Here is a 119,509-nt window from a genome sequence, read left to right on the forward strand (position 1 = left end):
TGGTTAGACTGGAAACAACCCCGGTTCTTATAGTGAAAGCGCGGACGTGAAGAAAAACATCCCCCACACGGTTTTCGATTCGCAACGTTCAGTGATTGTCATGAGAGGGATAGTAAGAAATGAAAGAGCATCAATTCAACATTCTTATAGCTAAACAAAAGACAAAAGCATTTTTTCAAAACACAACATTTTTTATTCAAAAATCACTTAACACTAAACAACAACTCTAACATTTTTAACAATAATCCAACACTATAACATCAAACCATATTTTTTCAAATCACTAACATTTTTTTCTCAATCTACTTTAAACAGGGCTGACAACGTTGTGAATGAAATTGTGATTTCCACTGTTGGAAATCATTAGGCCATTGATGGACACTACGTTTCCTAGCTTGAGACAAAAGATAAGCATAATGGTCACAAAACCATCGATCTACTTTCACATCGTTTCTAGCAGAAGAACGAGGATCGAAATGAGTCACTAAATGTTCTAAGGAATAGCCCAGGCTGCGATGATGCAGAAAATACACGCAGTACTGTCCACACACCAAGGAATCTGTGCCTTGTAATTTCACATTATTGAATCGGGTGGTTTGAGCATTTCTTCTCATAAAGTCGATGATATCGTCTTCCAAAGGGGGCAATCCGTACGAATCGAAATATTCCACACATCCTTCTTGAGGAAAGTAGACGGCTACCCAGTGGGTTCCTGGGAGATGACTGTCGTCCGTGTTGATCACGTAAGCTTGATGGTCTTTAGGTTTGCGATGAGGGAGTTCATCTTTAGCACAGACGACAGGATTCCAAGAAGCCGTATACGAACTGTGGTTCAAAAGGTAATAAAGTTCCCAGGTATCCATTGATTTGTGTTTTTTTTTCTTCTTCACAGGTAATAATAAGTCATCAATTCGATCCTGACTTTTTGCTTGAAAATGTCTGACGAATAAACGGTGATTCGTTCTGTTTCCTCACTCTGATTTAGGAGAGCTTCGATACGATGGATCTCTTGAGTGGTTAATGGTGGACAAGAATGTTCACGCAAGTCTTTATACCACTGGTGCAACACGTCTTTGTTTGAGATGAGACTCCAAGCTTCGTCCAGATACTCGTCCAATTTTTCTTCTTGACTCAACATCAGGCATTTATCGTGTTGAATTTGACTGGGATGATCGTTTTGACATCCATAGCAATTTTTCTTGATCAATTCCGTCATTTTGTCGACCAAGTGTTTGGCAAAACAGGAGACTAAATGGGCTTCTTGTTCTGGCCATCTCGACTTCATCATGATCACTTCTTCTTTTTCCACACATTCCATCTCCAAAGTTTCTCCACTAGGTAAAGAGGGAGAACAGTCTTCCATGGCTTTCTAGTAATCTAGAATGACTTCTCTCAAACTATTGATTTCTATGGTATTATCAAATTCGGCATACAGGATGACGTTCACCGTTACATCAGGGTCTCGGTTTGCAAACTGAAGTTCCACACGAATTTGACCAGATTTTATAGGGTGGAAATGTCCCTCGTCGCTGCCTTGGTCTGGAGTGAAATCGAAAGCCCACAAAGCATAACCTCCTGCGTAATCCTCGTACGTAATGCCGTGACTGGTGTTGGTTCCTAACTGGCCGGTGGCTTCGTACAGGGACAAGTACGATCTCAAGTAATTCTTCTTCTCAAAGTCAGGTTCGAAAGGTCGGGTACACAAGGTCTTGCCATCGCGACTGACTTCGATCTTGGACACGCCAAAGTGTTGAAAGTAGAAAGGATTTTTTTCGACAGCTCCGTTGAAGGCTGTATTCTCGACGATACCAACGATCAAACGTTTGGGTAGCTGTCCTTGAAACAGATGATCTTCGATCATGGATCGCTGTCCCTTGGGAATGGTGAACGTTTTCACTTCCACGCGTCGTATGGGATACTTGGCGGTCGTTCTGCTCAACGTCTGACTGATGTCGTTACCCACTTTAGGTAACACTTCCACACGGCGTACGTAGAGTCTGGCTTCCTCGATGACAGTTTTGCAAACAGTAGTACCTATCAAATGGAAAGCGGCACTGCTACGATTCAGTCTCAGGCGAACATTCATCCCGTTTAGCAAATATTTCTCTTGCAACCACATGTCCAGATGTAAACGATCCATCAGTTCTAAACTTTGTCCGTTTTTGATTTTGTCTCTTCGTTCTACAAATCCGTCATTGTTTGGTGTTTTGCTTGCATCAGTTTCGAATCTTTCAAACTGGCCTGCTTCGTCAGCTTCCCATATCACACAGGCATTGAGATGAGTGTTCTTGGCATCTATTCCGTACGTCAAGAGATTTTCCAGGTACGCTCGATAAGGGTAAGTATCCATGCTGCTGCTGACCAGTTTGTTGTTCAAGTACAAGTCCACTCCGCTAAACAAGGAATGCATGAAATTGTTGACGGGAGCTATTACCTCATCGCCATCTAGGGTCGAATTGTCCTCATCGACAACTTTGACTTTCAAGTACAAGTAACTGCTATTCAGATCGATGTAATCTTCGGGCTGTCCTTTGATTTCAAACTCGATGGGAGCTGAGGCTGTCAATGAGGAGACGGGGTGAAATTCCACCCACTGGGATTCTTGCATGGTCATCATGGTGGGGGGCATGGCAAACAGATCCAGTTCCGTCTTGGAACAGGCGCAAGACTCTCGGTGCATCATTTTTTCTATGTTTCAATAATCGAAAACGTCTAAGTCTCGAACGGTTCTTCTTTTCTTGGCCTTTCTCGCTTGAAGTCTGGTGAAAGGGTGTTTTCTGCGTCGTCTCTTTCTGCCTTGTCCTTGCTGAATGCCTGACTCGGTAGCGTGCAGGGCATTTATAGGTGTGTCTCGTCGGCCCAAAATGTCTTTACCCGTTTGCAGCAAGACATTTTTGCCTGCCCTCATGAAGGCTTCTTTAGGGTTTTGTTTGTCGATGATGACATTTTGGAGAAATTCTTTGCCTTGCGTCAGTGCCGCATCTTTCAAAGCGTGCAATCCGCATGTCACCATCGGTTTCAACACTGGGGCCACCGAACGAAATGCCGATTTTAACATGTCTCCTAAACCGTGTCCTCGCTGTCGAGCAACCCCTCGGTACACTGGATACATGACTTACTTACGAGTCGTGAGAAAACCGTTTTCGAAAATGGAGTTTCACCGTGACTTTTCCTTTGGTGAATGGAATATTTTGTCCCAAATCTCCTTTTATAGTAATGTTGACTGTGTCCAAATACGACTTGCTGACAGGCAAATAGTGAGGATGGACAAATTCGCGGTGGACGTGGTAAGTGTTTCCACCTTCCTCGTCAGCGTTTGCGGCAGAATCCACTTTGAAAGGAATGACACGCAGTAACGGTACGGAGGTGTGTCCCACCACGTTGTACTCCACCACATCGGAGTACACGAAGATCAAATTCAGTCCTTGGTTCAGTTCTACCGGGGTACGAAAATACTTGGCAAAAGAATCGTTGTCAGAAATGACTGGTAATTCACCTTTTTCTTTTTCTACTTTCTTCCTTAGCTCCATGTCACCGCCCAACATGTCAAACAATTCATGACAAAATAAGAAAGACATGATTTTGGGCCCCTCAGGAAATTTCATCAGGAAGCGACGAGCTGTTTTGTGGTACTCCAGGGTGACACTTTTTTTGACACTTTCCAAAGCTTTCAGAAACACACTATTAAACCTGGTGGCTATGGTGTTGACCAAATGTTGACCACTAAAATAATAGCCTGGGGGAATGAACAAGTGATAGGTGGTCCACTTTGAATTTGGTGTACGGGTTTTCTTGTCATATTTGCTATGGGTATCCATCCACTGTTGCATTTGCTCGTCATGAACTTCCACATCAAATTTATTTTCATTGGGAAGGACATTGAGGACTTGGGTCGGGTGAATCATTTCTACTAAAGCCACTTCCCAATGGGCTTCGTGATCTAAGGGGATGGCCTGAGGTAATTTGGCCGTGTAACAGCACAACGTGTTGTTGGGAAACACCTCCATGGAACTGTCACTGGGTAAGGTCAAGTAAAATTGGTTTTGGTGACTCATAATTCCAGAGTTCTGTGGCTGTCCGAGGGAATATTAGTGGACGTCAGAGGCGTGTCTCCGCCCAAAATGGGGTTCTGGTTGTGGTTGCTGGAGTGGTGACTGGCACTGACACTGGACACAACGTTCCCGTTCGAGGAGAATTTCAGGGAGGGATTGGGAAGCAGGTAACCGATGCAACTGCTCAATAAAATGGTCCACAATTGTTTGTCTCCTTGTTGCAAACTCAAATTGGCGATGGCTGCCCCGATGACACAATACACCACGAAGATTTGGCAGAAAAAGACGATTTGCGTTTTAGGCACACGTTCTCCACACCACACCCACAAGGGTTGTTTTTGTAAATCTTGCACAGAAGAACTAGGGGAAGGAGGAGTGGTCGACGTAGCTGCGTCTGATGTGTGAAAGGGCATGATGGTCACTTCTTTTTATAGTCGATGACTTGCGAAGCGTCGATCCAAGAATCGAAACTGGGTGGATATCCTTTCCAACGTACTTTGACTTCTTTGACACGTCGTTTGCCCACTTTACGGGTTCTGCGTTCGAGAATGCTTTCGATGTCGTACACGTCGTCTTCTTTTTTGGTGACACGTTGTAACTCGGGCAAATAAAACGTTCCTTTGAGTACTTCTCCGTTCATGTCTTCCAATTTATAGACGGCAGGATGACGGCCATGTACTCGTCCAGTGACGCGAAACAATTCGGTTGTCCAGTTGGGTAAGTAACCTTTGTCGAAAGTGCGTTTGGTTTTGCCAATGCGCACCCAATCTCCTACGGTCAACTCTCCACTTTTCTTGGGGACAGCCCTCGTCGGGGACGTACCGAACAGACGCTCAAACACCAACACTTCATTGTCGGGAGTCACGTCTTGCGGGGCACGTCCGATGCTTCGATGGTAAGATTGGTTGTACGCTTGCACCAGGTGCGGTAAGATGTCGATGTACTTCAGAGTGTGGTGATGCGTAAAATATTTCCACATGCGTTCTTTCAAAGTGCGTTGAAAACGCTCCACGATGCTGGCTTTGGTTTCGGGATTCTCGGTGGTAAAAAAATGAATGTCACGTTTCTTTAATTCTTTTTGGAAAGCTTGGTTCAGAAATTCGGTGCCTTTGTCCGTTTGCCATCGAAGAGGGTGACGGCCACTTTGTTTCAACACTCGTTGCAGGGCTCGCACTAACTCGCTGCTGGATTTGGAAGTCAAGGGCACGACCCAGGCAAATTTGGAAAAGACGTCGATGACACAAAACAGATATTTGTAGCCACGATTGTAGCTGGCCAAATGAGAGACATCGGCTAAATCGGCTTGCCATTGATGATCGATGCCTTCCACTCGGGTGCGACTTCTGGCAAACTTGCGTCGAATGGGTTTGTGCAAAGTGTAGGTAGCTTGTTCTTGTAACCATCGTTGCACTTGAGGTAAACGGAGACTTTTCATTCGCGTTTTGGCAGCACGATACAATTTTTGAACTCCTGCGTAACCTGCAGGATGCGAGGGATCGTAGTAAATGCTAGCTAAGACTTTTTCCATTTTTTTTTGTGTTGATTGGTGTCTTAATAAGGCACCCACTCTTGGAAGAGGCTACTCTTTTTCTCTTGGGGTATTTTCTTGGATTGCAAGGCTTTGCGTGTGCGACCGGCAATAGGTGTCGAAGAGGAGGATGTCTGAGCAGGGGATATCGGTTCTTGTTTCACTTCTGTCTTCACTTTCTTTTTCTCTTGTGAGGAAGAAGGGGTGGCCATCATCTTTTTAATCCATCCAATTCTGGAGGTAGGTGGTGTTGTTAACTTGCGTACTTTTTCTGGTGGAGTTTGAAACCCTTCTTCTTCTTCTTCTTTTCCTTTTTCTGTCTTGACCACTGGTACCGGTACTGGTACTGGTACTGGTGATGGTGCTGGACTTTTCATCAAGGTCTTAAAATCTTTCAAAGTGGGTAGAGCTGTTTCGTCTAAAGCTTTCTGGTGAAAGAGTTGCAGTCGTTGCAAGAGTTGACCGTACTTTTGCGATTTTTCTGTTTCGGACAAATCTTGGCGATCCATCAAGGATTGCAATTCGTGTTGTAACTGGGACATCTCGCTCAAATGGGGATTGGGAGGTAAATGCGGGGTGCGTTGTTCTTGCCACCGATGGTATTCCATCCATCGTTTGTAAGGCACTAAAGCTAGTTTTCGTCCTTCCATGGGGTTGTCAGGGGTCGATTCTGAGATCTTGGAACTTCCGAGGCCTTTTTATCTTGCTCCCACCAGTCCTCCCAACATGGTTCCCAAGACTCCTTTCAGTATGGGGCCTAACAAGAGAGGTAAAATGCCTCCACGTTGGACCAACATCTTCTTTTTTTGACGAATGGGAATTTTCTTTTGAACCATTTGGCGAAGAACGTGACGATGTTTGCCTAAGCATTGTTTCTGGTGTTTGGACAAAGGGATCGTGCCTTTCAAAACGTTCAAACAACATTCGCACACGGTATCGATGACCTCTTTGGAGGCCGTTTGAATGAGTTTTTTTCGTAGGGGTGAAGAAGCTTTGGACAGGACAGATAACAGGTCCCCATGTTTAGCTAAACGTGGTGGCAGTCCTTTCCTTTTCTTTCCTTGGGGTTTTCTGGAGGGTGACATTTTTTGCTTGTGGTTCCGGGACATTCACCGAACAGACACTAACGTCGATGACTTAACGTACACCCTTTTATCTTTTTTTTTGGACTATCGCTTTGTCATAAAGGTGACAATGTTTTTCCCAAAATCGCCAAGGAATCCTCCCCTTTGTTGACGCCTCTTTTTCTTGGAACGACTGTGTCTTTTCTTAGGGTAATGTCGATGCTTGGCTAAGCGCTTTGTCGGATGACGCGTCTGCCTTTGTCTCTTTCTTTTGTGGCTTCTTGGAGGTGACATCTTTTTTACAAGTTCACTGATACCCCTACTTGGTCACAGGCTCTTTTTATACTGGAACGCGTCGCCACTGATTGTCTTTACGTTTTATCAGTTTGAGGACAGGCATGACACGTCGTGCAGGGGTACGCAACGGACTAAATCGAGCCAGTTCTTGCTTGGACAAATCCAGTAAACTTTGTAACATGCCCGATCTTTCTTGGACTTTGATTTTGGGAGAAGGTACTTTGTGAGCAGCAGCCACTGCCACTAAATTGGAGGGTCCTGCCACTGGGGAAGTTCTTTTGGGGGTCATCAACGGAGATGTTCTTGGTGTGATCAACGTCTCCAAGTACTCTTCAGTTCTGGGTGTCATCAACGGAGAAGTGGATGAACGTGAGGATGCCGGAGACGCAGTCACTGCCGTGGCAGGTCGTGGTTTGCGAGTGTAAGGTTGCGTCCTGGCCGAAGTGCCTCTCTTGCGACTAGTTTTCTTCTGTGGACTTTTCTTTTTCTGGGGACTTTTTCTCTGTTTCTTTTTCTGGGGGCTTCTTTTCTTTTTCCGGGGTGGTGGTGTCTGGTAAGAGGAGGGTCCTGCCACTGGAGAAGTTATTCTTCTTGGGGACCTGGTCTTTTTCTTTTTCTTCTTGGGGCTTCGTTGGACTTTTGTCTTGGGGATAACTTTGGGGGCATTAGGATCCCATCTTAAGAGTGAGCGAATGATGACCCCTCCTAGAGTACCGCTCCCTCCAGGTTTCAAAATGATTTGTTTTTTGGTTTGAGTGTCGATGCGGGGATCGGCCAGTTGGACCAAAGCGACTTTGTTTCGATCGAAAAAGCGTTGGGTTTGATGAGGAATCTGAATGATTCCTTGGAGTAATTGACGTGCCGTCACCGTGAACCATCGTAAGACTTCTTTGAGACTAGCTTCTAAGACACGGGCTCGTGTTTGTGGATTTTTTTCTCGACTGATGCCATACAAGGCACGAATCAATTTGACGGGAAGATGCGACTGAAGGGACGTCATGTTCACACTGTGTGAGACAGACGAAAAAGGGTCTGAGGTTTTTATAGATTTTTTGATGGGGAGTGAAATGAAGTCGAGGACGGAGACGTGTACAGGACAGGCCCTCCGTCTTGGCACCAGTGGTGAAACAAGTGGGTACGAAATCGCAAATCCTCGGGGGTCGTAGGTTTCAAATCGACGAGTAAATAGGCGTGTGGCGTTTGAGTAGCATCGTCGTACGCCTGAGTCAGCCAAGGCGTTCCTAACTGTTTGGCTAAGACTTGCACTTGCGATTTATCTCGAGGGCTTTTAAACAAGACCACGTAATGCGCATTGAGACTGATGGTGCGATGGGCTTTACTTTGTTGAAACAAATTTTGGGTGATGTAAATGACACTGGCATTACGGTGATGCCCTTTGCGCGTGAACCACAATTTAATTTCTTCTTCGTCTTCTCCTAACATGTCGTCGAAAATGACCAAATGGGTTTGACGGGAGTCAGAGACGATGCCGTCGTCTTCTTTAGGAATGCCTTCCACAAACACGATGGAATCGCCTTGACTTTCTCGCAAGAGGCTGTACGCCGATTGCCACTCTTTGCAACACCACACGATCCGTTGAGGTGGCCGATCGATCAAATGATGTTTATGTTCGATCAAACGTTTGACGAATTCGGTTTTGCCTGAACCGCTAGGTCCAGCAATGAGCATGTTAAAGGGATGGCGAAGATACAAAGCCTCCCAACTGGCACGATCTAAGTGTTCGTCGATGACTTTGACAGTAGAGGAAGAGGGAGCAGAGACAGCAGAGGTAGCCATGGTGTGAGAAATGTCACTTGTGACACGAAAACGAACAAGACAAGAGTTTATATACTTTTTCAGAACACGTTTATTGAATGTTTTTTATCAAACATGAATACGAAAGACAAAAATACATAAAAGCCAAAGGCTTAAGTACAAGGATAAAAGGCACATGATAACGATGAACGTGGAATAAACACAAGTGTCTGTACAACAATCACATCTTTTGGGTAATGTTCTAACCAGTTCAACAGGGGGTAAGGCCACACAAGTGTCCTCCCGAAAGGGTCTTTCAGGTCTGTCCACGACAGTCCTGTCCTGGGTGACGGGTTCTTCTGGCACCGTCACTAACACGGGTTGAAAAGTAACTTTTTTCCTTGAACAACTCTCGTGCATACTGGGCCACTTCTTGGGTCCAAGCCTCAAAATCCCATTCTTTCCAGGCACGGACATCTGTCCAATGGGGATGTAAGTCACAAGCTACACACACATCGTCATACACGTCTTGGGTAGCTAAAAGTTGACGAATCTTTTTTTCCCGTAGAGGTCGAGAAGTATCCAGATGAAAACGCAAGGCTTTGAGCAAAAGGAGTTTTTCGTGACCATTTAAGGCCATGGAGGTGGTAAGTACTGATCGTAAAGAGTCCACAAAGAATCGGCTGGTAAACGAAATCCCAAAAAACAAGTCACTAAGACACACACCACTTGTCGTCCCAAATTGAATGGATACAGTTCTTGTAATAATCGATGGTAATGATCCACGGTTTGAATATGGTCATTGAGTTCCTTCCACGGAATCTGTTGGATGACATGTGACATAAGTCGTGGCATGGCAGCCTGTTTTTATAGTCTCTTTGTTTCGGAAACAATACACGTACTTTCTAGCCAGAGATCTTCGTTCTCCAGTAGGGAATCTAAATCTTGCATACTGTAACCGAAACTTCAGAGTTCGTTTAGAAGTTTCCTCTTCCTCTAAGTAGATTCCACGTAAAATATGTTGATAATCCTTTAACTTGTCTTCCTCAATGTATTGCTGTAGGTGAATCTCGAAGTAACCAAAATAATGAACATTTCGATCATTCACTAACTCAAAGTGTTGAACAAGGTCTGACCACTGAAACAATTTCTGACGAATCAGTTCTCTTATACCATTCAGGTACCAGTGGTTAAAGATCTGGTGACGTAACGGATGCAATTGTTCTTTACGTTTGACTTGTATTTTCACCAGCTCTCGGTAAATGCGTTCTCTCAACTCCACAGGCAAAGCACGAATGTTCTCTTGTAAAGTATCCATGAACAGATTATTATGGTAAGAAGTTACTTCAATGTCTCGGTCCCACTAAGGGTAAGTAATGACAATTCGGTGACCATCGAGCATGTTCTACGTAGGCCGAATCTTGCGGTTCCCAGTGGTGAAGTGTCACATCGCAACTGAAGCACCTGACTTTATCTCCTTCGCCCAAGTAGAAAAATCCGGCTCTGGCTAATTCTTCGGGGGTCGGTCCTCCCAGATACTTTGGCCATTTTCCTTTGAACGATTGAAGACGATTTTCAAAGTCGCAGTATTCCGACAAACGCACAGGAAACGAATATTCGTTTTTCACAGGTTCGTTTCGATGAGGGTTGAGTGACATGGGTAGGAGTTTGCTCAAGGCTGGATGACATCCGTAGGGGGGTAGACGTGAAGGTGAACATTCCCCTTTAAAACGAAACCCAGTAAAATGTCCAAGAGGACGAGCGGCATCACTTTCGCATCCGACAGGTTTGACACGCACAGCATCACTTTCCATGATAGGGGTAGGGGCACTAAAGTTCCCATGATGCTTTACGGCATCGCTCAGGTCACAACGTACAGCATCGTATCCATCGCAAGGCTCACAATCGCACTCGTCTGCAAACTCCGTGACGCAATTACAATGGTAACCACATGGACAATCGCAGTTTCCTTCCGGACATTTTCCGTCGCAATGCCTGGGTCTTATCCATCCAATATTAGTCACACTAGAGGAAGATACAACTTTTTTACAATCCCCAAACTGGAACGATGTCTCTTTCAAAGTATTCATCTTGTTTGCTCGGTCTTGGTAGTCACAATGAACTATCGATCTTGCCTAGGGTTCCTTTTTATATACAGACCAATACCGACGTGACCGTACGGTAAGGTGAAATGATTGGGAAGTCGAACTCGCTTCTGGTACACGATTTGATAAACTTTTTCCAAAGGTCGACTGACGATGTGGTGAGTGGGTAAACGTACAATCTTGTTCGGTTGGTAAGTGGTCACTTTAAAGTTTCCATCCTCTTCCGATTGCAAGGCTTCTTTCAATACCCCAAAGTTGACCACACGACTGGTACGATGATTCAGAGTCAGTCCTTTCACTTTGCACGTCGTGTGCACTTCTCCTTGTTTGTCCCGGTATTCGTAGCCGTAATTTTTGGGACCGCCACTGACGAAACTTAGAATCTTGTCGTCGGGATGCTCGTCTGTCCAGGCTCCTAAACGGTCTCCTTCGATGTCAGGGTGATGTTGAATCGGGTGATGGATGTAAATGCAACTGTCCGTGTCAAAGTACAGGACGCGTTCTTCTAACAGTTCTAAAGCTTCGTACAATTTTAAGCGAGCATGGGCTGTCACGTAAGCCGCAATGATGACATTTCCAAAGGGGTCGTCTTGTACAAAGTCCAGATCTTCTTCGTAATTGACTAAGATCAAATCCTCGCGAACGACGTCCACGTGTTTCATGAATTTGGTTTTGTCGTGAATCATCTGAAAGTAGCGGGAAGGTTCTGTCAAATATTCCGTCTTGGGTAAACACGGGCGTTGTGCCATTTTACCCCACAAGCAATTTAACATCACTTTGGCAAACGATCGCCTGCCTTCGTTTTTCTCGATGTGGTCTAAAGTGATGCCTTCTTGTTCCCGGTATTTCTCTTTGAATTGTATTTGGTCTTCGGGAGTGTGACACCAGGAAGGATAGCCGCTGGCTTCTTGCTTCAGTTTCAAAAAGGCATCCACGTAGTCTGCGAAAATGCTTTTCTGAGTAGGGTCACCCTTGTGGTATTGTTGTGTCTTGGGAAAGTGGCAAATTTCGTACACTTCTAACAGTTGGTATCCCATGTCCAGAGCTTTGAACAATTCTACGCTGACCCAGGTTCCCGTCAAGACCCGTTCTTCCTGGGTGTGCTGACAAGGCTGATCTTGGTTGCACGTTTCGGCACAAGTACGGCACAAGGGAAACATCAGTTTGCCTTGACAATGGTGAGGTAAGACGGGATGGTATAGGTTCGTGGGAGGCAAAACTTTACACTTGATCAAGCCTTCGTATTGTCGAATGTTGACCAGGTCGATGTGTTCCGTGAACAATTGCGGGTGCCCTACAGGAAAGCGACAATATTTGCACACGTAGGGATACAGCGAACACACGTCCAAGTATTTGATTTCTTCTCCGTTCTCTTCGTCGGCTTGGTACAGCAAACAGGTGGCATTGGTCCTTCCTCCGTACAAACTATCCCTCGGGTTCAGCGGGTCCATGAACTGGTAACTTTCCACGAGGCGTTTAAACTCGGGATCGGTTTTCATACGGTGATCGTACTCGTGTTCCCACATTTCCACCACTTGGTATCCTTGCTGTTCTAACTTTAGGCGTCGCTGACAAGTGTCCTGGTACAAGTCTTCCATGGTTCGTTGCAAAAACTGATTTTTAGTGCCACGGTCAGGATAACAAACGGGACATCCGTGAAATAAGCAACCGTTAAACTCGTACACGATCTTGGGGTTTTCTAAGTCCCAGCCATCGACCGAATACGTTCCGATGGTCTTTTCGCCCCCTCCGTTGCGGGCATGCTGAATCCACTTGTCTTCCTTGTCGCACAAGTAATGTAACCAGCGTAGGGCTTTGACCGAGTATTGACGCTTGACATAGTGGGTCGTTTGAGGACTGATGACAGCCACGGTGTTTTCAGGCATGAATCGTTGTCGATACACTAAGGAACACGCTTTGGCAATGGTGCAAGCTTCTTTCAAAGGATCGACCCCTCCGTGTTCCATGAACAGTTCTCGAAATTTTCCACAGCAACGCCGTAAAATGTCCACGTCGGAACGACAATACTTTAGCATTTCTTCCTGAAAGTCGAAGGGGTCAGAGGCATGAGCCTGGTACCAAGCGTAGAAAGCTTCTCGTTGTTCGGTACGCATGTTGTCGGGGTCGTAATAGTGAGCCTCAGGTAAATGGGGTAGAACGGCGTGTTGATTGGCTTCCGTATTGAAAAAGTGCGGAAAGTACCCTTTAGCCATTTCTGTCATTCCAAACGTTTTAGGCATTCGACTCAAAGGCATGGCCAAATAGCTCATCGAATCTTTAAACTGTACTTGTCCCACTTGCATGAAAATGATTTTGGCTCCGTTCAAAGTCACTTTAGGACGTTCGGTGCCATGTTCCGTATAGTATCTGAGAAGAAACTGTCCATCGTATCCGGAGAAATTGTGAGCCATCACCGTGGCATGACGATGACAATCTCCGTAAAGTCCGATGTCCTCTTGGCTCCACGTCTTGTCGATGGGGTCTAAGACCCATTGGGCAAAATCGGCTAACGTGTTTGGCCCCCGAAAGATTTTTTCACGCCCTCCAGGAATCTTGCTGCAGTGAGGGCAATGACTGAAGATAGGTTCTTGAATGCACTTCTCGCACGCTCGATGAGCCACGCAGAAATTAGGAATGTGAATGCCAGTCTCTTGCATGCATTCGAAATCGAAAAAGATGAAATTGCCTTTCTTCTTGTGACCGTCCTCTTTCTCTGGTAGGGGTTGGTATTTTTGCACGTAACATTGGTGTTCCAAGTCCACGATGTGGTGACAAATGTGACATTTCTTTTTTCCTGAACATACGTGTGCCTTGGTACTATTGGTACGTATGCCTTGTCCACACGTAGGGCACAATCTCAGGAGTTGACAAGCACATTTCTGCTGTGAACCTTGCGTTTTCAGATGTTGTTGGTAACAGGTAGGGCTGACAAACGTGCGCAGACAAGTGGAACAAGGCACTGGTTCTTCGCTCAGACAGGGTGAAGAGGCCAAACATCCTGAGCATTTCGATCCACAATGCTTGTGTTGCTCTCGATTATTATAACCATGGTCACATTTCTCACAGTAATAACCGTATCCCAGGAATCCGGTGATACTGGTAATGGTATCGAAATGGTCATCGTGATGATAAACATGAATGTATTTTCCGTCCTTAAAATCTTGCCCTCGAAACAACAGAGACCCGCGCACTTCTTGAGGGTGCACTTTCAAAGTGTATCGTGGAGCTAGGGCATCTTGCAATTTTTGCATCTCAGGAATGCCACAGGGTGTGTCTTTGGACATGCCAGCTTTTCGTAACAGGAGTTCTGCTTCACTTCGTTGTTTGGCTCGGTCCGATTGTCGAATGTTCTCCCAGTCTCTTTTCCATTCTACCGTGTCGTTCTTGTTGGCATAGGTTCGTCCCACCACGATGGCACGGGCTAAACACATCTGGTCATGAGGATTGTGAATTTGGACAAGGCTACGCTTAATGCTGCGAAGGTCGTTCACCAATAACATCTTTTTGCGTCCGGTCCCTTGAGGAGGAGAGACGTGGGTCATGTCCAATGTGGCTTTTCCATCGGTGATGTCAAACTGGTCATTAGATTGTTGCACGTGTTGAATCTTGTCCATGACTTTGGAAGCGGTCAATTCTGCAGGGGTGCTAAACTCGATCCAAACAGGGGATTTCAAACCGTCGTGTTGTATGGAAAGTCTCAAGCGATCGTCTTCTTTGGGTTGACATTGTCGCTTGAGTGCAGTGAGCAGAGAATCCCACACTCCGGTGATGAACCCTTCTGCTTTCTCTAACGGTACTTCGGACTTGAAATCTTTAAACTTCACCGTGTATTTGTAAGCCGTGGTTCTAAATTTTCTAGAGGAGCGCTTTTCCGTCTCTCGAATGGAATAGTACTTTTCAGGGTTGACAAAGGGTGGTGGACTTGGTTTAGAGGGTTCGGATTCTGGTTCACTCATGTCCTCTTCAAAATCACTGGCATGAATTTGTGTCAATATTTCAGCCCTGGTACGAGGCGATAGATCACGTTTCTGCCTCTTACTTTCTTCTTCTTTCTTCTCGAATGAATGGGATCGTTTCATCTTGAAAGCAAAAAGTCAAATGACTCAAGTTCAAACACCATGAACTACTTTATAGTCATAGCAGACCAGCGTATATAAAAGGGTGTGTGTCTTGTCCTTTCACTATTCATTTCACTCTCAAGCCGAGCACAACGATGGAAGAGACTAACCAGATGGAACGTTTCGTCAGAGCTTTGCGAGGGGTCATTAGAAAATTCTCTTCAGACCATCCTACGGACTACTCTCCTTCCTTTCGAGATAAAAGTCAAGATACTTGCTATATCTGTCAGAAGAAAGGGCATTGGTCTTCAGAGTGTCCAGACCGTCAAAAAACAGGAGCTAAAAAAGACAAAAGTAAAGATACCTGTTATTATTGTAAAGAAAAAGGACATTGGTCTCCAGATTGCCCAAAAAAGAAACAAGAGGAGTCAGAAGAAAAGAAGGATTCTTCAGAAGAAGAGAGGGATTCTTCAGAGGAAGAAAGCAGACAGGTGAAGAAAAAGAAACAGGAGACGAAAAAAAGAAGGGAAGAAAGCGAGGAGGAAGAAGAGGAAAAGAGTGTGATGGTGAAGAAATTCAAAAAACAGAGAGACTAAACAAGGAGAAAAGAAGAAATCAATGAACTTTTTATTAAAGTGTTGTGTTGTGAATTGTGAATTGGATTGTAAAAAATGGAGAAAAGAATAAATGAATGATATAAGGTAAGAGTCTTTGAGTTTTGATTTTAAAATAAGAAGCTACACTCACGCACTCATACACAGGCACGTACTATAAGGGTAAAAATGGGTGGGGTTTATTTTTTGTTTTGAGTTATTGGCAAATTGAAATTGTATTTCTTTTCGAGATATGTGGGTGGCCCTGAAAAGGGCCTTTTTTCTTTACGATGTAGGGGTGAGTTTAAGCAATCAACTTTAACTGCCTTATGCCTTTGCCACGGCCAAGGCCTACTTCTGGACTGCGTAATGTTGATGATGATGATAATGATTGGGTTGAAATCACTAAGGGTGGTACGGTAGGCTTAGTCACAGGGTTGACGTGTTTAGCTCGGGAAGGTCGTATTCTCTTCGGTCGTGATAAAGAAGTCTGATACATTTGTTTCAGACTTCTTAACTCCGCTAAAATATCCAACAGTACCGTGACCGTTTGATTCTCACCCTCTTGTTTCTTTGCTGCTACTTCTTCTTGCTGTTGTTTTTTTCTTACCTCTTCTTCTTGTTGCTGTTGCTGTAGGAGAAAAGCCTGTTCCGCTTCTTTTTGTCGTTGCATAAATTTCTCCAATTCTTCTTTCTGTCTCTGTCTAAAATTCTCCACTTGCGGTAATGAAGAAGGTAACGAAGGTTCCGGAACAAATTCTTGCGAGGAGAGAAAATCCACAAAATCCCAATTCACCTCTTCTGAAAGTAAGTCCGGGTTCCCTTGGGCGGTCTCCGCTGCTGGTGCACCCCATTGGATCGTTTTCTGAGTTTCCGTCATGTTGAATGACTGTCGCATAGATTGACTTCACACAAGCGCTAGCAGATCTATATTGACTACGTGACGTCACAGACTGCTCTCTTCGGATTGGATGCAGCTGGCTGAATTTTGTAACGCGTGTTCGGATTGGTGAATGAACTCAATCCGTTTCAATCCTACCTGTCCCTATAAATAAGCGCAGTTCAGTGCATTGATTCACCTATTCTCGGAGCCTCAACATGTGGACCGACGTTGAATCTTCAACCCTTGTGTCAACAATGATGTTCAGGACGGACATGCTCATGTATGTCCGATCCAAGTGGACCGTTGTCCACAGGACCAGCAGCAGCCTGTGGATAAGAAGAGTCTATATAGAGAGACAAGGTTGCCTCAAGAGGACTCTGATGTATGGCCCTGCTGTAAGACGAAGTTTGAGGACAAGAAGATGTCGCAAATGCCCTTTATGTTAAGGGCATATTAACATAAACCAAAGGCCCTTTTCAGGGCCAGCCATATTTCTCGAAAAGAGATAGTCTTTGAATTGCCTACCCCTTTTTTTATTTTATTTTTTATTTTATTTTTTTATTTTATTTTTTTATTTTTTTAAAAAAAATAGAGACCCTCCCTGTTTCAATTTTACATAGACCCTATACAGTCCCAAGGGTTTATGTCTATGTTAAATTTACATAGACCCTATATTGTCCCAGGGTTTTTGGCCATGTTAATTCCCATAGACCCTATATGTTCCCACGATTTTTCTCCATGTTAAATTTACATAGACCCTATATTGTCCCAGGGTTTTTGGCCATGTTAATTCCCATAGACCCTATATGTTCCCACGATTTTTCTCCATGTTAAATTTACATAGACCCTATATGTTCCCAAGGGGGTCTGTAATGATAAATCCCATAGACCCTATAAGATCCCCATTAACTACTCGGAGGCTATAATTTGCAAGAAGGCACGAGCTATTTACGCTGATTTGCTGCAGCAGACCCCAGGCACTTCGACGGACGAGGCATCGGGCGAACCGTTTAGAGCCAGTCTGGGCTGGTTCGAGAATTTTAAAAAGAGGACCGGCATTCACTCCGTTGTCAGGCATGGTGAGGCAGCGAGCGCGGATATGAAGGCAGCTGAGGATTACCTCAAAACTTTTGCTGAAATTATAGCAGTAAAAGGATACATACCCCCGCAAGTCTTCACCTGTGACGAGACAGGACTCTTCTGGAAGAAGATGCCAAGGAGGACTTACATAACGGCAGAGGAGAGAGGATGCCAGGCCACAGACCCATGAAGGATAGGCTAACCCTCGCACTGTGCGCCAATGCGAGCGGCGACTGCAAGATTAAGCCGCTGCTCGTTTATCATTCGGAAAACCCCAGAGCCTTTAAGTCACATAAGATTCTGAAAGAAAAATTGCAGGTTATGTGGAGGGCAAACCCGAGGGCGTGGGTCACCAGGCAGATCTTTGTGGAGTGGGTGAATTTGGTCTTTGGTCCTGACGTTAAGAAATATATCCAGGAAAATAACCTACCCCTGCAAGCCCTTCTCATCCTGGACAATGCACCGGCTCACCCACCTAACCTCGAAGATGACATCCTCGAAGAGTTCAAGTTTATAAAGGTTCTCTACCTTCCACCCAACACCACCCCTATCCTGCAGCCCATGGACCAGCAGGTGATTTCTAATTTCAAGAAGCTCTTCACCAAGCACCTGTTCCGCCGCTGCTTTGAGGTGACAGAGAGCACAAACTTAACCCTTCGAGAGTTCTGGAAGGACCACAATAACATCGTGATTTGCCTCAGAATTATCGATATGGCCTGGCAGGGTGTTACAATGAGGACCTTGACCTCTGCGTGGAAGAAGCTGTGGCCTGAGGTTGTGTCTGAAACGGACTTTGAAGGACTCGAACCTGAAGAGGCAGTGGTGGACGAGATTTTATCCCTCGGCAAGTCCATGGGCCTGGACATGGATGAAGTTGACATCAACGAGCTCATCGAGGAGCACTTTGAGGAACTGACAACGGAGGAGCTAAAGGAGCTACAGACGCAGCAGCACACCGAGGTTTTGCAGGAAATAGGTGACGCGGAGGAGGTTATCTCTACAAGTGAGATAAAGGAAATGTTGGGAGTGTGGGAGAAACTTTCAGACTTTATTCAAAAGAAACACCCAGAAAAAGTTGCAACTGGGCGTGCGACGGAGCTATTTAATGACACTTGCCTAACTCATTTCAGAAACATTCTGAAAGGGAGGATGAAACAGACCTCATTGGACAGGTTTTTATCGAAAACCCCTGCAGATGAAAGTGAGGAAAGCGTGGCGAAAAGGACAAAAATCAGCGAATAAAATTCAGTTACTGTATTCACTTCAGCCTTTCTCCTCCACCTCCGTCAGCATCTTCAAGTCGTCTGATCTCCAACGTAAATGCTGTACATTATACTTAATAAAACCAGTTTATTGCAGTACATTCTATTGTATTGTGTTTTTATACAATATTCGTTATTTATAAGTACATTTTTCTTATTTAAAAACATGTAACAAAATAATTGCGGTGTTTTTTGGGGATCCGGAACGGATTAATGGCATTTCAATTCATTTCAATGGGGAAAATTGATTTGACATACGAGTAATTTGAGTTACGAGCTCCGTCACGGAACGAATTAAACTCGTAAGTCAAGGAACCACTGTATAATCTTACGGCATGTGATCTGCTAGACTTCCTTTATTTAGTCGCGAGTTTCTCCAAATCGGCTGGACAAATTTTTGTTTAAGAGGCGTTGAAATCAAAATCCTCTAAGTAAGGTTTCCATGAGTAAAACCTATTGATACAGTTTATTAACATTTGCATGTTTTCATACCCGGTCGCCTCTAAGGCGCCGCTTATTTTGCTGTTTTCGCCACAACTTAACAGCTGCACTGTTTCTCCTTATTCCATTTCCGCAAAGTATCGGTAGTATTTTACGCCATGAAAATATACAACTCAATCACCCTCATGCCAGTAAAATTTTGGTTTTTAAGCCTCATTTCTTCTATAACCTTCCACCGTATATATAACAGCAACAAAAGACGTCTCCAGACAACTGAACTGTCCCTTTTGAATTACTCTGTTGCACAATTTACCAGTCACCCATCACGAATACTGCACATGCATTCACACAATCGATCTACACAGCTTGACTTTAATAGGGACAACTCATCACCAGGGACACTTATGGTACACTGACCTGAACTCACTAAAAAACTAAACCATCCATCCTGGAATCTCATCAACAATGCAATGTTTTGCCGTAGCAATTGGCTAAATAGTCGGGCTGAGGACACAGACTTCCCAAAATCAACCAGGTGGTCACTTAAATCTATGAAATCCTTAAAATGGAGAGCTATATGCAAATTGCTAATACTCAAAATTTGTTACATTATCAAAGATGGGTCTTTGTAACTGTATAAAAAGGAGACGTATTAGTTCAGATGTAAACGTAATATAAAGATTTACGTCATGTGCTGTGTTCGACTAACTTTATCTAGTAGAGAATTTCTCAAAATTGGCTCGCCGTGTTTTCTTCCACATTTTCTTTCAGTTATATAGATAATATCCAAGAGGCGTTGTAATAAAAATCCTTTTAGTACAGGTTCAATTAGCACAAAAGTTTTATACATTCTATGAGCATTTTAGTGTTTTTCATACCCGGTACCCATCGTTGTTTCCTATCGACGATATTCGTCAGGACTTCCTTCGTGGGTGGACTCTGTCGCACAGAGATAAAATATCAAGGAAGGTTAATTGTCAGAACTCTCTAAAGAGGCCCAACTATATACGTACTTTTTTTTGGGGGGGGGGGGCACCTGACAGATGCCCCCCCCCCCCCCCATCCTAGCCAAAGCTATAAATGGTTTACGTGTATTTGTTGCCCCCAAAGGTGTGTTGTTTGTATATTTTATCTCTAATTTGGAATTTAACTTTTTTTTTAGAAATTTGAATCGGGGTATTTCTAAGTTCCCTAGTGTGCCTATAGGGTTGTTTCTCCGAGAGCGATTTCTGTCATCCTCTCGGAAATCGTTCCCTAGTGTGTTATCGACCTGGCTAGGGTCTCCTATGTCCTGTGTTTGCTATGTGTGTGTGCTATGTGTTCTGATTGCTATAAATGTTTCCATGTTAAGACAGCCGCTATGCCGAATTTCAAGATCCCAGTTGTCTTAGCTTTCCCGTGTTTATAATACATCGGGAATATTTGTTTAATTTTGAATTTTGACGATGAGTGGTAGTATGTATATTAATTTATAACCCTATTGGTTTTTGTGTGTGCGCCTATATTCCACTCTCGTATAAGAATAAGATAGTACTGTGTTCGAGATGGGGTTCATACTTTTTATTTTGGTGTACTTCTCCCATCTCGAGCAGGTCCATCTTTTGAAATTTATATTTTATGCCAAAACTCCAAAATTATTCTTCCCTTTCGGGGTGTAAAAAAAAAATTGGGGAGGGGAGATCCCACCCTTAATTCCTAATAACTATGACCTGACCACAGGCTCTTATTGTTGATATGATATAGTTACTAATTTCATATAACGTGTTTTTAGTGAAAATTCCATCCAGGAATAAAATATTTTGTTTTTTGTATGGATTCATTTTCTGGATTTCACTTATAACTTTTATACGATTAGTTTGTGTTTTTGAACATTGTACCATTACATGATATTTAGAGAAGGGTCCTATTTTACACAGTGGACATCTCGGCGGTACTCTGACCATACGCCGTCTCACTGCGGCCTCTCCTGTCAACCATGCATTATGCATGTATTTGAAGCAGAGGCTTTGAATTTTTAGCGATCCTAATTTCGTCCAATTTTCCATGCTCTATTGCAGTCTACGTATATATTTTCTTTTTCTGTTTTCTTTTAATATTTTTTGTAGCTTCATCCCTAACCCAGTTATATGTCAATTTTTCTTCTAAGCCCCATAGTTCCTTTTTATCTCTGTATTTCAAGATTATTTTCTTAATATTCCTAAACGGTCCAGATATTTCTAAACGTTTGGTTAATTTGTTATTCTTGTATATATCTTCCCTATTTCTAATTGAGAATCCATAACGGTATATATAGATACCCTCCCATGGATTCATCGGTGTTGCTCTTATCCTCTTAAAACGGTTTATTGTATTCGCTAATTTAATCAAGATGGGGCTGGGGAGTGCTACCCCACCCCTCTCTTTAGCCTTATATAATATTTCTTTGTTTATGTAATGAAGTTTAAAATTTCATATGTAGTCAATTATAGATTTATCTATTGTTTTTAAAATGTTATTGCTTATGTCTATTGATTTTAAGATATAGTTCATATGCACGTACATATACGTTTTTGCTACTTGTACCCTTTCCATCAAGCACAGTGGCGTAAGAGCCCAGATTTTCACATTATGTTCGATGGCTTCTATTATCTTCCTACAGTTTGCTTTCTCTGCATTTTCTCCAAAGAAAATTCCTAATGCTTTGACCAGCATCTTAATTAGATGTGGGGACATCCCTGAGTGGTTGCCCTTCCAGTTTCCTATTTTAAGTATCTCAGTTTTATCATGATTAATTTGTGATCCCGACGCTTTCCCAAAATTATCAAATTATTTGGTCAGGTGCTTAAAGGAGTTAGCATCCCTTATAAAGTTTGTACAATCGTCTGCATGTTGCAGCATTTTCACTTCATCCTTTATGTTGGGTACTTTGATGCCTTCAATCTCTTTGTTTAGTTGAATTTTCCTATTTAGAATTTCAATTGCTATTACGTATAATAGCATAGATAGTGGGCATCCTTGCCTCACTGATCTTTGAATTTCAAATTTACCTGTTCTCGCTCCATTGACCTGCACTCTGGAAGTTATTTTAGTGTACAGGATTTTAGTCCATTTTAGGAAATTATTTCCCAATCGAAATTTGGCTAGTACTTTTTGTAAGTAGTTATGTTCTAATCTGTTGAATGCTTTTTCTTGGTCAAAAAGTACCATGGCAGCTTTTTGTCCAGTGTCTTTTATATGTTCTATAATGGTTGTAATGCTAAGTATATTATGCTGAATATCTCTTCCTTTCGGTCCGCATGTTTGATTAGAATTTATTATGTTCCCCATCCCTTTTTTTATCCTATCTACTAAAATTTTACTTAATATTTTGTAATCCGTGTTAAGGAGGGAGATGGGCCTCCAGTTTTTAATGTCCTCCCTATCTCCCTTCCCTTTATATATTAATGTTATGACCCCTTCCCTCACACTGTCCGTCATTGTATCATTTCTCAGCAATATATTATTATATAAACATTCTAGGATTGGCGACAACTCACCACAGAACTTCGTATAGAAGTCCGTGGTGAGTCCATCTCCTCCTGGAGATTTCCCTTTTGAGAGGTTCCGTACACTTTCTAGTATTTCCTCTTGAGAAATAAATCCATCACATAAGTTCCTATGTTCTGTTGAAATTTTTTCGCATTCAATGTTTTTTAAATATTCATCAATTTTACTATCCTCAATTTTTTGGGAAGTGTATAATTGGGCATAGTAATTTTCAATATGTTTTAAAATTTCTTGCTTATCAGTTGTAATTTTATCTCCCTCTATTTTTAAAACATTTATTACTCCCCCCCTTCTAATTTCTTCCCTTTTGTAAAGTCCTTCCGCTTTCTTATAAACTTGTGAAAATTTCCCCGCCCTAAATTCTTTGCCCTTTATTTTCCCTTCATTTATTTGGTTTAATCTATCATTTAATTTTTTTCTAAGTATTATTGGGTTATCTTTTTTCAGTTGTAGCTCAATAGCCTCCTGTTCAAGTTTAAGTTTCATACTTCTCATTTGTGTATATTTTATTGTTTTATTTTTAATGTTATTTTTTAAAACCTCCCACTCTTTAATTATATCCCTATTCCCTTTTTCAACTGTGTTGTTTATCAATTTTTTTATTTCTATAATAAATTGGAGATCTTCTAACAGTTTATTATTAAATTTCCATAATCCTTTTCCCCATTTTCTTTCATTCAACTATATACGTACGGTATAATATTCTGATCGCATGTGTTGTGCTCGACCTCTTTCATTTAACCGCGAATTCATTGAAATCGGCTAGACTAATTTTCTTCTAAGGTTTCCTACTGTTTGGAATTGGTTACACTTTACCGACTGACAAACAGGGGTTGAAATAAAAATTCTCCGAGTAAAGGTTCAAGCATCGCAAAGTTTGGCTGCAATCTGTTCATATATTATAACTGTTTTCAATACTGCTGGTATCCATAAAGACCCTCACGTTTTCTGATTGCATGAGACAAACACCGTCAAAAATGCTTTTGAGAGTCAAATATATATGTTTAGAAGACATCGTACAATAATAAATGCTAAGATCGTTTTAGTGGTGAACTGTAGGAACCAGATATGGACTAAAAGGTAATCTGCTAATGGACTTTGTTTAAACTATCATATATTAATCTCCGGGTTCCAAGAAATCGGGTTGACGAATTGTCTTTATACTTTTCATACAGTTGGAAGAGATTCCTAACTAGATACTCTCCGAGAGGCGTTGAAATCGATATAGTCCAGTTAAGGGTTCAATAATTATAATATATTCAATCGATCCAAATTGTGCTTCTTTTTCAAACCCGGTGCCCATAGGTTGCCCCGTTTTTCGCTGATTCCTCTCGATGAGATTAATCAGGACTTCTTTCGTGGTTGGACACAACCAACTAGAGATAAAATGTCAGTGAAAAGTCCATTTGAAAACTCTTTAAAGAGGAGATGTATTGATCCACCTGTATAAATAAGATATTATCTTCTTGCCGCATATGCTGTACCCCTCCCCCCTTACGTAGCTCCAATTTCTGGAAATCGATTAAACAAATTTTTTCACTGACTTTGGCTTATGATGGAACAGATTCCTGAATAGAAACTGTCCGTCACAAGTTGCAATCGAAATCGTTTAAGTACCGCTTTAATTCCCACTAAGTATTGTTAGATTTGACTCACCCTGAGCTTGTTTCATACACCTACCCGTATACTTGTTTACCCAGTTCCAAGGACTTCAGGACAACATTCAATGTCCACTGAGGGCTTCCTAAACCCGTAGATACTTGAAATAATTCGTCTCTAAGCACCTTATGACCACATAAGAAAAGTCTCCAATTTCACAACAATTTTTTTTTTTTGTGGCTTCACGTTTACTTCAGCCATTAGTAAGCTTTTCGAACACAAATACTAATATTTCGCGCCATACACAACAGGACGCGACCCCAACATTTAACACAACTAATTAATCCTATTTCAAATTACTAATTATGTATACCCACCAATATCCTAACCCCTTCCTCCACATAGTCCGTGATTTGTCTCTAGTCAGCTTTATATAGGTGGCACCAAAGCACACTCTTGTTTTTCTAACTGGGTTAGAATAACACCAATGCATGCCCTGGAGGGCTGTTAATCTTCAATAAGTAGGTTATAACCAATTAATTATGGAACTGTGAATAAAGAATGAATACCCAACTGGATTTGAATAAGGAATAAGTAACCAAATGTATGTATACATAGTTGAATCGGGAATAAGTAACTGGTTACTTATTCCTTATTCATTCGCTAACTGGTTAGTTATTCCTTATTCAAACAGGAATAAGGCATAAGGAATAAGTAACCAACTTGATGTCAATTCATCTTAGTATAGTAGGCGGGTTATGAGTTACGTTCTTCTAATTTAAATATCGAAATATGGACGTTTTGGCCCAGGACTTTTCACCCCAATTTAATGGATATTTCGCTCCACTTCAATGGCCGTTTCACCCCATCTGGTATATGGACGTTTCTTCACATGGACGTTTCGGCCCAGGACATTTCGACCCACATCAATGGACATTTCATTTCATACCCCCAGTGGCGTCACTAGGGTTGGTGTCACCCAGTGCGGTAACTCATGATGTCACCCCCATGGACCTCCTTCCAGCACAGAAATTCTAAATTTTTATAGACAGTCATGTACAGTAACTCATGGTGTCACCCCCATGGAACACTTCCTGCACAAAAGTCGAAAATTTTATAGACAGTCATTTGGGTGTCACCCCCTCTGATGGTGTCACCCGGTGCGGTCCGCACCCTCCGCACGCCCCCAGTGACGCCACTGCATACCCCCATGATACCCCCCTCCTCCGTTCTTATAGAAATTGATCACCATTACAGTACACAATTATCCCTACACGGCTGAGTGAAGATACATGATAAATAAATAATCCAATACTTATCTGTTGACAATAGCTAACTTCGCTCAGGGAAGATATTTTGCCCGATATTTGCTTCATAATTTCTACAAGTAACTGTAATCTACCAAGCACGCATATATCAAAATATAACATACACAAGTTGAAAAATCATAAAAATTCAAATACACAGGATAGAAAATATCTCACAACTGTTCACTAATACCTCATAACAAATAAAATTTTAGGTCGTAAAGATAATAGTCATGTCTAATTCAGATCCCAGATGAAGCCGCCAGTATGGTACGTGATGGGTTGTTATACCTCCACTGTGGTAGGTGTGTTATGGTTTGGGTGGGGTACTCCCAATATTCTATTTAAATTATTATAGAAGTCCCACCCAGGCTCGATTTTGGTTGGACGTTCAGTTAGTAAATAGATGTAAAGATCTGAGTCCCCAGTCAGCAATGCCGACGGTTACATGACTGAATATACAAAAATGTGAAATTTAACGAATAACAATTTAATAACGATTCAATAGTCAAGTGCTTCAAATTTCCCAAGTACTCTCCGTCTGCTCGACCCTGTGATAGCCTATTGCATCATTTGAGTAGTAGTGTGAGATAGCTTTCCACGTGTCCTTGTATTTTACTCATCTGTATTCCTCTCTCCTATTCCTCCAGTTCCTTCTCCTCTTCCTCCCGACTTTCTCCTAATTCCTTCTCTCCCTCGGCTCCTCTATGCTCCTCCTCCTTCTCCACTTTCTCCTCCTCGACTTCTTTTCCTCCTCCTCCTTGACTCTCTCCACCGACTAGACTTGTCAACTCCGACTGCTCTGCTAGTCTCACTTCAGAGACTCGGGACTTAACTGAACCAGAAGTTCTGTCGCTCAAAAAGCTTCCTGTGAAAACACAAAAAAAGGTACAATATTTTCCTTAACCCACTCATCTCACACTACACCCAGCCTATCATCAGATAACGGTTATTCAATTTCTTCAGTCACGCATTCATTCACATCGAAATAGTCGTATGTCCTTGTATGGTAAAACGTTATAATAAAAGCATGGTATCAATTACTTCACATACATACATCAATACATTGCATCACATCAGTACATATTCCTAATCCCATTATACTAAACAATATCACAGCAATAAGACGCATTTCTTTACATTACAACTCATACAAAGTACACAAATATTTAAATATCCATGCTCTGATATATCCATACATCCATATTAATTAATCTTACACACTTCAACCATTTTCCAAATTCACAATTAAAGCATGTGTAAATTCTAACATATCCCATGAATAAGTGCACTAGTTTACTACGAAGCAACCTAATAGCAAATTACAAACTTAATTCTGACCACACGCTAACAATCTACATAATTCTTTACATAATACTCGAATAGGCCTGTAAATGTACACTACAAAGGTAATTCTACGTACTAAACTATCCTAGTAATTAAGTATACATACTACACATAATTACAATTACAATGCCGTAATATTCTGCAAAAATCGAGCAAACAACTTACTAACCTTTACCAAGCTTTGTATTTCCTTAGAATTTCCTCTAAGTTTTACCGCCAAATTACGAGCGGCTGCCTCGGAATAACCCTATATTGCTCAGCAATCTTCCTAGGCGAGACCAAATTTTCGCTAGAAGTTATAATTCGGATCGAAATTGTTATCGCACCCTCGATCTCAATTAAGATTTGGTGCTGCTGTGACCCAATCCAATCAAACTTAGCAGACAATGTCCTCTCGGATTTTGAACACGTCCCATTCCCTCGCGGGTTCCTCTGATCTTTGGACTAAGCTGTAAGACATAGGTGGGAAGTCGCGCGATCCAATGCCTTTGCCTATTCAAGATGCCATGTTCGATCTGTTCAGCAAATACATTGAGAATGATCAATTTTCTAAACGCCCTTCTCAAAGGCATTATAAACGTTTCGTCTCAAACTCGCATAACGCTTGATGTATGATTTCAAATAAAAGATAACCCAGTCTATTCTTTCACAATTTATGCAGAGATTCTGATCTGTAGTAAACGACATCATTTTCTTTGTTTTTTAATGTACATAAGTTTCTACCTTTGTAATCATTTATCAACTACATTTTTTTAAAGCTTTGATAAACCATGTTCACATAGAATTAATTTCTATGAAGGCTAACGGGGATTGAAATGGTCGTACAAGGGTAATAAAATCTCAGAATTGTCTAAAATGCAACGGGTATGATAGTCGTCGTCCCAAATGGACGTCCCTATTTACTTTGTACTTCCACCAATCAGATGTTTTTCAATTTGCTCATCTTAGTGTCCGGCGCATAACCCAGACACGGAGATTGTAAGTATCAACGTATATCAATATATGATCTTGACCTTTTTAATCATTGTCATGTTTTATCAGACCATATTTGTCTGAGCAGTATTCACTGTTTGCTGTAAAATATATACGTGTTATCGTGATAATTTCACATCTTATTCCACTCTCAATGAGAATGAACATGTCATAATCTATCAGAAATTCAAGTTCGACACCCGATATCATGAAACCTATATAGTGAGCTAAACCTTGTATAATATACTGGATCAAGTATGTAGTTTTTGACAAATCATGGTTGTGGTTTTTAATAAATTCATTCCAAAGTTCCATGAAAATATCACATGGCATTAAAGTACCTTTCATAACATAATAGTCCTTTACATGTCCAAGTGTTTTTAAGATGAGGTGTTCCATTACATTTTTAATATAAAATCGTGGTAATTATCATTTGATATATCTGACTCATTACCTGATGAGTAATTGTTCAACTTCTGTTTGCAACTTATCACAGTTAATGTAGCATAATTTTTTGTTTTGATTCTATCACTTAAATCTGTAATCGATAAATAATAAATATGATTTTAGCACAAAAACTTAATGACTTGACCAGTGAGATAACTGACCCACAAATACTCTGTCAGAGCATCAGAAAAAGAAGGGCTTAACAGAGAGACAAAATCCTTGATAGTGTCAAAGATAAATACAAACCAAAGTACAATTAGATCTATTAAAATAATTTATTATTTACCCTTGTTTTGTCCCAGATATAAAAAGAAAAATCTAAACGTCTAAGAACCCTTAAATACGTCGTAATTTATGACATTTGTTTACAGATAGAACCTGCGTCCCTGAATGTGTGCTGAATGAGCACAGAGGCGAAGTGTCCAGCGATGTATGTGTGGGCCTTTTCCATATTGCAAGCCTTATCGAAAAGAAAATACAAAATAATTGTATAATACAAATATAGAGTACAAGAAAGGTTACCCTATAAGTCGTATAGCGAAACCAAACAGAAAAGGAAAGAATAAAACAAAGAGTACAATATATATAAAAAAATGCTAACTGGATAAAATTTTATTTAATTACCACAAAAAATAGTATAATGCTAGGTATTTTTGGTCACGTTATTCCATGTTCACCTTTTAACCTATATGATCATGAACAAAGACGGGACTTTTTTCAACTGGTCAAAGAATATAAATTTGGTGCTAGTGAAAATATCTCAAAACGATAAAATGCCTTCTGAATAAGAAATACAATGGCACATGAAAAGGGCTTTTAACATCACAAACTTCATTATTGGGAAGATTTCTAATACTGCATTCCATCTTGTTTAACATTTTTCTCATAATATATACTAACCTCATGATAAGAAGCTATTCGTGAGATTACAACTATTATAACAAGTGTAACACTAAGGTTTATGACACGACTTTGTCAGCAATAAAGCAGCCAGTACACATTTTATTTTCAATATTTTCAGATTATTTTCCTTTTAAGTATTACAATTATTGTATTTCTCGTCTATCTTTTCAGTTACATTTCAATTGATTCTCTCTATATTACTTTTATTTACAACAGCTTTTTCTTTATGAACGATTCATTTTCTGTAGAAAAAGATATGGAGTTAATACCCATATGTTATTGGATAAATTCAACTCAGTTCTACAGCCTAATGTGCCCTTGGCATACACTGTCATGTGCGTTGCTTCCATACTCACATCTCCAACATGAGACCCCTTTTGCCATTTGTTGCTATTAAAATGACTCAAAAATGCTGAGCATGGTAATAATTAAGACTATTCATATGAAACTCTTTTATGTCTAGATGATGTATTAGATGCACAAGATCAAATGGAAGTTGATACTGTAAATGTTGTGAATGAATTAGGAAAATACTGTAGTAAGTGAATGTACACAAACTTCTCTACTTGTTTATGGATGACATAAAGAATGGTCTTAGAATGTAATCAGAAATGAGTAAAATTATAATACGAAAACAGGACACTATTATGCAAAACTAGATGGTAGTGCATTTCAGACCTCAAGGAATGGAGACATCAAAACGATGCCAACATTTAGTACTATCACAGTCCAGGCTGTAAAACGTTGGTTGTTGTAGTTGTTGATGTTGTTGTTGTTGATTTAATGCCATTTTTCAGCATATTAAAGTTATACATGAAGGCCAATATATCTGGTGGAGGAAGAAACCAGAAAAATCCCAGGAGAAACCACCGACCCATGGAACTCATCTTGCTAATGAACGTATAGGACTTGTGATCACTAAATATAACAATCAGAGAAGGAACTGAACTAATGTACACCTCAAAGTGTTGCAAATCCAATATCAAAGCTAAACATTCTTTCTCAATTGTGGAATAATTTATCAGGTGCTTATCTGATATTTTTAAGAAAAAAACACACAAGATGATTTACATCATTTTTATCTCTTTGAACCATTACTCCACCAGTCATTCCATCACTTGCATCAACATTTTAAATAAAATGATTGAAATCTGTAGCTGAAAGAACTGTTGCACTCTTAAGTATGCCATTAATATTATCAAAAGCCACCTGACCTTTTTCAGACCAATGAAACTTTACATTCTTACTCAACAAATGGGTCAAAGGTTCAGCAATTATGGAAAATTAGAGCAAAATTTCCGATGATACCCAGAAACATCAAATAATCCCATCTGTTGCTTTTGCTGACAGGTATAGGAATTCAGATAGCTGTAACCATAACTTTTATAGATTTAACTTGACTGAGTCCCATACTATGTCATATTAATTTAATACAAACATGGCAAAACTCATTTCTACTTAAATTAATTATCCAATTTGCATCACTGAGTCTATCAAAGAGTTTCTGAATGATTTAGAAGTGGTCTTTCCAAGTGTTGTAGATAATTATGTCATCAATGTAAGCATTGCAATCATCTAGACCAGATGTGATCATGTTCATTAAACTTTAGAAACTACAAGGTGAACTGATCCTCCCAAACTTAATTACTTTCTATTGCTAAAGTCAGTCTGGAATTATTAATTCCAAAATGTCTTTTACCCTTTCCGTCAGTGGAATTTGCCAGAATCCTTTTAAAAGGTAAAATTTGGTGATACATTTTGCATTTCCAAAAAATCTCAGTGCAGTCATCTATTCTTGGCAATGGAAATGAATCAATTTTCATCATTTTGTTCACTTTTCTATAGTTGTTACACATGTGGAAAGTATCAGCACAAGAACATGTATTGAAAAATCCAGTCACTTTTACTTGGTTATGAAATCATTCTCCAGCAAATACTGAATTTCTTTCCTTTTTTTAAAAAACTTTCCTGTTTAAGCGGATTCATCCTGTATGGATGCTGTTTCACAGGTGTGGAATCAACAATTTCAGCGTCATTGAAGATTTTATTTTTTCATTCTGGGATTTCTAAAAACAAGTGATCATATTCAAATAATAGCTGTTTTAGTTCACTTTTTAATCGTGGTTGCAAATGTGACTGTTTCTGCTCCAAATTTTTCAATATTTATGAATTTTGAAGATTGGTTACACCAAAGTCACTAAGTCTGATTTCATTCCATCACTTAAATCCTCACTGTGTGAGACAGAAAGAACTAAACTGACTGCATGATTTACATGGTTATCTCAATCAACCTTTAACATATTTATATGGCAAAGTTGTTTTTGCTTTCACCAGTCATGAGGGTTCATGATATAATTTAAGTCACTTACTTTCTTTTCAACTATATAAGAACCAGAGTACTTAGCCAGAAGAAGATTTTGAGCTTATGTTCAGCTAGGTCATTGCTTAGTAATAAATGGATACCCTCGATGGGTAAAGAGTCATAGTTCTGACTTACACATATCCTGAGGCTAAGTCTGATGCCATATTTATACAGTGGAAAGGAGCATTAAGAAAGCCACGCTCTACTCCCTGAAGAACACTTTCATTAGAAGTAACATTCTCAGAACTTTTAATGTTTGGCCAATAAAAATTATTCAAGGTCTTGTGATAAATCTTATTAACCCCTACATGATCAGCCAAAGAAGTTTCATGGGCTAGACTATAAATTTCTTGGTTATACAACTTGATAGCTCACAGACCCGTCATTACCAGTGGGTACCTCAAATGGTCTACATTTCCTCATAAGGACCTCATTTTTTTTATACAAAATAACAAACAGGTACTTCTGTGGCTCTAGTTTCACTAATAGCCTCAGGAAACAAACAGGAGTTCTCGGGATATCTTTCCTGTTTGACAATGAGTGTTTTTCATTTGTCACCCTGATAGAACAGAGAGAATGAGCAGTAAAAATAGGATCACTGTGATTAATACCTTTTGATTTATCCATACCTGGGACAAAAGTGATCTCATCAAAAGCCTGACCAATAAATGTGTAAGTAATTTCCTGATCAACATCATTCTCAATAGCTCTCTTTGCCATAGCTCTAGTAACTGCAGAAGCTGGGTATAAAACACTGATTTCATTATCCTAAGTACCGATTTCCTCATTCAAGCATGGCTTTTCAGTTACAAGTGGATTAACCACAACCTTATCTTCAGCTAGGTCATTGCTTAGTAATAAATGGATACTCTTGATGGGTAAAGAGTCATAGATCTGATGGGTAAAGAGGTCATAGTTCTGACTTGAGGTTGAGATTTGGAAGTGCTTGTATGAGTCTGAAATGGCTTGTTACCCAAAAACTGTTGAGTGGAATACTTATTGACAATAGAAAGTTTGTAAGACAAGGAATAATTGAATACTTATTGACAATAGAAAGTTTGTAAGACAAGGAATAATTGAATACATTTTGACAATAGAAACTTTGGAAGACAAGTAATAATTGAATACTTATTGATAATAGAAACTTTGTAAGACAAGGAATAATTGAATACTTATTGACAATAGAAACTTTGTAAGACAAGGAATAACTGAATACTTATTGTCAATAGAAACTTTGTAAGATGAGGAATAATTGTCAGCTGTAGACTCATTTGCTAGTTTCAACATTTTGCTCATCAAAGTACGTCTAAACATCACTGTGGATGCAATCCTTGAACTCTTCAATTAATATGAGTTTATCACGGTCTTGACCATCCTTCTTGGCTGAGCACCTACCTATCAAATAAGTGGTCTTTTTCTCTTGCAAATTTGACATGGGTCTGTCTTGTTCCATTTTTACAGTTTCTAAACCTCTGTTGATATGCCTCAGGTACCAACTTATAAACCTTCAATATACATTCCTTAACCACATCATAATCTGCACTTTGCTTTACTGACAGTGAAGTGTAAACTTGAAAAGTATGCTTTGTAATAGAGTTCAGTGCTCTCTTGGCCACATAAAGTTTTCAGCAATTTTTTCAAAACAAGGAAAGTATTTGTCTACTTCATTTTCTTTAAAAGGGGAGCTAACCTAATATTTCAGGTATGATCAACTTGTGTGTAAAAAGGGGAGTGTTTTCTACTTGCATGTTTCAGTTCTTTTAATATAAATATAAATTCCCTTTCTTCATTTTCCCTATCTGCATCTGTATTTCCCTCTCTTCTTTTTCTCTCTGCACTTGTATTTCCCCCTCTTCCTTTATACTTTGCATTGCATTAGCCTATCTCTTTTTTATCTCTTCCTTTTTTCTTTGTGCAATTGCATTTGTCTCTCTTTCCTCTAACTGCAACTGCATTTCTCTCTTTATCTTTTCTCCAATTACATCTCTTCTTTCTGAGCTGCATTTATCTTTCCTCTTTCTGAAGCTAAATCTTTCTTAACTCTATTTTTCATCTTTTCTTTTAATTTAAATTCTATTACTTTTATTTCAGAGTCAGATAGAGACTTATTATTCAAACCCAAAGCACTTTTATCCCAAAAAATTCCTTAACATCAAATATTGGATCAAAATGTTTTTGTTGCTTCATTAAAGAATCCTTGATCTCCGATAATGTTGTCTGGCAAACCAGAGTAATTCATCCTTTATCAAGGAAATCTAATCCTTCCTGGGTAGGATTTAAAATAAGTTTTGTCAAATTCAACAAAATAATTTATTTCCAGATGATATAAAATAAATATTTAAAAGAACTTATAATATTGTGAATTAAATCCCAAATAGTCCAAAAAGGTTATATCACCAGTCCTAATGAATAAAGGTCTAATTTAATTCCATTGGTATTCTAATTAAATTCCAATATTGAAGGAAATGATGTGCCTGTAGTCTGGATTGTGGTGATGTGCTATGAGTCTTTTGAGTAAATCACAATATAATCAAAGATGTCCTTGTTTGCATTCACTATAATTCCATGTTCCTCTCTCTGTCCAATAATATTAATGAAAATTACTTTACATTTCTCAAGTAACAATATTATATGAAAAAAACTATGACAAAGAAGTAAAGCCAGGATAAGGGTTACAAGTTCATTCCTAGAAAATGCTAAGTTATCAACAAGATAAAATCTGTTACATAAATTATAATAAAGAATGTGGTAAACATCAAGTAGATCCAGGTTTTTTATGGGGGGGGGGATTTCCAATGTCCTAGACTCAGACTAAGATAAATATGTTTAAATTATTAATAATTTGAATACTTAATCCAAAATCATAGGGAAAAATATGAGCTATGTATTTTGTTGACCACAAAACAAATGCTATTGCTAAGGTACAATATTGAACTTGATTTTGAACATAGTCAAATCTAAAATACAAATGTATACAACATTTAATCATTAAAAAAAGCCAAGAAATAATACAAATTAAATATACATAATAATATTTACAAGATGGCTTCTGTGGTGGCCATATTGGACATGTAACCGATCTTTTGGTAAAAAAAAACATGACAGTATTACTTTTTCATGCTGGAGGATTGGCATAAATGAGGCTTTCAAGAAGGATACTGTGGTGGCCATAGTGGACAACTGATTGGCCAGAGTTTCGTTTAGGACTTCAAAAAAAGTCTTCTGGTGAAAACCCCATGGCAACATTACATTTTGTTCAGAAGAAGTAGTAATAAAGATTAGTGCAAGATGGCCATTGTGGCAGGCATTTTGGACATCAGATATCCATATTTTAATTAAGGACCCAATTGGACATCATTTAGAAATCTTTCAGTGAAAACCTTATGTTGATATAATCATTTATTCAGTATTAGTAGTGATAAAAATATTTTCCAGCTGGTCACTTTTGTGGCTGTATTGGTTATTAGATCACCATCATTTTCATTGAGGAGGAGGCTTTTAAGATGGCCTCTGTAGCAGCCATACTGGACATCAGATCAGGAACATTTGCATTTGGAACCAATTAGATATTATAAAAAGTCTTATAATAAAAATCCTGTGGTGTTGATGTGACCAACTACCCTGGAGGAGTACTGATAACAAGATTTTTTCAAGATGGCTGATGAGGTGGCGATATTAGATGTCTGAGTTGCACCATTTTTATTTAGGCATCAATAGTCAGTCCCTCCAATTTTATGGACATCACATTTTCAAATTGTTTAACAATTATAATAGAAAAAAATATTATACAGACATAAAGAAAGTTTTTTCTTTAAAGGTAAAAAAATCATATTGGAACATAAACTTCAGAAACTGGTGATTGAATAGTCAACCCTGAGGCTGTAAAACTACTTTGATCACCTACCAGTAATTAGCATGTGGATCAATTGATTGTGTTGTCAATAGACAGCAATAAAAACACCTGATGTGCCCCATGACTTCTGATCATGCAGGACTGTGTTGTCAATAGACAGCAATAAAAAAGAGCTGTCATGCTACATGACTTCTGATCATGCAGGACTGTGTTATCAATAGACAGCAATAAAAACAGCTGTCATGCTACATGAATTCTGATCAGGCAGGACTGTGTTGTCAATAAACAGCAATAAAAACAGCTGACATGCTCCATGACTTCTGATTATGCAGATCTGTAAACAAAATGAGCAGTGAGCTTTCTAAAGGTAATAATAATATAAAACAGCCTTTCATCTGGAGACAGTTGGCAGAATTAATAAATTAATCACTTTGATCACTGTAAAATCAATGGTCAGCAGTGTTACATTGAGCCAGCATGTAGTTACAGACTTCTTTTATATTTACCGCTGAAAAGCATACAAAGGAAATGTAGTCATAAGTCAATCATTATTCTCACTAAATTGTATTAATTTCTCTGATATAACGCGTATAAATATATCTGCAGGTTATTCTCTTTGCTTTCCCTTCTCCAGTAAACCAAACTTGGCTTACATTTATATGCATAACCAGTTTGGTATTTGCACCTATAATACTAGTGTCCTAAATGGGCAAATCATCTAGATTGGTACAGGAATTTAACTGCAGATTGCAGATAATGGTAATCCACAATTAAATTTCTGTACCAGTCTAAATAATTTGCCTATTTGGGGCAATTATCACCATATTTGTATTGGAGGTGTGGAGATTGCTTTTAGCATTTTTGAAAGAAAATATGGATTAACTTTCGTACTTTTCATAGGTAAGATAACGATCTTGACTTTATGAATAAATATCAATACTAGGATATATTCACGGACAGATTTCTATAGACCTGATTTGCCAATGGCAGTAGACGTACACAATGAACAGAAAAACAAACACCAGAAATGCAACAAAATTCATTTTATTTATACAATAAAATACTGATAAGTTATAACATGCATTCTTCACTGGCAAGCAATGACATAATGCATCCTAATCTACCTATTTAGAACAATTCTGATTAGCATCACTTTTGCAGTCACAAAGATACACAACTGTGATAAGATATTAATTGTTTCATACATTTATAATTTTCATTAGTACACAGGTTATTTGGACAGGAATAAAAATACTTATTTTTTTATCATCCAGATATTTTGGGTCAACTTACATGTTACCGTTATGCTGCTGATAATCCATATCCAATAAATAATAACACCTGTATTCATAGTATATGCAAAGAACTGTGTTTTTTCTCTTTTAACAACTGGGTTTAAAATGTATATAATTTCCCTAATTTGCTATTGTGCACAAGTCACAACTGTATAATGCTGCCAAACTGTTACAAACCCTCACCAGGGGGTTTGACTAGAATTAAAATTAAAAGCTTAAAATGATAGAAATCTGATATATAAGACAGATGTGCTTATTCTAGCCTGAACTATTTCATCATGCTTTTCACAACTGAATTTAATCTATCCAGAAGTATATCCACGTGATGTTTCTGGAGAGTCAACATTGGTCGAAATCTAAGACCTTTATACCCACATGCTCCACAGTTCACACCTGGATAAGAGAAAGATGAGAAAAAAGAAAAGTTCTACTTATTTTACTTCAATTCAATGTCATGTCGATAAAAACTTTCTTAAACAGATATGGTAGTCACAAGTGATTTTAAAATGCTCCCCAGATGGCACTCTAGCTTTGCTTAAGATACCTCTGTCTGCACTCACTTTGTCTGCTAGTATCTTGAAGAAATATTTTACCTTGCTGCCATGGTTTATTATATATCTTGAAGAATTGGAATCTGTTCACATAATTCAGCAAACATCATCTGATCATTAATTTGTTTACTTATTTTCATCATTGGTTTAACAAAAAAACCATGACACTGATGGCAAAGCAAAGTGAGGCTGGCTTCAATTTTCACAGTGAGGCTGGCTTCAATTTTCACAGAGAGGCTAGCTTCAATTTTCAAAGTGAGGCTGGCTTCAATTTAACAACTTTAAAGGGGTCTTTTTACCCAATTTGGCAGAATTAGAATCCAAGAAAAGAAGAAATAGAACTTAAGAATACACTACGGACATTTTATTGATAAACCAATATAAGCACTTTAAAATTTGATTTATATTGACATTATTTTAAATATGACACAAAAAAGGAAATGAAATAAGATTTAACTTGAGGCTCAAGTGAGTTTAATATTGCTCACCTGGTTTACATAATTGGATCATTTCATTAAGCAAGCTTATGTAGTAATGTAAGAACCTATTTAAATTATCTCCCAGCCTTTATATCATGTACATGTGTCTGACTTTAGCATCCAAAAGTAAAGGCATAATTAACCTGTATAGCTCATACTCATAATAACAGTCATTCAATTAACATAAAATTATTTACCAAGTTTCACTTAAATCCAGTGAGAAATAATGCTCTTTAAGTGTTAATAATCTCAGATAATCAAAATGTAAAATCACCTAGTTGCACAGATCTCCCTTATAACTGACCCTATGACTATGATGATGTAATCGTATTTGCCAAATTTGATTAAAATTTTATCAATAATTTTAGTCTCCTGAGCAGTACAGGCTTAGCCAATCATTTGCAAGGTCACCTCATTAATATTCATAGGTCTCTGTCATGATGTAATACAATTTGCCAAATCTTGATCCAAATCACACACACACATACTTAACTAGAAATTCAAATTTGAATAAAGAAAACAAAATACCTGGTTTCTTGAAAGAATTTAATACACTTACAAGCTGGTAATGGTAGGTTTAGCATTATCATAACAACACTACTCACACACATCCACATACACAAACATACAACACATAACAACACTACATACACACATCCACATGCACAAACATACAACACACAAACACATAACCATAATCACAACCACAAAGACATTAAATAAAAACAGAAGCCCTGGAACAGTCCTTGAAATAACAAAAGCACGAAATTTCACCAATGGCTTGTAAGTCTCTGAGCTAAACAATGTATGATGGATGGAGAGAAGGATGCATAAATGGACAGACAATGGTAATGCTTTTCCATTAATAATAATAATAATAATAATTGATGTATGGAGTAAATAATTATTTCCAAGAAGTTTTGCTGCTAATCAAAATCCCAAATGTTCAACAATGAAGATTTCAACATTCTTATGCAATGCAAGAAAGTATTAACATAGCTCGTGTTTCTTCAGGACACATCTCAAAACTTCAAATAAATAAGGGTGTTCCACTTTACCTAAGCAAATTAGCATAATGGGCTTTCCCTCAACACTACTCAAAGGACTGGGAACACAATTCAATTTGCTATTATCACTATCAAACTTTTCCAAGATCCTGATGATATATGCCCATACTCCATGTAAAAGTCAAATTGATAATATATTCCCATACTCCATGTATGAGTCAAATTGATAATATATGCCCCTATTCCAAGTGTTAAGTCAAATTGACAATATATGCCCCTATTCCAAGTATAAGTCAAATTGACAATATATGCCCCTATTCCAAGAATAAGTCAAATTGACAATATATACCCCTATTCCACATACAAGTCATGAGTCAAATTGATAATATATGCCCATACTCCATCCATGTACTAGTCAATATATGCCCATACTCCATCCATGTATGAGTCAAATTGACAATATATGCCCCTATTCCAAGTATAAGTCAAATTGACAAAATATGCCCCTATTCCACATACGAGTCAAATTGATAATATATGCCCATACTCCATCCATGTACTAGTCAATATATGCCCATACTCCATCCATGTATGAATCAAATTGACAATATATGCCCCTATTCCAAGAATAAGTCAAATTGACAATATATGCCCCTATTCCAAGTATAAGTCAAATTGACAATATATGCCCCTATTACACATACAAGTCAAATTGATAATATATGCCCATACTCCATCCATGTACTAGTCAATATATGCCCATACTCCATCCATGTATGAGTCAAATTGACAATATATGCCCCTATTCCAAGAATAAGTCAAATTGACAATATATGCCCCTATTCCACATACGAGTCAAACTGATAATATATGCCCATACTCCATCCATGTACTAGTCAATATATGCCCATACTCCATCCATGTACGAGTCAAATTGACAATATATGCCCCTATTCCAAGTATAAATCAAACTGACAATATATGCCCCTATTCCACATACGAGTCAGATTGATAATATATGCCCATACTCCATCCATGTACTAGTCAATATATGCCCATACTCCATCCATGTATGAGTCAAATTGACAATATATGTCCCTATTCCACATATGAGTCAAACTGATAACATATGCCCATACTCCATGTATGAGTCAAATTGACAATATATGCCCCCATCCCAAGTACAAATCAAGATGACAATATATGTCCCTATTCCAAGTATGAGTTAAACTGACGATATATACCCCTATTACAAGTAAGAGTTAAACTGATGATATATGCCCCCATTACAAGTAAGAGTTAAACTGTTGATATATGCCCCCATTACAAGTAAGAGTTAAACTGACGATATATGCCCCTATTCCAAGTACGAGTTAAACTGACGATATATGCCCCCATTACAAGTAAGAGTCAAATGGATGATATATGTCCATATTCTAAGCACGAGTCAAACTGGATCGGCAAAATGGCCTCCAAAGTTGTAACAAGCAATTATTTGATGGATGGATGGATGACAGACACAGGGCCATACCCCAAGTTTATTTGGCCTTAACGCCAGGGAAGGTAAACAAAGAACAGGAAACAAACCTTGCTGTTTCAACTGATGAATGACCTTGTCTCGTTTGTCTGCATCAGGAAAGTCAATGGAACCATATGATCCCAGCCCACGTACTCGACTTACAAATCCATTACTGGTTTTCTAGAAAAAGAAGCCAGAGATAAATTTTGAATGAAACACATGGAAATAAAAAACTTTCACAAAGATATTTACGAATCAAAACCAATTATCTTACATCTTTAGAGAAGCTTACTGAATTAATATAATGCATGGAATAAATCAGAAAATGTATTAATCCACTGACCTACACATGTTCCCAAAGAAAGAAACATTCTTGTTTTGTGCTAATTAGCCATAAGCCTTGTATTAGTGTTTGAAAAGACATTGAAATGGTCTCAACAATGAAGCATCTAGAAAATAAATATTTTCATGATAAAAAAATTATTTTAAATACTGACTGTGTCACCTTTTGTCTATCTTAACCTACCCAGAAAATTTAATAAATCTTTATTGCTGTCAGCAAAAAAGGATCCCCCCCCCATTACAGTCCATTTCCATCCATGGAAGTATTAGCTATATGGTTTTCAATGATTATGCATAACAAAATTAACTTCAATTGGATTTTGTTTCAGTTGCAAAAGGGTTATAAAAAAAGATAATGAAATATGGCTTTGTTACTTGACTGTATCATGAATATGGAGAACCCATTGATTATAGCACTTATTTTCACCTCACATGTCATTTTTACACAGAGTAATGAATTGTGGATTTAAAAAAAATTAAACTGAGAAACAAATAAAAAGATCACCTCCAACTGTTTCAAGTCTTTCATCATGTAATCTCCTGTCTTTTGCACATTGTCCAGCAAGTTCTCCTCTTTTATGACCTTCACCACTTCACCTAGAAGAATTACTTTAGTTGGGTCTCCTACCCATGTGTTGAAAATCCTAAAGGGCTAAGAACAAAAATAAATAACTTTCACCTTTATAATGTTTACAAAGACATTTACGGGTAAGGCGTAATTTAGTGAAAAAAATGCGTAATGATTACGCCAAAAGTATAATGGTTGGCATGTATGCCTGTGGTCAAAGATGAATACCATTTTCTTAATCAGTCCTGTGCCCAAAGATGAATGCCATTTTGTCTTAATCTGTCCTGTGCCCGAAGATGAATGCCATTTTGTCTTAATCTGTCCTGTGGTTGAAGATGAAACCATTTTGTCTTAATCAGTCCTGTGCCCGAAGATAAATGCCATTTTGTTTTAATCTGTCCTGTGGTTGAAGATGAAACCATTTTGTCTTAATCAGTCCTGTGCCCGAAGATAAATGCCATTTTGTCTTAATCTGTCCTGTGGTTGAAGATGAAACCATTTTGTCTTAATCAGTCCTGTGCCCGAAGATAAATGCCATTTTGTTTTAATCTGTCCTGTGGTTGAAGATGAAACTATTTTGTCTTAATCAGTCCTGTGCCCAAAGATGAATGCCATTTTGTCTTAATCTGTCCTGTGGTTGAAGATGAAACCATTTTGTCTTAATTAGTACTGTGCCCAAAGATGAATGCCATTTTGTCTTAATCTGTCCTGTGGTTGAAGATGAAACCATTTTGACTTAATCAGTCCTGTGCCCGAAGATGAATGCCATTTTGTCTTAATCTGTCCTGTGGTTGAAGATGAAACCATTTTGTCTTAATCTGTCCTGTGGTCAAAGATGAATGCCATTTTGTCTTAATATGTCCTGTGGTCAAAGATGAATGCCATTTTGTCTTAATCTGTCCTGTGGTTGAAGATGAATGCCATTTTGTCTTAATATGTCCTGTGGTTGAAGATGAAACCATTTTGTCTTAATCAGTCCTGTGGTCTTAATCTGTTATCTATAGCTCTAACTTAGAAAATCTAATACTGATCCCTAATGTTGGCTGAAACCAAGCATTAAAATTACTTAAAAAAGATTCAACAATTGTAAAATACCTAGGTAAATATGTGAATAATGAATTCCAACTTAGATTATCTTCTCTCACTGTCTAGTTATATCTCTGTCTCTCTTACCCACTCCCTGTGGAGTTTCTCTTTATTATCTAGTTATCTCTCTCTTGCTTTCCCACCATCTGAGGATTTATTTGTACACAGGTTCTTATCACCATTATCCATTCATTTATTCATTCATTTATACAAAAGTGTATTCTATATGAATTATGTATTGCACTGACTATGCGCTTTATTGTATATGTCAAATCAATAAAGTTCTGCTCTGTTCCTATTCACATGACCCACTCAGATGACCTAGTGGTTAGAGAGTCCGACTCTGATATGGGAGGTAGCAGGTTCGATCCCCAGCCGAGTTATATCAAAGACATCTAAAAATGATACTAACAGCTGCCTCACTAGGTGCTCAGCTTTAAGAGGTTAGTGTTAGGACTGGTCAGACTGGTGTCAGGATAATGTGACTGGGTGAGACATCATGCTACATGTCTGAGGCATGATGCCTCAGTGTTAGACATCACTATAAACTGCCACACTGCGGACACCATAGCAGTATGGTTGAATTTATTTTAAAGCTATGTTAAAAATCAAAATCACCCACACATGCCTATTCGTAGGAGGTTGAATTGAGCTGTAACAATGTTCTGTTGAAAAGCAATTTATATATTCTACCTTTCTTATTTAAAAAAAGTTTTAATAATTTCTAATATGTTACCAACAGAAATATCAATTTTCCTCCTTCCTTCTGATGTATTTTTGTCATTTTATGATGGTGATAAAATAATTTTAGTGAAACTCTCTCCTTCTGCTTCTCTTACGTTAACCTCAATTTTCAATTTAACAAAATGGATTTGGGGCCCCGAGTGGCCGAGTGGTCTAAAGCGCTCTCCGTTACAGATCACTGCCATCTCACCTCTGTCTACATGGGTTCGAATCTCGGATTCAGCCAACATGGGTATGTGAGAAAGCTTGCCAGTAGCTTCTTGTGGGTCAGTGGTTCTTTCCGGGGTTTTACCGGGTTCTTCCTCCACCATTAATCCTAGCCGCATGTAGCCTATCATGTGCTGAAAAATGGCATTAAACCCTACAACAACAACAACAAAATGGATTAATGAAACAAATTATTAACTTTAAATTTGTAGCAGTACATTTTTCAATGCACTGAGAGCATAAAAATGTCAATTCTATTCATGTATTTTGCATAATAATTTTGTTAAGTGGTATAAAAAAAATCCATTGTGCAAATTTTCTATGCATGTTCAGAAGCCATCTTTAACCATGCATATTTTCCACAAACATTTTGGATAAATGTCTAAATAAATTACACCAATGTATTCTCAAATCTTTTGCCAATGAAAAGATACATTCATTATTACATTAAAGATGAAATAAAAGAGCAGAATGGTTTACAAAATATGTACATCAAATACACATCTCTGGCCCTTTCTGTAGACTACACATGCTCTCAGTCTAGTGTGGACATCATCTGTATACTAACAGGAACTGGTGATATTGGATATCTTGTTTCCAATTCCCCTGTACAATGGCATCATTAGTCATCAGCATTATCATTAACTTTGACTTTATTATTACTGTAATTATTATCATTACTGTAATTATTATTATTCTTATTACTGTATCAGATGTAGTGGTAGTAGTAGTGACCATTGTTATTATTATGTTTTTGTTGTTGCTGTTGTCTAATACCTCTGCAGGTCTGAAATCATCCTTGTAGAAGAAACCTCCAGTCAGCATTTTCTTGCTGAAGATCACAATATCAGGGGCTTCTGGGAGGTTAAAGTGTTCATGGGCCCAGAACTTTCCTGTTGCACCACATCCTGTCTGAACTTCGTCTATCATCAAAGCACTGTTGAACTAGTCAATGAAAAACATGCAAAGAATTAATTTTTTTATCACATAATACACTTTGATACCATTTCTAATAGTAAGTATATCAAAGGTGGGAGTTTTTTTTGTAGTTTATATCTGTGACAGATAGAAATAATGCCATCAATTCTTCCATCAGAACATACTTATACATTCACAAATTGATCCACTATGACCCTCTTGCTTCTTTCTTGAAATGCCACAACTGATTTCTGCAGGAATCTTGCAGAAACCCCTGTTCTTGTTGTTACTATTTTTTATTGCAATTTGTGAAAGATAATGTAAAATAAATACATTTTAAGGCTTAAACATCAATGCCTAGCATGTAATTTTACACAAATCAACATATTTAATAAAAAAGCATGATTTTAGTGGCAACTCGAAATGAGCTGACCGTGGGTCAAATGTTTTGAGTAGACCATGATATTCTTCACTGTGGTCATCTGGGGAACAGTTTGAGTCCATTTAGTGAATTGTCATCTGGGTATATTCATCTCTCATATGAAACTGACAAAGCTGTTGCAATTGCAAATTCATACAACTGTTTTCATCAACTTTATTTAGTGACAATGCATTAAGTATTATTTATCCAGTAACTGCAGATCTCTTACATTATCATACACTTGAAACATGCCTGAAAGTCATTAACTCATTCAGCTCTGAAGGTTTTTGTCATTTTTGCCTGAAATGCTTGCAGGAAACACATTTTGGAGATATATCTGAATACATTCTAATACATTTACTTCCAACAGATTTTCCATTAGCCTAATGCCTAGTTGTATTAGAAACATCATTTTCCATTGGTTATTTTGCTTGCGCATGAGCAGAAAGGTCAAAGTTGGAGTTCTTTTGGGTTTGGCTTTTTTTTTGCTTAATGGACCCATCATTTTTGTATTGAGACCACTCTTTATTCCAAATGCTCACCTTATCCTACTTTTTGCAAAGGTTCACATGTGTTTGTGGAGTTCAGACCAGTCTGCCTTAGTTCTGAAGCGAAAAGGTCTATAATCTGAACACAAAATCGGATTCCGACCATGGCTGAATTTTGGGTGGAAAAAATTGGGTCAAAAAAATTTGGTTTTTCCCTCTGTATTTTGTAGTGTAACTAGAACATCCAGATTGTTTGGTATCATTGTAGAGCTATATCTGTCTGCTTTTTCGTAATACCACCCGCTTTGGTGTATCTTAAATGACCTTGATGCTGTAGAGCTTGGAAGTAGGGTACAGCCTCATCATCCCTACAGGTGGGACTGGGGTTGAATGAGTTAAATACAGTATTTCTCAGAAAACAAAGGCAAGACTCGAGTATTATTGGTGACATCCATGCCATATCCAAGTCTGAAACAATCACAGTTGAGCAAATGTCACACCTGAATAAATACCATGCAGTAGTGTGGTCTTCTTTATAATTCTGATCATGTAGTATCATACATATAAACAAAACACACACACTCATAAACTATTATAAATATTATCAAAATGACATAAATTTATGTAAACAACCAAGTAAGTTGACCAGTTTTGGACTAATACACCTGAATAAATCCTTGAAAAAAGTATGTAATACATAAAAAAAATTGCCAATGAGTTCAGACTCTCATGCTCAGAATGTGAGGGAAACAAATCAGTAACAGAACTGTACCCACCCACCAATCTCTCAAATCTACCACCAAATGCTAATGACAACAAAAATGCAATGCATTATGGGAAATGAACATTTCAAAGATAGCAAAAGAAATGTGATAAAAGGTAAAATAACACTCTAAGAATTATAAGACTTGATGTGTAAAAAGACAGCTCAGCCTTTGTTTTAATTTTGACAATTAAATGTTTCAGCTGCATTCTAAATCCCACTCATGCATAACTGAAAGGTCTCATGTAAAGATTTCTTATTAAAGCAAATTTCAGTGCATGAGATTTGCCAGTGACCATTCACTGCATGGCAAGACAATCTCTTTATTTCCTTGACTGCATATCTGATATAACATACTAAGTCTTTTCCCTGCCATATTTTCCAAAACTAAAAACAACTAATTTTACTATAAAAATCTGTATACAGATGATTGAACAAATGATGGCAGTGACATGGATAAGGGCAGAGTTTTGGCAAAATTTGAATGAATGGTCATGCAGATATATCCAAATTTAAAATCTACCCTATTAATGGCAATCAGTCATTAAATAGGATTTATCTAGAGCCCATTATTACAATGCGATCACCGGCAATCAGTCATCAAGTAGGATTTATCTAGAGCCCATTATTAGAATGCGATCACGGGCAATCAGTCATTAAGTAGGATTTATCTAGACCCCATTATTAGAATGCGATCACCGGCAATCAGTCATTAAGTAGGATTTATCTAGACCCCATTATTAGAATGCGATCACCGGCAATAAATCATCAAGTAGGATTTATCTAGAGCCCATTATTAGAATGCGATCACCGGCAATCAGTCATTAAGTAGGATTTATCTAGAGCCCATTATTAGAATGCGATTACTGGCAATAAGTCATTAAGTAGGATTTATCTAGACCCCATTATTAGAATGCGATCACCGGCAATAAGTCATTAAGTAGGATTTATCTAGAGACCATTATTAGAATGTGATTACTGGCAATAAGTAATTAAGTAGGATTTATCAAGAGCCCATTATTAGAATGCGATTACCGGCAATAAGTCATTAAGTAGGATTTATCTAGAGCCCATTATTAGAATGCGATTACCGGCAATAAGTCATTAAGTAGGATTGATCTAGTGCCCATTATTAGAATGTGACTACCGGCAATAAGTCATTAAGTAGGATTTATCTAGTGCCCATTATTAGAATGCATCATCATGATTTTGTGTTAAAACATTATAAAAAGTGAAGTGTTTTGGTAACTAAAAAGAAGTACCTCTTTGGCAATTTTCTGCAGACCTAAGAAAAAGTGAGCTGAGGCAAAGTTGTCTCCACCTTCTGCTTGGGCTGGTTCAACTATAATTCCAGCAACTTGTTTTCCAGCTTTGTTATACTTCTCTATGACCTCTCGCACCTTAGTTAAAAACAATATAAATAAAATATGAATTAAAGAAGCTCAACTATAGTGAATATGATCCCTTTGTAAAGTTATTTATACCCACAAAAATAGTCACAAAATAATAACAATTATGGAATAAATCATATTTTTGTAATATTTGGTTTATAACACCAAACAGAGATAATATGATCATAAATGAAACACCAAAATTTATTTTCAGAGTAAGCAATCTTATTTGCTAATACAGCGCTTCCCTGACTTTTCATCCCCAGTCTCTTGCCACCCTCATTTACAACAAATAAATTTAACTGTAGATGTTCCAATGGAAAACTCTTCAATTCCCCTATCTCATTCATCATCCTCAATATCCGGCATCACCCATGCTTAATCAATATAAAAATGATGCAAAAATTATGATTTAAGATATCAAACATAAGTCACGTTTGTCAGTCAGAATGATTTGATTAGTAATATCAATTATCGACTGCCTCCAGTAATTGGCACTTTCTGCAGTTGGTTTTTACTTACAAACAGTAACCAATAGATTAGGATTAGTCTGCATATCAGGATAGGACCATTCTGTAAATCAGATTAGGACCAGTCTGTAAATCAGATAAGGACTAGTCTGTAAATCAGATTAGGACCATTCTGTAAATCAGATTAGGACCAGTCTGTAAATCAGATAAGGACTAGTCTGTAAATCAGATTAGGACCAGTCTGTAAATCAGATTAGGACCAGTCTGTAAATCAGATTAGGACTAGTCTGTAAATCAGATTAGGACCAGTCTGTAAATCAAATTAGGACCAGTCTGTAAATCAGATTAGGACCAGTCTGTAAATCAGATTAGGACTAGTCTGTAAATCAGATTAGGACTAGTCTGAAAATCAAATTAGGACCAGTCTGTAAATCAGATAAGGACTAGTCTGTAAATCAGATTAGGACCAGTCTGTAAATCAGATTAGGACTAGTCTGTAAATCAGATAAGGACTAGTCTGTAAATCAGATTAGGACCAGTCTGTAAATCAGATTAGGACTAGTCTGTAAATCAGATTAGAACCAGTCTGTAAATCAAATTAGGACCAGTCTGTAAATCAGATTAGGACCAGTCTGTAAATCAGATTAGGACTAGTCTGTAAATCAGATTAGGACTAGTCTGTAAATCAAATTAGGACCAGTCTGTAAATCAGATTAGGACCAGTCTGTAAATCAGATTAGGACTAGTCTGTAAATTAGAGCTATGTAAATCAGATTAGGACCTGTCTGTAAATCAAATTAGGACTAGTATGTAAATCAAATTAGGACCAGTCTGCAAATTAGGACTAGTCTGTAAATCAGATTAGGACCAGTCTGTAAATCAGATCAGGACCAGTCTGTAAATCAGATTAGGACTAGTCTGTAAATCAGATTAGGACCAATCTGTAAATCAGATTTGGACTAGTCTGTAAATCAGATTAGGACCATTCTGTAAATCAGATAAGGACTAGTCTGTAAATTATAACTACTCTGTAAATCAGATTAGGACCTGTCTGTAAATCAAATTAGGACTAGTATGTAAATCAAACTAGGACTAGTCTGCAAATTAGGACTAGTCTGTAAATCAGATTAGGACCAGTCTGTAAATCAAATTAGGACCAGTCTGTAAATCAGATTAGGACTAGTCTGCAAATTAGGACTAGTCTGTAAATCAGATTAGGACCAGTCTGTAAATCAGATCAGGACCAGTCTGTAAATCAGATTAGGACTAGCCTGTAAATTAGGACTAGTCTGTAAATCAGATTAGGACCAATCTGTAAATCAGATTAGGACTAATCTGTTAAATTAGAACTACTCTATAAATCAGATTATGACCTGTCTGTAAATCAAATTAGGACTAGTATGTAAATCAGATTAGGACTAGTCTGTTAATCAGATTAGGACCAGTCTGTAAATCAAATTAGGACTAGTCTGTAAATCAGATTAGGAGGCTTGCCTGTGACCCTTATCAACTAAATATTAAATAATGTTTTAAAGAGAGTTTCTGTTTAGTTGGTATAGGGGATGGCATATCAATTGTGAAATGTTAAATTAACTAAACAGCATATGGCAGTCTGAAATGAATTATTTTACAAAAAATGAAAAGGTATTTTAAAATCTGATTTTCAGTTAAGAAGAAATCATTAACATATTGTTTCCTTGAAAATGGAACTAATGCTAAAACCAGTGTCTGAAGTCATGAAAGAATATGGATGATGTAAAATGAATAAACTTGAGTACAGGATCTAATTATGCCAATACATTTAAATGTCATCTGACTTGGAAATTCAGAAGATCTTCTCAAATTTTTTACCTGAGCCAGGCACGATTCCTCCTCTTTCTTGTTCTCTGCCTTGAAATCCTCCAGTGGATATTTCAGCATAGGAAAAGGAGCAATTGGCCAGTCTGGGGCAGGTAAATCCAGTTTATGCAACCATTTTGTATGTGAACAAGCTAGAGCTCCTGTTCCAAGAAATAATATTTTGAGTTGAAATTCTACTCAATCAGAAGCATACTTATTAAATACATAGAAAGATGATTATAATGATAAGTATGTAAAAAGTCAGTAAGTATAAGTACAGAAAAGTGAAAACATATTGATTCCTGCATCACCTACATTTCACTAGTAAGTGACAAATAAGTCAGTTATAGGTGGTATAAGTCATTTGTGTTAAGGACTATTTTGTTCAAATAAGGCAGAGCTGATTCAGAAAAAATTGCTTTATTAGTGAAGCATAAGTGAACTAAGTTTAAAGACTCTGTCATTTTGTCTTTACAGTTTACTGAAAATTATAAACAAAGTCAGACAAAAGTTGCCACAAATAGATTTTATAAAAAAATTCACACCTCCCCAACAGATTTATTGATTTTAACCAGAGTTATCTCAAAATAAAGAGAATTTCTGCATACTTCAAGATTTTTAAAATTTTAATACTGATGAACCTTAGGTAACAAAACCAGAGTAAGGCGACATGTATGTCTATATATGTGTGTAATCAGGGACTTGTACATAAATGATGCAACACAGTCATGAAAATATGAATGGTCACACAGACTATGCCTTTGTTGTGCTAAATATATTTTATTCTAAACAATGTACCAGTACACCATGAAGTAATTCATGAATAGCCAGATACAGAATTTCTCATTGGCCTAATAAATTTGTAACAAAGTGTAAATGTATGAAAGAAAGAATATATATATATATATATATATATATATATATATATATATATATATATATATATATATTCTGGTGGCCAAGTGGTTAGAGCATCTGCCCCAGAGGTGGGAGATCATGGGTTCGAACCCCAGCTGGGTCATACCAAAGACTTATAAAAATGGTACTAACAGCTGCCTCACTAGGCACTCAGCATTAAAAGGTTAGTGTTAGGACTGGTCGGCCTGGTGTCAGGATAACATGACTGGGTGGGACATGATGCTACATCACTTTAAACTGCCACACCACAGACATCATAGCAATATGACTGGAAAATTGTCAAAGCTATGTTAAAAATCTAAATCACACAGAAAAGAAAACCTGGCTTGAAAAAGATAAATAATTATTTTTATGAATTGGGTCTTCTTAGTGTGATTCTTCACTCACTGTTCTTATTATTAGACCCCATTATACCTGCCCTACTTTTTGTTATTGTAAATGTTGCAACTCTATTATTATTATTATTGTTATTAATTATTATTATTATTATTATTTGGTTATTGCAGCCATTTTCCTTGTGAATTATCTGGAGACTGGTTTACTAAAAACAAATGAATGTAACATGTTTTGGGTAACATTCACAGAGACCTACTACAGCAGCCTGGTTTCAAAGTGACTCAATGTCTGCATTTGAATGGTTACTATTTCCTCATCAATTTGGGAGTATTTTCATGGCAAGCCATACCTGTACATGTGCAGCATCTGATTACACAACATGAAGATAACTACCACGAATGATTGTTGTTGTTGCAGGGTTTAACGCCATTTTTTTCAGCACATGATAGGCTATACATGGTGGCCAGTATTAATGGTGGAGGAAGAACCTGGGAAAACCCCAGAAAGAACCACCGACCCACGAGAAGCTACTGGCAAGCTTTCTCACATACCCACATTGGCTGAATCTGAGACTTGAACCTATGCAGATAGAGGTGAGATGGCAGAGATCTGTAACGGAGAGCGCTTTAGACCAATCGGCCACTCAGGGCCCTAACTACCAAGAATGATAGTTTTGGGGTTATCATGTTGGTGAGTAGAAGATTGTTTTGTATTTTGAGGGTCTACTGGCTGCAAATGGACAGATACTTTATATTGCTGCAGGGCAATTTGGACTACAGGATTTAATATGTCGGATGAGATTAGCTTACGATCATACAACCTCATAATAATTGAATGGACTGTTTTACAGATCAGTATTATTTACCGCAAACTGTAGTTATCAAAGCAATTGTGTTGACAGTTATCAACAATATGGTCAAGAGTTAAGCAAATTACATGCAAGTGTCTTATAATTTTCCCATTTCACTGGACATTTTTTTTACAAATCATAGACAGCAGATTATAGCAAATTTGTGCATCTGTACTCAAAAGACAATTTTCTATAGCAGAGAAGCGAAAAATGCTGTAATCTAAACATGCACATGTTACTGCTAATGCTACTGTCAACCTTTTATTTTTTGGGGGTGGGAGGAGGGAGGATTGCATTTTATTTAAACTTCATTTGTACGTGTAGCAAGTGAATGACTCATATTTCACTTATACTTCACTACATGAAGCATACTTCATTTACAAGTAAAGTATATGAGTGAAATATACTTCATTTATAAGTGAAATCCTTAACTTACATATTCATGTATAAGTGTAATGCCTAATTTACTTATAAAATAATTATCCTTCATGTAAAAGTCACTTATAAATGATCTATAGGTAAAAATGTAAGTCACTTATAAACCCATATAATATGTAATATAAATCACTTAAACTTCACTTAAGTTGTTGATTTTTTTTATATGTGTTGACAATTCAAAAATATCTGCAGTATCCATGAAAGACAGGTGAAGAAAGTATTTAAATTAATTTGTTTCTAATTTAAACTCACCCATAGTTCGTCCATGAAATGCATTTTTGAATGATAAGATAGTCAGCGGGGGACTTCCTGGTGCTGCATTTATCAGGGCGCTGTCTTGTTCTTCCTTGGTTGGGGGTTTCCCACCCCTTTGTTTCGCCTACAGTCAAAAAACTTTGTGTTAATGGCAATGAACTAGAAATCTGCCAATATGACAGAATATTCTCTGTAAATAGAGTTATTTTTGCCTTGATGAATATCATTCCTGTAAATTCCTTTGCAAAATCAACTGTTCTTTGCTGTGAATGAAATTGATTTTATGAAACTTTAATCTTGTCAGACACCATAAGATGAACTTCTGTCTTCACGTTTTTTTCTGATCAGGTCCATTGGATTTACTCTAACACCATTTTATGAAGAAAATACTTGCATAGCATTTTCTCTTGGTTAATGACTTAGATTTCTTCATCAAAAGTCAACCAATTAGCAGAAATAAAAATAAATATTACCAGAAAATTAAATTTTTAGCATAAGAAATGAAGTATTCTCTTACTTTGAGATGGTCCAAAATTCTGTTAGATTTTTCCTCTGTGAGATCTCACAGAGTCTGAGCTTGTAACCTCTTTTTTTGTAGGTAATTGTAAAAAAAAGTAGTTTTTGTTTTTCATATAAGAAAATTGACTACCAGTATATATATGTATATATCATGTGCAAATGTTTGCAAATGGCAACATTTGTAAGATGTCCAAGTAACAAGAAAGGACAAAATAAAATTACTATAAATAATCAGTTTGTGATGAAACGATGAACTACACAAATTTTTAGTGTTTTACTGAGCTACATTAAATAAAAAGAAGACAAGAAAAGAAAACTCAGTCCTTGTCCTTTGCCATAGTTCCAACAATATTAACAATTTATTATGAATATCTTTATTTTCCTTACTTAATGAAACTAAAAACTATATTCCACTCATTGTTCTCAGCTGAACTCACCTGTGTTATTATTTTACATAAAACAGTGCTGTTGACCTACAGCCTACATTTAAATGATTGAGGTTGTACCTACAATAACTCATAAATCTCCCATATATGTATCCATACATCTGTGTGTGTGTGTGTGTGTGTGTGCATGCATGCATGTGTGTGTTCATACCATATATCTGATAAAAGCTGCCTTCTGGCTGTGTTCCACGGAACAGGCTCCACACATCATGGTCTGCACCTGCTTCAGACCAGGAGGTGCCACCTACAATAATCCATGATGTAAACATAATGAAATGTTTTGTTGTATTTGTAATTGTAATAACCTGCCCTGAATGTAATAAATTCCTACATCTTTCAAATAAACATCTTTTTTTTATAAATCAAGATAAATTAGTAAAATTAAAAAAATGTAACTACACTGTTGTCATGATTACCTATCTCTGGATTCATTCTGTTAGGACTGTGGGTGATTTTATCGCATCTATATCAGTCTATTACATGTGTGGTTGGCAACTGTATTACATCAACAGTTATCACATTTTCCCAAATTTATTTATATTCAAAAGTTCAAATGTCAAATGCTGAAATAGACTTTGGTATTAAAAATTTTAGAAAACAAAAGGTCCAGGTGAGCCTGACATCACTCGCCTGGCTGAAGTCTGCCTAACAGCCAACTGCAAGAGCAGTTGGCCAAGAAATCTGGGTCAAAAAGATGATTTCCATATTTCTTTGATGCTTTTGATGGCTTAACAAGCATTTATACTTGTCTAACATTAACAGGCCTCTATGCCAAGACATTTTCTGGATTTTTTTAATGAAGTTTTATACATTTTTGTTATATTTTTAGTAACTGTGGCCATATTTGACAGTGAGTTATTAATAAAAGTTATGAAAAGTTTTAGTTGTTCAAGTGGCAGAAGCCATATTTAATAGCAGATACATCTGAATACCCTTCATATCAAAATGATTTCTTTCAAATCTGAATGATTCATTTTTGATGTGATGTGATATGATTTGGATTTTTAACATAGCTTTAAAAAATTTCAGTCATATCGCTACGATGTATGCAATTTGGCAGTTTATAGTGATGTTTAGCACTTGGGCATCACGCTGCAGACATGTAGCATGATAATCATTTTTTTTTAAGAGGTCATTTTAATAAACGGATTTCTATTTTTAGTCTGTGTGTGATTTTTAGCAATCATGGCCATATTTGACAGCAGATTGTTATCATCTGTACACATTTGGAAGATATTTATTCCAAGATGCTGTGAATGGATGACAGATGAAAGAACATAACATTACTCACTTGAATTCAAAAAAGGCACTTGCTTCGAAATTGTTTTATTTAATTTCACTGAGGTTTGCAAAATTTCGTACAAGAAGTAACGTCAATATTCACAAATTCAAGTTGTCAGAATACAGTAAGAGTGTGTTGGCATGTTACAAATCCTATGTATTGTAAATAAAATACATTTTTCAAATTTTGATGTTGAGAAATAAAATCATTTAGAATTGTTAAGCATAATTTGAAGCATATACAAGTGAACTGCTTACAGAAAGAAGAGCTGACTGTAGTCTGGTCACCCAGTCAGAAGGTGGAAAGGTCCCAAGAGCTGGCCTATTCACAAAGGAGGCCTGTAAATAATAATAATAATAATAATAATAATAACAACATTTAATGATCCATGTGGAATAAGACGATGAATAAATTGTGTCCATATGCTGACATCAGCATATAAATGCCATAAATTGAAACAATTAAACGTTTTCAAATTTCTGTAACCAAACCTTAATGGCTCATGTTTCTCCTCATATAATGGAATAAAACCATTGAAAAAATTTGGAAATAGTGAAAAATTAAACAAAAATGTTTCAAAATCAGCCATTTGTGAAAACTTCACAATGCAAAACTTTCCCCATTTATGCCAATCTGAAATACAACTGAGTAAACAAAGGACTATATGTGTATAAAACCCCTGAATGGAAGAGTGTAAAACGTATAGTCCAGTACATATGTAGACACAATAGAATCAAAAAGAATGCAAATATATCATTGATAACTTATACAAGCTGTTTTATTGCCTACAACAGAACCTGTCTTGAAAGACCACCCTTAATGCCAAAAAGATAATGGTCTCTCAAAAGAGGTGGTCTTTCATAACAGGTCACAACATTATATAATCAGTAAATCAGTGCATGGTGATCCTGGTCTCTCAAAACAGGTGGTCTCTCATAACAGTGGTCTCTCAAGACAGGTTTTGCTGTATAAGTATAAATACTATCAAACAGGCCTGGTATTGCTCACTGGTCAACAAAACAAATGCAGTAGAAACTGGAAGAATGGCAAACAATGGCCCAAGTAGGACTAAGTTCATCTGGCCGACATGTACCAATTAACCAAATGCAAGATCTGTTGGCAGCTTTCTGTTTCACTTTCTTTCAATGCTACTGAACATATATAATGAAAACAATTGTATGTTTCTCAAGATTTTGTATATTTATTCCTATCTGATAGCACTACAGCATCACTTATCCAATATTGAAAGGCCCCTATTCTTATATGTAGTTCTGGCAGCCATATCTGATGGCAAAAGAGCATAATTTATATAAATATTAAAGGTGCTCACACAAGAACATCTTCAGACAAATTTGCTCATGGTCTTTTAATGACTCCTTAGAAGAAGACATTAAAGGTTTTTGTACTTTTAGTAATAATAGCCATACCTGATGGGCAATCTGATTAAAATCAGATCTCCACTGACTTATAACTAACATTTCCAAAGTTTCAGGTGATCTGTTGAAATCTGTGAGACTAGATGCTTTCACATGAAGGGCAGTAATTATTTTTGAGAAATTTCATGAGTTTAGGGATCTGTCAATATGTGCATCTTCTGGTGATGATAATCTGTACCAAATTTTATTGAATTCCAATAAAAACTTCACAACTAGTTGCACTAATGAGATATCACAATCTAAGACAAAAAGGGCAATAACTCATACAAAGACTGCAGGAGAATGGAGATCATTTAACAATATTACTGTGACTGGTGCATATATATCTTGCGTTTAATATTCCTTTGCACAATCACTAGTATGACATGGATGACTCTACAGGTTCGTGATGAAAATTTCTCAATGACCTTGAACAATGGGTTTTATAGACCTTGACCTTTGAACTAAACTTACTGTGCACAAAACTATTAATCTCTTGTTAAACATACCATGATCATGACTTCAAACTTTTAGATAACAAAATCCATTCATTTTTGAACTACCCAAAGTGCACAAAGGCCAAAAATTTTGTTGAGGAACTTACTTAAAATCAAAACTTAATTTTCAAAACCAATTTTTCCTTGAACCATGATTATGATCTTGATGATTATTTTTAAACCCTGAAACAAAAGGCCCCTGTCATACTTATAGGGTCACCCTCCACAAAATTTGGTCAAAATATGTGGTCAAGAACTAAAGTAAATATGCAAAAACTATTTCTAGTCTCACTGATTCTGACCATACACAATTTGACCCCAAAACCAAAAGGCTTCTTTCTTACAAAGAATGTAAATCATCCACAAAGTCTGATGAAAATATAGCTGAAAATGAAATTTTTGTCACCTTAGTTTTTAATCCTTGGACCCTAAAATCAAAAGGCTTTCTTCCTTACCTGATGTGCAAATAATCCACAAAGTTTGGTCTGCATCAATGATCAGTAACTAATGCTATTATGCAGAAAGCATTTTTTCTTCTCAGAGTCACAGTGACCATGACCTTTAACCTCTGACCTCAAGATCAATAAGCTTTTTCCTTGAACCAAATGCACGCAATTCACTAAGTCTGGTCCATATTATCCAGAACTAATTTCATTGTGCAGGAACAATTTTTCTTTTTCAGTAACAGTGAGCTTTACCTTTGACCTTTAAGACCCTGAAATCAACAGATTTCTTCCTTACTCCAAGTGCAAGTCATCCACAAGGTATGGTCACTGTTGGATTTACAACCAATGCTATTATACGCATTATTTCTTAAGTCACAGTGACCATGGCATTTGACCTCTTCATCCCAAGATCAAAAGACTTTTTCCTTGTACACAATACAGGCAATTCACAAAGTCTGGTCCACACCTGTTAAGCAGAACTAATGTTATAGTGTGGAAACCATTTTTCTTTATTCAGTCAAAGTCAACTTGACCTCTGACCTTCTGACCCCCAAATCAACAGACTTCTTCCTTACCCTCACTTTTATATGTACAAGCAAAAACTGCACACAATTTGTTTAAGAAGTTAAGTGCTAAAGGTCATACCTGAAACTTTTCAAACAGACCCAAATAACTGTTGCAAGAAGTGTTCTAGTGAAAAGTCCATGTCAGTGCCATCATTAATGCAAGAAGAATAATGATTATAAAGATTTTTAAGATGATCCCCATGGTGCCATGTTGGAGGTCAGAGGGGCACAGTTTTCATTCAGAACCTGCTACATATTGCTGTAATTGTGTTTCAGTGAAAACCCTATGTCAGTAAGACTATCCAATCAGGAAAAGCAGCCACACAAGATTTTCAGGATGTCCATTATGGCAGCCATTTTGGAGGATCAATTAGCATCATTTTAAAATAGAAATAGGAGTAAGTGATAAGATTTCCAGCATGGCCACCACTGATTAACACCATATATGTCAAAAGGTTTTAATTCAAAATCCCATGTTTAAAGGACTATCTGTTTAGGGGTAGTACCTATAACAATATTTTCCAAATGGCTATTTTGGCAGCCATCTTGGATAACAGATCATCACCATTTTCATTCATTTAGGACCAATTAGGCATAGCAAGTCTTTTAAAGAAAAACTTTTGTCAATAGGAATGATAATCCATTAAGGAGGACTGGAAATAAACAAGATTTTCAAGATGGCCAACCTAGTCATCAAATTCTATATTTGATAAATACCATTTTTTCTTTTGGTATCAATTCAACATCATAAAAAGTCTTTTGGTGAAAACTCCAAGTTGGTATCAAATCCATTTAGGAGAAATAGAAAAAGCAAGATTTTTCAAGATGTCCACCAAGTAGTTCAAAAGAAGTTGCAATAAGAAACTAATGCTGAAAGACAGGCAACAAATAGGATGCAAAAGGACAATAGACAAAAGTTCATTGCATAAGCTTTTCTGGTCCACAACCAGCTGATCTAAAAACCATGGGTCTAGTTGTTCTAATAAGACTGAACGACTGATGGACACAAGATTCCTAAATACCCCCACCTCCACAGAGATGAAGAACTGACAGTCACACCGATTCCTATAGAGAGGCATAATAATGTAACTGCTGTCATTTGAAAGACACTCATTTCAGGTAAAATTCAGTTAGTTGCAAGTGACGTGCTTACCTATATTTCTGCTTTAAATAACTTCAGCTGGGCACATCATGAATATACAAAGAATCTGCAAGGTGTTCATGCTTCATCTCTGCTTATCAAAATTGAGCTGTTATGATACACAATAACTATATCTGGTAGAAACTTAAGTTTTTCCACCTCATTGCTATGGAAGTCAGACAAGTGCTAGAACCACCACTTGAAAACAATCCTAGTACATTATACACTAAGGAAGAGTCATAGAAAATTTGATCAATACGGCTGCACCATTCTGGAGAATAAGTTTAAAACAGGTTTAATACCTGTCTGCTACAGATGCCATGATGTTCCTAACTGGCAAATCTGATTAAAGACTGATGGATGGAAGGGACCATTCTGCTGGGAATATGTCTTACCTGGATGCTGATATTGCCTTGTGCACATCATTGGCAAAATTCCCAGGCCAAAATGCAGGTTTCAGGTGATTTGACACTGCTGTTTTTGAAGAGCTCCTTCACTACTACCTAGCTGTCTGACATGATGAGTACAACTTTGTTCTGAAAATGGTAGCTCCAAAATTGAAGGGCCAGATAATAACTTTCATCTCTAAGGGAGTGACGTAGAGATGGATGTCTTCCAGATTCCACAGGTTGCTGATAATGTCAAAGACTGGAAACAGACATGGTCCTCAACCCCAGGTACATGTGTCTGTGTATACTGACAGATCTGGTTGTGGATGTTTGAGTGGTATTCCTGCCATGAGCCAGTCATGGTTGCACCACTGGTTCAGGTATGATACAATCTTGCTCATTATGCTGAGACTGTAATTGAGTGGCATTGAAAGTGGGTGCCACGAAGAGAGCAAGGCCATCAGCAAAGGGTGCATGTATAGGCAACCCAGTGGGAAAAGATCTGTTGCTTCGATGAATGATCTGAGGAATTGCAGAAAGTATCTGACTGTTATCCATTTCTTGTTGAAAATGGAATTTGCAAGATGGATAATTTAGGCCACCCGAGGGTGGGGAAGATGTACCAAGTTCATGTGGATGAGAAATTCCATACCCAGACGGATGAACTGTTGAGATGAATAATGATTGGACTTTTCCCAATTTATTAGAACAACCTAGATGATGCAAAAAGGAAATGAGACAGTTGCTTTCTTAAGCTAGAAAAGAACTTACCATATATTTCTTGAGAATGTCATCCAAATATGTCATCACAGAAGTAGATGCAGTCCTACCAAACTAGGAGATGATGGAGTTGAGTAGTTTCATAAAGGCCCAAGGACTTATGTTTAAGATGAATGCAAGCTCCTCAGCAGGTGAAGCATATGAATTTATGTGAGGATAGATGGATGGGAACGTGGAAATATGCGTTTGTCAGATCAAGACTGATTGCAAATTCACACGGATGGTTGGAGAAGCCACCTGATCTGGCTGTCTACATCTTGAGTTTTTATGGCAGGATAAATTGATTTAAATTACTGAGATCAATGATTGGTCTGAGTTTGGCCTTCATGACCAGTGAAGCCTGGAGCAACATCATGGAGGTTGTAGATTCTGTTCAATCTCCACCACCCACTTCTCGATAATCACCCTGATCTCTCATTGTAGAAGCAAATCCTTTACCAAGTCTAATGGTATTTCCTTCAGGAATGGTGAAGACAAAAAGGTGAGGAGGAAGGAAAAATGAGATTCAATGCTTTGGATCACACACTTGTCTTGTGGGAAATGACCAATCCAATGTTGTTAGAAAAACAAGAGTCATGTGCCTACAAGAGAGTTGTCTGCAAGTCAGTGGTGAGAACATGGATAAGAAACTTGGGTTTTCTATCCTCACTAGATGACTGGCTCCAAGACTGATCCGCAGATTTTCTCCATATATAGGGTTGGAATCACAGCTGTTTTGGGGGTTGATAAGTGAATGATTCTGCATCCCATCTCCAGTTATCCCATCTTTGAGGGAGAGTGGGAGATGATTTATGTAACTGTTGTGTAGAGAAATCTAGCAGGAGTTCCTGGGCTGCCTCTGTCCATACTTCCTCAATCTTGCAACTGAACAGTAGAGGCAGTCTGAAGGGAGTGGTTAGCAGGGTCAGGATGTAATGAGGCTTGAGTGAGAGGTATGTTCATTGCCAGCCTAGTCTGTCAGCTGAAAAATTACCAAAGATATCAAATCCAACAATGATGACATGGCCACAATGTTGCAAACCAGCTCTGAAGTAGCATGCATAACTCTTTTATCTTATAGTAAGTAAGCAAAGTTATAATGACCATGGCATAGTTCATGACTAACACTTGGAGATCTGTAGAAATGGCATCAGAATGAGTTCTATACCAGTGAGATATAAAGCTTGCTGATATCTGACTCCTTGCAATTTCCTTAATTATTCCCAACTATGAGAGAAGACAAAATGAGCGACCGACTTCCCCATTCTCAAAAAAAAGACTGAGGTCTTGACCCTGTATGCCATGGAAGCCATACGGTCAATGAATAGTATGGATCGTGGGCTGGACAGTACAGCTTATTCAATTCATTGATAAACCGCATGACTTTCAGGCCCTAATGCCATGCTCAGAAATGCGGGGGGACTTATATTGGGACAGAAGATGGAAGGATGGGAACTAATCAACTCTGTTATAGCCTGTTGTACCAAATACTCAATAAATTAGCACTCTCAGACTTTGTTTTTCCCCACTGCTCCTTATTCTTTGAACTTTTCCTGAGTACTGTGGACATTGTAGTACCTGACCAATTAGTATACATGCTGCATGTAGCTGACAATGTACGCTTGGTACAGGTGATTCATGAATCCTTTCTGGCCTTGATTATTTTGGAAACAATATTGCACTTCAAACACTTCATCATCATTGTTATGTTTTAACACAATGAAGGAATAAAGAAAGAAAAAAATGTTAAATAAACAGATAGTGTGTGCTATACAAACAACAAACACCTTTCTCTACTACAATGTAGCCATGTAGGTGAAGGAAATTCATAATATAGTTGCAATTTGAAAAATAAAGTATACCAACTGCTGAATGGGGGGGGGGGATTTGGATTTTGAATGTAGATTTAACAATTTTTCAGTCATAGTGCTATGATGTCTGCAGTGTAACAGTTTATAGAGATGTCTAGCACTGGGGCATCATGTTGCAGACATGTAGCATGATGTCCCACCCAGTCACTATATCCTGAAACCAGGTCTAGTAGTCCAAACACTAACATCTTAATGCTGAGCACCAAGTGAGACAGCTGTCAGTACCATTTTTACAAGTCTTTTGAATAACTCGACCAGGGTTCAATCTCAAAACCTCCCATATCTGAGGTGGACACTCTGGCCACTTAGGTCACTGGATCAGTCATAAAAGATGTAACAAGTCTGAAAATAATGTAATCCTCAATGGATGAATGAATATAACAAAGTCCAATTGGTTTTTGGGAGGCAAAGCAAACTACATCTGTCCAGTTCACACCAAAAGTTTTAAACTGGCACCACCTTAATGTGGAATGAGGAGGTAATTGGTACGAGTTATTGCCCTCAGTCTATATATTATACATAGAAAGACAATTTTGTATCTGTGGGAGAGCTGGATTTGGGAGGCAGTAGGGCTTATATTCCAAAGTTAATGTAATTGGGGAATGTATCTGATGGAGAAAAGTTGAATTTACAATTGGTACTGAAACCACACAATTGCTATGGCAGCCAACCAAAACAAAATTTTAGTAGAGCATATCTCATCTATGAAACTTTCCCATCATGTCTGAATGAAATTGTCCCAGAAGTGTTTTGAAAAGATGTTGAAATTACACAGACAACATATGGTTCTTTCTGAACCATCACCAAAAGTTCACTTGACCTCACAGCCCGGTCAGCTAAAAGCTAAAAATAAAGGTGAAGTCTTATTCACACAGTTGCTCTGTACAGTATATCATCTGGAAAGACTATTGGCACTCCAGCCATTACTCCAATTAATCAGCCTCCAAACCTGGATTGGTATGTTGGTGGTTTTGGTTTGACCTCACCTATTCATAAAATATTGTGATTAATGCAGACAGATTTGCCTACAACACATCAGTGCTCATATTGATTGTGTTTGACACTTACCCATATTCTCATGGCTCTAAGTTATGACCAGTTGAGAGGCCTTCCAATGATCTGTACAGAATATTTCCACATCAAATCTGATGCTTAACAACTTGTAAATTCACACAGAATCAGATACCTGTACCACTCTTTTGAATAAATGGGCTACAGTTACAGATATTAGGCTGTTCAATCAACATTGAACAGCAAAGGTTATTCAGAATATTTTTATTGTTTTGGTTATGAGACTTGAGCATCTGTGGATTGTCATGTAACTCACATGTGATAAACATGATTGTCATGTAACTCACATGTGATAAACATGATTGTCATGTAACTCACATGTGATAAACATGATTGTCATGTAACTCCCATGTGATAAACATGATTGTCATGTAACTCCCATGTGATAAACATCTCTCATGACTCTTAGGACAGTTATTTGATGTGCCAAATTGCAAAATGGGTCACAAAATCAATAAGCCTCTTCCATACCTTAAGTGCAAGCCATCCACAAACTTTGATCAAGGTACAAAGTTAGTAACAAAAGTTATTATGCAAATAGCATTTTCTTTATTCTAGTATGCAACCCTGAAATCTGATCTTTGGAAATGAAAGTCAATAGGCTTCTTTCTTGCATAATGTGTATGACATCCACAAACTTAAGCGAAGGTAAACTGAAATTTGTTCTCATAAACCATGTTCCTTCTTTCAGTCACAGTGATCTTGACCTTTTATATTTTGACCCCAAAATCAATAGGCATTTTGCTTACCACAAGTACAATCTGGTCTAGGTATCTGAAGTAATGTCACTGTGTGGAAACCAGTTTTTCTTTTTTCATTATGTGACCCTGACCTTTGATCTTTTGATCCACAAATAGAAAGATAATTCTTAACCCAATGCAAGCTTTCCACCATACTTGATCTATGTCTGTGGTAAATAACCAGTGCTATTTTGCAGAAACTGTTTTTCTTCTTTCAGTCACAAAACCAATAGACTACTTTCTTCTTCCAAGTTCTAGTGATTCATAAAGTTTGGTCCAGGTCTGTGATGAAGATGCAGACCTAATGTGTTGGAACAATACTGAGTAACAGTGACCTTAATCTTTGATCTTTTGACCCCAAAATCAATAGGCTTTTTCCTTACACTAAATGCAAGCCTTCCACAGGGTTTGGTAACTATATCATGTAGATACGTGGAGTTAATGTACAAAAACAAAACATGGAAATGTCAAACAGACAGACTGACATCAAAGTTGGCATATAAAAATGGGAACAAAATGGAACCCAAATTTTAGAAAGGAGTATGTTGTAAGTCCCCAACCCCACCCTTTCCCGTTAATGTTAATCCCTGCAAGTGACTGTAGTGGAATTTTTTCCTGTGCCTTAAATATACCTCCTTGCCTCTCTGCTTGTTATGATCATAACATTTAATCTCCGTCATGCCTGGATGGTATAGTTACTGTTATAGTTACATTATAAATATGCATCGTTCATTATTGTGTTAGGAGTTTTTCCTATCTTACACAGAAAAATCTGTTTAGGCATCAACCATTTAATCTTAGGCATGGACATTATTTTTCTTTTAATTTCTCTTTTCTTCACTGCAGTTTATTATAAATTTTGGTTTCAGTTTTTCAGGAAATTTTTAATTACTATAGCCTGCAGTATATGTCTAATATTACTATATGAAAAAAATGTTTTGTCTTAATAGAAGAACTGAAAAAATAAATACTCCAACCTCAAAAAAATATCCTAACATCTCATAAAATAAAATGGTTGAAGCCACAGATCCAAAATTATTCCAATATACTTACAAGATTGGCTGGGTTTTGTACGGCTTTGACTAGCCTTGGATGGTTGTAACCTGTGAAAGTATAGATAAAACAATAAAATATGTTTTGTTCAAAGATCAATTGCTGAACAAACCAAGTGATATCATGCTGTCCCCCAGATGATATAAACTTATCAAAATAACAATGCTGCCTTCTCCATCTGATGAAAACCTCATGTTGAAATGACTTTCCATTTACAATAAGAAGTAAAAATTATTCAACTGGTGATAAGATCAGCACCATTTTAATTTAGGATCAACAAGACATAATCAGAATTCTTTTGGTGAAAACTCCATGTTGATATGACTTAAGTTTGAAGCAGTAACAATAATGAAATTTTCAAGATGGCTGCCATGGTGGCCATACTGGATATCATATGATCACCATTTCCATTTCAGGCCAACCAGACATCATAAGAAGTCTTCTGGTGAAAGCACAATGCTGATATGACCAGCCATCTATAACAAGCAGTGATAATAATATTTTCCAAAATGTTTGGTCCAGGTATGTATGTAGAACTTATCTTATTTTGCAAAGATATTTCTATTATTGTGGTCACAGTGACCCTGATCTTTGACCTCAAAATGGTCCAGGTTCTTCCTTAAGCCATCCACAAAATTTTGGAACACATGATTGTGGGGAACCAGAATTGTTGTAAAGAAATCATTTTTCTTTATACCTATTAACCCCAAAATCAATATGGAGTTTATTTATCCAGATTGCAAGCCACCCACAAAGTTTTGCAGCAGTAGTTTCTGTAACACTTAAGTTTTTTGCAAACCATTTTTCTTATTTGAGTGACCTTGACTTTTGACCTTTTGATTTTAAAATCCTTACCCCAACTGTAACCCATTCACAAAGCTAGGAAACTGCAGATGGTGGGCAACTTGAGTTACTTTGTGGAAATGAAGTTGGTAACAGACAGACAGACAGAGATACAAGTTCTAAGATGATGCATTCTAAAAATATCTAGAGACAAATGCTTTCCTTTACTTTCCTTTTTAATGATCAAGAGTACAAAATTGATGTCAAAAGTTCAAAGTATCAGCATACAAAAAATGGTGAAATATAATGATCTGCTTAAATGGGATACAAATGTATATATTTAGCCACTGTTATAGTAGCTGGGCCAAGGTCTCAACATTCTTTAGTAGAATTTGTGATTCACAGAGAAAGATGTGACAGTCAAGGGAGAGTTAACATTTTACATAGTAATTATTAAGTAATTAATTAGTTACTTAATTACTTAATTAATGGCAATAGAATAGTTCTTGTGAATTTGTATTGCTATAATGATGATAATCCAAAACATTTTTGAAAGCTAAAGGAAGGCATTTTAGTTTTTTAGAACTCATTAATTTTAATGTGTTGAGATCGGGATACTGTTCAATGCCAACAGCCTACAGCAGCAATTCAAGGCCTCAAACAGCAATTAATACTGACCACTGGAGACATTCTAATCAGCACTTTAAGAGAAAAATCTTCCTTGGAACAAAGTTAGATTCTTGTATTATGTCCCATGGTAATAATATGAATACATGTATTTTACAAGACTAATCATTTGCATTCCTATTCCTATTGTGGTCTTTAATGATCATGGCTGTAGTAGTAAGGTTATATTGAAATGGATTAATGGATAATACACAGATATAGTACAAACTTTGTCCAACTATGGTAAATACTTGGCTACTAAATCCAAACTTGGTTGGCTGGTTATACTAGGCTGGAATGACCGAGTCAAAGAAATGCACGACCTTGTGTGATGTGATAACAGTAACCCTCAACATGGACCTCTAAGTAACCAAATGCACCAAACGGAGCTCAATTTAAGTTTGCTCTTACATTATGTAAGAAGATGGAATTTAAACATACAGCAGATGCCACTTACAAATAAATCTGAAAATTTAGACCAATATGAGTTCTGGAATGAAATAATATTAATTTTTTTTACAATAGGCTACCAATTTGCATTGATGGGAATCATGACCAAAATAACAAGCAATATGTGAAAAAATCGTTTTGAAGCCTTCTTTAGTAGTGTTAAAAAAACAATTCTAATAAGGTGTATGTTCTTGCAGCATTCAAGGCATGTTCTAGTTGTAATGAACTAATCACATTATTTAAGATCCAATGTGCCATAGCTAGACAAAAAGTGAGTAAATGTCCATGATCAGATTTGTATCTGTAAAACAAAAGTTACAATTATCCCGCTAATGAAAAGTCAGGTTGGTAACCGTATGGACAAAACTAATCATAAACCTACAGCTCTTAAAACAATTATTTCAAAAATATTTGAATGTGTTGAACAACAACAAATCTCTGATAATCAGTTTCATTTTTAAGTAACAACATTCAATAGACTTAGGTCTCTATGCCTTTAAGGAATGTGTCAAATATTACGTAAACCATAGCAGCTCTGTATTTGCATATTTTTTAGACCTTAGTAAGGCATTTGATAGGGTCAATCATCGGATGCTCTTTCAAAAGTTGCTTGATATTTAAATATGTTTGCATAGTTCAGTCTAGTTAACTGGTATGGCAAACAGCTGTACTATGTACATTGGAGAAGTACTGTATCCAGCTTCTTTCATGTAACCATTGAGGTGAGGCAGGGAGGTGTTCTTTTGATTGTGTACTCTAAATAGATGAGTTAAATCATGATTTGGGTCAGTGTCACATGGGGATACATTTGACACCAAATGTGTTATTTCTTAACAATTTTAGTTTTGCTGATGATATGCCATTGATAGGTATGTCTATCCCAGGTTTAAGGACTCATTCCATGTAACCAATGAGGTGAGGCAAGGAGGTGTTATTTTGCCCATGTTATTTAATATCTCTACAAAGATGAGTTAAATCATAATTTGAGTCAGTGTTACATTGGGATATATTAGACATCAAATGTGTTTTATCTTACAATTTTAGTTTTGCTAATGATATGCCATTGATAAATACTTCTATCCCTGGTTTAAGGAAATTTAATAAAGAAATGTGATCAATAACCATTTGAGAAATATATCATCTAAAATACAAAAAAATCAGTATGCATGGTCATTTAATAAACTTCTTTCAAATTACCATCTCCACTTTCTGTACATCTTAATGGCCATGCTCTTATAAATGTCAACAGTTATATGTATTCAGGTCATATATGAAAATCCAATCGGTCTGATGATACAGATACGATGAGACATTACTGATTTTTATTTATTCAAACAATTATGCTTCTATGTAAATTTAGAAATTGTTCTTGGAATATCAAAACTAGATTGCGCTCCTTTGTGGACAAACTTTACTGAATATATGAAAAGAAAACTAGCTATTGGTTATTATAATAATATTATTTGTTTTTTTAATAAACCTTCCATTATTGAACAGTGCCTCGAACATGTTTGCAAACTATATTGTATTCAGTTTAGAAGAAGTAATGAGAAAATATGTGTTCTCAATGATGACAAGAATGTCTTATAGCAAGAATTGTATCTTGAAATCTCTTTGGAACTATGACATTCATTTAAATTCTCAAATTGTATGCAGCTGAACAAGTTGCTCTTTAAATGTTTTAATAAATTTCATTCTTAACAATGCCAGACACAGTCTGCAATTGTAGATGTGTCCCTATATTCTGTACATAAGTTTCCTATGATTTTTTAATACTTTTATATTTTATACTTTAAATTTATCGACTATGCAGTTTGAAAAAGAGATTTCTTTTTTTCTTATCTTATCTTCATCGCACATCTATTTGTTTTGACTGTGGCATTTCAAAATGTCTAATGGGATAAATATGCTGGAACATTTGATGTCCATTGATTGAAGATTACAATGATTATATTGATTTGGTTAAAAAGTGTATAACACAGTAGATGAATATTTCTTGGTGGGGGGGGGAAATAACATGGACTCTCTGCACATTTCCCTTTTCTGTAACAATCTAATTTTCATTGAAATTTGAAAATGAAAATAAGATCTCTGAAACTATGAGTTATTCCATCACGAAAACAAAAAAGCGATGGAATAATAAAGGATATTGAACAGGAAATATTAGAAATTCAAAGGGATTGTTGGTTAACATAGAGGGGGAAATTCTGTAAAATTTAGGAAAAAAAGAAAGCAAAATTAGAGGAATCTAGATCAAGATAAATAAAACTTGTTATATTAAAAACCAAGGCTAGATTGTATGAATTTGTAGAGAAAAGTACAGAGTACATGAACTTTTTAAATCTGGAAACCAGAAATTTAATCAATTAAACAATAATGGAAACTATTTTAATTGATGGGACAAAATATTAGACCAAACATATATTTTATCAGTTCAAAAACAGTTTTATATGGAATTGTATAAAAGTACAATTTCCTTGCTTGATACTGATGATACTCAAAACCTCAAAACATATTTTTATCACAAATATTAAATTTAATCAAGAGGATAGAGAATCATCTGAGGGTCTACTTACAACTAATAAGTTTTTAAAACTGCATGGAAAATGGAAAAAAGGCTCTGCTATATTCACTGCAGAGTTCTAAAAACTGTTGGTGGAAGAATCTTGGGTGAAAACAACAGAAGACACATTCAACAGTGAAGATCCAAAATCTCTTTTAAAACATGACTACAAGATTCTGGAGCTGACTAATGCCGATATGAATTACAAAGTTCCTGCATCAATAATTAGTAATGCTCAAAAGAGATTTATGAAGGGAGGGTTGTTGGAGAAAATACTTGCTTTTTTATACAATATCAAGGACAAACCAAAGATCAAAAATATATTTGGTTTGTCAGTACTCATAGACTATGAAAAATCCTTTGAGTAACTGAAGCATTGTGGAAAAAACATTACAATCTGTTAAATTTGTTAATTTTGCTTGTGATTTGTTTAAAATGTTTTGTAATAGCTCTAAATAATAACTCAAAAAAATGTATTGTAAATAATTCAATTTATGTCTTCATTTTTAAACATGACAGGATTTTATCAAGGAGATCCCCTTGTGCCTTATCTGTTTATCAACAGTGCTGAAATTTTAGTGACATACAATATTTAAAAGAAAACTTGTAGTCTGTGAGTGTAAACTAGATCAATATACTGACAAAACTTTAATTCTTTCTTGATGGGTCTCTACATTCTTTCCATGAAGCTAAGAATACCTAGCAAGTTCGTTTTTTTTTCTCCCCCTAATAACTGGACTTAAAAGTAACATAACAAAAACAAATTCTATCTAGATTGGAAAAATAGAAATGTCCCAATGAATGAATAACTCCCAATATGGACCTAAATTGATTTTTTTAAAATCTGACACACCTTGGTATCTATCTGTCTCTAGATTTGCAGCAAATGGTTGAACATAATTATAGGAAGAAATTAACAACTGTAAAAAGAATATTGGCAAGTTGGAGTCAGTTAGATATTATCAGTAGTTGTAAAAAGTCTAATTCATCTCATATTCAACTATCTTTTCTCAGCACTTCCAAATCCAACAGCAAACGTTGAATCCAAACATAACTATACTTTATTTCAAATTTATGCAGTGGTAAAGTGTGTTTTTAAACAAATGGTTGAAATTTATAAGAACAATGAAAATTACATTACTGAATTAATCTTAGAAAAAGAGGACCAATTTCATCAAAAATGGAAATCAATCATAAATATGTAACTTGTAACTTGAGGAAGAATCCTTTATACTTCTTGCAATTCATTACCTTTATTTCAGTCTGATTTGAAGAAAAACAGGAAGAAGATTGTGTAATATCACAAAAGTCCATATCACCTAAAAATTTTATAATTTTGTAAGTGTATCCAAGTTGTATACCCAAAGAAGTTCTGCACTATATGCATATGTACATGTGTTCTTTCCTTTTCTCTGTTACATACCTCATATATATTATCCCCAGATTATCTGATAGCTAGGAATACTAGATTACATGGTGACCTTGGGATGGTATTGCCCAGCAACAGTGATGAATCTGTTGTGGAGTTTATATATATATATATATATATATATATATATATATATATATCCAAGTGGAAAAGTAGACAAAAAAAGTTTATCCAAAAACTGAGAAAGAATGGATATCATGGACCACATGGTCTTTGATAAAATTAGAAATGTACATGCAACTGTATCCTTTTTGCAACATTCCAGATTGAAATAAAAAGTGGGCCTGAGATCACTCACCTCGCTGACATCTGTCTTTAGCGAAATGAACGAGCAGTTCACCAGAAAATTTGAATCAGCAGGACGCTTTCTGTAGAAATTTCTTCCGATTGTGTTGGTTGTACATGTCATGAAAACAACTGTTTCATGATTTCTATAGTTTATGCTCCTTGATCCACGTCAACACCATTTGTCAAATATTGAGATGCCAGGATGCTTCCTGCCAGTGCTGGTCAGTAAAGGTACTATAAAACTTAAATTATCAGTCATGCATGAGAAGGGCTCATCATGTCTGTTGTAACGATTACAGCTAATTAACGATTACATAATAAAACCAGCATTCGATTCAGATCTTTAATCCATATTTTGCATTGCACACCCACATTGGAATCATTTTAGTGTTGGCACTGCCTTTTGATACTCTTAGTCACACCAAATCAAACTTTTATAAATTCCAAACATAACAAAATATCTGAAAAGTGTCAAGGTGAGGGTATGTAATAACTTCCAAACCTCATTTGTGTTTCTTATGAATCAGGGGAAAATACTCTAAATTGTGCAAGAATTTATATTGGTCCAATAGACCCTAAGTAACCTTCCATCAATTCTGAATACAACCAAGTAAGTCACCTGTACAATTTTAGCTAAATAACTTGAAAAATATCCAAAGTTATGTTTCACCTTATCGCACTGAATTATCAAAAACTATTCAGCTGCTTTAGTGTAGATGATGAATTTAAAATTTTTGATTCAGCAATAAAACCAGTTGCTTGCTATGGGTCAGAAATTTAGGGAAATAGATTTAGTATAGATATTGAAATTGTGTAATATAATTTTTGCAAACAGTATTCAGGTGTTCCTAAATCTACCAATAATGTGATTGTGTTAGGGGAGTGCAGAAGATACCCACTTTGTACCTCGTATTTTTATGTTGCGTTAAATACTGGTTGAAGGTCGTAAGAATGCCTCAATTCCCATACCAATGTTAATTAATGCTGAAAAGATTAGATGAAACTAACAATGTCACCTGGGCTACCAAATTTAAAGACATGTTATTTCATTTTGGTTTTGAGTATGGCAAACAATTTTTTGCACTATTTTTGCAAAGTATGAAGGATTTAACACTACAAAACTGGAAAAGTGATATTAACAACTCACATAAATGTAGGTATTATAGCATGTATAAAACCGAATTAGGACCGGAAAAATACCTCTTATGTGGATTATAATATTTTCTTAGGAAATTAATTGCTAAATTTAGATCCTCAGTGCATACGGTGAAAATAAAGACAGGTAGGCATAACAGGATTATGAGAAATAATAGGTATTGTGAACTGTGCTGGAAAAATAATGTTTATTGTTAGAAGATGAACTCCATTTGTTTGTGTTTGTCCAATTTTTAATGCTGTCCACAAAATAAAGAGCTATGCAAAAAAGTGGGCAAAGCATTCTCCTCCATTTTGAGAGGTCAATAGAAATGTTATAGCATACACTGAGCCTAGAGTGGTGTTGAAAGTGGGGGAAAGGAAATTACTAGGAAACTGTCATCACTTCTTTCTTCCTACAGCTGTAATAAAATCGCACGATTATTAACCAAACCTTGGGCTTTACACTATGTCAAGCTACCACTGCAACCACATGCAACCACAGGGGCTCCGAGTGGCCTAGTGGTCTAAAGCGCTCTCCGTTATGGATCACTGCCATCTCACCTCTGTCCGCATGAGTTCAAGTCTCGGCTTCGGCTAATGTGGATATGTCAGAAAGCTTGCCAGTAGCTTCTCGTGGGTCGGTGGTTCTTTCCAGGGTTTTCCCAGGTTCTTCCTCCATCATTAATACTGGCTGCCATGTATAGCCTATCCTGTGCTGAAAAATGGCATTAAACCCTAAAACAACAACAACAACAACAACATGCAACCACAAGACAAATTGAACCTACCAATAGGAATTGAAGATATTTGTGTGTAGAGGTCGAGCATAACATTCCCATCTGCATCAACAATGTAGTTCCCTTGACTCCTCTCAAAGTCCACAAAGAAAGATACACCACCCGTGTTCTGCAGAAAACAATGGCATAACAATTGTAAATCTTTTATTCTGTTCAAATATCAATGAGAAATAAATTTATCTGTAATTAAATATTTCATACTCTTCTGAAAACAACAACAATAAAAATATTAAAAAAATAATCAAAACAAGAGGTAAAATTGCAAGGATATTGTTGTTGTCCCCAACTGTTGATCTGTCTGTCTGTCTGTCCATGACAAGGCATATTTTCTCTTCTCCACCACAGTGCCTGGAGGATTTTAAAGAAATTTTCTTGTCTCAATATTTGGTTGAGGAAGAAAATCTGAAGATGCATAACAACATTTTACTGTTTCTCCCGACTAATTTTTGGGGAAAAATTGTCAAAAAGGGGTATTTTGGGAATCCAGCTATTCCTTGCATCTCTTCCCATATTGATTTAAGGATTTTATTAAAACTTTGTAGGCTTGAATTGGATAGTGTATATATGCAATAAGGTTTATTTCTCTGACTCATTTTTGGAAACATATTTTCTAAATTTGTCAAAATGGGACATTTTGGGAATTGAAATCATCATTGCTTCTCCTCCCCACTACTTGGAGAATTTATTAAATCTATGTGAACTGTACAGGTGATGGGTGAAGATTTGCAGTAATTTTTACTTCTTTAGTCTGATTCATTTTGAGCAAATCATTTAACAATTTGTCCAAAAAGGGGTACACATCTTTTGGAAACCGAGTCAGTCATCACTTCTTCTCCTCATTTACCACTTGTAAGATTTCAATAAAGTTTTGTAAGCCAGACATGCGGTTAGTGTTGATGAGCAATAAAATTTACTTTCTTCCTATGGTCATTTTTTGGTGAAATTTCTTTAAAGCTGTCAAAAAGGGGGGAATTTGGGAATTCAGATCGTTGTCGCTTTGTCCCAAAAACTGCATGGAAGATTTCACTGGAATTGTGTATGCTAGATCAGTGTTTGGTGTAAATTTAGCTTTTCTCCTCTTACTCCTTTTGGAAACTTTTTTTAACTTGTCTAAAAAGAGGAATTTTTTAAACTGAGTTTGTAACCACTACTCTCGCACACTGATTGGAAATATATACGAAACTGCATGTTAGACATCATCATATATAGGTTGGTGTAGATGTGGAACATTATTTCACTCTTTTCTTCTGGCCAATATCTGGGGACATTTATTTACTTAACTGATTTTGAGAATTCATCTTGCTTATTTTAGTATTTATGCAACCCTATACAATATTACCAATGAACGTTTATAGATGTCAAGGAAACATTCTAGGTCTTCAGATAAATGGAATATAAATTTTTGGCCATATATGAAAAACATGTTGAAAGAAAATGTCTGACAGCAGTGATATGCATGTCTGTGACTACATGTACATCCAGCTCACTGTTGCCATGACTCCTATCATGATAAATATAGCTGTTTGGTTTCAGCCACCTTAATTGCTTTTTCCTGTCATCAATCTATCCTAGTTTAAATGCTCTGCCTTTCCCAGTTCTATTCAATTGTGTTGATTAATTTTTAAGTGCTATAATTTTTCATTTACATGACTTTTTCATAGTATTGTGAATTGTTGCAAGCAAATGTATAGTAAAAAAAATGGCTGCACATGATCAATACAACTAATAAGAATAGGTTTTGATTATTATAAAACAAATATATATAGACAAACAGAAAATGATGGCACGCATTTAAGAAATATAAATGCTTCTCCAAGTTACTTAGTAAAAGATCAAGTCTTCTTTTTGATGGAGTACAAATTTAAACAAATTGTATATAAGCTCTAAGTCAGAAAAATCTGCGAGATTCAACCTATGTTTCTGCTAAACTGTTGTTGCTGTTTATGTTGTCATAATGTTTGGTGTTTTTTAATTACTACTTACATTAACATATTTTAAATTATCACATAATTGTAGCAACTTTGCCCAAAAAAATCATGCTTTTACTAAGAAATAAAATTAAGTATGTTGATGTTACTGGTCTGTGATGTTATGTATAAACTTTCAAAATTATTATTTAGTCCGTCAGCATACATATGAACCTCCCACAGGGGAGGGGTTTTCTCAGAAGTTCATGTGTTGTCTACCATCCCTCCCGTCACTAACTGAAATCTTGTAGACAAAATTATTATCGAAAATTTCAATTTTCTTCCATTCTTTCATATTCTGATTCTTGTGTAGTTTATTTACGGTAATACTGCCTGTGTGCACGTGACTGGACTGGCTGAAGCAGGGCAAGATCTTGCACTTGTTAATGTGACCCTTTGATCCTGTCGGCATGGTCAGCTGACTTCATTATTTGAAATTTGTTGACGCGGATTACAATGTGAGCATAAATAATTCAAAAAAGATTAAGGACCTTAATAAGACTGAGTTACTAAAGAGCCCAATCTGCATAAAATAATAAACCTTACTTTGAATCTTCGTAAGGTTTGTTTTGCTTTGGTGCTTAAAGCTGTCGACATGGATTTGAGTATATAATATGTAAAATAAGTGATTTGGACAGGATTAAAGATGATAGCTGATTCATGTTTGATTACCCAAAAGTTCAAATGGCATAACACTGCGTCGGCTCGACTTTGATGTTTAAAGTTTGCCGAGATGTCTACGCGCACTCGTCAAGAAACAAAAATCCAGGCAAATGAAACATCACAAAATCCAAGAATAGCTGGAAAAGGGGAATTTCAGTTACTGCAATCGTACTCAAAGGGACCAGGAATAGGCATTATGCTCTTCCTATAATGCTGACTTTAAAGTTTGTCACGGTTGAAATAATGACATTACGCATCATGTAGAATTCCGATTTCACAAAAGCATATTAACCGCGATAACAAATATGGATAAAGTTAGATGTACCGAGACTTTATTTACTAACCTAACAGCCAAACATAATCTCTCATGAGTGATCATCTTCAGATGGCTACCAGTGATCACGATTTTTAGGCAAAATATGCGATCGACAATAACGACACTAATCCGCAAAATAGGGCCAACTAGACAACACAATAAGCCGTTTAGTGAAAACGTCATATTGATACGAAAGTATCGATAACATGATTTTCAATATGGTTGCCGTAGCGGCCATATTGAGCATCAGATCGGCGCCATTTTCATTTAGGCAAACTAGACAAGAAAAGAAGGGGTTTTTTTTTTGGTCAAAATATGACGTTGGTTTGTTGATTTTAGAAGGAGCAGTGAAAAAAGGATTTTCAAGATGTGTGGCGGCCATAATGGATTCTAGAGCAGCACAATTTTCATTTAGAACATACTACGTACTAATATTAGTACCCATACTCGTAACAACCACAACAAAATCAAGTTGAGGCTAAGACATCGTAGCTAGAACATACTGGGCCGTGGGATGAATGTGTCTGTAACGTTTCAAAGCAATCCTCCACGTAGTTTAAGAGAATTAGCGATAACAAACTCGTTTCAACGGACGAACAGACGACGGACGTCGGTCTATGGACAACACATCTCGTTAAGCACGTCTGGCCAATGAACAGTGGAGTTAATGATGATGATTATATAAGCATGATGATGATTAAAAAAATTACAAAAAGAAATGTATAAAACTGAAAACTAATGAAGTGGAAAAAGGGAGTGACATCTCTGATGTCAATTCTGCTTTCAAAATAAACTAAGATTTCGTAACAGCTAGGTCGCCTGCATTACCAGCTAATGGTACAGAACTGGAGTTCCATGTGCCTACTGAAAGTATTTATTTGGTGTTATACAATTTGTTTTATACAAGTTTGGTTGAGATGATTATTATCTCACCTGTGTTTATAATAGAGCTTTTTGCCTATAATGCAGCGTAAACGTTATTAGTACCCGTCCATCTTTGTTTGCACGACTTAATCTGTACAAGTGCAACTATCTTGAAGAAATATTTTCAAAAGACTGCACATTTTCTCTTTAGATTTCTTAATATTTATTTTCTTGCTTTATGAGCATGCGTTTCTTTTTCAATTTTCGCATCGTCAATTTGGATAACAAAAGACCCAAGAGGACATAAGATCGCTCACCTACTACTATCTGATTATTACAAAATGCAAGAGCAACTAAATATGACAGTTGGATAATATCTGAAGAAATTTCGCTCAATCTGACTGGTTATAAATGTGTGTGTGTGTGTGTGTGTGTGTGTGTGTGCGTGTGTGTGATTTGGCTTTTTAACTTAACTTTAACAGTTTTGCAGTCATATCGCTACGATGTCTGCAGTGTGGCAGTTTATATCGATGTCTAGCACTGAGGCATCATGCGGCAGACATATATCATGACGTCCCACCCATTCACATTATCCAGACACTAGGACGACAAGACCTAACACTAACCTCGTAATGCTGAGCGCCTAGAGAGGCCACTGGTAGTAAAAAAAATTTTATATAACAGTCTTCGGTATGACTCGGCCAGGGTTCGAACCAGCAAGCTCCCGCAACCGAGGCGGACGCTCTAACCACAAATTCACCAGAACGGTCTGACTGATTATAGATGTCAGACCATCGTTTCAAGGGGATGTATATATATATATATATATATATATATATATATATATATATATATATATATATATAGTGTGTGTGTGTGTGTGTGTTGGCATATCAAAATAATTGATCTAATAGTACATATTCATTATTCCAAGATGTTAAAATAGTACATGTCCATTATTCCAAGATGTTTTCTATCAAGTCTGGTTAAATTCTGTTCAGAGATGTTTTTAGATTATAAAAAGTCGCTTAAAGTGTATCGAGTTTTTGTGAAAGCTGCTATATTTGATGGTGGATAAGAAACTTTAAAGCTGTAATACTCTTTGTTAAATTATGTCGAGTGTATCTTATTTTAAGAAATTCTTGTTAAGAAATCATAACGGTTTTCCACTTTTAGCAACAGCTGATAAATTTAACGACGAGTCAGCATCACGTGCAAGAATCTGAAAAGACTTCATCACAGGGTGCTTTCTGTTGAATCTGGTCAATCTCTTGAATGGTTTTCTATTTTTAGAAATGGCGGTCTTATTTATTTATTGACCAACTAGCATAGTACAAAAAATAAAGTCCTTTAGGGCCACTGATGTCACAAACTGCGTCAAATTTTGTTCAGCGGTATTTTGAGATGTTTTTTTTTTTAAGTATTGACATTTTTAATAAGACGGACAAACCTGAAGATGGACTAGCATTAAAAATACGAAAGGTCCTTGTATCAGGATGCCTTCTATCAACATAAGTCAGATTTAATTTAGCAGTTTTTTACAGGCTCTCGTTTAAAAGTATTTTGTTATTCAATTTATATGGATGATTGGCATCATTTGTATTATAATTAAAGGCATTCCGACTAGGGGTGTTTTCTGTCAAATTTGAGCACATTCTCTAGTCCAACATACTCTTTTTTTTAAAAAATGAACTTGTTTGAAAATGTTTCGTAATGGCAGATATGTATATAGTTGATGGCGGAGTGGCATCATAGGCATATCTGAATGGACTTCATGCCAGAATAAAAGCTGCTAAATTTAAGTAGTTTATGGATAGCGGTTATTGAAATTAAATCCTTTTTCTAGTTTTAGCAACATGCTTTTATGTTTGATGACGGATCGGCACAATTTGAACAATTTTTAAAGACCTTAACACGAAAATGATATTTTTTATTATAGTTCAAGCGTCTTCAGAGGTTTTAGAGAAAAGTTCTAAGAATTTTAAAATGTTAATAATGTCGGCCTGCCATATTTAATTATCGCTTCGCCTCATTTATATAAGCCTAAAATGGCATCATACCACGAGGCTTTCTGTCAAATTTGGGCACATCCCGTTGCAGTTTTAAAGATGAAATTGTGTATAGCTTTTATAATTGTTTGGAAGAATGGCCGTATTTGACGACGAAGTGGCATTATTTATACAAATTTGAAAAACTTTATGTCAAGATGTCTTCGATGTTAAATCAAATTCTGTTTGGCAGTTTTGAAACGTTGTTGAAAGGTTTTTCTACGGTGGTGATATCTGACGGCAGAGCTGTATCATCTGCATAAATATGAAGTATCTGTGCCAGAATCATTTCCGTCCAGCTGTTACTGATATCAAAAACAATTAATTTTTTTTCCATTTTGAGTAAGAGGTGCCACATTTGACAGTAATGGACATCAGTCCTACAAATTTAAAAATCAGTAAAATCAGGCTTATTTCTGTAAAAGATCCTCAAATTCTGATCACCATATGAGAAAATGCCGTTTAAATTATTTTTTTAATTTTATTTTTGAGTAACGGGGCCATGTCTGAAAACGAACCTGCATCGTTTTATAAAATATAATGGACGTAATTCCTGGATTCATTGAATCAAATTTAGTCTAATGTAGTCCATATATTTTTGTAGACAAAAGCCTTATCTTAAGGTATATAAGCATATATTGTAAAACTCCGAAAGACCATAACGCCTTAATGTTTTTACTTCAAATTTAGTTTAATACTTAATCAGAAAAAAAATCGTTTAAAGTTTTTTCAGCCATTTTAGTAGCAGCCGCCATAATCGATCGTTGAAATGTTTTTATTCCAGGGTGCTCTGTCAAAATTTAATTAAAGTCTCTTCAGCCGTTTTTGCGAAGTCATTTTAAGGTTTTCTCATTTAATTTGCATCGGCGGATCGGAATCCTATGCACACGTATTAAAAAGCCTTCATGTCACGATGATTTCTATCAAATTTAGTAAGTTTAAGTGTCTTGATGAGAAACGAAGACTATACTTTTCTGAAATTAACTGAAACAGTGACGAATAGTATCTGTACTTTTGTCCTCATAGTACGACTTTCAACCAAGCGGCTGAAAGCTTGCATCGATACGACTTCACTTCCGGCAAGCAAGAGGTCCAGACGGGCCTGAGATTCCTCGCCTAGCAACTTGAATACTACATAAAGCTGAAACGTCTTCATGCCAGAATGATTTATGTCCCGCTGCTACTGAGATTAAATATTTTCGTTTTCGTTTTTGTTTCAAGTCTGAGTAAGAGCCACTTTATTAGATTATCGATCTGCATCACTTTTAAGAATTTAAAAAGCTGTTAAGCCAGAATTGTTCCGTCAAATTTGGCCAAATTATTTTCATCAGCTGTTAAAAGAACGAGAAAAAAGCAACTGATCTAGTAATATGGGCTAGTAAGATGTTTCATGTTAAGTGTGGTCGAATTCTTTAAGGCAAATTTTGCGAAAATGTCCTTGAAAGAGTTTTACATTTTATAGTAATAGTGACCTATTTTGATGGCATATCAACATTATTTGTAAAAGTTTAAAGGACCATAATGCCAGAATGTTATCTGTCAAATTCTTTCGAGCTGTTGTTAGAATAATTCGTTCTTTATGTCCTACTATTTTCAGTAACGGCTGTCAGTGAAAAGACGCCTTGATGCCAGAATATGTCCTATGCCGCTTGATCAAACATCGGTGTCAGTGGCGTTTGAGAAGTTGAAAATGGCAAATGTGGACTGACGAAGCACAGCGTATGGCGTACGTCGGACCAAACACGCTGGGCGCACGACCAAGACAATAAGCTCACTTGGCGTTACGGACTGGTGCGTCGGTATGTTACTTAAGTCGTTTAATTCAATAAAAGGTCGAAGTTTGCCTTATATAAAGCTATGAAACTTTGCAATGATTCTTTGAGGATTTTCACGAATCCTGCTTTAACAAAAATTTTAAAATATTTTCATAATACATATAACCTGCCTGTCAAACGCAACGGAACATTCAATACACGAGGAAACGCCAGCAGATTTATAATTTTTATACACAGGATCCTACGTGAAGGAAAAAACTCAACTGAAGTTTATTAGGAGTTTAGAAACGTATATCTTTTGCCAGCCTTGGCTCAGTTTAGTCTCAAAACGTTTGAGGAAAAGTAACATATTTCTTTAAATAAGTAAACAAAAGTTTCTTAGATGGCAGTGGTCATTAATACTAAAGAGTTTCGATAGATCGAGGAAAGGGCACCGACAGCCAGTGGTGAGTGTTATATATATATATATATATATATATATATATATATATATATATATATATATATATATATATATATATATATCCACCAACACATTTCAGATTCGGATTCAGTTTAATTCTGTTTGAGAGAAAATGGCAAGGTCAATACTTACAACACAATAAAGGGCTAACTTAAACTAAAGGAATCAATACCGACTGGCCTTATTGATTTCACGCATAATTTCTGCTTCGCATCACAAGATTTTAATAATCCAAAGTGTCTATATTAACTGTTAGCGGTGCATGCTGGAATTAACTCAACATTCACGAGAAATCGATCTAATCTTATTGTCGGATCAAATATTCCATGGCAAGGAGTGTGTTTTGCGTTGACGTAGGTGACCGAATTTATCAACAAAGTTTTTAACACTTTCATACCAGCTGCTCCGCAGACGAAATGGTAAAAGCAAATGTCATCCCCGTTTGATTCTTCAATCAGACTCATTTTGAGTTGTTATTTAGATTATTTATGCGTTTAAGTAATAGTACTATTTCCTCAAATCTTAAATTGTTCAATATTTTCCTATACTTAATTCCTTAACAGTACATAGCAACAACAAAAGCACACATTTATGTAAGAAAGTTAGAGAAATAAGCTAGTGGTGGCGCTGGCGTTTGTTTGGAAACATGTGAGTATACCAGAAAATCCAATCCCTTCAAAGGTTTGGGTGTGAGCTATCCCACAACATATCCAAGGCTAGATCAAACTTTAAAAGACGAACAATAATGTGCATCCAGCTGTGTACAGAACGCATTCTTCCTTGATCTGGTGCATGTACACAGCTTCACACACAAAAATATACTGATTGGCTGGCACACTGTTTATTAATATGGGCTAGTCCAAACATTTAGCAATGTGAGGACTCGGGGTTGCAAACAATATTTAAACAGAAAAGATAACTCAATCACGAACAACTAAAATTGTCAACCGTAAATTGTTCCATTAAGACTGAGTAGATTGGCAACCAAGAAATTTGCCCTTACGATTGAGTAACTTGTCAACCATGAAATGTTCCCTTAAGACCGAGAAACTTGTCTATCATGAACTGTTCTCTTAAGACTGAGTAACCTGTCAACCATGAAATGTTCCCTTAAGACCGAGAAACTTGTCAATCATGAACTGTTCACTTAAGACCGAGAAACTTGTCAATCATGAACTGTTCTCTTAAGACTGAGTAACTTATCAACCATGAAATGTTCACTTAAGACCGAGAAACTTGTCGATCATGAACTGTTCTCTTAAGGCTAAGTAACTTGTCAACAAAGAAGTGTTCTCCTAAGAACTGCTACCTTAAGACTGAGTAACATGTCAACCATGAACTGTTCCCTTAAGATCTCGCAACTTGTCAACAAAGAACTGTTCCCTTAAGACCGAGCAAACTGTCAAGCAAAAGCTGTCCCTTTAAGACGGAGTAACTTGTCAAGCAAGAATTGTTCCCCATAAGACTGAGTAACGTGTAAACCATGAACTACTCTTAAGACTGAGTAACATCTCAATCAAGAACTGCTACCTTAAAACTGAGTGACCATATGCATACCTATTCTATAAGAATGATTTCCAATGGTCAAATCAATGAAGAAAACACTATGACTATTAGGTCAATAAAAATGTACTACACAGACGACTTTATTGCAAAACTGTCACGTGTCAATTCGGAAAATGTGAATAAGCATGGATTTATGTTAACGAGTGTTTTTCGCTTACGGTAGTTTTAGACAGTATTGTTGTTGTTAAAGAGGTGTGGCCAACAAAGTCTCCCTAACTTTTAGAAAATATTAGGTGTCATGACCATACACTGTACAGCGTCCAGAAGTTTCAGTAAATATTCAATATAAGGATCGTATAATGTACAGTTTCCCAAAGTTTTTGAAAATATTAGATATAGGGGTCGTATTCTGTATAGTTTCCTAAAGTTTTAGCAAATACTAGACACAGGGGCCGTATCCCGAAGTTTTAGAAACATATACTGTACAGTGTCAAAGTTTTCGAAAATATTTGACATACGGATCATAAACTGTACAGTCCCCCAAGGATTTTAGAGAATATTTAGACATTGAGGTCGTATATTGTACACGTACAATTGACCCTGATATGTACAACAAATACAGCAAATTGGGAAGCAAGGTACAATGGGAGAGTAAGGAAATATAATCTGAACACTTATCAAACAAACTGGAAGAAAATACAAATAATCCTCAAAAGAAATTGTAACTACAATTAAAAGTAATAGGTTGTAAGTCCAAAATCAAAGAGGATTACACTACTACTGAATTTTGATGGCAATACAAAATTCAAGTTATTTCAATAAAAACTTACTTCTGTCGCATTAAAACTTGTGAAAAAAAGACCTTTTCTCTGAATAGATTTTGTAAACATCATGTTTAAAGAGGAATGATTGTAACAGCCTATAATTTGGAACGATATTATCAGTGAAGGGCTTATTAATATGAAATTAAGCGATTTCAATCCAGTAGAAGCTTGCGATGAGCTAATAGAGCTGCCAGATTTGTCAGGGATGCATACTATGTCCCGAAGTCTCCTTTTGCTACCAGATTGATATGGGATAGACCCGAAGTCTCCTACTGCTGTCAGATTTCTAAGACATAGAGTCTTTGTACGAAAGACTTGTTTTGCTGCCAGGTTGTATGGGATGCAGCCTATGTATCTAAGTCTCCTTTTGCTGCGATTCATACTGGATAGACCCCAAGTACCTAAGTCTCCTATTGCTGTCAGATTTCTATGACATGCAGTCTTTGTCCGAAAGACCCCTTTTGCTGCCAGGTTGTAAGGGCTGCAGCACAAACTATCCGCCATTATACTCTCTGAGCATATCTAAAACTCTGGAGAAGGCAGTCTACGTTCAGTTGAAAATATGCTAAGTTCAAAGTAAAATGGATGCATCAATATCAGACTCTATTTAGGAATTCATAGTTTACACATGCATGCCTAGTTTAAATTTATTTATTTGATTACATCAAGATCAGACTTCGAAATGTATATATACTAGTATGACCATATTAGATTTACAAAGGTATTCGGCACACAGAATCATTCCGTTTAGTTCAATAAATTATCTGCTATGCGAGTAAAATCAATTGATTGTTTGCTATCATATAAATTCGACCGACTCTAAATTGTTAATGTAAATGAAACAATGGCTAAATCCATGGCTGTATCCTGTGGGATACATAATGGTACTATTTTTATAAATAATTTCTTCCTTTGTTGACCGCTCCGGTGGCCTAAGAGGTTAGAGCTTGCGCTTTGGATGCGGGGGTCGCGGATTCGAACTCCGGCCGAGTCATACCAAAGACATAAAAAATAGTACTAGCAGCTGCCTCGCTTGGCGCTCTGCATTAGGGGGTTAGTTTTATGACTGGACAGTCAAGTGTAAAGGACTGGGTGCGGCATGATGCCCCAGTGCTAGACATCACTATAAACTGCCACACTGCAGACGTAGTAGCGATATGACTAAATAATTGTTAATGCTACGTTTAAACCCAAATCTTCCTTTGTTACATAAATGATATGATTGTAAACATTAGTTCGTTCTGTAAATTACTCCCGTTTCTGGAGGACGGATTTTCACGCAGATAAACTAAATTTGTGTCAACAAAAGTCCCTCGAACGAACTGTCTCTACTGGCCGAAACCAATTTGCAGGAAGGCAAGACATGACCATTTCTTGCTTTTAACTGCTGACTATTGAGCCATCTCTGATATCCTCGAGACGCTCCAAGATACCTAATTTAGTAATAAAACTATCGTTTTGTCTTTGAGTTAACACGTTCACAAGATATGGTTAGTGCAGAAGGCATTTATTTTATGATGCTCTTTGACCTTTAACCTGATATCATAATGGATCATTACTCTTGTCTCTATGTCAACACATAAAAACATGGTAGGTCTGATCAAAGTTATACGTAATATTTGTTGGGTAAAAATCAAGCTACTGAACTGAAGTGATATCAGTCTGTGCTTTGTGTAGGTATATCCACAAACTGGGTTAAGTATTGAAAATTCCATTCCTACTTGTTTGTGTCATCATGTTTACAAGCCAGTAAAACTAAAAAGATATGCGTGCTGATAACACGGTTTTTTTTTTGCAATGTATTCAGTCAGCTTGTTATTGCTCCAGATAATTTTTCTCACATTAGAAACTGTGCAAGCTGCCTTTCCAATGCGGGAGTTGGGTTACTCGTAGAGAGAGATGTTTTCGGTGAATTTGCTGACAACCACAAGTTCGTATTTGTTGATGTTGATGGAGGGTGAATCTTTAACATCTTGCCCATTCACTACCGTCTTTTTTCAAGTGAATGGTAAGACCGAATTTCTGGCAAGCTTGTGAAAATCGGTCCAAGAGGTGAAGAGATAACATGATTTTTCAAGATGGCCGTAACGGTCGCCATTCTGGATGTTTGAGAGTCCCCATTTGTATTTGCACCAACTAGACATCATAAGAGGTTGTTTTATTTTATATTGAAAAGTGTATGTCAATACGCCCATCCATTCAGGAGCAGAAGAGAAAACAATATGTTGCAACCGTAATGGACGTAAGACCAGCATCTTTTTCATTTGGGAATAACTAGACATTATAAGAAGTCTCATAGCGAAAACCCACATCGAGAAGACTAACAATTCATGAGAATAACAATACAACGATCTTGAAGATGGCTGTCGTGGTAATCCTACCAGATACCCGAGAGGTTCCATTTTCATTTAGGAATAACTAGACCTTGAGATGAAAATCCTTCTGTCAGTTTGGATGCAGAAGGGATAAATTTCTTCTAAAGGACGACGGCCGAATGACGGCTGAAAAGCCATCATATAATCTCGTCTGTTTATATTTATAATTAATCAGTAGAACCAAATCCTTGGACAAGAATCATATAATCAGTTGTTACCTGTTAATAAACTATCATTAGCGCTTGGTAAAACAAACTTCCTTCCTTTTGGTTAAAAAACACTAGCTTAAATATATCAAAAGATTTTAGTGTTGGATGATTTGCTGACGTCATCAACAACTGGTTAAAGTATTTAGGTCTTATTCTGGACCAATATTTATCTGGGGAGACAACAGGAAATGGTATTGTGCAGAAAGTTAACAAGAGTCTTATTAAAGACAAGAGCAAATTGTATTGTGCAGAACAATAAAAAGAGTCTTATGTATCATTATAAACAGCAAATGGTGTTGTGCAGAGAGCCTTAAGTTTCTTTGTAGACAATAGCAAATGGTATCGTGCAGAAAGTTAACAACAGTCTTATAGACAATAGCAAAATGGTATTGTGCAAAAGTTAACAACAGTCTAATAAACAATAGCAAATGGTATCGTGCAGAAAGTTAACAACAGTCTAATAGACAATAGCAAAGGGTATCGTGCAAAAAGTTAACAACAGTCTTATGGACAATAGCAAAATGGTATTGTGCAAAAGTTAACAACAGTCTAATAAACAATAGCATATGATATCGTGCAGAAAGTTAACAACACTCTAATAGACAATAGCAAAGGGTATCGTGCAGAAAGTTAACAACAGTCTTATAGACAATAGCAAATGGTATCGTGCAGAAAGTTAACAACAGTCTAATAGACAATAGCAAAGGGTATGGTGCAGAAGTTAACAACAGTCTTATAGACAATAGCAAAATGGTATTGTGCAAAAGTTAACAACAGCCTATTAGACAATAGCAAAGGGTATCGTGCAGAAAGTTAACAACAGTCTAATAGACAATAGCAAAATGGTATCGTGCAGAAAGTTAACAACAGTCTTATAGACAAAAGCAAAATGGTAATCATACTAATGTGCAAACAGTAAACAAGAGTAAGTTTCTTTATGGGCAACGCAATGTTTGAATGGAAACAAATATTTGCGTTCGGCATTGAATCAATGCCGGATATATACTCTGGTTCCCCGTGGTTTTCTAGCACGAGTCTATGATGGAAAAACTAACCAACAACTGTACAAAGGAAAACTTTCGATTTCTAAAATAAATACTATTCGCTAATCCGTTTTTCCAATTGTTGGGATGACAACGTGGAGAACAGATTCAAACAACTTAGGCTAAAGCATTTATGCAACAGTGTGAACAACAGCAGTCATTTACTAAGTAACTTACTTGGAGTTTCAGACAACACTGGTCCACCAAACCCACTCTATTTATATAGTAATTTCCTTGGAGTATTGTAAAACAGCGGGCACCTTATTTATATAGCAATTTCCTTACAATATCAGACAACAGCGGGCTACCATATTTATATAGCAATTTCCGTACAATATCAGACAACAACGTGCTAGCTTATTTATATAGCAATTTCCTTAAAATATCAGACAACAGCGGGCTACCATATTTATAAAGCAACTTCCTTACAATATCAGACAACAGCGACTACCATATTTATATAACAGTTTCCTTGGAGTACCAATGGCAATTATAACACTAAAGGCAGCAATTATAACTTTGAAGAATCTAAATTAAATAGCACGTACGCGTCATCCTTTTATATTAATGAAGAAGAAAAAAAACTGAAATCCCTTATCATGGAATAATAAAAGCGTTACAACAGAAACGCATTTAAAACTGCAGTTAATTCTCATGCAGCCGAAAACACGAATCTATTTTAAAAAATTCGTTTTAATTGATTTCAGGTAAAATAGTTTCAAACAAATTTAATTAAAAAAGGACACTTGTGCATTTTCTTTTCTACAGTAAATAATAAATCTGCGAGACTTGTTCTTACTTCATTGATCCACATTTCATTACTTTATCTTCTAGAGTTTAGTTCTTTTGATTTAACTGTGTGTTGCTTACTTGACTGTCATTGAAATAGGGATCTCGTATGGTTTGTAACTTTTCACGAATACCGTCGTTTTAAACCGTTCTTTAATTTGCTTATTTTTCTTTTATGTTGGCCTTGAAGTTCTTCCCTTAAAATCTTGAACCACAGCTAGGGCCCCTTGGAAGTAATCCCATAAACAATTTATGAGGTTTTTTTAATCTGTGAGCAACTTAGTGTTTTAAACAGTCTCTGTGCGATTATCTCTTCTGTCGAAAGGTTTTGTTTTAATTGTTGATCTTGCCCAATAAATTCTACTAACACAACTACAAGTGGATATCGAGTTGCTCGTGTGCCCCGGTACGTTTTATATATCCGTTGACAGTTATATAACTAAAGATGTATCGTATGTCTGAGCTACGTATACAGTACAAGCTTATCTTTGCCGCTTAGTGCAGCGTTAGTATGTACGTCGATCTGGCTACCTTTATTGCCAATCCATGTTTTATTTACACAAATATTTTTGTTTGTGCAGAACCCGTGAAATATGAGTTTACCTTGTGAAGTCGACCTTGCACACTGCCTCGGAAGGTGTACGCTTCATTATTTATGTACCGATTAGAATGTCCGATAACCATGTTTCCCTGAACGCCTTCACAGCAAAATCGCAAATAATAGTACACCAAAGTAGCTAGAAAGTATACGATATTCACTAGAACGTGTACGATGTTCACTAGAACGTGTACGATGTTCACATGACTGTATACGATATTCACTTGAATGTGTACGATATTCACTATAATGATTGTACGATATTCACGAGAATGCATACGATGTTCATTAGAATATGTATGATATTCACTAGAATGAGTACGTTATACACTAGAATGTGTACGACGTTCACTAAAAAGTGTACGGAACCACATTAATGGAGTATAATCAAACCACTAACACATTAAACTGCGATCAATCAAGTAACTAGCAACAATAAACAGCGTACAGTCAAGCCACTAACCACAATAAACAGCGTAAAATCAAGCCCCTAACCACAATAAACAGCGTACAATCAAGCCACTAACCTCAATAATCAACGTACTAACAGCCACTAACCACAATAAACAGCGTATAATCAAGCAATAACCTCAATAAACAACGTACGAACAAGCCACTAACCACAAAAAACAGTGTATAATCAAGCTAGTAACCTCAATAAACAACGTACCAACAAGCCACTAACCACAATAAACAGCGTACAATCAAACCACTAAACTCAATAATCAACGTACCAACAAGCCACTAACCACAATAAACAGCGTATAATCAAGCCAATAACCTCAATAAACAACGTACCAACAAGCCACTAACCACAAAACAGCGTACAATCAAGCCACTAACTTCAATAAACAACGTACCATCGAGCCACTAGCCATAATAAACAGCGTATAATCAAACCATTAACCACATCCAACTGCGTACAATCAAGCCACTAACCACAAGAAACAGCGGACAATTAAGCCACTAACCTCAATAAACAACGCATCAACAAATCACTAACCACAATAAACAGCGTATAATCAAGCCAATAACCTCAATAAACAACGCACCAACAAGCCACTAACCATAATAAACAGCGTACAATCAAGCCACTAACCACAAAAAGGTACCATCAAACCAATAGCCACAATAAACAACGTACCAACAAGCCCTTAACTACAACAAACAGAGTAAATCAAGCCACTAACCTCAATAAACAACGCATCAACAAGCCACTAACCACAATAAACAGCGTACAATCAAGGCACTAACCACACACAAAAACGTAACATTAAACCACTAACAACAATAAACAACGTACCAACAAGCCCTTAGCCACAATAAACAGCGTACATTCAAGGCACTAACCACAAAGGAACGTACCATCAAACCACTAACCACAATAAACAACGTACCAATAAGCAACTAACCACAATAAACAGAGTACAATCAAACTATTAAGCTCATTAAGCTGCGTACAATCAAACCACTAACTACAATAAACATCGTACAATCAAGACACTAACTACAATAAACAACGTACAATAAGCCGCTAACAACAATAAACGGCATACAAAAAGCCACCAACCACAATATATAGCGCACAATAAAGCCACTAACACAATGAACTGCGTACAGTCAAATCACTAACAACCATAAAAACGGTCACACAAATTGCTACCAAAATATATCGAACATACACTCTGTTAGAGTTGTGGAGAGCTCGGTCGTTTCCACTGTCACTATTTCGTGGATTTTAAAAAGGGTAAACAAAATATCAGTTGAAGAAGAAATCTTGAAATTTCTCTATATACAGTATACACATATCAACAAAATATGTTCATACATACGAACTTCCAACCTCGCCATAATTGTGTCGTGGAATAATACTGGACCAAATCCAAAACAAAAATACAATTATAAGCATCTGATATCTTATTTAGGAACTGAGACCTACGGCTTCATACAGGATATCCAAGTTTATTGATTAGATACACGGAAATATTTCGCGACTGAAGTAGAAAAGAAACAATGTCACGAATGGCTCGTGACAAAACTGTTTCCACCTGAGTGAAATATTTCTTTATACCTACTCAAAATGTGGTGGGTTTTTTTTGTTAATGTATATTATTAAAGGCAAAAGCCTTCGATTTGCGTCGGTTTTCTCTATTCTGTGAAAATGCGATTAACAGCTGCATTACCACATCGATAAAAAAGATGTTCCTAAATTTTCTAATAGTTTTTGGGACAGCAACGTTTGACAAATTTAGCTTGTACACAGCATGCTTTAAAAGTGTGTATTTTGTCAAAATAATGACTGCATTCGTACCAAAATGAGGACATTTTTATTCTTGTTAACACATTTCTGTGTGTTGGGAGCGGATTAACTATTTTATTCACAACCAACTAATTAGATATCGCAACTAGGCAATATTACTTCTCGTTCCTGGTGATTAAAAATAGCCGGATTTCCAAGATGACCACTGTGGTGGCCATATTGGACATTAGATCGGCACCATTTGCATTTAGGACCAACCAGATATCATGATAAGTGTACAGGTGAAAACCCCGTAGCCATTCAGGACAGTCATGAGAAGCAGTGATAAAAAGATTTTAAAGATGACCACTGTGGTGGCCATATTGGACATTAGATCGGCACCATTTGCATTTAGGACCAACCAGATATCATGATAAGTGTACAGGTGAAAACCCCGTAGCCATTCAGGACAGTCATGAGAAGCAGTGATAAAAAGATTTTAAAGATGACCACTGTGGTGGCCATATTGGACATTAGATCGGCACCATTTGCATTTAGGACCAACCAGATATCATGATAAGTGTACAGGTGAAAACCCCGTAGCCATTCAGGACAGTCATGAGAAGCAGTGATAAAAAGATTTTAAAGATGACCACTGTGGCGGCCATATTGGACATTAGATCGGCACCATTTGCATTTAGGACCAACCAGATATCATGATAAGTGTACAGGTGAAAACCCCGTAGCCATTCAGGACAGTCATGAGAAGCAGTGATAAAAAGATTTTAAAGATGACCACTGTGGTGGCCATATTGGACATTAGATCGGCACCATTTGCATTTAGGACCAACCAGATATCATGATAAGTGTACAGGTGAAAACCCCGTAGCCATTCAGGACAGTCATGAGAAGCAGTGATAAAAAGATTTTAAAGATGACCACTGTGGCGGCCATATTGGACATTAGATCGGCACCATTTGCATTTAGGACCAACCAGATATCATGATAAGTGTACAGGTGAAAACCCCGTAGCCATTCAGGACAGTCATGAGAAGCAGTGATAAAAAGATTTTAAAGATGACCACTGTGGTGGCCATATTGGACATTAGATCGGCACCATTTGCATTTAGGACCAACCAGATATCATGATAAGTGTACAGGTGAAAACCCCGTAGCCATTCAGGACAGTCATGAGAAGCAGTGATAAAAAGATTTTAAAGATGACCACTGTGGTGGCCATATTGGACATTAGATCGGCACCATTTGCATTTAGGACCAACCAGATATCATGATAAGTGTACAGGTGAAAACCCCGTAGCCATTCAGGACAGTCATGAGAAGCAGTGATAAAAAGATTTTAAAGATGACCACTGTGGTGGCCATATTGGACATTAGATCGGCACCATTTGCATTTAGGACCAACCAGATATCATGATAAGTGTACAGGTGAAAACCCCGTAGCCATTCAGGACAGTCATGAGAAGCAGTGATAAAAAGATTTTAAAGATGACCACTGTGGTGGCCATATTGGACATTAGATCGGCACCATTTGCATTTAGGACCAACCAGATATCATGATAAGTGTACAGGTGAAAACCCCGTAGCCATTCAGGACAGTCATGAGAAGCAGTGATAAAAAGATTTTAAAGATGACCACTGTGGTGGCCATATTGGACATTAGATCGGCACCATTTGCATTTAGGACCAACCAGATATCATGATAAGTGTACAGGTGAAAACCCCGTAGCCATTCAGGACAGTCATGAGAAGCAGTGATAAAAAGATTTTAAAGATGACCACTGTGGTGGCCATATTGGACATTAGATCGGCACCATTTGCATTTAGGACCAACCAGATATCATGATAAGTGTACAGGTGAAAACCCCGTAGCCATTCAGGACAGTCATGAGAAGCAGTGATAAAAAGATTTTAAAGATGACCACTGTGGTGGCCATATTGGACATTAGATCGGCACCATTTGCATTTAGGACCAACCAGATATCATGATAAGTGTACAGGTGAAAACCCCGTAGCCATTCAGGACAGTCATGAGAAGCAGTGATAAAAAGATTTTAAAGATGACCACTGTGGTGGCCATATTGGACATTAGATCGGCACCATTTGCATTTAGGACCAACCAGATATCATGATAAGTGTACAGGTGAAAACCCCGTAGCCATTCAGGACAGTCATGAGAAGCAGTGATAAAAAGATTTTAAAGATGACCACTGTGGTGGCCATATTGGACATTAGATCGGCACCATTTGCATTTAGGACCAACCAGATATCATGATAAGTGTACAGGTGAAAACCCCGTAGCCATTCAGGACAGTCATGAGAAGCAGTGATAAAAAGATTTTAAAGATGACCACTGTGGTGGCCATATTGGACATTAGATCGGCACCATTTGCATTTAGGACCAACCAGATATCATGATAAGTGTACAGGTGAAAACCCCGTAGCCATTCAGGACAGTCATGAGAAGCAGTGATAAAAAGATTTTAAAGATGACCACTGTGGTGGCCATATTGGACATTAGATCGGCACCATTTGCATTTAGGACCAACCAGATATCATGATAAGTGTACAGGTGAAAACCCCGTAGCCATTCAGGACAGTCATGAGAAGCAGTGATAAAAAGATTTTAAAGATGACCACTGTGGTGGCCATATTGGACATTAGATCGGCACCATTTGCATTTAGGACCAACCAGATATCATGATAAGTGTACAGGTGAAAACCCCGTAGCCATTCAGGACAGTCATGAGAAGCAGTGATAAAAAGATTTTAAAGATGACCACTGTGGTGGCCATATTGGACATTAGATCGGCACCATTTGCATTTAGGACCAACCAGATATCATGATAAGTGTACAGGTGAAAACCCCGTAGCCATTCAGGACAGTCATGAGAAGCAGTGATAAAAAGATTTTAAAGATGGCCACTGTGGCGGCCAAATTAGACATCAAATCGGTGCCATTTTCATTTAAGACTAACAAAACAACATCTTTTAGTGAAAACTAGTGTTAATATTGGGGTCGCTCTACAGATATTATGAACTTCTAAAAGAGTGGCGGGCGTAAAATGAATTTGTTTACATTTGCAACCAACACAATGGAGAGAATGCTGGTATACCTGCATGTCACTTTCATGTACTGTGTCTAAAATTTCTTTGGATATTGTACTTGTTGAAACCATACATGATCTAAGCACACAGTTTACTAAAAAGCCTGCTCCCTTGTACTAAAAAATCTGCTCGAATTAGTTTTAAATCAACTATCTTATGCAGTTATTAAAATAGGGAAAATGAAGTCTGTCGACGAGACAATACCAGCTGCTTAAATAGCCTTGAGTGAATATATAAAATGTAAAGAAAAAGAAAAAAAAAACAACGACGGCTTTTTTTGATACAATCTACCTCTAAGTCCAGGAAGTGAAAATGACCGAGCGAAGGTAGCAGTTTATTAAAAAGGTGCATATCTGTATCAAGGCCAAGCTGCATACTCTATAACTCATCTGATACCCATCAATCATATACCAAAATAAAGGGATTTAACAGTTCTTTGAACAATACCTAAGATCTACAAGGTCTTTGTGAAGTATTCAGTATAAGCTGTGAGGAACATCCTGGAAGTTCTTTTTCTTTACAAATTTTACCTTATGCAAAATACGAGACTACAGAGCGCCATCTATGACCATCCATTCAGAAGAAGAAGCGGAAGCAGGATTTCCAATATGGCCGCTATGGGGTTCGTGTTGGACGGCAGAATGGTACCATTTTCATTTAGGACCAACTAGAACATGGGAAGAATGTATATATAAAGTTTCATGGGAATATACCTTAAGCAGTTCATTATCTATACTTATAGTATAATTACTAGGGGTAGAGATAACGAACTACTTTTGTTTCATTGAACCGTATGGCAGTGAACGGAGACAAAGTCACAATCGGCCTTTGCTGTCGTAATATATGTGGTGTGCACCATGTTACGTATATTTGACTTAATTTATATCTGATTTGATTTAATTGTTTGAAAGTTTTAAAATCTTTTTTATTTAACTTTCTTCATATGTCAAAGTAATGTAATTTTGTTTGCTAGGAATTTGATATTTTCCAGAAAATTCAGTTTGACCTGACTCTTTTCATAAACACCTAAAAATAGAAATACTGTTTCTATATTTGACTTTGTCCCCGACCTTGATTCAGAAACCAGTGAGACAAGTAAACAACTTTTTACTTTAATTTATTCTTGGAATAAAATTATTGGTTTTTATCAAGGTTATACTGGGAGTACGTGATTTTAGATTGCAGCCCTATTTCGCAATTCTGGGTTTCCCGAAATTGCGCAGTGGTTATATTTATTAGTGATGTTTAGAGAGATATTTCTCAGTCTGGGCTTTTACTCTGGACACTGAAAACGTTTGTTTATGTTCAGTTTGGAGTTACATTTTAATTTTTATTCAAATAATTTGGATTCTAAAAGATTAATCTTTTTCCTGGAAATATTTGAGTGCTCATACAGAACTCTTGGACAAAGATGTTTCTTTAAATTTTATTCAGAAACTCAAACACCGGAATTATTTTGTGAATCAACAAAGAACAGTAGACACATCCATAATATAAAGGCTACAGTATACGCCATCGCCTTCCATCTTGGATTCTTCCTCGGGACGCGAACCTGAATTCATTAGAACATTTCATTACTAGGACTTCCAAAATTTAATTCGTGGATTATTCATGGATTATTTTTGGATTTGATTCTTAAAACCTTAAGTTCTTAATTTTCGTTTTTGCAGTGTTTTTCCAGGGAAATAAATTATTTGTTATATTTTTCAAAGCTTGTTGTTTTCACTCTCTCTTTTGTAACTATTTATTAAAGCCTAAACACGTGACAAAAGAACCACCAGTGGCGAATCACTAAACCCAACAAACTGACATGTATTCCTACAGATATTTCTGATGTTATTTCATGACCTGACGTAAATGACCGAGCTATGTTCCGTTCGTAGATATTAACCCTCCGCCATCCAACTGGGTGGTCACGTCTGTATGTTATTAGTAATAAATTAGTTCCACACACCTGGCACCACTATTTTGTGTTTGCTCATGACTTTCTAACATCAATCCATTATATATCTTGATTAAATTTAAATTAAGCACATTTCTTCGTATATAAAAAAAGAAATGCAAAATTTTCCCATGCTTACTGGAACACTTCGTTGTCAAATCTTCAGTTTCAGAGGTTCGTAGTTTTGCACGATGCTATGCTCTTCAATTCTGGAGGTAAGTAAATATTACGTGTAGTCCGCAATCCCATAACACCTAAACAGAAGTGGAAATTTGAGAAACATCGGAACTTATGATGCTTGACAAGCAGCATCCTGAAAATGTCGAAACCTTGACACAGAAAAAGACATCCGTAATCAATTAATAACCGTTATTTATTGCATATTGTCATGAATTGGAATTGGGAAATACAGTATTTTAAACGATGTGTAACGCGGTAGAGAGAGATTCCGTACTAACAGTTCATAAGCACGATGGTAAAAAATTGCTGACAAAACAATCAAACCCTGGAAATAAATTTCACCTGGTCGACTTAAATGGCAGTGGAATGCATCTGCGTTGGAAAAGCAAAATTTGTGTAACGCAGACGTCAGCAGTATCTGGGGCTAATGAGAGATGCACATAAAAAAGCAGCATTGAAAGGAATAGCCACACATGTTAGCTCATGAACGCAGAAAACGGGACAGACAAGTATCTAAGTTCAACTGATTGATAGAAATTGAATGTGTCCACACTAAAAGCCAAAAAAAAAAAAAAAAAATTTGCTAGAATTATAGCTCTTACAATGACCTGATACTGGTTTTATAAATAGTATCTGCGTCACTATCAATAACGGTCAAAGTTGCTTAAGTAATGTTGTCAACAGATATTTGCTTGACGAGATAACATAATCACACGTCAATGATGTCAAGGTTGATACGACAGCACTGACCTGAATTAAGATTTTTTAAAAATAACTTTGTTTATCTGTGTGCGTTATGTCAAGTCATGAGTTGCAGTTAAAATGTATATTGCTAATATAAAGTTGGAAGATGGACGTGCCGACCTAAGCTTAACTTCTTCGATATGTATAAACATAATATATCTTTAGAAACATATGGGGCTCCACTAATGACAGGTTGGAAATCTGGTGTACGAGTTCAGCTGAAATAAAAAATATATTCCATTTACTGCGCATACTCCCTGTACATCATCATAAACAATGAATCTTGCTGACTCGGATTCAGTGAATATGTGTGACAAGCTTCGACAGGAGTCCGTAATCGCTCACCTGGCATCTCACTCTTTAGCTTGTTAATGCAAGTTCATACATGTACTGGAAATGGAAAGAAATGTTCGGGCACTTTATTGCTACAATGTATATTAATATTTATGGTACTTGTCTTCTTTGTTACACTAAATAAATAGGAGATTAAAATATATTGATTTATTTACATCACGTCTGAAGTTGGCTTGTTGATTTTCTTCATTTTATTTTAGCACACTTGCGTTTTATTGTGGACGTAAATAAAACAGATTAAACCAAGCAATCATGTCCGTTTTCAATTAATATTGTACATGTAAACTGCAGTGAATCTGCTGTTTGACTAAATCAATATCCTAATCAAGCAAGTATTGGTTTGTTTGCAAGGGCTTAAAATTTTCTTAAGTTTATTTCATTTCGGACGAAAGTAATAAGTTTTATGTCCAAAAACATCCGAAAATACGATGAAACCGAGGATGCGTTTTGAAAGCTGTAGCTGTTTATTTTTATGGAATAGAACAAGCTATTAAAGTTGTAAATGGCTCACTACAGAAACAATGGGAGGAGTTAAGAGAATAAGAAAGAACAACTATGAATAAGAGAAACAGACGAAAGACTGACCATTATATAAATATGATACGTTGCACACACAAGACAATGAGCATGACTGAGCTGTACCAAACTGTTAACTGCTGCCAAATTGATCTTTGTCTATCACTGAGAAGTGTTGCCGGTTTAGTTACAAATCATATATAGCTATACATTTATTGAAAACTGACTTTAAACCAACCAACAAACAAAATACCTGCTACCAGCTGTCAATCATACGTTGTTTAATTGACACTCAAATGCACCTCTGATTACTGACATGTCCTCTGATTAGAAGGTAATAAAGTGTGCGGAGCCAATTACGTATAAATGTTAACTCCTCTACCTTCGCGTTCTTTTATTCCAATTCTGTATAATTTTCACTATGAACCAAGCATTACTCTGATTACATTTTTACAGGAACAAGGAACAAAAGACGCTTTTATCTGAACAGCATTGCTGCAACCTATTGGCGTTAAGGACGGACAGCAATTTCCAAGCTGACAAATTCTTAGCTACCTCGTTCGAAATCCGTGCTAGCAATTTTACATGTTTGCAATATGTGTTGCTCAGCGTCAAAAAAGGATATATTAATTTCTAAAGGTATTTCATTTCTCTTAATGAAAATGTATTCAAAATCCAGAGAAGAATGTTGACCTGATTGGCTGAAGTACAACAATGACGTATCGATTGCTTATGTTCTCAGGTCATGCAGGGTTTTCTTGAAGCAGTTTCAGTTTAGTTAGTGTCAATCGCACGCTGGTACAATATCAGTTTGTGACATGTATACTTCTGGACTCGTTAACAAGACTTCTGTGTTGGCGTGCATATAATTTACGAGACAAGATGAATATATATCGCCATTGCATTCAGAAAGTTCTGGAAGCCATTTGGCTCTTGAATATTAATACGACTAAATCCACAGGATTTCCGTCGTAAAATAGCAAAAGGTGTGCGGGGAGTCAAAGGCATGTAGCGTTCAATACGCGTGTAAGCATTAACCAGGCTAATTACTTGTCTAAATCAACTAACTGAATATAAATTCAGCCTATGTTGCCATAAAAGTAACTTCAACACACACACACACACGAACCCTTCCTCTATTCCGGCCCTGCAGGAAACCATAGTGTATTAGTTGCTTCGTACTAACAGAGCACAGTTAAACAAGTTTAGTTACCGCACACCTCCTCAACAGAAAATAATGTTTCTGCGTCAAACAGATTACCTTACCAAGTTCTGTTACATAGCACCATTTTTTAACTTTCTTTTTTAAAAACCACATTTTCGAGCTTTTTCGAAAGCTAGTGCTTGTTAGTTGATTTCTTCTACGAAAGTATCGTTGTGCATTATATATACTGTGCAACGAAACAAGATGGACAACTTTATATAAAGTGTCAACAATAAATGCGAACAAGACATATCCTGGAGATTGAAAATCAACCATTTTCGTTTTGGATATATACATTATATTATCAATCCGATTAAAATAGATCTCGACTGTCATGCATGAACACGTGATTTTAATGAGATTGAGTAAACGAGATGATAACTTGTAATAGTGATGCCTGGTGAGAAATTTCTTTCAAAGGAAGACTGTCCGTATTTCCGTTCTACAAACGTGTATGTTTTGTGTAAGGTTGTTTATATTTTTATGTTTGTATGATGACGGAGAAAATGTAATAAATAAAGCATTTGTATGACAGACATTTCGTGCGCTTATTTGACCCAGCTATTGTCACACTCACCAACCCTCCAAACAGTGAGTGAAAATCAACACAAATGTATACTGTCAAACTCATTATAAATCAATACCTTAAAATAAATCACGGAAATGGCAATAGCAATCAAGTGAGACCCAAATATTTGGAGGAAAAAAATCAATACAGTGGACCATGAAATGGCCGTTTTTCTGCAAAATTACTTCCTTGGAGAATTACCAGGCGGTTGCCCATGCAGAGTTAGTCCTCATCCATAACCAATGTTATCTTGAATTAATCTCAAACCCAAAATGCTGTTCCACCTGGCCTACTGGAGTTGGACATCCATTCATGCCACCATAAGGAATCAACACCTCAGATATTAAAATTTACACCACGATCAATTATACTTCTAGTATTGAAAGTTCACCCCATGACCAATTATAGAAATCTTATAGGTACTACCTATATACGACACTATTAAAATCAAATTTTCCTTATGTTTTATAATATTTCAAGCCGATTGAAATACATATACATTATTTCCCTAATGTAGCACATCTGTAATAAGGACAGCACAATAAAATTTAAAAGAAGAGTACAATCAACCATAAAGTATACGCCTGCCCAGAATGTAATAGTTCACCGTATAGGCACCAGGTGGGCAGCACTGGTCAGCAACTTCTAGCTTTGGTCAAAGTATGCGGGCTTAAACCAAACTTACCGTGCAGAAATTATTAATTTCCTTTTAAACTTACCATGACCGTGACCCCTGACCTTTAGATCTTAAAATCTGAATGAACCTTCATCCCCCTATGGGCAAGCTATCCAAGATGTTTGCTCAATGAACATTCAAAAGCTATTCTGCAAAACCTTTTTCTCTTCGAGTCACAATGACTTCCACTATTTGACTTTTCGATCCACAAATCTATAAATTTCTATAGTTTCATAACTGTAAACCCTCCACAAACCTTGGTTAGGGTATGTGTTCAAGAGATAAAGTTATTACGCCGTTTTCTTCTGTCAATTACGATGACCTTGACCTTCCACTGTTACAGTGCAAATCAATATGATTAAATCAGTGCAAATCAAAACGATTCATGCTTGTTTAAAGTTATCCGCAAACGTTTGTGAAAGTACTTGGTTGAGAACTGAACTGTTTGGCTGGTAACTATTTCTAATTGTTCAGCCAGTGGTAAGCACTTGTAAGGATTTGACCCCATGATCAAGATGCAAGTGTAAGTCATCCATGAAGTTAGTCAAGGTCTATGATAAAAAACTTAAGTTACTGTGAGGAAAACCTTTTCTAAAAATCTTATCAGGACAGTAACCTAAACTTTTGACCTTTTCACCCTAAAATTGAGATTATTTTGTATCCCCAAAAAGCCAGAAAGACAGTTTAGTCTAGGTCTATGATGATGAACCAAAGGTATTATGTGGAAACCATTTTTCGTCTTTCACTAACAGTGACCTTGAACTTTGACCTTTGATGCATTAAAACCGATAGCCTTTTTCCTTGCCCCAAATGCAAGCCATTAACACAGCTTGGTCCTGGTCTCTTATGTTTAACTCCACTTATTAGTTGGAAACAATTTTTCTTCTTTCAGTCACAGTGACCTTGACCGCTATTTTTCTGATATAAATCCAAGCTTCCTATCTTATATATGGTGCAAGCTATATATATAAAAAATTGCAATCTATATTTGTAATGTAGTGCAAATGTTTGGGGTTTTTTTGTTTTTTTGTTTTGGTTTTTTATGTGTGTGTTTTTCTGGAGTTTTTTTTAAATACGAAGTTTGCAGACTGTATATTGAGGAAAAACTGGTATTATTGCATGGAAGAACATGGGAATAGACGGATGAACAACGTGATAACAAATATGCTCTTCCTTACGACATGAATATAATGAACAACAACATGTTTAATGCGGCAATCATGGCGGCCATAATGAATGTCCATGAGGTACTAGTATTCATTAAGAAGGAATTAAACCTCGCGATGATCTTCAAATCACAATATTTAAGCGGCATTGTATATTTGCGAATCATTAATTTTAGCATATTATCATCAAACTTCAGTGGATTACCGATGTCCAATGATTAATTTGGTAGTACATGCAGTTTTACCCTATATAATGAAAACCGATAGGTACTTGCGAATTACGCTGTCATCACAGACGAAATAAAAGTGTGGTCGTTTTCATCCCAAATCATTGATAGTCTAAACGTACATGACTTGAATCGCCGCCTAAAATTAAAATGTTAACACGAAATTTATGGAAGCAATATCGGGGCATTTCATTTGAGTCACTTTCGCACGTGCATCTGTCCACTCCTTGATTTTATGCAACATGGCCTTTGTAAAACGGAGGTTGCTCACACCTGTTCCCGATTATAAACGTTCAGACTTGCGTTTGTTGTAGACGCTATTTTTAGCATCCATATACATGTATTTCGTCATATGACTTGAGCGAACCCAGAATTTTAGAGAGTATTTAGTTGCTCGCCAAATGTTTTTATTTACATTATATGTATCAAGTTTATTGCTATCCTTATAATGGTTTATGAGAAATCCTAACCACGTGATTAAGGGACCTGAAGAAATTAAAGTAAGCATGTTCTCAAGTTTTATGACGAACCTTCCAAAGCTTCTGAACGAGAAGCGATCACAATAACGAACGTTTTCAAGATGTCCACTCTAATACGGATACTCTGATTTTACAACAAAGTTGCCCAAACAGTACATGCTTTCCATATATGACCATAATGGTTACCAATTAATTCACTGGGAAAGTGAACAGCCATATAAATTCTGGCAAAATATGTTTCGTAAATTTCAGTTCTGCTACAGAACGACGACGAGGTAAAAGTAACGAAGAATGTTCTTTTTCGTGAATATGTGAGTGAGGATTATTCGGTCCTGTGTGAATGCAAAATATATTCCTATCTAAACCTAATGGACATTTAAAGCTCATCTAGATGAAACCAAGAAACACTTAAATCTACCTGGTAGATTCTTCCATGTGACTTTTACCTCGCCATTGTTTTGTGGTCGGATAGTGCTTTACCTGAATAGCATCAAGGTTCGCTAGAAGCTCCTTTGATCTAGGTCCAGGTACTTCCGTTTTCATGCTGGGGCCAGGGGGCTCCTTTGGGTCCAAGATTTTGGCGGCATGCGCTGTGGCTGCAAGTGTCCTCTGACCTGTTTAGAACGAAAACTTAAGGATTAGCTTGTTTTATGTTGCATTTATATTTGTGTACTAATGGTAGACAATAAAACCCCATCATTTAGAACCCTTTGTAATCACTCACTAATATATATATATATATATATATATATATATATATATATATATATATATATATATATATATATATCCGTCTCTCTACATGTCTGCTTTAACTTTAATCAACCGCTCCGGTGGCCTAGTGGTTAGAGCGTCCGCCTCGGATGCGGGAGGTCGTGGATTGGATCCCCGGCCGAGTCATACCAAAGACTTACAAAAATGGTACTAACAGCTGCCTCGCTTGGCGCTCAGCATTAAAAGGTTAGTGTTAGGACTGGTCGGCCTGGTGTCAGGATAATGTGACTGGGTGGGACATCATGCTACATGTCTGCGGCATGATGCTTCAGTGCTAGACATCAGTATAAACAGCCACACTGCATACATCGTAGCGATATGACTAGAAAATTGTTATGCCCCAGTGCTAGACATCACTATAAACTGCCACATTGCAGACATCGTAGCGATATGACTGAAAAATTGTTAAAGCTACGTTAAAAATCAAAATCACATCACATCACATCACTTAACTTTAATCTCTCCCTCTCTCTCTCTAGATGTAAGGGCGGGTTGATGATGAATGGAAGACATGAGTAACGAATGGATGAATGTAAAAGTATGCGATTAAGAATGAAAAGCTTTGTTGTTTGTTGGATATGTGGATCCCACACTGTATGAAAGGAAACATGATTATATGAGTAATTCAAAACGAATGACGACGATATAATTAAACATGCTAAGTGATATGATTAGTCACAAGGACGACGGGTACCCATTAGGCGAGAACTGGAACCTATCGCATAGTGAAACTCAAGTACTTTCCTTCAATCTTGTTCCATCCTCTTGATTCGGATGAGTGACACTGGCTCGAGTCCCAACTGAGAATACAGAGATACGGAGACGTGTGGAGGAGGGTTATTGGGGTGTTTGTCGAATGTCGGATAGTATATATTATTATGAATATTTCAGTCCCAAGATAGCACGAGTCGTATGATTCTTTCTTAAACTAAAGTGGCATCAGTACGACACTCTCTCAAATAGGCTACATCTTGTGCAGGTCTCCAAAGCTATTTACATAAATAGCAGATAGTTTTAATAATGTTCATTTAAAAAAAAGAAAAAAAAGAAAAAAGGCAATGTACATGTCATGTTTCAGTTATTCACTAGCGCACGTGAATGTGTTAAGCATATGTATTCCTTTTTAAGACTGCGAATCATCCTATTATTTTCAGGAGTGCATATTTTCTGGTTGAACGTCACGTAATTTCTTATGTTCAATGAATATTTTTTCGTTTGTTGAATGTGTTTTATGTTTACCCATCCTCTCTGATAAATATCATTCCCAGACGTTGGCATCATATTCAAAGTTTCCCTGCCTATTATATCAATAGTGTAACTATAAAATTATAGGCTTCAATATCAACATCTTTACTAGCCAAGGTTCCTATCTACACCTTGGAGGATGGAATAGCTTATACGAGCTATACTGGTGCTTTAACCTAGCGACATCTATTGGATTTCATGTGTTAACTCCCCTAATATATAATGCCAACCAACCAATAGCAAGGTGCATTGTACATCCGCCGAAAACGACGGTTGCAATTGACCTAAAAAAATATACTTTGGAAGTTTAATATCGAAATTATGAATATATACCAGAGGGAAGCCATTATAGGTGTATCTGAGCGAACGGTACTTATGCAAGCACCTACTGACACTGGAACATTGCTTATTTATCAGTCCATTAAAGTTGTCCTTGTCTCAAAAATTCCGTTAAAGTTGTCCTTGTCTCAATCACGAAGAAACCGTATTCAAATTTCGATTGGATGCGGTAGCTTGCCGCCGCATCCAATAAAATTCACAGACCCAAATCTCAGAAATATCTGCTCGATATGCCAATGTATAGATAGGGTTATCGGAACGTTGGCTAGTGTAGTCTGGGTCCCTGCTAAGTATGCTCCCTGCGTTGCACTCCGCTATACTACTATAGCGGAGTGTAACGCAGGGAGCATAATAATCAGGGAACCAGATTATGGCTAGCGAAGATGCAACATTAATACCTCCTATTTTTAACAATAGGCTCCCTAATGTCAGCATGACGTCTTTCACAGTACCAGCTATAACGTAAGCTTAATCATCCCACTTTCTGCTTTTAGACTGTATCTCAGCTATAACGTAAGCTTAATCATCCCATTTCTGCTTTTAGACTGTATCTCAGCTATACTGTAAGCTTAATTATCCCACTTTCTGCTTTTAGACTGTATCTTACCCAACAATTAACACATACACATAGCACATTTATCTACTATAAGGTACTGATTATTTAATTTTCAGGCGGGTAGGGACTGCGAGTTTCTTTTCAGCTGAAATATGTTATTTTCTTTAATCACAAGATAATTCATGTGGCACGGGTTGGGGGGGGGGGCCTAAATAATGTCATGGATATAATATGGTGTTATCTTGCTGTAAATCGGAACAAGATACATTTTTCAGCTATTAACGGGCGGAAGTCAAAATAAAAAGTGTAAGGCCCCTGCCCCAGAACATATAAGCGTTGGTGGTACGTACGTTGAGAAATACCGCGGTACAAAACTGTTCATAGGACCCAGTTTTAAAGGCATTTACCCATCACTAATGGCACGGAACTACTCGATCTAACAACATCGCCAAGCCATTTCAGTCCAGTCAAGAAATAAACTCGGATGTAGCTTTAGGAACATGCTCATATTTTTAATGGGTTTGGTGCTTTGCCTCAGGAGAGTGCACATATCTTGCTCCAGAAACGGCTAACAATAATCCAATTGTGATTTCAAAACCGAGTAGTCTGCGGTGTTTGGGATGATTGATTTCAGAACAAGTTCAGTTGTTGATCAAAACAGTTATTCTACAGCAGCCGGATTAAAATCATCCGCTTCCTAGACAAAACTGTTCGTCTGGTACAAACATTTATATATGATTCAAACTACGTGAATACGTACAAGCACAATTCGCATAATATAGGGATCTATACATTGCAAAGAGTACCAAATATATGGGTGCCCAAAGTACCCTGTATTGAACTTGTCAAACGAAAAACTAACCAAGTGATGATAACGGCTGCGCACCCAAATGTAACAAACCCGTAAGCCACTTTAATGAACATTCCAATCAACATGGGGACCACCCCGGTGGCGAAAGTGGTTAGAGCGTCTTCCTCGGATGCGTGAGGTCCGAGTTTGAACCCCAGCCGAGTCATACCAAAAACTTATAAAAATGGCACTAGCAGCTGCCTCGCTTGGCGCTCAGCATTAAGAGGTTAGTGTTAGGACTGATCTGCCTGGTGTCAGGATAATGTGACTGGGTGGGACATCATGTTACATGTCTGCGGCATGATGCCTCAGTGCTAGACATCAGTATAAACAGCCACACTGCATACATCGTAGCGATATGACTAGAAAATTGTTACGCTACTATTTTTTTTTTAAGAAAATTCTCTCTCTCTCTCTCTCTCTCTCTCTCTCTCTCACAAACACACACACACACACACACACACACACACACGCACACTCAATGTGGTGGTAAAGTTAAACAGCGTTATCGGCAGAAGACGGTCTCTTCTACGGAAATAATTGTCGTCACTCTGTATATGCTTTTGTATCTATGAGGTTACAAATCGTAAACAGACTGGTACAGAATAGTGACTCAGATTTTGTACTATCTTTAATCCTTACAGTGAATAATTGTTAAAAGACATAAATGACACAATTATATATGTAATAGCGATAACATTATATATATATATATATATATATATATATATATATATATATATATATATATATATATATATATATGTGTGTGTGTGTGTGTGTGTGTGTGTGTGTGTGTGTGTGAGGGCTGTAACGATTACTCGAATACTCGATGATGGTTCGAGAATTAGCTGTAACCAGTTACAAATCTTCATAACCGGTTAACTTTCCCCCTCCCCATCGCCCCACCTCGTAAAACTAAGTTTATTTAGTAAACTGAATATATTTGTAAAGAAATAAAAAATATATTTTCAAAAATAAACTTTTAACATGAATCGAAACATTGTAATACATCTGTGATACCAATCAAAATCGCATCAAGTGATATGTTAACTTGCTGTCATATGAAAACTATTAAACTGCACACACTATGTGTAAAGTGTACAAACTATGTGTAAAGTGTACAGACTAAGTGATAAATAATGAAAGTAATACCATTTTCACTCATACTTTATGTGATAGTACGTAGTAGCAGTTTTCGACATCCTAGCACAACTGTGGCAAAATGGTGCTAACTAAGGGTAGTGACGTATTTTATGAAAACAAGTACATTACGCGTACACATCCACAAACACATGAAACTGGGACGGGGCTAAGAGGTACGTGCCACTATAAAAAATGAAATAAGATGCAACATCACCTCATTAATGTATGTAGATGTCGCTCACAATGAACCTCATCTGAGGTATTCGTGAATTATGATACAAGCGTCCGTACCATAACTGACCAACTGATCAAAATCAGATCGGAAATATTGCTTCTGGAGTGTTAGCATGTTAAGTAAACTAGACGGAGCTGTTAATATCAATCATAATCAAATTCGTTCCAGATTTATTTATAATCAAAACTTGCATACCAAATCTGATCAGAAACACGGCCTTTGTTGGGTTCACAAGCTTTAACAATTCTGTGCACAATTACCACATTAATATGATTGGATGTCACTCATACTTAAGCTTATTTGAAGTCTGATAATATAAGGTTACATTCCAAAATATGAGAAAAGTCTAGTCAGGTATAGTGCATATAGCATGTCCACAAGGGCAAGCGATTAGATACGATATCACCTTGTTATCGTGGACGAACGTTGCTCTTAATCGAAGTCATCCCAGATCTCGATGACCAAACCTTACATAATACGACCAATCAAAATCTGATTAGAATGGAGCGCTCTAGACTGTTCATAAACAAGCACTAATGAACCAACGTACGAAGGACGGAGGTTGTCAATATTTTCCACCTGAAAAACCGATTAAATTTACTCGAAATCTAGAATTACTCCCCAAAAGGATTTGTTCATCCTTGCAAGGGCCAACCATGAGAACGATTCAGCCATCGGCTAACAATTCAGAATGCTCGTTTATTTATTTGTTTAGCTGAGTTTCACCGTGTGAAAACCGATACATCTTATGCGTGTATGTGCGCGCGCGCGTGTGTGTGTGTGTGTGTTTAGGATTTTTAACGTAACTTTTAACAATTTGTCAGTCATATCGCTACGATGTCTGCAATGTGGCAGTTTATAGTGATGTCTAGCACTGGGGTATCATGCCGCAAACACGTAGCATCATGTCCCACCATTCACATTTTCCTGACACCAGGCCGACCAGTCCTAACACTAACCTCTTAATGCTGAGCGCCAAGCGCGGTAGCTGTAAGTACCATTTTTGTAAGTCTTTGGTATCACACACACACACACACACACACACACACACAGCCATATGAAAGCGTTCTCTAAAACAGTGACGTAATTACAAAATAATGGCATTAGCAAACTATTTTTTTTTCCGACGAAAACATGCGTGAACGAACAAATTTGTCTTTTGCCAAGTTTGGTGAGGTAACAGAAGATCGCAATGAAATCTGATTATAACCGTTAAGAAAGACATTGCAATTAACTTACTAGAAAGACTTACCAAACAACTTTAATTTTCATAGCCGTATCTTAAACAGAATTAGAAGAAAATTAGACAACACGCACTCATTAAATATTAGTTGAGCCATTTATATTGAAGATCAAACTAAGTCGTATAAATTTATCTCTACACATCAAATAGCTTTTATTATTTAAAGTAGAAACAAAGGACACCTTAAAAATTGACATATGACCTTGACCTTGAGGATAATACCCAAATACACTATAACACATTTTCTAGTGATAAGATGTATCTCCAACGTGCTACTTTAAAATTTCTGATCATGATGTATAAAAATACGAAGTTACATAGTAACGGACCTAAAGTTAATAAACGGAAACAAAGTGAATAAAATTTAAATATTAAGCTTTGACCTTGACATTAAAGTTGGGAAGTCTATTGCGGCACATGAAACTCCTTTTACTGATGATGTACGAATAAAGCAAGATTCATTTCTTGATCTTAAACCGCTGTACAGTTATGATGCGGAAGAGAAAGTGTCACGAAAAAATACCGAACCGTGACGTTCACCTTGAAGATATGAATCTCAACGCGATTCGCATCACACTTTCGAATGATGACGTTAGGCCTACCAAGTTTTATTCATTAAACACATCGGGCTTTAACGATATAGAGTGGAAACGAAAATGTGACGGATGGGCAGAGCTTGTATCAAATCAAATTTAAAAAATATTTAATTCCATATGCTGGCTGACTACGTTCTATCTGCTTGGCTACATACATACATACATACATACATACATAAAAATAGGCATGCAGGTAGACAGGGATCGAGAAATGAAAGGGTACTTTACATCTGTATCATATCTTCATTATTGTTTATCTCAGTGTACAACATAATAGCATGCATGCATACATACATACATACATATATACATACACGCACTCATACATACATACATACATACATACAAACAGAATACAGTAATGAGGACTGAATACGGTAATACAATAGTAAAATCAGACAACACTATAACGGTGACTTCGTACATCAATATTATATTACAATCACGCATATACATGTGTGCAAGGACATTATATAATAAAAAGGACTTCATACAGCAATACAGTAATACGATAGTACAATCATACGTACACGCATGCATATAGACGGTATACAATAATGAGGACTTCATACAACTATAAAGCAATACGATAGTAAAATCATACGTACACGCATGCATATAAACATTTTGCAATAATGAGGACCACAAACACAAATACAGTTATACAATACAGACATAGAGAGAGACTAACACACAAAAAAGAAGACAGAAGGGATCGACGAACAGTCCGACAAACAAACAACTCTAGAGACAGGTACTTGTACGCGGACTAACTTGGAAGATTTAATGATGACATAGTTCAGTGCAGCTTTCCATAAACTGGTTCATCGTCTGCAAACTTGAATTGTTGTACAACTAGGACAAATAATTTTGCATGTGAACTTCGTATGTTGCATGCTGATACATATTTGTGATATCTTCTGAGATTGATAAAGAGAACTAAAAATAACCTTGAATTATGTCTCGGTCAAGTTTAACGATTTTATAAGATTACTTGATACCCTGCGTCGTTTATTAAGCACATAAAGTTCAAGTCGGAGAAAAACAGTCGAATACGTATTAAACTCCTGAAACATTAGCCAGGTCAGACTATGGATACGCGTGCGCGCGTGTGTGTGTGTTATTTTTAACGTAGCTTTATCAATGTTTCAGACATATCGCTACGATATCTGCGGTGTGGCTGTGAACACACACACACACACACACACTATCTTTTCTAAGACAGTCATTGTGTTTTGACAGTCATATTGACTGTAAGACTGGCACCATTTTCAATAAGGACCAACTCTGTATAATACGAAGTAGAATGCTGTAAACCCCATGCTGATATAGCCATCCATTTGGAGAGAAAAAGAGAGAACATTATCTTCAGGATATCACTTTCCATTCAGCATGAGTAGCACTAACAAGATTTACAAAATGACTTGTGGCGGCCATATTGGAAGCCAGGTCAGGGCCATTTCATTTAAGGTCAGCTGGACATCATACGAATTCCTTTGGTGGATGTTAAATGTTATATCGACAACATTTTACAAAGGACCAGCTAGACATCATCAGAAGTCTTTTAGTTAAAACCTCATTTTGAGATGACCATCCATTCAGGAGGAGTAGCGATAACAAGATTTTGCAGGGTTGCTGCTGTGGCGTCCATATTGGATATCATATCTCCAATATTTTCATTTAGTACTAACTATATATCATAAGAAGTCTTTAAGTGAAATTTCCATACTGATCTAATCATGTACTCAGGAGGTGTAGTGATTTTCATTTAGAAACAACTAGACCGTTGTAGAAATGTTATGTGCAAAGTGTCAAGGAAATACTCCAAATAGTTTTGGTGTAGCGATAACAAACTTATATTACGGGTTGGAATATGAGCAACGGACGGACAACATGGTATCCCCTATAAGCCGCTCTGGACTAAGACATGTTTCCCTTTACCTTTATTTGTGCCTCAGGGACCCCTACAATTGTAATTTGACCCCCAGTTTTGATACCAAAGTTTCATTTTTACTCAGTCTGACCCCCAATACTGACACCAAGATGATTTCTGACTGTCTTTCACCCCAAGAAGTGGATACACTGCATGATCAGTGAGCTGAAAATATATGCAAAGAAACAATCTCTATACATACCATTGTTTTTCAAAAAAATATTATGAACACAACCCATCATAATTTTAAACGCACTGTATATGATTTCCTCTCTCTCTCTCTATGTATCGCTATTCATGGAATAATTTGCGAGGTATAGTGTTATAGGAGTGGACGCATTATACTGGGTACGTTATATGGAAAATATATTTCATACAGCTATAATGGGATCCACATGACCATGTCCGTGTTGTATAAAGGTCAGTGTTAAACAAAGACACTTTATAGTGAGGGACCGCGGTATTTTTATTCAGATAAGAAAACTGTTGTAAAGGCGGAATACCGCAAAAACAACGTAAAAAACTTCAGCTGTCATCCTAATTAAGTATTAAAAAATTCAACTAGCAGAACATCGGACGCACAATTCCAGGGTCACGTGTACAAGACTCACTCGGAACAGCCTGGGTCAGTGTTTCCTTTTCGAAAACACTTAGCACCCATTTTCTTCGGCATTATACCCCACCATGTCAAGAGTGTAGTTAAAAACCAAGCAACCAACAAAGCCAACAAATTAATGTAAAAGACTGACATCATCTCTACGTCATTATAGTTTGGGACCTAGATTTAGCAGAAGGAGACAACATGGATCGAAGAGTCGACAATTAACTGACAAATAAAAACCATGTATATTCGCTTGTAAGTCCATTCAAACTGCAAACAACAAAGATCCTGCTCTGCCATAATATAATGAGCATGTAGATCAGTGTCTATGTAATTCACTTCGGATTACTACTAACAAACTGTATAGACCATGATCTGGCGGCACATTATGCGCTGGCAGATATGGGTCTGAGCAGTATGCAGTTGCACACGTCTTATAAGCGTGTATAAACGGTACAAGAATACACACAGTCAAATATTTTAGTCCGCTTAAGATATTTCAGGTTAACTCGAATACGAGAACTTAAAGCTAGCGATGTACTTTGAACGGTAATTGGACATGTTGATGCAAATCCGGGATATCCTGCAATTTGACATGGATAAACAGACCTTGAAAATGACCTAGAATTGAAGGCCATAATTTACAACGTCAAAACAATTCGGTCTTGACCCTAGACAAAGTATATTTACTTGTAGAATATGTCAGCAGATTTTATCAATATTTTTAACACTTCAAAAACAGGTAAACGGTTTTTATTTACAACTTCGTCAATCTGATAAGACACTGAAGGGTGGATGCGTTCCACAATTTACCTTCTAGTTGGAATATATTGGTGGTTTTTCTTTCTTTCTTTCTTTTTGTCATTTGGCAAACACAGTCTAAACACAGACGGGGGGGGGGGGAGGGAGGGGGGATGGTGAAGGTGAAAATATTTTTCCAGTTGTCAGAGACAATTCCCTGGCCCGTTTTACCACTGTGAATAAGTCCTCTTCGGTCTCGACGGTAAGAAACCAGAAACTAATTTATGTTAAAATATGGGCCTGTCTAGCGCAGTAGTTCTTTTCTTCACCGTAGCCGAATAGCCTTGAGAGACCCCCTCCCCATTCTACTATACGTTTCCCCCAGTAACGAATCATTTTCTCTCATTTACCCAAAATGTATGCGTTCTTGGAAGTTATATATTACGCTCTCTCTCTCATATTTTCGGGAAGGGCTCGGAGATTTTCTTTCCATCTGTTATATCCTTTTCTTCTATTCCACAGGATAATTTATTTTTTTTAACTAATATAAAAGATATATTAAGTTCTTTTATTTCTAGAAATCACAGCAATTACGTTTCTGAAGCATCCGACGCCACCTTTTTCTTCTTCTTCAAACACACCAACCCTTTTTAAATGAAATTTAAATTTTCGACGCCTAATCCTCACACAGTACAAGGGTTTAAACAATGACACCAAACAAAACTACTGAGCTATTTCATTTAACTACTTGAATCACAACATTCATCCTTATTGAAAAATGAATGTTTCATTTAAAAAGAACAGACATAACTTACTTAAATAGGTACGATTCTGTATTATTTCAATACAAATCATTTTAAAATTTAAGACGTGCACTTGTTATAAAACCCGAATGTTGCTCAAAATATATATTTTTTTATTAATAGTTTACGTACTTAATGAATATTTCATATCCTCGTGTACATGTGTTTCTGGATGATGACGCCATGGAAAATGGTGACATTTTCAAAAACTTGAGTTTATTTTAAGACCGATGGGAATCTGATATATGTCGTTTTATCTGTCATGAATCTGCTTAAAATTTCAAGAACGCGGGGAAAGTAAACCCCTATGTTCTGCATCGTTAAGATTTAAAAATAATACGATTTTAATGAAATATAATCAAACCGAAGTAACAAAAATAAGGGCTGTGCAGCTCCTGAAGGATTTGGCCCAACTCACCATATTCGTCAGACACGTCAGTATGCAGAAATGTACAATGCAATACATATCGTCATAATTTTTGAAGCCCAAAAAATTAAAAAAATTACAAAGTAACCTGCATTAAAAAAAAAAATTCAAATGGGAAAATTATGCAATTAAAAAAACAGACAGTATTTATAGTAAAAGAACCTTTCAACTGTCTTAAGGTTTCATCTATTTAAGATATAGTACCAATTATGAAATACGAACTGTCCAGTGGGGAAAAGTGCAAGTTCAACATTTCATGTCTGGGGCCAAAATAGATTGGTCCCGGACTTTGGGCATCTTAATTTTCTGCTCTGCTTTAATGAAAGATTATTTGAGCTCTGGTAAGAAAATGCATGATAAATTTGCATGTCCTTATGCATAAAATAAAAATAAATTATTAAAATCAAACATATTCGGCTCGCTAATGTTTACCTCGTATTAATCAAGCTTCTCTAGTGTGATTTTCAGCTGACAAATGAAATGAACAAGCTTTGATCTATTTATAGAAATACGCATTGCACAATATAAGGTCGTTTCAGTAGCAATTTTCAGTGATCATAGAATGTTTACTCCTTCACGCAGGTAAATTCAGAATAATCTTACCTGCTCTAGATGCATTTTTGACTCTCATGGTTACCCCTAAAAGGGGGATCCTAGCAGTCGCCATTCAACTTAGCTGGAGCGCTAGACTCGTCGGTGGGAGAACGAAATATCACTTCTGCGCTATCCTCCCTCTTTAGTCACAGTGCAAAGGCTCACCACTATTTATACTGCGATCAGCTGACCTACATCTAGGCCACCACTAACCACTAAACAGAAATCGGATTAACGCCAATCGGTCTCTCTCTCTCTCTCTCTCTCTCTCGTTTTGTTTAAATAGACGATATTGCATTAAGAACATCATAAATACAAGCGGCAAGAGGGCGGGGTGAGGGAGGGAGTCTTTGTCTTTTTCTTGTTATTTCTCTGCGTTTTCCTACTCCGCTATCGATTTATCTTTCACTCTATCTGTGAAGCCTCCTTCTTCTCCTTGTATTTGCTTCTGTATATGTCCGTGTGTATTCTTTTTTTCTTCGTCTGTGTTAGAGCTGACAACTTTAAATTTACTAGCTTTATCTATTAAACCCTCTCCTCCTCCTGTCTTTTACCCTACTCTCTGCATTTATTTATTTCCCCTGTTTTAGTGTCATTGCAACCACCCAAGCAAGGCGCATGCCCCAAAAAACCAATGGAACAAGTTTTAAATAAGGGGTGGGGACATAATTCAGCTTTGCAGGGCGAGGGCGGGGAGGGGGAGTGGGCACATAAAATAATGGATGTGTTGCAAGCAAAAGTGGGATATCATGAATTTCTTTTAAATATAACGACAGAATCCCAAGCAAAGATCTTTTTTTACCAGGTGATTGATTTTTAACTAAACCAGGTTGAAATGTGGGCAGGTAAAACTATTTGAAAATACAAATAGGCCAGTACTAAAATCCTGAGGCAAAGGATTACTATGGGACGAAGTGGATGGAAACCAACCTTAGACCTGTGTCCAAGGAAGGAAGTACAAACCCCGTAATGTCTTTATAGTGGGAACGTTGAAGTACCAATCTGGGAACTTTGACAAGTACCTATAGAAAACTTAGGAAGATTAAACCAGAATTCCACATTATTATGAAAATTAATTTTTGTTACTTAGTTCTTTTCATCAAAATACAACACTACAGACCTAAGGTGGACACATACAGATATAAAAGCCTTTCTAAATTTCGGACACATGGAGGACTTCTCAAAAGCTTACCAGCTTATATATCTGGGAGTCCGCTAGGAACTTATATATAAAGCATGCAAACGTTAATCGGTATCGGTGCCGAGGGGGTATGGTGGGCGGTTGGGGGAACAGTTTTCAAGCAATTGACATAAACTCTTAAATTTTCTGATTTAAGATGTTGAATCGAGTTTCATATCCTTGCAAATTAAAAAAGTATGATTTGGCTACTCTTGTTAGAATCATACCGGGAATTAAATAAGTATGTTTGATATGTTCAATACGCAAATCCAATCCACTGGATTAATGATTTTTTAAAATTTTTTAAAAAAATTTTTATTATTTTATTTTATTTATTTTTTGTGGGGTTTTTTTGTTTTGTTTTTTGCAGTATCCCAAGTCCATAAGTTGGAGTACAAGACTAGGTAGTTATGTAGGCACCTCTTAGCTTAGTCCCAGCATTTCTGGCTAGTTAGGACTTAGAGATGTCCCTTCGTGTTTCTAAATATTAAAATGGTGTTTTGAAATAAAATAATGTTTGCCCTTGTCCATCCGATCTTGTTGTGTTTTTTTTTTTAATATAAGAAAATATTAATTGTATAAAAAGGATTTCGAATATAAATGTTGTCGATGTTGCTCTTTGTTTTATTCAGTCAAATATGTTTCTTTATCCCTTTTGTGTTTTGGTTTGGGATCGTACTTTCACTCAAACGCTGCTGTTGTGGTGATTTTCATACCCGTTGCCTTTGCTGATATGAATTCTGGCTCGGACTTCCTCGCTCATTGATATAATATTGGATCAAAAGAGCCAGTTTTCTTGCCAAATTTTTTGTCCCCTAAAAGTATGTTCAACAAATGTGACTTTTGCGACTGTCTTTAATTTCTTATTCGTCCTCGTGGGGTGAGAATATGTAAGCATGTTTTGATTTTGCGCCCCGTTCTTTGTATGAGAATGACCACTTTGCGCTATCCTCCCTCTTTAGTCAAATGCGCTTTGATTGGTCTTAAATTTGAGATATGTGCGGCCATTCGACTATGTACGTCCAAATCAACAAGCACAAAAGGTTCATCGTTATTTATACTGCGATGATGTGCTGACCTACCTTCAGGCCACCACCAACCAGAAATCCGATATAACGCCAATCTCTCTCTCTCTCTCTCTAGTTTGGTTTAAATATACGATATTGCCGTAAAACATAATAAATGCTAACGGCAAGGGGACGAAGGTGAGTCTTTGTTTTTTTTTTTTCTCTTTATTTCTCTACGTTTTCCGATTTATCTTGCACTCTTGCGTCTGTATATGTCCGCGTGTATTCGTCTGTTCGTCCGTGTTACAGCTGATAACTTTAAATTTACTAGCGTTAGCTACTAAACCCTCTCCTCCTCCTCTCTTTTTCTCACTTTCTGCAGGGACCCCGAGTGTCCTAGTGGTCTAAAGTGCTCACTGGTACAGATCATTGCCATCTCACCTCTTTCTGCGTGGGTTCGAGTCTCGGGTTCAGCGAATGTGGGTATGTGAGTAAGCTTGCCAGTAGCTTCTCGTGGGTCGCTGGTTCTTGCTGGGGTTTTCCCGGGTTAATGCTCCACCAATTATACTGGCCGCCATGTATATCCTCTCTTGTGCTGAAAAATGGCGTTAAACCTTACAACAACAATCACTCTCTGCATATATATCTCTCCTGATTGATTGCTATTGCAATCGTCCAAGTAAAGAATATTCCCACGGGGGACCTCAAAATTCCAATAGAACAACTTGTTTTTGTTACAGAAATGTTTGACGGGACAGGTGGGGGTTGGGTTGGGCGATGCACATAAACTATTTGCAACGCGACTGCTTTGCAGCGCGTTTTTGTTTTCCTTTTTCAGTGTTGTCTTATGGCAAGGAGCATTACTGAGGTGTTCCGTCTCCATTGATTATTTCGTGAAAGGTACTATTTTGTTACACTTGGGATTTCGTGCAGTCGCTCCTTCAGGAAAAAACAAACATTTAATTTAAATGGTTAATATTTAATAAAATATAAATCGTACATAAAGGTACCATTTCAAGTGCACATATTCACGTCTATATTATTCACTTACTAATCTGGGTCCCGGATGGCCGAGTAAGGCGCTCGCTTTCACAAATCACCGGCATCTCACCTCTTGTTTGTGTGGGTTCGAGTCTCGAGCTCGGCCAACGTGGGTATGTGAGTAAGCTTCCTAGTAGCTGCCCGTGGGTCAGTGTTCTTCCCGGGGTCCTCCAGGATTCTTCCTACAACAAATTCTTCCTCCACCAAATATTCTGGCCGCCATGAAAAGCCTATCAAGTGCTGAAAATGGAGTTAAACCCATAACAACAAAATTAACCACTTTCTAACCACCTAGTAATCACATTACTTCATTGATTGGGATGAAGGCATTCATTTACTATTGTTTGCTGTTAGGAAATCAGTTCAAGAATCTTTAGGCTTCAGTCCCTTTGAACTTGTTTTTGGACACACTGTGCGTGGACCATTGAAGTTGTTGAAAGAGAAACTTCTTTCTAATGAAGATACTAAAATTAATCTTCTTGATTATGCTTCCAATTTTAAGTACAAGTTGTCAAAGGCTTGTGAGGTTACAAGAGCAAATCTGCACTCAGCTCAATAAAAAATGAAATTAAGATATGATAAAAAGTCAAAGGAAAGGAGTTTTCAGCCTGGTGATCGGGTCCTGGCTCTCTTACCAATCCTACAAAATCCTCTTTAGGCCAAGTATTATGGTCCCTACACAGTTGACAGCAAAATAAATGATTTAAATTATATCATAAATACTCATGGGACGTGAAAACAAAAACACTTTTGCCACATAAGTATTTTAAAGAAGTATATTGGAAGAGATATCCAGGTTAAACATGCAATTAATTTAGTTGTACCTGTCAGTCAAGATTTAAGTGAAGGAATATCATCGGATTCTACTGATATTGGAGTGACAAATCTTCGGAATTCAGAAATTATGAAAGATCTGGACCAGAAACGTTCACCGTTGCAAGAGCAAGAAAGAAATGAACTTAAATAATCATTATTTGAATATGAGCACTTATTTCCAGATTTTCCTACAAGAACAAACAAAATTTTCCATGACGTTGAAATTGTAAATTCTAAACCTGTCAAACAACACCCGTACAGGATGAACCCTCTCAAACAGGAATACTTGAGAAAAGAGATTCAATATTTGCTGGAGAATGATTTAATAGAGTCCAGTTAAAGGGACCGGAGTTCACCATGCATACTTGTTCCAAAACCAGATAAAACTATCCATATGTGTACTTATTATAGGAAGGAGAACAGTGTGACAAAAACAGATTCATTCCCATTACCAAGAATCGATGACTTCATAGATAAGATCGGAATGCCAAGTATCTCACCAAATTTTACCTTCTAAAAGGATTTTGGCAAATTCCACTAACGGAAAGAGCAAAGGAAATGCCGGTATTCGTGACGCCAGATGGACGTTATCAATATAAAGTGATACCGTTTGGGATGAAAGGGTCGCCAAGCTATTTTTAACGTCTAATGAATATGATTGAGGTAATAATCGGAATTCAGAATATAGATAATTGTGATGCTTACATTGATGGTGTCATCATCTACAACGACACCTGGAAAGAACATTTATCAACAATTCGGAGATTCTTTGTCAGACTCACAGATGGAAGTTTGACAATTTATCCAAAAGTGAGTTCTGCCGTGCTAGTTTACCTTTCTATGACATATCGTGGGCGATGGACAAGTTAAACCTATATATGCTAAGGTCAAGGCTATCTCTGAATTCCCTGTGCCTGTTAGTAAAAAGCAACTGATGCGAATTTTAGGTATGGCTGGATACTATCGGAAATTTTGTTCCAATTTTTCTATAATTGCTGAACCCCTGACAAATTTATTGAGCAACAGAAACAATTTCCTTTGGACTGAATGTCGGGAGACTTTTGATAGTTAATAGCCATACTTAAAAGCGCGCCAGTTCATACAGCTCCAAGTTTCAGCCAATCATTTAAACTGTCTGTTGATGCAAGTGATGTTGGGGTTGGAGCAGTTTTGATTCAAGAAGACGAAAATGATGTTGATCATCCAGTGTACTAATTTTCTAAGAAATTAAATAAGCACAAAAGAAATTACTCATCAATCGATAAGGAATGTTTGGCTTTGATATTGGCGTTACAACGTTTTGAAGTTTTACATTAGTTCAGCTCCTTCTTCGAATATTGTGTTTAGTGACCACAACCCCCTCACTTTCATGGCAAGATGAAAAATAAAAATCAAAGACTACTAAGGTAGAGTTTGTTGTTACAGGAATATGATATTGACATCAGGTACATCAAGGTAAAATATAATAAAAATAGCAGATGAACTTTCCCCGTATAGAAATGTATTATTTCATGTACACCGTGTATAACTCATAAAAGTTCTTATGTTTTTTTTTTACCTCATGTGTAATTAATTAATCTATGGTAAAAATAAAGCTTTATCATACAAGTCTTTCTTTTTCCTTATGGGTAGAAGTGTCATGTATATTTGATATAATTTATATTCGATTTCGTTTATTTGTTTGTTAATTTTAAATTTGTTTACTGGAATTTGACATTTTCCAGAAATTAGTTTGATCTGACTGTTTTGTCGTAAACATCTAAAAATAGAACTTTGTATCTTTAAGCTGACCTAGTTCCTGGCCTTGATTCAGAGTTGGTGTAAATAACTTCATTTTTCTAAATTCATTCTTATTGTGTGATTTAAAGAGTGAAATCGAGGCTGGTTGGGCGTAC

At 37.0% G+C, this 119,509-nt stretch overlaps 1 protein-coding gene across 1 annotated transcript; it reads right to left on the reverse strand.

Moving 5' to 3' along the window:
• Positions 1–36,461: 36,461 nt before the first annotated feature.
• LOC149803138 (4-aminobutyrate aminotransferase, mitochondrial-like) lies at positions 36,462–113,735 on the reverse strand. Its single transcript, XM_089952759.1, has 13 exons — positions 113,580–113,735; positions 101,968–102,101; positions 72,618–72,735; positions 64,514–64,563; positions 54,823–54,903; positions 53,435–53,527; positions 52,316–52,442; positions 49,534–49,682; positions 47,084–47,221; positions 44,009–44,176; positions 41,132–41,278; positions 40,353–40,464; positions 36,462–37,121 (listed from the first exon to the last, which is right to left on the reverse strand). Exons 1-13 carry the CDS (start codon positions 113,641–113,643, stop codon positions 36,997–36,999), a joined length of 1,506 nt encoding a protein of 501 aa, XP_089808885.1. The 5' UTR covers positions 113,644–113,735; the 3' UTR covers positions 36,462–36,996.
• Between the last annotated feature and the right edge of the window lie 5,774 nt (positions 113,736–119,509).

The sequence above is a fragment of the Sinohyriopsis cumingii genome, chromosome 3, assembly GCF_028554795.1.
Source record: "Sinohyriopsis cumingii isolate HCF-2022 chromosome 3, ASM2855479v2, whole genome shotgun sequence".
Classification (NCBI taxonomy): Eukaryota; Metazoa; Mollusca; class Bivalvia; order Unionida; family Unionidae; genus Sinohyriopsis; species Sinohyriopsis cumingii.

Excerpts from the sequence above, each read along its gene's own strand:
- LOC149803138 (XM_089952759.1), bottom strand. The coding sequence starts at position 113,643 with ATGGCGACTGCTAGGATCCCCCTTTTAGGGGTAACCATGAGAGTCAAA. Across the intron at positions 102,102-113,579 it reads CAAAAATGCATCTAGAGCAG|GTCAGAGGACACTTGCAGCC; the intron begins GTAAGATTATTC and ends CGTTCTAAACAG. Across the intron at positions 40,465-41,131 it reads AAGACTTGAAACAGTTGGAG|AAAACCAGTAATGGATTTGT; the intron begins GTGATCTTTTTA and ends TTCTTTTTCTAG.